This window comes from Rattus norvegicus, chromosome 15 (assembly GCF_021556685.1).
Source record: "Rattus norvegicus strain SHRSP/BbbUtx chromosome 15, alternate assembly SHRSP_T2T, whole genome shotgun sequence".
NCBI classification, from domain to species: Eukaryota; Metazoa; Chordata; class Mammalia; order Rodentia; family Muridae; genus Rattus; species Rattus norvegicus.
The window spans coordinates 26,255,513-26,382,775 of NC_141548.1; the positions used below are offsets into that span (position 1 = coordinate 26,255,513).

At 40.1% G+C, this 127,263-nt stretch overlaps 2 protein-coding genes across 7 annotated transcripts; one reads left to right on the top strand and one right to left on the bottom strand.

Annotated features, from left to right (window-relative positions):
- Nucleotides 1–27,340: 27,340 nt before the first annotated feature.
- Nucleotides 27,341–73,353, bottom strand: Exoc5 (exocyst complex component 5). Of its 2 annotated transcripts, none has more exons than XR_015638153.1 (18): nucleotides 73,079–73,353; nucleotides 61,578–61,672; nucleotides 60,418–60,565; nucleotides 58,032–58,226; nucleotides 53,389–53,453; nucleotides 51,622–51,650; nucleotides 50,292–50,401; nucleotides 49,619–49,663; nucleotides 49,377–49,517; nucleotides 48,517–48,599; nucleotides 47,401–47,610; nucleotides 45,524–45,671; nucleotides 36,056–37,788; nucleotides 34,053–34,173; nucleotides 32,057–32,143; nucleotides 30,833–30,941; nucleotides 30,028–30,243; nucleotides 27,341–29,296 (listed from the first exon to the last, which is right to left on the bottom strand). XR_015638153.1 is itself a non-coding variant. In NM_022204.3 (18 exons), the coding sequence occupies exons 1-18, from the start codon at nucleotides 73,103–73,105 to the stop codon at nucleotides 29,108–29,110; spliced, it is 2,127 nt and encodes a 708-aa protein (NP_071540.1). In that variant the 5' UTR covers nucleotides 73,106–73,333; the 3' UTR covers nucleotides 28,786–29,107. The 2 variants fall into 2 exon arrangements, 1 of the variants encoding a protein (NP_071540.1); NM_022204.3 differs by having other exon boundaries at nucleotides 28,786–29,296; nucleotides 37,680–37,788; nucleotides 73,079–73,333.
- A 148-nt stretch (nucleotides 73,354–73,501) lies between these two features.
- On the top strand, nucleotides 73,502–100,999 carry Ap5m1 (adaptor related protein complex 5 subunit mu 1). Of its 5 annotated transcripts, none has more exons than XM_087585615.1 (8): nucleotides 73,502–73,817; nucleotides 80,335–80,980; nucleotides 85,455–85,682; nucleotides 87,048–87,187; nucleotides 87,632–87,717; nucleotides 87,809–87,927; nucleotides 90,634–90,730; nucleotides 100,646–100,999. In XM_087585615.1, the coding sequence occupies exons 1-8, from the start codon at nucleotides 73,744–73,746 to the stop codon at nucleotides 100,720–100,722; spliced, it is 1,467 nt and encodes a 488-aa protein (XP_087441741.1). In that variant the 5' UTR covers nucleotides 73,502–73,743; the 3' UTR covers nucleotides 100,723–100,999. The 5 variants fall into 5 exon arrangements, 2 of the variants coding, with proteins under 2 accessions (XP_087441741.1, NP_001025207.1); NM_001030036.1 differs by lacking the exon at nucleotides 100,646–100,999 and adding an exon at nucleotides 94,398–95,776 and having other exon boundaries at nucleotides 73,514–73,817; XR_015637985.1 differs by lacking the exon at nucleotides 87,632–87,717 and having other exon boundaries at nucleotides 87,764–87,927.
- Nucleotides 101,000–127,263: the final 26,264 nt, after the last annotated feature.

Here is a 127,263-nt window from a genome sequence, read left to right on the forward strand (position 1 = left end):
CAGTCCAAGGAGTCTGGATTTAATCCTTGAGCTTAGATTCAGCCCCACCTATCACAGGTCTCCGAAACCCTCATTAAGATTTGATGACTTCCCTGTGCAGTTCTTATGAATCAATCGGCCAGAGCTGAGGCCAGTAGCAATTCATGATAGTTACTCGGCCATTCATGACAAGACCTGAAAGTCTCCAGGCCAAAAAAAGGATATGGACTGATAGCTAGTTTCCAGCCGACAGTCTGACATGGCTTCCCTGTCAATTGGATTTTTTTTATTAGCCTTTAAATATCAAATACACAATTCCCTAAGCACCCCCCCCCAGGAGCCTTTCAAAATGTTAACAGAAAGCAGTGTTGTAAACACCTATCACATTAGAATATATTAAAAACCAAAAAGGACCCATCACTTTCTTTTTATAACAGAAAGTTTTGCTCACTTAATTGCAAAACACAAAGCAAACCCTGGCTCTTTGTCTCACCCAGGTCCCCCCTCCAGAGGCTTCAGGAGACCCTTCCACACAGCCCCCCGAGGGCTGCCACATCTCCTGGGAAGTGTTTTAGCCCTGAAGCCCAGAACCTTACGACTAGACAAGGCAAATATAACAAAAGACTGTGTCTGCCACAGGGGCTGCTCTGAACCAGGGATCACAGCACTCTCTCTGTTTCAATAGCTCCCAATGAATGTGTTCGACTTTAAGAATCTCCCAGTTAAAAACCCTCAGAGTGCAGGCAAAACTCTGTCGCTCCGGCCTTTCATTACTACCTCTCACTTCTAAGGCCAATTGGTTTTATTCAGAAGGATTGAAGAGAGGACAGTGCGAGGGACTCTGAGAACCATGTCCGGTTCCTACCGTAGGGCGCACCCCTCACTCTGCGCCCTCTGTTTGTTTATACCTTAGCTTTGGACTTCCTGATTCCGAGATGATGGTTTAATCATGTGGGCCTTTTAGTAAGAGTATCGTCACCGGCGATGAAAACAATAGGCGCACAATGGCTGCACAGTGAGCTAGTCTCCAGCAAAGCTTCAGTGGAGATCTAGAGGGAACAAAAGGCTTGGGGGTAGTTCAATAAATGTCTCAAATGTGCTCCCAACGCGCTGCACAAAGGCACGGATGACAATACTTCAGCCATCTGTAAACAGAATGGTTAATGTTGCGTTTTGATAATCATATTAGAAAAATCTTACAAACTGCTTCTTTTCTGGTTTAGGGGAAAAAAAATTAAATCACAGGGGGAAAAACGTCACTTCCTGGTCACACTCGTACACAGCGAGAAACATTTTAATTGTAAATGTGCCTTTCAAGACCTTTAAATTTCAAAAAGATGAGGAGGCCGGATCCTGTGTGCTCACTAATCTGTAAATAGAGCACAGGCCAAGAATCAATTCTGAAATGCGGCATCAATTGCACAGGCTTCCACTTAGTTTTAGTGGAATAAAAGCCCTACTAGATACACAAATAACATCAAACTTACTGGATTAAAGAGCGGCCCCTCATACTCTAAATCATGATTGTCAATCATCACCCGGGATTAAGGGATATATTTTAAAAACCTAAAAGCAAGCGCTTCCTTTTAACTTCTGCCTACTGCGCATTTTGGATTACCGCCCAGAAATAGTATTACTTGAAACAAGACTGCCTCCCTCCTACCATCCATGAGAAGTGCATTGTTCGCAGCTGCGGCAGCCCATCAGCCAGGCACGCGGCTTAACGTGCGAGCAGAGCCGAACGAACGAACGTGCGAGCAGAGCCCTTAGGACGCTGTCTGTGTTTAGAATGCAGCTCCCGTTCCCTAAACCGAGCTGATTTCCAGTTTAGTCAGTGTTTTCCTCAGCATTGCTATCCCCCTACCGGAAAGAAGCAAATTAGTCCGAGAACTAAGACGACCACAACTTATTCACGTTGTAAAGTGGGAGCATCCTTTGAACGCCCCCGCAGTGGCTACTGACGCTATTCTAGATTTTTTTTAGGTGAATAATTGTCCAGTTGGGCCTCTGTCTTTCAGTCAGTACTGGAAATGGTCTTAGAAAAGTGTGCTATAAATAACTCTTAGAAGATGTAACTTTCGAAGGACCTTGGAAAGTTTATGTTTTTCAAACCACAGGACCTTGAAAAAATAAAAAGTTAAAACAGGTCCAGTAACTTGTAGGGTGCTTTGGTTTACAGGTGAGAGAAGTAATGTTTGCAAATGAAATCTCTGAATGACCCACAAGACCGGTAACAGATTTCTTCCATTAGAGGTGGGGGAAGACTCCCTGGTCTGAGGTGTTCGAGCATTTGCCAGTCTGTGCCATTTGGTGTTGTTTTTAATGAGTAAACGCGTTAACATTTGTAAGCATAGTAAACTTTTTTTCTTCTGAGGGGGGGTATAGTTAATAACGCAGCTACTTACAATTGTTGTGGGGGGGGGTAAAGAAAATGTCTGCTGGTTCTTTAAATAGAAAAAAAAATCACATTCCAGAACTAATCTCATGAAGAAATAACCTTTTAATAAGATTACTGCAAAAAGTGTTAATCTATGAAAAGTTCAGCACTCTTTTAATTGCAAACAAAACACTGAGTTTCAACCCAACAGGTTGCTTCGTCGAATTCATTCATCCCCGCCTGGCACAGACCTACCAGATTTGAACTTAATTAATATTCCTCCTCTTGGTTTCCATAGTTTCTTTTTAAACGCGAGCAGCAGCACAGACTGGCAGTAACTTTACCCATATTCTCAATAATAACCCCTCTGGCTATCCATAAGGATGAAAAGGGAAATTTTTCTCCCTATGCAGAGGAGCCTCCATTTCCATGTCTTTTGTTTAAAGGCTGAGATATTTTCCCTCTTTCTGACTTAACTCTTTCCTGGATTGCAGTTCCCTCAGGGCTTAGGTGGAGAAGGAATGGTCCAGTGTAGATTGGCCGTTCCTGGATCCAAACAATAGCCTCCCACCCCCTCTCCACACACCAAACTAAGGGCAGGGACGTCTCTGCTGAGCTTAACAGTCCTGTGTCCTGGTAGGAACTCAGTGTCACTCGAAAGTCAGGTGGCACAGAAGGTTCCTTTGTTTGTCTTAACAACGAATGCACATTTCCAGGGCCACTGTAAGAGAGGAATGAATTAGTAAGGGACATGTACATGAGCAAATGACATGAGGTCCACTGAAGTGGTCAGTTTAGGCAGGCACAGTTAATCCAGTACACTCAGTGTATTTCCCCTAAGGATAAGGACTCCTCGTGCAGCGTGGACAAAGCAGCAGTCTCAGATCTGACTTGAGTCACTTCTCCCTGCCGTCTTTCCTCTTGGGTTTGAACACCCTCCACAAGCCACAGTATCTCCAGCAGAACGCTGAAGGGTTGTAGCACCATAAACATCTCTGTGCTCACCCCGTTTCAGTCCAGGATTCTGTCCATGTCTTTCAGCCATCAAGTTATTACTTTGATGTTGTTGTTGTTCTTATTATTTACAAATAATTAAAACTTCATTGTAGCCTGGAGGTGGTGACAATCACCTTTCTTCCCAGCACTCGAGGCAGAGGCAGAGGCAGAGGCAGAGGCAGAGGCAGAGGCAGAGGCAGAGGCAGAGGCAGAGGCAGAGGCAGAGGCAGAGAGGCAGAGGGCAGAGAGACAGAGGGCAGAGAGGCCAGAGGGCAGAGGGCAGAGGGCAGAGGTAAAGGCAGGAGCAGGTGGATTTCTGAGTTCGAGGCCAGCCTGGTCTACAGAGTGAGTTCTAGGACAGCCAGAGCTACATAGAGAAACCCTGTCTCAAAAGCAAGCAAACAAACAAACAAATAACAAAGACAACAACTGAAAAACTTTACTCTAGAGAACTTTCAAGTAGAAAACATCAGCCCTGAACAGGAGTTGTAGAGCTTCTTAGCCACCATTGTTTTTGATTTTTTTTAAGTTAGTATTTTTTTAAGTTAGTGGGTTTCATTGTAACATCTTCATGCACGTGTGCCATTTAACTCTGTTGTTCTAATTTCTCATCCAGCTTCCCCATCTCTGGACACTGGCATGTTTCATCCTTTATTAGGAAGTGTGTGTTCTGACTTAATGTATCTACTTAATGTATCTACTAATGTGTTTGCAGTAAGGGTTTTAACCTTGGATCTGGCATGAGATTAATTTCCCCTGGTTGGCACAAGTCAGGAATGGAGCACCCATCACACCAGCTCTCGTGCCCTTGTTTGGGCTGTTAATTTGCATTCACTCCTTGCCTGCCCACAAGGTCAATGACCTCCCTGGTTACTTCTCACTGGCTTTGCTGACTTCCACAGCTATAACAAGTGACCACTCATGACAACCTGTCATGACCACTGTCAACCTTATCCAGTGCTACATTTTAATAAGAATCTCGACAAACTCAGCTGACACTCATGGTGGGAGCACTGTCTCTGTTCAAATGTGTGTTCCTGCTTTGGCTTTAGAAACCCAAGCTCAAGCGATAGCTTATGGAGAACTTCAATCTGATGTCTACAGAATACTGAGCCAGATGTAGGCTCTTTTGAGAGCCGGTCCAAGGGCAGCTGTGCAGGTCTAATGCACACGAAACTTAGCGTGCCATGCCCAACCCTGGCTTTTAGGCTGGAACTCTTCTTCACTAACTCTCCTTCCTCCCTATGGTCAGATCTAGGACTTTTTCCTATGTCTCTCATTATCTTTTAATGTATTACAGGGTTTATTTACTAATTCCATTTGCTTGGCTTTCAGAGGCTGGAACGCAAGCTTGACCGTGTGGCCTACAGTATGTGGTGCTTACTGGGTGTTCATTGTTTTTGATGGATGAGAAGATGAAGCCTTTCAGTACTGCTTGGGCCTCTACCTGGAGCTCAAACTCCATGGGGTAGAATCTGTAGAATCCCTGGAAAATCTGCTGCCCTGACCTCTGAAAAGAGCAAAGCAGACACTGGGAGACTTGTCACTCTCACATTCGTATTGCTGTTACTTACTGGCCTAGATAATTGGGCACATATAACCTATAGACGGACTCACCTTATCTTCATTCCTCGTCATTGGACCTGAATCAGGCCTTGCAATCTTGCAGCCTATTACTGCAAACATTGCAGCAGGCTCTAGTGGGCCGGCCTAGCCCGGCACTCAAGCAACATTGGCATCAACTAACTCTTGAATATTTTACCAATTTGTTCAGAATTACAAAGCAGCACACTACCTAAGTTTGACATGTTGGCGCAGGCGTTTCCAGTCTTTACTCAGACAGTGAGAGGCCATGTTCTATTAGTGATATCCTTTACTGCACGAGTAAGCAAGAAGCAGGACATAGATTATTTGAGATCCAGCAAATTGAAGCTATGCTAATAAAAACCCACGGCTTGATTGTAAGCAGTGGTTTTGATCTGAGGGGTAGATTGAGATCTTTTTCATTCTTGCAAGTTTCTGGTATGTTTGATGAAATGATCTGTTTCGTAGGGGGTAAATCTAGATAATTTGGTTCCGGACAACAGATGATTTCACTACATTTTCAGGCATTTCTCCAGAAGGAAATGCCTGAAAATGTCCCTGAAGGAGGCTCTAACAGTTCATCTACTGATCCTGGGAATGTGAAGTCATTCAAAAATACAAATCCAGATATTATAATCTGCACATCTGGGTTTTGTTTGTTTGTAAAGAAATGAACCATGGGAATTTAACCATATAAATGCCAACAGGGACCTGCCCTATTTGACCCAGGCTCTACCTTTCTTTACTTGGGTGAATTTCCATTGGTTTTCTCCATGTCCCAACTCATTTATACATAAAATATCAGCACTATCTGCTGTGGAGTCCAGGTAGAGATTAAAGTAGCATCTTCCATAGCAGTGTTCTTTGACTGTTAGTTGTTACCATTAGGAGTTCCACAAACAGGGGATTGGCTGCGCTGGCCACTGAAGCATTAAAGTGCATTCCTACGTGTGGATTTAAATCAAGGCATCAATGTTCCTAGGTGACAGTGTTAAAGTCCACTAACTTCGGACTAGAAACATTCACATCACCAGTGACTGACCTGCTCCCACTTTCGATCAGAAAGGGCAGAAAAGGTCAATGGGACTGAGCCTCAGGAGTGAGGGTGTGGATAACTTCTTCAAGAGTTGACTGAGAGCATGAATATTCTTGAAGAGCATTGTTGAACAGTCTTAAACCGACTTCGGTCGCTGGAGGTCTGGTAAAAACCTCACAGGATGGTTGATATTCATGAACTTGAGAAAGGTCATTGAAATTGACAGAGTAAATCATTTGTGGGGCTCAAGTACCAAGCATGCAGTAAGGCTTCATTAACTACCATGACCTTAGTTAGAGTCAAAGTATTATATTACTTTTAAGTTGGTCTTTTTTTTTTTTTTAGCCCAGCCTATATAAGAATATATGACAGACTATCTTCTTGCTCATGCCATATTGTATAATTCTATTGAAAGTATTTATAGCATGTTTGTGTTATTTGAAAAACAAAACAGAATGGGTCATACACACATGTGAGTTCACATATATAGAAATTATTATAACATAACTTCTCATGTCAAATTATGTCATTAATTATTCAACAAACCAATAAGCTTACAGTTGTATTATATCCAAAATGTTTTAAGAATGGGCTTATGCCTTGTATGGCATCTTTACCAACACCATTAAGAATTCTAAATTAAAGGAAGGAAGGAATTACATTTCACTTACTGTTTTAAATAACATTTTTATTAGGATATAATGAACTCAGAAAACCACTTATAAACATACTCCTTTTTTTCTTCCATTTTTATTAAATTGGGTATTTCTGGTTTACATTTCAAATGTTATTCCCTTTCCTGGTTTCCAGGCCAACATCCCCCTAACCCCTGCCCCTCCCCTTCTATCTGGGTGTTCCCCTCCACATCCAACCCCCATTACCACCACCCCCAACAATCCCCTACACTGGGGGTTCAACCTTGGCAGGACCAAGGGCTTCCCCTTCCACTGGTGCCCTTACTAGGCTATTCATTGCTACCTATGAGGTTGGAGCCCAGGGTCCGTCCATGTATAATCTTTGGGTAGTGGCTTAGTCCCTGGAAGCTCTGGTTTGTTGGCATTGTTGTTCATATGGGGTGGTAGGCCCCTTCAGCTCCTTCAAGAACTTTTTCTAATTCCTCCAACTGGGGTCCCATTCTCAGTTCAGTGGTTTGCTGCTGGCATTCGCCTATGTATTTGACATGCTCTGGCTGTGTCTCTCAGGAGAGATCTATCTCTGCTTCCTGTCAGTCTGCACTTCTTAGCTTCATCCATCTTATCTAGTTTTGGTGGATATATATATATATATATATATATATATATATATATATATATATATATATATGCATGCCATATGTGGGGCAGGCTTTGAATAAACATACTCTTAAGAAATACACTAATTCCTTGGGAAGCCAGGCTGGCCAGGGAAGCACCTAGGCTGACGGCAGATCCTCACCTTCTCTTCTGTCTCCAATCCAATCTCCCAGTCTCACTCCCAGCTCTGTAGCAGACCACCAGCTGTGGTCTCCCTCTTCATCTCTGCTTCTCCTCCAACCTTCTCTGGACTCATCCTGCTGTTCCAGCCCTAATTCCAGCAGGCATCCCTTGGAAAACCACCAGCACAGCCTGCCAGAGAAGTTAAGTAGGCTGGGGAAGCAGGTAAGAGAGAGAGCTTCAGATCCTCAGTCTCCTCCTTTCCTCCACAGCCAATGCCCACTCTCATCCTCAGCTCCAGAACAGTCTACCTGCCATTGCCTCTCCTCATGGTCTACCTTGTTTCCACAGGAGCTAAGAAGATCCTGATGGCACACCTTGCTTTCCTTCTTCCTGTGGAAGGCCCCTTTCAGTGTCTCCCCCTTGTAGCCCACCCCTATTCCCAAGTGTCAGCTGCCAATACCTAGAAACATATTCACAGAACTCCCAGTGGTATCACCCACAGACTGATTCTCTACAAGGCAACACACAGCCATCCACAGCCTGCTAAGAACCAGAGAGGGCAACAAAAACCAAGGAATAACACAGCCACCCAAGAAGGACAAGAACAGACATCAGTACCTAGAACTATAATGATCCCAAACTCACATGCCTTGATGCCAGTGTAAAAACACGCTAACAGCTGGGACAATATGTCCTTACTAGACAGAGCCCAGCAGCTCTACTACACACAGTAGTCGGTCCTGATAAGTATAATGTGCTGAAGCACAAGGCAAAGACTTTAAGCAGCCCTAATGGATAAGATAGAGAGCCTTAAAGAGAAAATGAACAAAAATCCCTGAGAGAAATCTATAGGAACACAAATAATCAGTGAAAGAGGAGAGGAATAAAAGAGTCCACGTCAAGAGGAAATAGAATCAATAAAAAAAAAAAAAAAACCCAAAGTGAGCAAAATCTGGAAATCAAAACTGCAGAAACTCGAAGAGGAACCTCAGAGGCCTCAACAACAGAAAACAAGAGAAGGAAGAGAGAGCTTCAGATCCTCAGTCTCCTCAGGCACTGAAGACAAGGTAGAAGAAATGGATACTTCAGTGGAAACAAAATGTTAAATCTAAAAAAAAATTAGGCAAAGAACATCAAGGAAATCTGGGATACCGTGAAAGACCAAATTGAGGAATAGTAGGAACAGAGAAAGGAGAAAAAACGAACGAACAAATGACAACAACAAAAGTAGGTCGAAGGCACAGAAAATATTTTCAAAAAAAATAATGGAAAAAAATTATAACCCAAAGAAGGAGGTGTGTACAAGAAGCATAAAGAACACAAAATAGACTGGACCAGGAAAGAAATTCTCCTAGTACATAATAATCAAAACACCAAACATACAGAACAAAGAAGGAATATTAAAAGGCATCAAGGGGAAATACCACGTAATATAAAAAAGATCTACTAGAATAACACCTGGCTTCTCAATGGAGACTAAAAGGCAAAAGAGTCTGGAAAGATGTTCTACAGACGCTAGAAGACCATGAATACCAGCTCAGACTACTATACCCATCAATAAAACTGCACAATAAAACTAAATTTCAGCGGTTTCTATCTACAAATCCAGTCCTACAGAAGTTAATAGAAGGAAAACTTCAACCTTAAGAGGTTAACCACGGGGTTGGGGATTTAGCTCAGTGGTAGAGCGCTTGCCTAGGAAGCGCAAGGCCCTGGGTTCATCCCCAGCTCTGAAAAAAAGAACCAAAAAAAAAAAAAAAAAAAGGGATTGCAGACTGGTACAACCATTCTGGAAATCAGTCTGGAGGTTCCTCAGAAAATTGGACATTGAACTGCCTGAGGATCCAGCTATACCTCTCTTGGGCATATACCCAAAAGATGCCCCAACATATAAAAAAGACACGTGCTCCACTATGTTCATCGCAGCCTTATTTATAATGGCCAGAAGCTGGAAAGAACCCAGATGCCCTTCAACAGAGGAATGGATACAGAAAATGTGGTACATCTACACAATGGAATATTACTCAGCTATCAAAAACAATGACTTTATGAAATTCGTAGGCAAATGGTCGGAACTGGAAAATATCATCCTGAGTGAGGTAGCCCAATCACAGAAAAACATACATGGTATGCACTCATTGATAAGTGATTAGCCCAAATGCTTGAATTATCCTAGATGCCTAGAACAAATGAAACTCAAGACGGATGATCAAAATGTGAATGCTTCACTCCTTCTTTAAAAGGGGAACAAGAATACCCTTGGCAGGGAATAGAGGCAAAGATTAAAACAGACACAGAAGGAACACCCATTCAGAGCCTGCCCCACATGTGGCCCATGCATATACAGCCATCCAATTAGACAAGATGGATGAAGCAAAGAAGTGCAGGCCGACAGGAGCCGGATGTAGATCTCTCCCAAGAGACACAGCCAGAATACAGCAAATACAGAGGCGAATGCCAGCAGCAAACCACTGAATTGAGAATAGGACCCCCGCTGAAGGAATCAGAGAAAGAACTGGAAGAGCTTGAAGGTGCTTGAGACCCCATATGTACAACAATGCCAAGCAACCAGAGCTTCCAGGGACTAAGCCACTACCTAAAGACTATACATGGACTGACCCTGGACTCTGACCTCATAGGTAGCAATGAATATCCTAGTATGAGCACCAGTGGAAGGGGAAGCCTTGGGTCCTGCTAAGACTGAACCCCCAGTGAACTAGATTGTTGGGGGGAGGGCAGCAAGGGGGGGAGGATGGGGAGGGGAACACCCATAAAGAAGGGGAGGGGGGAGGGGGGAGGGGGATGTTTGCCCGGAAACCGGGAAAGGGAATAACACTCGAAATGTATATAAGAAATACTCAAGTTAATAAAAAAAAAAAAAAAAAAGAGGTTAACCACGCCAAAAAAAAAAAAAAAAAAATCCACAAGATAGAAACAATCCCAGATCAGCAAATCAAGAGAGGGGAAAAAGAAAACCACACAACAAAATATCAGGAATCATCAAACACTGCTCACTGATAACCATAACCATAAACAGTCTTAATTCCCCAATGAAAAGACCCAGACTAACAGAATGAATACCCAAAACAGAATCCATCTTTCTGCTACATTCAAGAAGCACACCTTAACATCAAAGATAATATTACCTCAGAGTAAAAGGATGAAAAGTATATTGCAAGCAAATAGAGCTAAGAGGCAAGCTGGTGTGGCTATATTAATATCTGACAAAATAGCCTTCAAAACATATTGCAAGAAATTGGGAAAGACACTACATACTCATCAAAGGAAACAAAATCAACCAAAAGGACATTATCATCTCTACACTGAACACAGCACTGTCTCAGTTTATAAAAGAATCACTGACGTGGGAGACTTCAATGCCCTACTCTCACCAATAGACAGGTCATCCAGACAAACAACTACACAGAAATGTAACTAAAGCAAGTGAACCTGACAAATATTTACAGAACATCTCACTCAAAATATCTTTTTTTTTCTCAGTAGCTCATGGAACCTTCTCCAAAATTGATCACATTCCCAACACAAAGCCAGTCTGAACAGATGCAAGAAAATTGGAACAACATCCTGCATGCTATCTGACCACCTCAGAATGACAGTGAAAACGACCGAAACCTTGCAAAGCCACAGAACTGAACATATCAAAACTGAACGGAAAGTGGGTTGAAACAGAAATTAAGGAAGAAATCAATGACTTTCTAGAATTGAATGAAAACAAAAAGGCAACATGCCCAAACTTATGGAACACAGTGAAGGCTGTTCTAAGAGGCAAATTCATAGTACCAAGTGACTACATAAAAAAATTGGAGAGAGCTCATATTAATGACTTAATTGCACATCTGAAAGCTCTAGAACAAAAAGAAGAAACCCTACCCCAAAAGAGTAGATGGCAAAAAACAATCAAATTTGGGGCTGAAATCAATAAATATTTTAAAAAGTCAATGAAAGAAAGAGGTAGTTCTTTGAAAAAAAAATCATTACAATTGACTCCCTTAGCCAAATTAACTAAAAGGCAGGGAGGAAAGATCCAACTAACCTTAGAGATGAACAGGTGCATAACAGCAGACACCAAGGAAATCCAATGAATCTTAAGAATATACTTTGAAATCCTGCACTCTACCAAATAAGAAAATCTGAAAGAAATGGATCATTTTTCTTGATATATAACATCTATCAAAATCAAATCAAGACCAGATAAGCAACTTAAGCAGACTTATAGCCCCTAGTGAAACAGAAGCAGTAACTAAAAGTCTATCAAAAAATATACTCCTCAAATTATTTCACAAAACATAAAGAACATTGCTCAATTTGTTTTATGATGCCACAGTTACCCTGATACCCAAATCACATAAAGACCCGAGAAAGAAAGAGAATTAAGGACAAACTTTCCTTATGAACATAGATGCAAACATTCTCAATAAAATATTGGCCAACCAATCTAAGAGCATATCAAAAAGACCATATAACATGATGAAATAAGCTTCTTTCCAGAGATCTAGGAATATTCAACATTTGTAAATCATTAAGTCAGTAGTCCATCATATAAATAAACTGAAAGATAAAAATCACATGATCATCTTATTAGATGCAGAAAAGCCTTCAAAAAGAAAAAAAATATCAAACACCCTTTCATGATAAAAGTCGTGGAGAGATTAGAGATACAAGGGACATACCTCAACATAATAAAGGTGATATACACTGAGCCCACAGCCAACATCACCTAATCAGAAATTCAACCCATTTCCTCTAAAATCAGGAATAAGACAATGTTGTGTACTCTTTGCATACCTATTCAATATGGAAATTGATGTCTTAGCAATAAGACAGCTGAAGGAGAGCAAGGGGACACAAATTGGAAAGGGAGAAGTCAAAGTAGTCAAAGTATATTTATTTGAAGATGATATAATAGTATATATAAGTGGACCCAAAACTTCTATGGCGATAAAAACTTGCAGCAAAGTAGCTGGATACAAAGTTAACTCATAAAACAGTAGCCTTCCTATATAAAAGTAACAGACCAAGAAAGAAGTCATGGTAATGACACTTCATAATAGCCTCAAGTAATATATCTTGGGCTAACTCTAACCAAGCAAGTGAATGACATGTATAAAAAAAATTTAAGATGTTGAAGAAAGAAACTGAAGAAGATATCAGAAGATGGAAAGATCTCTCATGCTCATGGATCAGTAGGAATAACACAGTAAAAATGGCCATCCTACCAAAAGCAATCTACAGATTCAACACAATCCCCCAACAAAATTCCAACACAATTCTTCACAAGATCTTTAAAGGACAACTCTCGGGGTTGGGGATTTAGCTCAGTGGTAGAGCGCTTGCCTAGCAAGTGCAAGGCCCTGGGTTCGGTCCCCAGCTCCGAAAAAAAGAAAAAAGAAGAAAAAGAAAAAAAAAAAAAGGACAACTCTCAGCTTCATATGGAAACACAAAAATACCAAGGATAACTAAAACAATGTTGAGGAGTAAAAGAAATGCTGGAGGTATCACCATTTCCAACTTCAAACTATACTAAAGAGCTATCGTCATACAAACAGCATGGTATGGCACAAAGACAGACATGTGATCAATGGAACTAATTGAAGACCCTGACATATATCCCCATACCTATAGATACTTGGCTTTTGATAAAGGGGCCAGGTATACACATTTGGGAAAAAAGACTGCATCTTCAAGTTGTGCTAGTCAAACTGGATGGCTGTCTATAGAAGAATCTAAATAGATTTGTACAGATCACCCTGCACAAAACACAACTCCAAATGAATCAAAGACCTTAACATGGAATCAGATACACTCAGCCTGATAGAAGAGAGAATGAAAGACAGCCTTGAACTCATTGGTCCAGGAAAAGAACACCACTGGCACAGGCACTAAGGTCAACAACTTGTAGTTGGACCTCATGAAACTGAAAAGCTTCTGTAAGGCAAAGGACACCATTATTCAGACAAAGCAGGCATCTACAGAATGGGAGAAGTTTTTCCCCCAAAACTACACATCTGACAGAGGACTAACATTGAAAATTTATAAAGAACCAAAAAAAAAAAAAAAAAAAAAAAAAACCCAACAACAACAAAATGAAAACTGGATACTAAGAGAACAAATAACCCAATTTAAAAAAAATGGGGTATAGATCTATGTAAAGATTCTCAGAGGAGGAAACTCAAATGGCTGAGAAAACACTTAAAAATGCTAAACATTTTAACATATCTCTCTTGGTTTTTTTTTTTTTTTTTGAGACAGGGTTTCTCTGTGTAACTATGGTGGCTGTCCTAAAATTCACTATGTGGAACAGGCTGGCCTTGAACTCAGAGATGCTCCTGCTTCTGCCTCTTGAGTGCTGGGATAAAGGTGTGGGCCACCACTGCCTGGCTTAACACCCTTAGTCATCAAAAGTCCTTTGAGATATTTATCACATAACTGTCAGAATGGCTAAATTCAATAACACAGGTGATAGCTCATGCTGGCAAGGATGTGGACCAAAAGGAACACTCACCCATTGATGGAGAGAGTGCAAACTGGTACAGCTAGTATGGAAATCAGTGTATCGGTTCCTCAGGAAGATGGGAATTGCTCTACCTCAAGATCCAGCTCTACCACTCTTAGACATATGCCCAAAGGACAGGATGCTTCATCCTACCACAGAGACACTTGCTCAACCATGTTCACTGATGCTTTAGTCATCGTAGCCAGAAATTGGAAGTAACCTAGGTGTCCCTCAATAGATGAATGGATAAAGAAAATGTGGTACATTTACAAATGGACTATTGCTCAGCTGCAAAAAGAAAAAAAGTCATGAACTTTGGAGGTAAAAATGAACGGAACTAGAAAAAAAACCTGCCCTTTAGTGACCCAGAAAGAAAACTATGGTATGTATTCATTTATATGTGGGTATTTACTAAATTTTTGATGACCAAGCTATGACCTATACAACCACAGGTGTTCTACTGGGGGTGGAAGCAGATTGATCTTCCTAGGGGAGAGAAATAGGGTAGTTATGAACTGATGAGGCAGGTGGGGACTGGAATGGGAGATCAAGAGGAAGGTGAAGAGAATACAGGGAGAGACAGCTGAAATGAATGGACCATTTTAGGGGTAGTTATTGTAATACAGTAATACAGTAGAAGCTTCCTAAAATACACTATATGTATGTTAGTGATCTAGATGAAATCAGCAAATAGCGAGGGAGACAGAGCCCCAACTGGCTATCTCTTGTCACCAAATGAACCTTCCAAGACTGGGTTTGGCCAAAGGGGTTCCACAGGAACCCCCAAACAACCCACGCTGTTGCTAAGGCTGCAGATTGCTCTCCGCAAACTGACAGCAACGCCCACATAACTCATTGAACACAGAGAAGTGGAGTTGGTGTCTGTGGAGTTTCACCCCTGTGGATTAGTGTTCTTGGTACTGGAAGATACTCTGCACACTACCAAAAGAGAAATATAAACAGCAAGCCAGACGCAAACCCTTTGTCTACAGTGATGTCCTGACTTAAGATATGCTAATGCAATGGTGGCACAAAACTGGGAGCAGCCAAGCAATAAGTGATTTGCCTTAAGGCCCATTCTAGGAGATGGAACCCACACCCAGTGCTTCTCGGGTGACCTAGCCCAGGGACCTAGGGTTAAAACCAAATACTACTGTTCTAATAATGGAATGTAGCCATAAGATGACTCCTAATGACAGTCTGCCATTCTCATAGGCCAGTGCCTTGTTCAGACACCATCTGAGAAGCTTCCTCCTGCAGTGGATGGGACCAGTGAGACCCACACGGAGCAGTAAATATTAAAAAAAAAAAAAAAGAAAGAAATCACCAACCCATGCTATTGCCTGCTCCGGCGGGCCACATGTTCTCTGTGGAGTATTTTCACCTTAATCAACAAAGTGTCTCAACCCGACTCGCTAAGTTTCCAATTTCCATACCCCGTTTGCTGCAGGCTACTCTCTGGGCCCTGCAGCCATCTCGCCGCTATGGCTAGCCCCACCAGCAGCCGCCGCGCTCTTATGACTCTCTGTTGTGAACTCTGTTCATGGTCCTAGCCATCTGCCCCCTGTGGTTATAGTCACAACTCCCAGTAACCCGTTAAAATCAAAATTCAATAAGCTTGTGATTTGTCAATCAGATTTATATCAGTAAATCCACACCCCACAAAATGTCCACACAATAAACTCTGAAGCAATTAATAATATAAACTGCCCACTTGGATAAGACAAATTGTCCTATAAAAATCCATCCTTACGAAATATTCATAACTACCGGTGGCCCTTGAAGGCCACACAGATCTGGGTCTCCATCTTGGTTCTTCCTCTTCCCTCCTCTCTCTCCCCTCTACAAAACTCTGTGCCCGCCTTACTTTTTCACTGCCCAATCACAGGCCTTGTCTTATCTTGTGGCTGCCTTCATCTGCATATAGACCACAATCCACAGCCACAGAAGAACAATATGCTGAGAGAGCTTGGGACACTCGTCTTAAATGGGATGTGTCCATCAAATACTGTTCCCTAAGAGCCATGAGGACACCGAGGAAGAGGGGCCAGAAAGAGTGTATGAGCCAGAGGGGATGGGTGGAAGATGTCAAGAAAACAAGGCCGAAACACAACAGGATTGGCTCACACATGAACTCACAGAGACTGAAGTGGTATATACAGTCCCTGTGTGGGTTTGCACCAATTGGAGTCCTGGAACGCCAAGAAGAGGACACATTCCCCCATCTCTAATTCAGAAGTTATCTCCAATTGACCAAATGAAAATTTAGTTTCCTTTCAGGGAATCTCACTGAGGAAACGAATTATTCTTGGTGGGCTATGTGCCCACAGAAAACTAATTTAATGTCTTTGGAGGTTCCTGGTCAGAACTTTCTATTTTTTTTTTTAAAAATTAACGTTTTTAAATTTATTTCTCATTTTTTACCCTATCTGTCCTTTGTGTATGTGCGTGCGTGCGTGCGTGCGTGCATGCGTACATGCGTGCGTGCGTGCGTACTCACACAGCTTTTGGTTTTGTGTTTTTATGAGGATTCTTGATTGTGCCGGAGTGTCCGAGTCTGTGTCTGTTTTTTTTGTCTTGGGCTCCTTTCCTTCTGTGTTTGTTTTGTCCCTTTCCAATAGTTTTCTTATTTTATTATTAGTCCTGAATTGCCTGTTTGTTTTGTTTCGTTGTTTTCGTTTTTCATGGGGGTGTTGCGGGGGTCAGAACATCTGGGCTGCAATGGATAAGCGACACCCTGGGAAAACCACCTTCACGATCCTGGTTATCTCTCTTGCCCTGTAAGTATGCTTGTTTGTTTTCTAATGAGGTGGGAAGGACTTGGAAGGAGCAGAGGGAGGGGAAACCGTAAGTAGTATATATTGTATGAAAAAAAAACCTATTTTCTATAAAGGAAAAGATAAAGTAAAATGTAAAAGGAAGAAATGCATTCATTTTACTGTGCTCAGCGCTCCTTTTCATTCTTGGACACTAATCTGCCTATTTAGAGGCAAAAATGGAAGTTTTACGTATGCATATGAAGCTGAAAAATTAACCTAAATCATGATATACCCATCCCCATCAGAGAGGTGTGCCCTCCACTTGCTTCATATTGCTATAGCTCGTATAGGATAAGTCTCTAGTGAGCAGTACGTTTGAGGACTTTTTTGTTACTTGTTATTAAATCTCTTCATTGGCAGCGGTTTCAAAAATTTTTCACCAGTTTTCCTATTTGAGTCTTTCTTAAAGATATGTTGATGTTTGTCATGTTTTGCATATATAACTTTTATTAACTATTGCATGTATTTTTTTTCCTATTCATCATCTGCACAGAAAATGAATAGATTTTGGTCTTCAGAGTGGTGACGGGAGAGGCTCACTCTTGGAGGCCAAGTAGTTGGAAGACTGGATTTAGATATGAAGGTTCTTGGAAAGTTCTTTTAGGATTTGAGGTAATGAAAAAGAACAATGAATTCAGAAATGGTTCCTTCCTTCCAGATAAAAGGCTCTGTATTAACTGCCTAAGGAGCTTATTCCCACATTCCAAAAGGCGAAATTCCAGAATTTTAACACAGGAAACTGGATGGTTCAAAGCACAAGCATCTTGGTTAAGATTCTGATAAATGTAGAGGCCACTTTAAAATACAGAGCCTCCTGGTCTATGATGGCCCCGTATTCTACTTTCCCTCAAAGTTTTAAAGTCTTAGGCACAGATTTCCTCTCTACAATTCCTCTTAGATATCAGTGCTTTGTAACTGGTACTGTCTTAAAATCTTTATCTTCAAATTGCTATTGCTGGTATAAAGGAAAAATTCATTTCTCATGTATTGATTTTATGCCCAGCAATCTTGTTAGATTCTTAGATTTTCTATGTACACAATCACATTCCCAAACAGTGCAATTTTGTTTCTTGTCTTATTACATTGGCAAAGATCTCCAGTATATTAAAGAGAAATGATAGCCTACTTCCTTGTCTCGTTATTGATTCCAGAAAGTAAGTTTTCTACATTTATCACTATTATAATTCTTACTACTTTTTGTAACTACTGTAAGAAATTTTTATTCCTAATTTGCTTAAAAAATTACACCCTCTCCCACCAACCCCTCGCCACCTCTGACAGGCAGGATTGCTGGCTCCAAGGTCAGGAGAAGGAAGAGATGACTCTGCCCCTCTTGAGCTGCAGGTCCTGAACCTTTCCTGGGCAACACAGCAGAGCTGGCTCTGGTGGTGTGGACACTGGTGAGCTGGCCCCAAGGACAGGAAAGCTGGTTTGCCGCTTGTTGGCTGCAGCACTTAAGTGAATTAGCTGGGGAAGTGATGGAAAGCTAGCCTGGTGGTTTGGGTGTGGGAGAGTTAGTGAACTGAGCAACTGAGCTATCTAGGCCCAGATACAGGGATTTGAGTTGGCCCAACCCAACGTCTACCCCATCTATGAACTACTGTAGTGTGAAGGGCCGGCCCTACAGATCCAAAGCCACTGTATCTCCATGATAAAGGGCAGCGACAGGATAGCTGAGAGGAGTCCCAGTGAGGATCCAGTATTGCTAGTGTAGCAGAAACCAGAAGCCTCAAACCAGACCAACGGCTCACTGCAATGAGCATTTCCAAGTAAGCATGTATGGGAAAAGGGGACGCACTACAGTTTCCATGATGAGATGCTTAGTATTTAGTTTTATTTTTTGACTGAGATTGGATTGCATGATGTGAAATTCACAAAGGACCAATAAAAAAGTTTAAAAAAGGGGGGGGGGAGTAACTAAAAAAAAAATACTGGATTTCACTAACCTTTTTTGGTTGTGATTTCTTTTGGGATGATGTCAACCCTACTTCAATAAACATAGTAGATTTTGAGTTTTTAAATAGTCTGATGTAGCTATCATGCAGTTTCCTTTTTAGCTGACTGGGGTTAAATTGCTAGTACTTTGGGATTTGTTTTTTTCCACATGCATGCCCTCATTCTGTATTTCTCTTCTGTTGTCAGCAGAAAAAGGTTATATTGGCTATATATTTTCTCTACCACTTGCAAAGTCTGTACAAAATTGGTATCATTACTCCTTTTAATACTTGTAGGAACTTCTCAAGGATGTCATTGGGAGTCTAAATTCTTTTTTTTTTTAAATTAATTTAATTATTATATATTAGTACACTGTAGCTGTCTTCAGACACACCAGAAGAGGGCATCAGATCTCATTACAGATGGCTATAAGCCACCATGTGGTGGCTGGGATTTGAACTCAGGACCTCTGGAAGAGCAGTCAGTGCTCTTAACCACTGAGCCATCTCTCCAGCCCAAGGGAGTGTATGTTCTTGTTGGATTTCTTTGTTTGTTTAGACAGTGTCTCACATTTAACCCAGGCTGGCTATTTTGAATCTGGTTACTTTTGGTATGTAATGGTTCTTACTTGCAAATTCCTTAATTTATTCTTAATTTTATTCTTATTTTAATAAAAAATTCATTTGTAGGTGTGCATGGGTGTGTGTGTGGGGGTACACATGCCACTGTACACATGTGGAGGTCAGTCCTCTCCTTACAGCACATGGGATCTGAGGACTGAGCCTTTCTACAAGCTGAGTCTACCTGCAGGTGTCCCCCATTTAGGAGAGACGCGTGTTTAACATTTAGTTAAGATATTTTCTTTCACAGTAACCTTCTTGACCCTTGGATCAGACAGAACCTCACTATTTCTCAAAAGCGTAAATTACTTTTGTAATTATTCCACTTAGAGCTACTGTAGTCACAAAGCACACTTTCAAATTTTTGAAAACATTGGGTCATAGTTTATTTAGCACATGTAGTTTTGTTAGTTTCCATGTGCACTTGAAACAAACATTTAGTTGTTACGTTTGACTTTAGTGCTTTACAATATCCTCCATGGGAAAAAAAAATCAAAATTTAGAATGTCTTCAAGTCACAAGTGAAAGCTATATATACTAAGTTACTTACTAAATGAAATTTCATGTTATTAAAAAGGTATTTATTATTATTAAATTATTGAAATTATATAAATTATTAAAATACTCACTATTCTGCTAATGAGCTTTTGAGCCAAGCTTTTACTGGAAATCTGAATGAAACCTATTTCATTTCATTGTGTTAATAAAATTCTCACAGCAGATTAGAGTGTATCTGCACTGTACGGAAGATAACTAGCGATCCAACTGAAATAACTCAGCATGTCAAATTTGCAACTCACAAAATGTGCTTTCACAACATTGACTGGAAACACTGAGGACACGGAGTTGTGTAATTACTTTGCTTATCCTGGTGCCCAGGACTCATCTCACTGGCCTGACTCAGATGCAACCACTGGGATCAGAGCTAAAGTACAGTGGGTCGGGTTTGTGCTACACATCTGGAGTGTCCGTCCCGAGTGGACTACCTGAGACCTCGGGGAAACTGGAAGAGCTGGGCTTAGAATTAGGCATCAGGATGTCAAACACACCAAGGGTATGAGAAGTGACTTCAACACCGTGATACAATCCCATCAGCCCCCACGACAGCCAGCAGTCAAATATGAAGAGACTACAGCACTTATTCTCCTTCTTAAGTACAGGAAATCTCAAACACATATACAGCTATCAAATGAAATGTCAAAATTCATTCCCTTATCAAGGCAACAAAAGCAATACATAAATTTGTTTTGAACTCTGTTGTTCTGAAAAGTGAAAATTAAAAAGTTTAAATTCTTCACAAAATCGGAACCAGGGTCTGGTGAAAGGTCTGATCTCAGCACATGCGAATGCTTCTCCTCAGCCCACGTTTCCCAATATCCATAAACGAGCCATAGTTTGCTGTTTATCAAGATATGGAAGCAGGGGCTGGAGAGATGGCTCAGTGGTTAAGAGCACCCGACTGCTCTTCCAGAGGTCCTGAGTTCAATTCCCAGCAACCACATGGTGGTTCACAACCATCTGTAAAGAGATCCGATGCCCTCTTCTGGTGTATCTGAAGACAGCTACAGTGTACTCATATATAATAAATAAAAAAAAAAAAAAAAAAAAGATATGGAAGCAGGCATCACTTCTGATGTCCTTTCTTACACATTCCCCACATCCAGGACGTCAACACACAGGTCCTACCAGTTCAGTCTTTCATTGGCTTCTGGACCCCAGACCCCCTTCACTCCTGCATCACAGCCCAAGTTGAGGCCTTTACCACCACATTAATGTAGAAGCCTGGCTTCTGCTCTTCTTTCCCTGTATATATTTTATATTGCAGTGCTTAAAACCAGGTCCTCTACTTCATCTTTAATGATTTCTTGTTCATGTAATAAATCAACTGACCCATTGCCAAAGACTTAATAAGCTAAGCCAAACCATTCCAGCTGCGCCTTAAAGCACACACCCACCCAGGCGCCATGAACTCTACGCTCAAGGTGTCCTTCCTTCCATTTGATAAACACAGCAGTGGCTCAGGTTCTACACATCTAAACAGTTGCTCTGCTTCTTCCCCTGCCTCAGTTTGTAAAATGCTGCTTGCATTTTAAAAGCCCAGGCTAACAAGGGCACCTCAGCAAACTCTCTCTATGTGTAACACAACCAAGTACTTAAAATGCTGGTCTCAGAGCTGGAGGACGAATCTGAACTGTTGTCTGTTAGAAATAGAACGTGGTCACCGTGCTTCAGCCTATCACTTAACGTGAAGTTGACTTCAGGTGATCTCAGTACATATGAGATCCAGCATCAACAGACTCCTGTCTCACAGGAAGTTCATCTGAGCATGTACTTTTTAAGGGCCTACAAAAACAACAATTTTATAGTCATTTTCCTTTGAAATTTATTAGCAAAATTCTAATTCAGTATTTAACAGCTAAATGTTCACTCACAGTAGCAGAGAGATAGAAACACGCTATGTGTTTCAGGTTTAAACCCCTTTGGTGTGTGTGACACTTTACAGGCATTTCAGCTTTACTGTTTCCTGCTACACGGAACCCTCTCTCCCTGTGTACTTGTTTGAGTGATAAAGCTATGAGTAATTTATTTAGAATTTGAAAATCTTTACATGGTTTGTTTTGAGACAGGGTTTCTCTGGCTGCCTTTGAACTCAGAAATCCACCCGTTCTCTGCCTCCCAGGTGCTGGGATTAAAGGTAGCCACCGACAATGCTCAATTTACATAATTTCTAAAATGACCATTCTCGGTCCTCCATTTTGGTCCTGAAGTCAAAACTGTAGCTAAGTAGGATGAGGATGCCCTCTGCATAGGAATGGGGAATCCAGTAAGGGGCATTAAAGCTCCCAGGGGCTGTGTATATATATATTTTCACATGAAATCCCAAGCACCACACACTAGGAGCAGCAGCATCTCCATTATAAGTACAACAGATGCACAAACCCTGGATACTGATTCTATAGCCACGCCAGCCTGAGATGCCTAATCACATCTCATCTTGGAAGTGAAGCATGTTTGGGCCTGGTTAGGAAGTACTTGGATGGGAGAGCTAGGGTGGAGGGGTACAAAATGAATTTGGAAAATTCTGTTGCATTGAGTTCAAGATGGTGCTTTTAAAATGAAGGGAATGGAGTGCCAAAGTGCACATGAGCAAACCTGAAAAGGCTCCCACGGACCCGGCCAGAGACAATCCTCACAAACCTTGAATAGAAAATTGGCGATGGATTGAAGTTATGATTAGGACTAAGATACACACAAAGCAACTTCCTACAATATAATTTTATCGAGGAAGATGGTAGTAGCCTTCTACAGTGGAGAGGCTTGACCCCTTAACAAGCAGCTAAACAAGCACTTCAGAAGTGGGTGAAGTAGAGCTATACATGTATGTATACATACATACATACACACATACATGCATGCATACACATACATACATGCATAGACATGCATATACACATACATACACGCACACACATACCTGCATGCACATACATGCATACACACATACATGCACACACATAAATGCATACACATACATACATGCAAACACACATACATGCATACACATACATACATGCACACACATACATGCATACATACATACATACACACACACACGAGCACTAAGAAGTATGATGGGATCTAGCCACGAACAAATAGGAATCCAAACTCAGACACACTGCTAGCCTGCAGTGCACACAGTATGGAGGGTTTGGAAAGCCAGGCTGTAATGTTCAAGCAAATGAACTGCAGACAGCTTGTGGCTGCGGGATTTTCGTCTGGATCCCAGAGTAAGACATTACTGAGACAAACCAGTAAACCTAAAGTGTCCTCTGAGGGTGAGAATCAGTTACAGGTCAAAGTTCACTCCTGCCTGGCCAGAAGTCACCTGGAAAAAGCAAAAGAACCGCAAGACAACAGCATCATGGGAGCAACTTACCCGTAAGGGGCGGGTGTTTTTGTCAGGTTGTTAACGCCCTCTTCACACTTGAGCTGGTTCAAGTCTCCCACGAAAGGGTAAATGCAGACAATGAGTCAATGTCCTTATTTTTAAAAAGGGTGACAAGAGAACTTGACGTAACATACAAAACTCTAAAACACAATTTTAGTTGTGAATTTGGTTCATGTTCTCCATCTCCTGTGTACAAACGTGTGTTGGGTTTTGTGTTAATCTCCTCATGGATGACTTTCTGATTCGTGTGCATATATGCATGGCAGCAGTGTTCACAGATGTTGTCAGTAACACTATATGAATTGTATTTTCCAAATAAAAATGTTATCACTATAAAAATACCATCACCCCCTTGTGGTAAAAATCTGAAAATACATTCTACTGGAGAATCCTAATAGGCACTTAGAAAAACAGTTATAAAGTATTTTCACACAGTTCCCTGTGTGAGCCTACGGTGTTCACACACAGTATATGCAGAGGCAGCCCCAGTCCTCTTGAGGTCAGTACTGTGTCTGGACTCCTAGTTGGATATCTCTCTCTGTTGTAAAAAGCCACGCATTTGACACAACTGCTACAACAAAAGGCCGGCCGGAGTTCAAAGAAACTGAGATCGCCCATGGAACCAAGATAGAAAACGAGAGGCGGGCACGAAGGACGGCCTCACTCAAGGGCAGCCACTGCGTAAGAGGACAGGGGCATCAAGCTTCACACTTCCTACAGTACGGAAGTCCACCATAGGAGGTCAGCTCTTTGGAACAGGTTCTACCCAACCTTTGCCTGGCTCGCTAATATAAAGATATGCATTTCCTCCTAGTAGGTAGCAGGCTCTGATTGGCCTGTTTTCCTGACCTTTTGATTATAAAGTAAGTCAAGTGCTTTCTGGAATGTAAACACAAATCTGGTCTCAGACTTTTACACTAAAAGTGGCTCAGTTGGATACTGCCTTTTAAGCACAGTAATATAAATATTAGTATCCTGACTGAAATGAGTTATTGACAGCTTTAACACAAGCTGCACAGTACAAATTAACAGAAGAATACATGTCAGCAGAATAATGTTGACCATATTCTAATCCACTCCATCTGCTCAAATATTAGTGCAAACAATTATTCATTTGTAATGCCTCATTGCTGTCCAGCACAAACCTAGGCCTTCCTAATAATGTAGCCATGCCTTCCTTCTGAGGTTGTTTGCTTTTTGGAGTACGATGCAATATGTCCCTATTTAAATTGGCTTTGTATGGTAAGGCAAATGACAGCCTTCTAAGCCACTGAGAAAACGAGCAACTGTGTTTAATTGCTTGTCCTTTTTGCCCTCAATGAATATTTAATCATAAGACTGAAAGTTCATTGATACTTACACCAAATAACATTATCAAACAGCAGCGGTAAAATACGTGGTGCCTAGTTTAAAACTATAAACTCAGTTAAGCCCAGCGGCACTAGCTCCACTCATTAATGAAAATCTTAATGATTATAAATTATCAATAAACTACTTTTTGCCCCACACTTACATTCTAAACATAGCCATTTCAAGACTATTGGTGTATTACACAGCTAAAAGAACCAGCAAGCCTGTGGCATTTAAAGCATTCTATTTTTCAATGTGAAAATACTGATTTCTTTGTACCTTCTAAGGGGGAGTTATTTTCTCTTCTTATAATAATATGAGCATATGCATGTGTATATATGTGCATGTGTATATATGCATGTGTATTATAAATACGCAATTATAATCTATTCAGTCTATGTAATGTTACTTGTACATAGGTTTTCAGGGCTGACCAGAATTTGAAAGAGAGCAAGAAGAGGCATATGAGAAGGTTCAGAGGGAAGGAAGGGAAGTGGAAATTATATAATATCAAAAAATTTAAAAATTATATGAAATACCTATTCTTTCTATTGTGAAAATTACTAAGCAAAAATTATCATGATTGTCTAATATATTCACTATGGGAAATCTGTGATGGGCAGGTTTCCATTAAACACAAACTTAATATTCAATTAAAATTTCATGACTACTTACATAACTTTAAACACCCACTGAGAAAGTATGATTGCCTACTGAACACATTTAAGGAAAAAAACAGATCTAACAGTAGCTAGCTTGAGCCAGATCTTATACTCCAACCTCATATCTACATTTCACAATGAGGACCAAACACTGGGAAAAAGGAAACTGGGTAAACTAGCAAGGTTATTGAAATAAAAAATATACTTAATATTGCACAGATAGGAAAAATACAACCTATATTGTAAAAAAAAGACATCATTCACTCCCATTATACTAGATTTAGGTCTGAGACCATGTCAACTACAGGCCTTGAAGGGCTCCTTACCTGTTCTGTGCCTGGGGTTTTTTCCCTTCCAAACGGAAACAGTAGCACTAAAATGATAGTTACTCCAGGATCAATGATCTATGCGGACTTGGCACAGTATGTGAGACTTAAGTTCAATACATGTAGCATTAACATTTTAAACTGCTGCTTTTACGTCATGCACAATTATTTGGCATGATATGCACTGGTCTTTTCCCCAAAATATGTAGTAAGTTGGAGGATGAGCCTTCTCAAGTAGAGTAGTAAAGAAACTGAAGGTCATTAAATCAACTTGATAAGTCAGAGTGCTTTGTATACCCAAGTCTCCACCAGCAGTTAAGAGAGTCCAAGCGGCTTCAGAAAAACATTTCACACTCCTTAAAAATCAGTAGGCAATGACAGAATATTTTTGTATGAGAAACCTGTTAATCAGGAGATATAAGATTTTTCTGGTCATGGACCAGGCATGTATGAGTGACCCTTACTCTTGCACCAACAATTCAAGCGTGCCTTAGCCTCCTCTGACTACTCTGAGGTGCAGTGGCATTTTCGATGCCGAGACCTCTTCATCTGGATGTGTACTAACATAGACACGGGCATCTCAAGGAATCAGGAAATCCTCCTCTACTTTGAATCAATGCATTGGCTGGTAATTATTTCACTGTGTATCAGTAAGATAATATTCAGGAAGTAAATTTTTATAAGGAGAGAAAAATGGAAAGATTAAAGAAAATAACACAAATTGCCTGCTTTAAATCTTAATTTAACCTCCTTTAACTTACATTAGCAGCACTTTTTAAAACAAGGAAGACCCTGGGCCCTCACAGCAATGGCACTCCTATACGAGGCCAGTAACTGTCTTGGAATAGTTACATGGTCATATTCTAAAAATCCACCCACTCCACTACTACCCAATAATTCTTGATAAGGGTTCATTATATACTCTATCATCTTCAGTGGTGGAGGGGCCAATCTTTCTGCTTAGCCTATGTATAAAGACATGTCATGTGCTCTTATCACTTTAACGTAAAGGCTAGGCTTCCTTCTGAGTCAATCAGCAGTCACTAAAGACATTCAAGTTTAAGCACACAATTTTCAGTGTTTTGGGGCACTTTTTAAACTAAATATTGATTCTTAAATATTACATGCAGTTCACACAGAACTGTGGAACATTGTATTCTTATTTAAGTTTTGGTGAAAGTTACTATTAAGCTCTATTATGTCCATTATGTCTAGCTAAAAATTCCCATGTATATATAAAAACATTTTATCTACTAACCACATTTTTGAGTTATATATTTTGAACTAAATTTTATGTCCATATATGCAAATACTTTAAATGTAAAATGCAAAGAATCAATACTGGTTTACACAATGCAACATTTTTATTTCTTTAGAGAAATACCTCATCTATTCTAGCTAGATTTCTAAATCTTGATTACACAGTCATGTTCTTTTCTGCTAAAAAAAGGGGACGACCTAAGCTATGAAAAATAAGGAATATTTTAAGAAAAAATTTTATAGAATTCATTATAGATATCCTTAAAATATAAAAATAGGGTGAAACAAAAAAAAAAAAAACCAACTGCAGGGAATTTGTTTATTGAGCATGAAAGTTAACACTTCTAAATAAGGTATTCACTTTGAATTTTCTTTGTCCTGTCAGTGGACATAATGGAAAATATTGCACAGAACTCAAGCATGGAAATAATAATTAACAAAATATCTAAGCAACAAGGATCTGCTTTACATTTAAAAATTAATCCAAACAAAATAACTGGAATAATAATAATCTCTGATTTGGAAGTCTTAAAATGTTATTTCATGTTTTATTTGATATTTTTCTTTTTCTTTTTTTACAAATTGACACTGTACAAAGAATTCAAATGGCCAGTAAAACTACTGCCTTAACCTGTTGGCTTTAGGTAACAGAGGTATAATTTGAGTCCGCATCAGTCCTTTCTAGGTGGCAACAGTACAAACAAGAGCTTCTCTGTATGAGGCTCTGTTCTGGCTCTCTTGTCTCAGGACAGCCATCTGGAAGGCCTCTAAAACTGCCACCAAGTGCTGTGAAGGTGACAAAAGTTGGCATGCTTATTGCCCCCACTTACCATTGTAACACTGGGCTAAACAGAACGTGGAAACTCAGTCAACAGTAAGCTGTGGAGTGGTTAGCTCTGGACCTAGGCAGTTTGATAATGATGGTAACTGTTCAGAGTCAGGTTCTCAGAGAAAAAACAGTTCTTCCAAATTAGACCAAAATCCTACCTTAAAAGAAAAAAGATGCTCTGAATGAACTGAAGATTACGGTTTACCTGGTTCCTAGAAGGCTATGAACTACACATAACTTAGAATAATGGACGACAGATAATCTAGTTTGTATTCTCACAGAGTAAGTTGACAGGTTTATGAGCAATGGCCTTTCTAAAGTTTTATTTGATATTTAAAATTTTGTGAGTGATTTATTATGTTGCCATATTATGCCAATTCGATTATAATCTCTAAGGAGTACTAACGCCAGCAATGCCTGGAGACTGGAGCTGAGAATGGAGGAGGGCAAACTCTACAGGTCTGAGCAGGCTTTTGGTGAAGGTTACCTCCATACTTGGAATATATACTATTACTCTTCTAAGATTCCCAGCTCCTGTTAAAATAGAAGACTCCTGCATGTTTAGCCATCCCACCTCAGTCAAGGCTGGTCTTGAGGGGCTAACTGCACTGCTGATATCATAGTGCTTTCTCTTATACACCGTTTACATCACACATCGACTTTTTACTCCTGTAAGAGTACTAAAATGACAAACATGGTCCTTTAAAGTCTTCCACCTTAAGTTAAATATAAAATAAGGTAGTTTCATTAATTTCTTGCTAAATAATTGGCTTAAAATCTATTTATCAAATAAAAAATAGTAAACTTTTAAGTTTCACCCAGAGAGCAGATACATCCTGATCTGTTCCTAATGTCTATTTAAAATGGTTCAACAGTTAGTGGAGCTCATGAGATTCTCCTTGGGCCATCACTGCTGCTGCACCTCAGGAAAAGCACATCACCACCTAGACAAACGGCGCTCAGCTGGGATCCTCTTGAGATGTAAAAAGTTCTTTAGGAAAACCTAATAGCTTAATTAATAATCACCAGTGCTGAAAATTTCACTGAGAAACTGATAAATACGAAATATAGTTTTACTGTACTTTGCCTATTTTTAATGCAAAACAGGAAGGTAAAATTTCCAAATAGAATACGTTAAAGACCAAGAACCAGAACACTGGTGAATTTCATTCATCTTCTGACACCAACATTTTTCAGGATTTTAACAGTCATGTAGGTTAATAGAATTTGAAATTTATAAATTAAAGTATGGAATTCAATATAACAGGGAAAAAATATAAAGCAAAACACAGCTAGAAGTGTCCAATTTTCAAATAAAATTCCTGGGTAAGTATGGCTGCTGTTTTCTTCCAGTCATTTTTTCCCTTCAAATATTGGCGGTGTCTGAAGGACTCTCCTGTGCTTTCTGTCACCCGAGGCCTTCTGAAGAGCAACCCATTGCCTCTGTAAACTAAGCTCAGCTGAAGTGCCGAGCCAGGCGGGCGGATCTATAGTCAGCTCGAAGCTGGACGAAGGAGTGGAGTATGTTCTTGTCCAGATTGGCCAGTTGTTCTCCTGAGCAGACTTGCTTTAAATTATCTGGAGCAACGACTAGGAGATTGCAAAGTGCATGCAGAGTATCAAAAAGATGTAATACCATTGGAATCTGAATTGAGAGAAGGGAAAAGAAAGCATTGAACCAGATTATTTTCCTAATACATTTAGTAAATTCTTGTCACATCTTGTTAATCAGAACTTAATAGTACGAGGGAGGTTCCATATGTTAGAAATTTTTGAAGTTTCTGAAGAGTTAAAACTCAAGTTTCCATAGTGTAAAATCTTTAAAAAGATTCATATTACTCAATTTTCTCAGTAATTTTTAACTTGGTACACTAGAACTAATTCTCATTAGTACAACACCTTTAAAAATAATTTAAACATTAGGGAAAACTGATTTCAGATAAACATACATAAAAAAAGAATATTATTTTCCTAATGTGTGACATAAACATCATTTACCCTGGATGTTAAACAGACCATCTCAATGGAATGTGCTGAAATATAACCTTATCTAAAATAAAGTCCCAAGGGGGAAACGTTCATCCTGAAGTGTAACTGACTAACATGCCTGTACTACATAGACTACATTAGACTACATTAGAGCCATCCTTAATGATGCCAGTGAAACCACATATTTCTTTTCTTTTTTTTTTTTGGTTCTATTTTTCGGAGCTGGGGACCGAACCCAGGGCCTTCCGCTTCCTAGTCAAGCGCTCTACCACTGAGCTAAATCCCCAACCCCCACATATTTCTTAATAAGTCAATACAGGCTTTTAATGGTCTGGCTTCTGCTTCTGATCTTACTTGCAAGCTTAATTCATATTTGTTTATATGTACCTTGAAGTCTTTGGCACATTTTCTATATTCAGCAACGTCGCAAATTGCAAGCATGCCGCCCATACAACTGTAGGAATATTGTTGAAGATGCTCATAAGTAAGCCGGTGGAAACGTACTCCGAGCTCCATCAGAACCGTGTCCACATTCTTCCCATCCATGGAATTCTTAATCTTCTCAACTTGTTTTCTTACATAAGCACAAACCTTTACACATGCCTGTAAAAGTTTTTTACAGTTATACATATATGTACATCATCTTCGGAAAGAAAAATACAGTTTTCAATTTCTAAGTATAAGAGAAAAAACTTAAAGCACAATTACGTTTAGGATATTTGATCACACTGTGAGCCCCAGTACTGTGAACTGGAAAAATGTTTCATACTGTGGTGTGTTTCAGCCTGGCACGCACCTTTAACCCAAGAGCCTTGTTTACTGGAACAAGTAGCTGTGGTGTGGCTCAGTCCTGAAAATCACCTTTAATCTAAGAATTTTTGTAAACAAGAGCTAAATGGATAAAGTTCAAGAGGGGTGAACAACTGGTTGATAGGGAGTGGACACAAGGAAGCAGCAAAGAGGGACACGGAGTTAAAGGCCGTTAGAAAGTAGAGAAGAAGAAGGAGCTTTTTCAGCCGAGGACGAAGGTCAGCCGGGCGCTTTCTCTGCCTCTCTGGGCTAGCAGGTCTTCGTTTGGTAAAACTGAACATTTGGTATTTTGTTTTTAAAACAACACAAGCAGGTGCACTAATGTGTGTATAAGTATTAAGGAAGAAGATAATATATTAGCACACTGAATAGTTCCACTCACATTAGTATACTGAATCAAAACATTGTTTTCATCTTCTGGCTTAAAATCTGTTTTCTTTTGTTCTGCAGCCAAGATGTGCTTCATCTGTCCAATCATACAATTTAACGTCCTGAAGGTTGAGAACATAATACACATGACTCATTTAACTTACTCACTTTACCTATGTATTAGACTGAATTAAGTCAAATTATTTAATTGCCTATCATCGCAAAACCACTTTGGAATTGACAAACTAGATTTTGGGGAAAAAAAGTCATTTTGTGATTTGATATCAACGAACTCTGGGTTTATCATCTTTCTCCTTTGAAAAGGTCTTCTAACTTAGCACTAATCATTTACTTCACAACCAAGGATCTTCTGAGGCAAAGCCATGCACGGGAATCCTTAGGAAGGCGGGATAATAAATGGCTCAAGAAGAACCGCTGTGGCAGCACGTACACTGCATCCCACAGTCAGCGGGCAGTCAGGAAGAAGTTCTCCAATTCCAGCTGACACACACAGGCACTGGTTATAAGGCACCAATAATATCTAACTTACGTGATGCTTCATAGTGAGCAACCACTCTGCTTGTGCAAATAAGAAGACCACTAACTTAGAGTTAAGGGGCTGCAAGGCAGAGTGGTCAAAAGTAAGATTAGAGACAGACCACAAAATTAAGCACAGCAACAATGAGGTCAAGTTACAAATGACAGTAGGCCAACAAAGGATGTGAGATGCACTGGGAGCTCTACTAATTCCCAATCAGTACAAAAACACCATGTTCTCAAAACAGAAACCTGGAGAGTAATTATCTTCAGTAAAAGATTTAACGTTCATTGAACAGAAGTTGCACTACAAAGCAGTACAATGACTACAATGCTTCTCCAATGGCTGGACCCACTCCACGGAAATGCAGTCCTAACCAGTGCAGACCTTTGTGCTTCCCGTGTGCTCAGCAACACCTGCCCTGGACTCCACCCCAGGCTGGCACCTCAGGGTTAAAGTAATCTGTAGCCTGTACTACATATGTATGAAGCAGATGAGTGGGGCTTAAAGTCTGAATTTGATTTGAAATGTATTTAAACATACTGATTTCCAGGAAAAAAAATCTCTTACAGATGTTAAAGTATCAACTTTACATCAAGAAAAGAAAAATAAACTTTCTTTTCAACAAACTCTGTTCATGCTGCTGTGTAAATGTGCCTCTACAGGTTTTATTGCAGGAGATAAAAGCAGTTAACTTGCCTATCGATGCCAGTGTCCAACTTCATCTCCATCTGCTCAATTATCTCCTTCTTCTTCTGGAGGCATTCAGACAACTTAGGAGAAGAGCTATCGTTTATTACAAAGGAAAAGAAACCTCCCATTAGTAGCCTATTAGACACGTTTCTAGTCTGTATACAGTGTATTCATATTTGTAAATAATCCTAACACCTATTTTCATTTGCTCATAAATTCAATAACTATAAAATAAATTACTTGCAATTATGTACATGAACATATCCAATTCGTTCAAACTAGAAAAATTAACCCATTAAATCCAGGACAACAGACTTGTTACTCTGATCTCTGAGGAAACAGCACTTCACATCGCCATGCAGCTTTGAGTTCAAGACCAGTCTCCTGTGTATCTAAATATCTGATGTAGTAGTAATAGGTCACGGTACCCCCAGACTCTTACAGATATAACAGATCCAACTAATAAAAATGTAAGTAAATCCAGTTATATTTAGCTTTTTAAAATAAAAAGACATAAAAGCTAATAATCATGGTTGCCTTCTGAATACTATTAAAATGTCCAAAAGGCTCGATATTAGAGAATAAACAACACTAAAACTCCTGTGACTCTCTGCTGTGGCATAACCGTTTTTTTTTAAAGTAAATTAATAAGAACACTTCCTAAGCTAGGCTTGGTGGCTCATGTCTGTAATACCCACCTGAGCTACACAGAGAAACAGTAAACTTCCTCGTTTGGGAATCACAAGAGATCTTTGAACTTGTTTCTGGTCTAGATATGACATAACACTGTTCAAAAAATTAAACATTTATCTCAACATTTCCTGCACAGATAACAGTGTAAGAGGACAATATTCGTGAAATATGTTCATATATATATAATTCTATTTAATTTTTAAATGCCTTAAAAGTCCATATAAATTGATATGAAGATATGATCCAAATCCTAATGCTTTATCAAAATATGTTCATTTATGTTTCCTGTACATGTTTACAAGCACATCATGGCTATTGGTGTACACGATTACAACATTTGTCCATTCCCTTTCTTCCCTGAAAACCCTATAGACCTCTCCTAGCCCCAGACCTTAAAATGAAGAAAGAAAGGGAGGAAGGAAAGAGAAGGAGGGAAGGAAGCTACTAACTTATTACTGGACTGTCTCAGACCTGCCAGCTCCTGAATAATGACATAGAGACTTTTTATTTTTTGAAGCTTAGGCCTTAGCTGACTACCTTGCATAACCTAATTAATTAACCCATTTATTCTAGTCCACGCTTGCCATGTGGCCCATTACCTTTCACTTGGTACCAGTACATCTCACTTTGTCTGTGTCTGGCTGGCCAAACTCCTGCCTCTCAATTTTTCCCCAGAGTTCCTACCTCTGTCTGAAATCGTGCCTTTCTTCTCCTGCCTCAGCTATAGGCCATCAGCTCTTTGTTAAACAAGTCAGAAGAATGCCTTAGGCAGGTGCAGAAGGACAGAGACAAACAAGCAAACATAAAACCTCCATGTGAGATTGGGTCTTACTGTCCAAGCTGACTTTGAAATCATTATATTGGCTAGACTGCCTCAAACCTGAGCTCCTCCTGCCTCAGCCTCCTGAGTGTACGTGATATGTATACATGTGCATGTGTGTGTGTATGTATGTATGTATATGTGTGTGTGTGTGTGTGTGTGTGTGTGTGTGTGTGTGTATGTATGTATGTATGGGCATGCCTAGTATCTGCTGTCTTCCAGAGGATGCAAACTGCTGAGTTGCTCTAAACTGGAAGGCCCTTTTCACATTAGGTTTCAGATTCTCATTCATGATAGTTAAAACTTCCAATATATTAAAATTAACAGCACAGTGGGAAGAGAAAACAAGAGTTCAAGGAAAAAGAATAGACTTTTATTTCAAACCTCCTGTTCTGCTTGATGCTTACATGAAGATGCATTCTTTAAAAAAATAAAAATAAAAACATAGTAGTAGTTGAATACCAATGAAAATATGACAATACAACTAACCTTATTAGTGGCATTAGGTGATCATTAAACTGTTTGTCAAAAAGATGAAAAATAGTATTGGCCTGTTGTACAACATCCAAAAAATAGAGATTTGCGTTCCTAGAATCTGATGATGGAATTCCTAAAATTGGAAGGATAGGTAAGTGAGAACAACCTTAAAAAAAAACTGAGCAAAAGAAAAAAAAGGATTTATATACCATATGAATAAAAATAACTGTCACATAATAAATCAGCAACAATTAATAGATTAAACAGTTTAACAAGATCCATCCAAAGTTACTTTTATACCCCAAAGTTATCTTCAAGATTTGTTTTGATAAAATGGAAAATGAATCAATTAACAAAGTGTCTGAGCTCTCCCACCTTCCCCTTCTGTCCTGAAAGTTCCTACCAATCCCATAAATACATTCCAACCATCCTCCTTAGAGCCAGGCTTTCCTCCCTGACAGTTAACATGGCTCTCCTTGTGGCCTTCTAGCAGTTTTACCCTCTGCCCTACAGACACCTGTCAATCACACACTGTGCTCATCATGGTCTCCACTCTTTCCTCAAAACTATCCAGAACCTCATCACCCAGAGATGTTTCCTCAGCATCTCCTAATACTCTATGGTTCTTAACAACGTTCTGACACCAAAAGATGGAGCTGAGACCCTCTCTGAGTCTGCTTCCTCCTTCCTTCCTTACAAGATCCTTCCTCTTTGGAGCTCTACATGCCAGTGTTTCTATCTAAAATTGAGAAGACTAGAAAACTACCCACAGCTAACGATAATATATAACCTTACTGCCTAGAGTTCTTACTACCTAGAGTAACTTTACAAATGGAAAACAAAGATGTTTTGTACAAAAGACACAATCATTGGTGAGAGAATTAAAGGTGCCAACACAAATACACAATAAAAAGGCTGAACCACACATAGAAAATACTAATCACCATAAAACATGGAAATTAAGACAGTATTAGTAGATATATTTAACTAATAAAATGTAAAAAAACCCCTATTTCCTAACATATATAAAAATCTGTATATACCTCCAGGCTGGAAGCAATTTAAGTTGTATGGAATAAGGTCCTTAGGAAAAAGGTATGTTAATGAGAATTATTTAAAATATATATGCATAGTGTGCTTTGACATGGGACTTTACCTAAAGACAATTCCGGTAAAGAGTAAGCACTACAATGCTACTCCAGCATGTCTCATCACCTGGTAGAATTTTATGTGGCCATTAGGAACAATGACCATGAACACTGACTGCACTGAACATGCTCTTGAATAGGAGGAATATTACCAGTCCAAATGAAATTTTCCTAAACATTTCAAATTCAGAATAAATAGGAAGGTTTTCATTCTAGATAAGCAATAAATTCTTCATGTCAGATTTAAATTTATGTTACTTCTTGTTATCTTGTTATTTCTAATGAATACCTTAATTTTATTTGTGTGTGTGTGTGCATGCGTGTTTGTCAGAGGACAACATTCAGCAGTCAGTTATCTCCTTCCACCATGGGATCTGGGTACTGAACTCAGGTTGTCAGACTTGGCAGCAGGTGCCTTTTACTGCTGAGCCATTTTGCTGGCCCTTAATCTTATTCATTATCTTATTCTGTAATCATATTTTAAAATATTTAAATTATCCCAATACAAATGACTACACTAAGTCATTTTCTAGCAGCACAGTTTAAGTACTTGATGTCACCAGTCTGCTCTAATTAAGTTAAAATTCCCTAACAGACATTGTTACTTATGAAGGAAACAGAGTTCCTAAGTTCGTGAAGGTGAGTCAAGGTGAGTCATCTATGGCTAGCTCTGGTTCATTATTAAAGGTTTCTAGGGTGGTGCTCTGCACAGTCAGGAGGCTTCTTGAGTTCTACATGCTTTCCACGTACTAGGGTACAATGCTGGAGGGTAGAAGGGACTAAACGACTGAGATTCCTGTCCTTTAGGATTTATATGCTGTTGTCTCGACTTAGAATATTCTTACTCCAAACATTCAGTTTACTCACCACTTTATTGAGTTCTCTGGTTCATGTGTCTTCTCAGAGGCCTTCTCTGACTACCCTTTCATAAAAAGCTTTTGGGGGGCTGGCGAGATGGCTCAGTGGGTAAAGGTGCTTGCTGCCAAGCCTGACCACCTGAGTTCGATCCCTGGAACAAACATGGTGGAAAGAGAGAACCAACTCCTGCAAGTTGTCCTCTGACCTCTACATGCGTGAACATACACAAAATAAATGATAAATAATGAAAAATAAAAAGAGATTCTGCCTGTAAGTCAGTCTTTACTCTGCCTCCCGGTTAGCATTCTCTATCCAGTTTCTAGTTTTGTTTTCCTTTACTATATTTCTATTATTTTTACAAGAACACGAACCCCATGACTAGGCATGTTAAAAAGTATGTGCTTAGTACTGAGAAGAGACAGACAGTAACAAATCAAATTAAATTCTGGGACAGTGGCTAACTGTACTGCAATGGGAGCACTACTGCACTAAGTGGTCAGCCCAAGTGTCTCTGAACAGGGGACATATTGGTTGAGGTCAGGTTGAGAAGACAAATATAAAGAGCTGAGGGAAAGTTTACGCAATGGACAAATCCAGGTACAAACAGCCTAACAGGAAAACAGTGAAGACCAGGGTTATTGAGACAATGCAGGCAAGCAGCACGGTGAGAACCCTGGAGATGGAGCACACTGTTCTAAGTCGTTTGCTTTTATCCCCTCCAAGAGTAATAATCCTGAGGAGTCGTCAGTAGGAAAATAACAATTAGAAGATGATAATGTTCAGAGTGGGATGGTGTCCGCAGAGATGAGACAAAGCAGGTAAATTATATCTGGATTATGCCTACAGTGTTTGCTAATGAACTGGCCGTCAGCAGTGAAAACAGGAAGGTTAAAGCAGTTTCTGGGTTTGGTATCTAACAACTGCCTTAAAGCCTTATGAGAAGAGCACTGTTGGAGGAAGACAGTTTCTTTGCTCTATTATTTTATGTTACTCAAAAGTCACTATATAGTCTAGGCCAGCCTCAAACTCATAGTGACCCCTGCCTTGGTGTCCTGCATGCTGGAATTACAGGCATGAACCACCATGCCTGGCTAAAGAATTTCATTTTTGAAATGTTAATTTTAAGATTACCCACTTAACAGGTTACAGGGTCAGGTTATCAACTAGGTTAAAAAGATGGAAAGTCGGGGAATATGTTGTTGTTATACCATAGATACAAAGTAGCAAACCCAAAAGAACAAGGCTGGGAACATTAATATAAATATATTCCTTTCCAGACTTATTTTTGAATACTTTTCCCTCTAAACTTACTCAATTCCTAAGCAGAATTATTCTTAGCTCTATTTATGCTCCTTGACATTTTATAGCACAGACAATTGTTATAAATCCTCCAATATATTGTGCTGAGTTACACAGTCTGTAGCCTTTCTTTACCGGATATCAGCAATAGAGAGAACTGTGCCGATGTTTAATTTTTAGCACCTCGCACACCCTATTATCAGAGAAGCTCAAAATACATTGTATTGAACTGAATTCACCACATAGAAGTCATAGATAGAACAGCAGTATGAATATTGTTCAACCAAACAGAAGTAAAAGAGTTTAACGAGAAGTGTAACAGAAGTATACTTACCAGCAAGCCCCGTTTCTAAAGCATAATCAATATGCTCAATACATAAAAATTCCACAAGAATGGTAAAAATTCTAAAGGCATTCCTTGGTAAATCAGAAGGATCAGAAAGCTTTAAAAATAAGCAAAAACAGTATTATTCTTCAAGCCTACATTTTAAAAAACCCAACTTTTAATAAAGTCATCTTTTTGTATAGAACACTATTTCAGGTAACTGAATGTCACTGTTCCTATCTCACTGTCCACACAATTATAATCCTCTTGACTGTAACTCTCCTGACTTAGGGCAGTGCCTTTTCAAATCTAGGTTGTAATCCTCAAGTAAAACCCAATTATAGGGTTAGGGATTTAGCTCAGTGGTAGAGCGCTTGCCTAGCAAGCACAAGGCCCTGGGTTCGGTCCCCAGCTCAAAAAAAAAAAAAAAAAAAAAAAAAAAAAAAAAAAAAAAAAAAGAAGCAAAGAAAAAAAAAACAATTATATTTTCAACACACATATGGGTGCACTCTGCTAACAATGTGGGGTATATTTTGAATTGCTGGGATCACAGTCAAAGAAATTTGAGAGTCTCTAACTTGGAGGGCTGTTCTAGAAAAACTCAAACCAAAAAAAGATACTTGTGGAATTAGGCTGTGAAATCAATTAATATACATAGTAATAAAAATGTAACAAGATCAAATTTTAACTCATCATATTCTCATGGAGTAAGTCTCTATAATGTTATTCAATCTGACCAAGTCATAGTACCCTCATTTATGAGATGACCTAAGATTAAGAGCATTTCTCCTTGGTCTTAAGGCTGGGATAGAATAGGAAAACTGCAAGCTTAATTTACACTAAGCTCACATGTTTACTTTGATGCTGCTACTACTAGACTATTTAAAGAACTATTAGCAATTATGTTGAGAAAAATGAACTCTTAAAAAGTAAATGACTCTCAACTTGTATTAACTGTTTCTCTATTATTTATGAATTGCTTTCCGCCTTTGCCAAAACTCTTTAGTATTACCCCAATTTCAGGATAATACTGTTTGGACTTCTTGGAGTATGAAATATTTACAAATATATAATGAGGTCAAGTTTAATAATAAAGTTTGTGTTTTATGAATATCTATGAAAGTAGCATAAAGATAACAATACAGTATTTTTTCACTAAGCTTTAAGGCCATAATTACAACTTTCCAATGTGCCACTATATTAGTGGCCAAGACTCTTTTATGCTAGAGCATGAAGATCCTGAAGTTGCAGACTAAGGACACTGAATCCTAACAAGCCTGATGTGTAAACTAACCAATGTGTAAAGAATCCATTGTACCATTTTAAAGCCCCAGTTGGTAAGGGCTTCTTAACCACTACTCCAATCTTTAATTCTCAGCAATCTCTACTCCTTTTCCTTTGTTTCTGATTTTAAACAGGTACCCTTACCTCCATCACAAATCATAAAAGCCAAGCCTAAGTTTTCACCTTTTTCCTGCTTATATCCCCAAATCCATACAAAACATAGAGAAGATAAACAGAAAACTGAAAAAAAAAAAAAAGTATAGACGACTTCCAAGAATTAAGAGCTGACATGCACAGAATACTCCAGCAAACAATGTGAATACACAGTCTATCAGGTATACGGGAAACCTTAATCATTATGGGCTGTATCTTGTAATATAAACCATCTCAATAAATTTAAAATGGATGACGCTATGATGCAAAGTTTTTTCACTGACTACCAATGGAATAAAACCCAAAATCATTAACAGAAAGGCATCTCGTATATCTCCAAATGTTTGGCAACCAAATAACACAATTTAATCATATAAGGGCCAAAAAAAAAAAAATCAAAGCAAAAATTAAAGAGTATTTTAAAATGAATTAAAATAAAACATATTTAAAAACTCAGTTTTCATCCAATGCAGTACTTAAGAGAGAAATGTAGTTAGATGCACACACCAGAGAGGGCACACACAGGAAAAGATCAGCACACTCACTCAGGTTTTACCTAAAAAGCAAACTAAAGCAAAAACAACCAGGAAAGGGGCAAATAACACCTAAGCAAGCTGAGGGAAGGAAACAATGAGGAACAAAATCAGAAAACCCAAGAGGCAAGGGGACTAATAAAACCAAAATGTTGGGGAAAATCAGTAAAATCAATACACCTTTGGGCTAGAGAGATGGCTCAGTGGTTAAGAGCACTGACTGCTCTTCCAGAGGTCCAGAGTTCAAATCCCAGCAACCACATGGTGGCTCACAACCATCTGTAATGGGATCTGATGCCCTCTTCTGGTGTGTCTGAAGACAGCTACAGTGTACTATCATACAATAATGGTGTACAAATAGATAATATCAGCTTCTTCAGCCACAAGTCTCAGGTACAGGTGAGCTTAGGATTAGTAATGGCAACCAAGGGTTTTTATCATCCTAAACAGACTTGAACAACATAATGTGTACAGATTTCATCTGCTAAAAGGAGGACAGGAAACTAAGCAGACAAATTTTCCTTGGAATTGAATGCCAGGCCTACCATGGTAAAACCTGAGACATAACCCGCAGGCCCTCTCTTGAGCCGGGCACCCACAGTTGGTGCCTTTACACTGTGCACACCAGGTGGAAATGACAGTTTGAGTGGGCCAGACACATGCACCGCCAGATCTACAGAGGTCAGAGGCTACTAACAGACCATATTACTGGCCATATTATTGTATACTTATACAATAGTATAAGCCTTTGTCTTATCCCTGTGCTGTATTCACTTTGATGGACTATGAACTCTGAGTAAGACCAAGTATTATGATTTCTACGACAGAAAGAGATAGTGATGAACACAAATTATTTGGAGGTATGGACCAGGCCTCCCAGAACAAGGCTGTGGAGTGCTGAAGAACCTTGCAGTGCTGAACACAGACAGTTAGTTAACTGTAGAAACAGCTTTGGAATCAGAAATGGTCCCATCCTGTCTCAGGAGAAAGATGCAGAAAATATGGCCTACCTTTCTAAGGAGTTCCTAATGTCTAGGTCTTTCCTGCTATCAGGCCAGTGTCAGCCTTAAAGAATGATTATGGATTTGTAACAGACTTGGACTTGAGGCGCTTTCTGCTGTTGAAATAATGACAGCTAGGAAACCAGAGATTTGGTTAAAAAAAAAAAAAATCTCTATTTAGGGTGCCATCTAGTGCTAAAACAGGGACTGTTGACCATGGTCTTTGTGACAATTAACAACAGATTATTCTGGATGAATGAGTATACATAGACAAGGATAGATTACTATGATGCTAATAAACACCCAATCTTTCAACATGGAGACACTGTTATAGGTCAACAAGCATGCAGGGTTTTCAGGGACCTGATAGTGAACAAAAGCAAGGCACCTGAACCACCCAAAGTGTGTGCTCTTTCAAGACAGAAAACTCAAAGTAGATGTTTTAAAGAAATTCTAGAAACCTGAAGAAAATATATGCAAATAATTCTGCAATTTGCCAAAGGATATTCAATAATTTTAAAAAACAAAAAGATTCTGAAGTTAAAAGAATAGTAAGTAGAATGAAAAAGTAATAGATACAAATAGCAGAGAGAATCAGGTGAAGAAAAGAAAACGGAGCCAGAATGCCGACAGTGCACTGACCTATAGGGAAGCAGTAAAAGAGTGAATATTTGGGCTACAGGGATTCAAGAAGGATAGGAAAGGAAGAAGAGTAGAGAGTTTATACTACAAAGAGACATACATAACCAAATTTCAAAGGTTAAAGAAAAGATTCTGAAAGCAACAAGAAAAAAAGGAACAAATATCAGGTAAATAAAGTGAGAGTGTAAGCCTGTCTTCAGAGGTGAAATGTGGCCTTTTCTGTTCCCTTCATTAGTAAGTATTTGAGTCTTTTTTTTTTTTAACTCTTTTCAGTCATTCAACTGCAGAGTGGCAGTAACTTGATACTCACACATTGAAGGAATAAAACAAAACAAAACAAAAACAACCCAACAACCAAAACCTGACAACCAGGAGTACTGTACTCAACAAAAACAGCTTTTAGAAATGAAGAGAGGTACGACATTTCCAGACAAACGCTGAGAATATTTGTCACGACTGCATCTTTCTTATAAACAAACAAAAAACAACCCCAAACAGATGCTTAAAGGGAGTTCTCCAAACTCCAACAATGAGATGCTAACAAGATGAGAAGAACTGATTCTACACATAAATTCCGAAAAGCTTTAATACTGTAAACATAGAACAAAAAATATATATATTTTTTTCATGAAATCTACAATGCCAGACTAATAACTACACTAAAAGTGAAGTGTGACATTAAAAAGTTGAAAATATGGAGAGAAATGGAGTGCAGTAGGAAGGTTTTTACTCTCTTTCTTGCTCCTATCTTTACAATCAACAGTTAAATTGCTATCTTGTTATAGTTGAAAGTCGTCCGTGCCGCCCCCCACCCGGAGCCAAGGACGGAACCCAGGGCCTTGCACTTGCTAGGCAAGCGTGAAAGGTTTTTAAGTACCATCCTAACTATAAAGCATAAACCTATTAAAAAATGTCAAAAATAATAAAGCATCAACATACACTAGTAGGTAAAAATCATTTAATCACAAAGAAAAACTCTAAAAAAGCAAATAAAACAAAAACAACAAACAAGCAAAAAAAAAAAAAACTGGCAATAGTAAACTCTTACCATGATTACACAAAATGTAAATAAACTAAATTCTCTGAGTGGCTGAGTGGAATTTAAAAAGGACTCAACTATATACTACGTATATAAACAAAACCCAACACATTTCACCTCTAAAGACAACTGTACATTATAGAAAGACGAAGAAAGGATATTACAGAGATGGACTCCGTATGAAAAGCAGGTATCATTTAAATCAGATGAAAGCTAAAAAGTGACAAGGATAAGTCATTATATAGTGATTGAACTAATTCAACAAAAGGAACTAACAACTGAAGATATCCAATATTAGAACAACTAAATATGCAAATATTAACAAGTTTAAAGGGAAAGATATGTTCCAATACAATAAAGTCCCTTACAGGGGCTTTAAAATTTCACTTTCAACAATGGATGGATTAACCACCAAAAGACAGGTTAGATAATAAAGAATCAGAATCAAGCTGACCGTAGACCAAAGGAACTTAAGCAGGCAGTTATTAAACATTCCAATCAAGGCCACTGCATGTATATTCTCAAAAACACATGGGACATTTTTCATTATACATGATAGGAGATACAAATTTGAATAAATTCTTAAAAGTTAAGTATATTCTAAATAAATTATAACAAGAAAAATCTTTGGAACTTATACAAATTCAAGGACATTAAACAACTAAATCATCAACAAGTCAATAAAGGAAATGAAATTTTTATCTTGACATGCATGATAATGGAAATAAACCACCAGTATCTTGTGGATGAAGCAATCCTGGCAAGAAGACAAACAACTGTGTTTTAGAGAGCAGACTCGAGTCTGAGCGATACTGCCACCACACAATTACTACACCTAGGCTCAGGGACGGTCATGGAAGAGGGCAAAAGAATCTAAGAGCGGGAAGAGCATGGACTTTTAAAAATGTACCACTTCACATTGAATTGTTGCTACTTTTGATTTCTAGATCTCATGTTTGCTATGCGCATGTCTCCGAGAAATGTCAGAAGCTACACTCATCAGGTCCACCAACAACACAAGAGCTGAGCAAGGATAACAACAGCTATGTTAACCGGGGTTGGGGAGAACTTGAGGCTTCAGCCCTATACAAGAGACTACAGGCAACTAAGGGACGCTGAGGATGAGAAAAAGCTTTCTCCAGGGAATGGCATGTCAATCACCAATAGAATGGTCAACCCGGAAAACATACATACAAGCAACATTATACAGACCGAGAAGGTTGTATTCATGAATTTAAGAATTTAACAATAATTAATTTAAAAAGAGGCCATAAATTTAAAAGAGAGTGAAGAAGGGTAAGTAAAGGGGATGGGAAATAATGCAATCTCAAACTAAATAGAAAAACGATTACAACAAAGACTAAGAGCTAGGTATGGTCATGAACAGTGCTAATCCCAACACTCAGGAGGCAGAGGGTCTGTGGGAACTCCAGGTCAGCTTGGTCAACATAGTGACATAATGGATTCCAGACCAACCAGGGCTACTGAGTAAGACTCTTTGAAGAAAAGGAAAAACAAATTTTCTATATCAGTAAATGAAAGATGAAAAAGTATACATTATAATGAAAGCTATAAAAATACAAAGGATTATAGATTATCATGAATAGAAGTACGTCAACAACTTTGACAGTGTGGAGAAATGGGCAAATTCCAGGACACACGCCTTAGCATAAAGGGGCAGACACCGAGGCTGATGAGATGAGTGACAAGCTGGTGTAGCTGGTGTGACTGGCTGTGAGGGGAGCAACCAACACGGTTCTGCTGGGATCTGACGTTTGCTCCGCGTGAGTAAGTTCAGACCTAGTGCTGTGGACTTGGTCAAATGCCCAAGACCCTAGTGGTGACCCTATTGCTTCTATCTAGCTAAATGGACAGGTTATTAAACTACGCCCTAAAGAGTTACATTTATATACAAAGATTAGTGTTGGCCCAGGCCTAGCCACAGGAAGTTTCTTTTTGATCTGATAAAAACGTTAATACAAATTAGAGAAAGACTGTCGATTTGGTGTGGGACTGTATGCAGGTACCTACTGTCTCTAATCATAGACACAAATTAACTCAGATTAGAGTAAAGCCTTAAATGTAAGCACTAAAATTATAAAACTACAAAATAAGGGTAGTGAAAATACTTCATAACATTGGAATGGATAGAAGCGTCTTGAATGAGACCCCCAAAGCAAAGGAAACAAAAGTAAAAACACACAAGATTACCTTCAACTATAAAGCTGCTACACAGTACAGGAAACAGCAAAGAATGAAAGAAAGCTTACAGAATAAGGAGAAAACAGGCAATTATACAATCTATTAATCATAGGTTCATATGGAGAACACATAAGGCACTAACACGGTGAAAACATGATCATTTTACTTCAGTTAGGAAGGCAAGACAAAAGGTAACATGCTGGTGAGGATATGGAGGAGAGAGAACATCCTACACTGTTGGTGGGAATGTAAACGGCTGTTATGAAAAGTGATGTAGAGGCTCCTCAAAAAGTTAAAAAGGGGGACGCAATAGTCCTGCTACTTAGTATACAAAAAAGGAAAAGAAATCTGCTTGTTTAGAGAGGGCTCTGCATTCCAATTTTATTGCAACAATATTCACTACATCCAAAGACAGAATCAATGTAAGTATCCGTTAAATAGTGGATAAAGATAAACGGTAGATTCACACATGCAGAACAAGCAGTCTCAGAACAACTACTAGTGCGTGACCCTGCGCGTATGCCTAATCTAAAGAAGGGACTCTCGTAGACAGTGGAATGTGGTGAGCAGCGGCTGAGGAGGGAGTGGGAAGAGGTGGGGAGAATGAGGGAAGACCGCTGAACAGAACTGTTGGTTAGGGAACAGAAATGATTTTGGTGTTTTACTGCACCAGTAGGATAACAACAGATTAACAATGTTCTATATACTTTTAAATACTACGAGTACTTTTAAATGTCAGAATAGATCTTAAATGTTTTTACCACAAAGAATAATGAATGTTTGAGAATACACATGCTCATTCTGATGAGAATATTACTCGATGTATAATTTTATCAAAACTTCATATGGTACCTATAAACATACACAATTTGTATAAACCATATTGATTAAGAATATTAAAAAATTAGTAGGTCCTAACCAGGAAGTACATTTTTTCCATAAATGAGATAAAACTTGAATTATACAACTATATCTTAAAAATTAATTTATTATTCTTACCCTATGACATCTTTCAAAGGCTTGTTTGGTTTCTTGTAAAAGATTAACTACCACTTCTTGAGATAGGAAAGTCTCCCCATGTGTGTCAATACTTGGCCCCAGTGGTAAGTTGGTACGTTGTCTAATCCTTTCTTTCAAATCTTGAATACTAGTACACCATAAAGACAAATAAAAAAAAGTTACTATACTTAGATTTATAACTGCAAATATTCTCAACCTTAGAATACATCAACAAAAAAGAAAAAAAAAGTCAAAAATGAACCAATAACCAAGAGACCCAAATTCTAATCACAAGTTTAGTTTTTAAATGACTTTCATCAAAAAAGGGTAAATTTGGAGTTCTTACTTTTGGTATATGCGCACAAGTGTGTCTGGGCACATGTGCCTGTTTGCTCCCAAGAAGCCAGATGATGATGTCAGGAATCTTGCTTGGTCACTCTTCACTCTAGTCCCCTGGGTCAGGGTCTCTCAATGCATCTGGAGCTAGGCTAGCAGCCAGTAAACCCTATGGATGCTTTTCCCTGCTCCCTGCTCCTAGTGCTCACATTGCAGGCGTGTGGGTGGGCGGGCAGGCGTGCATGCGTGCGTGCATGTGTGTCTATAGCCACACCTGGCTTTTTATACAGGTGCTAAGGATTTGGACTCAGGCTCTTATGATTGAATAGCACTCTTCCCACTGAACTATGTGTCCAGCCTCTAAAGTTATCTTCTTCAAAGTCTTTTGCAACTTAAGAATTTCAGCTCAAAAAGCTATTCTACATAACAAATAACTACAAGACTACTAAAAGTCTTGTATAAAAACTTAAGAATTTTAGTACTTTTAAAAACACAACCATTTAAACATTGCTCATGCCCTCACTCTATTAAACTAAATTTATTAAGTATACCTGAGCTTTTCTTAGTGACTAAGGATCACCTGGAACATTTATTATGTAGCTATCTCTTGGCTAAACTATTTTTGCTACTAGAACATATAACTCAGGCTACTATGAACTCCTTTTTTAAGTCTTATGACTATTCTTTAGGGTTTAGCTTTTTGAAATATTTTGATTTGGCATAAGAAAAACTCAAGAACTTTTTAAAATGTATTAGATACGTGTGTATGCATGCATGCAGGTGCATAAGGGTCAGAGGGCAACTTTCAGGAGACAATTCTCCTACCATGGATTCTGGGAATAGAACTTGGATTATCAAGCCTCACACAGGAAGTAGTTTTACCAGCGGAGCCATGTCACCAGTTTAAGATTTTCAATGGCATTAAATCTTTCCTTTATTTATTATTCTACCCTCTAATCATAACGAAGAAGGCCTGGGTGTGCAAGTGTGGACTCTACTGTCTGCGAGGCACCACAGAAGCTAGTCTTCCTCCTAGGACCTATCTGGTCTCATCAGGGGACAATCTGGACAACGAAATGTCACCAAGTTTACAGCAAACTCTTTTCTTCTCATAAGCAAATTATCCGAGACTTTAAAGTAAAAAATTTAATAGTTTTCTGTACAAATGACAAAACAAGCTCAATTCAGCGCTGCATAAATGTAAACTAGTTGCTCTTTTCCTCACAGTTTCCATACAAATGATACAAATCTTAGTTAATAATTCAGAACAATTTACGCTGGGGAGGAAGTGAAACTACAGAATCCTTTATATTACTAGTATTATCTGTACATTATTTAGATTGAGAAGTATTTGATTTACATTTTAATCATGGTTTTTAGGTCATTTCAGCATGTGATTTGTGAGAGGATTTGGTCAATAGCGCATGTAATATGAGGAGTTCATAGGAAATCTTAACGACAGCTAAAATGTACTAAGTTTGCCCAAACTTAATATGGTTAACATTTTTAACTTTAACTATATTTAATTTTTAGAGACCTACCCTCCTGTGCCAATGGATCTCTTTTGGTGGTTTTTTGAATCATAATAGCGCTGTAGGATCATAGCACTTCTGCTTTTCAAATATCCAATCTCCACTTCAATATAGTTCTCCAGATAGGAAACGAAAATGGATTTGATAAGCTTAGACAAGAAAGTCTGTTTATCAGTACCTAAGTTAAACTCCATCAATTTGCTGGAAAGACTGGTGGTTCTTTTCATGGAAAAGAGAGAGAAAAAGATGAATATATATTTTAGATACAGCAATAACATTAAAGATCGTATATATTTATAAAGGAACTTTAATGGTTTATATCAAAATCATTTCTTAAATAAATGTTGGGAGACTACTTAGGATATAGAGAACAGCTTAAAAAGCTATATATGAAACATATTACAAATAGAATATTACGAATAATATTATAGTCTACAAAATTGTCATTAAGTGGTAGAGATGATGTAGGAAAAGAGACTGTGAAGCAATCATCAGAAGAAACACAAGAATGGAGGGCAGCCTAATGCACGCTCTAAGCCTTCATCTACAAGGTACCAAGTGGTAGGACGGATTCTACTGTGCTCACCACTTCTGTCTTTGTCAGCTTTTACTTCACACTGCTGAAAACAGTGCTGATGCTGTTACTAAGATGAACTTCCTCCCAAGACAAAGTGGCTGCAGATCCATGTAACTGCCCTAATCCTTAAAGTAAACACCACCAGCAAAACCTTACAAAAACTAGCTCACAAATTAGAAACAAAACTGACTGAAGTGAGTTTAAGCAAGGTCTTTTTTGTCAGTTCAGTAAGAACTCTGCTTGTGTGCAACTCCAGTGGCATTAAAGGAAGCATTTAACGCTCAAAGAGGCACTGCTATCTGACAACTTGAATACTTCCCAAATTCTATTTTAATCAGAGAAGGAAATAGAAAAATCTGACATGTGTTGTTAGTGTTCAATAATTAAAAATGTACCTTCAGAAGGTATGGTCATCGTGCTGTGCAAACCCAGCAACCATGAGAAAGAGGCAGGGGAACCTCAAGTAGCCTGACCTACATTGTGCTTCAGGCTGGCTGGGTACAGTGAGACTCTGGGCTCCAAAGAGTAACGAGATGAAAACACTATACCTTGTGTACAGATCATACAGACTTTTAAGATACTGCTCAGCATCCGATTTCCTACATTCTTCTAACTGATCTTTCACAAAACTCTAAAGGAGAAAAGCGACATTTGGTTAAACAAATATTAAACTGTTTCTCAGCATCATTGTGATGAATGAATAAACCAAAGGTCAAAGCATAAGTAGCACAACCTCTCGTCTCTGAAGCCTAGAGTTAAGATTACACGAGACTGTGTGTCTGGAAAGAAGACAGAGGGGGACGAGATCTCAGGGAAGGTGGGAGGCTGAGAAGGTGGACTCATGTGGTGTGACAGCAGCAGGGCTTTTGTGGGGAGGAAGGGTACAGGCTGGTGCCTGGCAGAAGAACAAAGAAGTATAGGGCAGATACAATATGACGTTGCCATAACGCAACCCATTTCTTGATATGGTAACCTAAAAAGTGAATGAAAAAAAATCTTGTAGAGGGAGGGCTGCAGAGCTGGTTCAGCGGTGGGTCCCAAGGTCAAGTCCCAGTCTCCACATCAGATGCTCACAGGTGGCTCATTAGGGGATCTAATGCCTCTGGTTTCTGTGAGTGTCTGCACTCATCATGCATGAACACACACACAAAAACTGATTAAAAATAATAAAAATATCTCTTCTGCTCGCTCTCTCTCTCTCTCTCTCTCTCTCTCTCTCTCTCTCTTCCTCACCTGGCTTGACACGATAAAAAAAAATAATAAAATAAATTTTAAAAATCTTGTAGAAACACACACACACACACACACACACACACACACACACACAGAGAGAGAGAGAGAGAGAGAGAGAGAGAAAGAGAGAGAGAGAGAGAGAGAGAACTATTAAATTCATTAGTGTTAAAGTTACCTGTAGTTTGACTTCAAACACATTCTGAATAAGCTTAGCCAGTACTGCTTCTGGATTACTAAAGATATCTCCAACTTGCTTGTTCACTCGCTGACAGAGAATTGCTGCGTCTTCGAATATATCATTTCTCAAGTAAGCACCCTACACACAGGGTTATTTTACATTGTTAATGTTATTTTTAAATAGCTTCAAAATCCAAATTAGTATAAAATAAAATTTAATAGAGTATACTGAAAACTTACCTCCTGGCACTGCTTTATATAAACATCAATACAGTGGGAATAACCCTACAAAGAAGAAACAACGTTATCATCGTCTGGTTCTATTACAACAATCTCAACAAAAGTGCTATGTGTCATTAAACTATGTCTTATATCCACTGGATGATCAAAAACCATCAGACATAAGTTAAATTAACGGTAAAGAACAATCCAATAACTTAACATAGGTATCTTGTCCTATTTCCTATGATTAAGTTAATAGGAATTTTCAATAAGGTTTTTCTTTCCAGTTCAGATTCCGGGAAGACAGCTCCATAATCCACACGTTTGTCTTCCACACCCGAGAGCCCCCAGATTCCTAGTCAGAGTGCATCTAGTCTGCTTCTCATCTCCCACCAGATAGTTACAGCCAGGTTTTCTTTTCACTTACAAGTATTTTTGACTGAGAACGATGCATTAAAAACCAAGAAGCCTGGGTTAAAAAATGACATGTTTTTCTTTCTCTAACTATTTTCAATTCCTTAATATAACATTAAGATCACCATAAAATCTTTAAATATTAAATAACATTTAACAACATCAATAAAGTCGCTATTATATAGTTATACGACAATTAAGGGAAATTGAGGAACAGAGAATATGAAATCTTTAGAAACTTGAACCCGATCTTGAATTAAAAAATCTTCCCATTTACCTTAAAATGAAGCAGGACAGCTGCCACCTCCCTCATCCGGGAGACCTCACCTCTTCGTTGTGCACTGGTAAACTCCTGAATCAGCTGGCATTCTAAGTCGTGGTATTTACCTTAAAAAAAAAAAAAAGACAATCTAAAGATACAACTTATATAAATCTACAAAGATTACACAAATCTATAGTGATTATGGGTTTATCTTCTTTTGGAAGAATTATAAAAACGAGATTATAAACAGTAAGTCAAGCCCATACAATATACTAAGTAAGGTTCACAAATCTGTATTTCAAGACACACAAACTTATAAACTGACAAGAGGTGACAAACTCTTCATAGTATAACAGCCATATATAATTGTTACTTAAACCAAAAGGTGATTACATATTTAAATGAAAGAAAAGGGAGATGTCAATTCTGATGGCAAAATATAGGGAAAACATCTCTAATCTTGAATCTAAAGCTTTGGAAAGTGATGAGAACTAGAAAAGCTTTTACTAGAACGCAGGTATTCTACTGTAACAGTGGATTCACTATCAAATTTTATCCTACGATAGTAGTGGCCCTTGAGTTAATACCATACTCTCAAAGCTATTATAGTTCTTATTTATTAATATTTGAACCTTGCATAATTTAGAGTGATTAAAATATTCTTAGGGAATCCAATTATCTACACGTGTCCTTATTCTTAGACTTGAAAACACATAAGATTGGCTTTCTGTGAAATGGCTTGCCAAACACTTAAGACAGGTGAAGCCTAGTAAAACCAGTGATTCCCCCCCACCCCCAGAAGCATGGGTACAGCTTAAAGCACAACCCAAAGACTGACATAATCCCACCAGCACTCAGGAGGCAGAGGCAGACAGATCTCTGTGAGGTCCAGGCTAGCCTGTTTACATATGCATTCTAGGAGAGCAAGAGATATACCATGAAACCCTGTCTCAAGAAAACTAACCTGAAAATACAAATTATAAACACTTAAGTAGTTAAATATCTAAGAATTCAATGCTCCTGTCTCAACAATACAATAAAAAACCCTTTTCAGAGATAAGTAACTGACCATAATCTCTAAAAATACATAGTTAAGCTAAATACAGAAGATATAAAGCTATCTGTCCCTGATTATTTTAAAATATAGAAAAACTCCTCAAACACACAGAAGGCCCTAGAAGGAAACAGCAGAAGCTGGGTATCCTGAGGGGAAAGGCCATAACCTCTAGGAAGGGAAGAATTAATGGTAGCATCCCCACTTCCTCACTGGCTGCTAAAAAAAAAAAAAAAAAAAACCAAGTTTTTTCTTTTAAAAAAAAGTGCTAAATAAACAGACTGCACTTACTTGCAATTTTGGATTTTACTTCTGAAAACCTGAAAAACAGAAAGTCAATGATGAGGTTGTGACAAAGATAATGTAATGTGAGCCCATACAAAGGGGGTGGGGGAGAACTGGGTGCAGTGATGAATGGGGACTCCGTATTATCTTTCTAACTTTTCTCAAATATAGAGCTATCACAAGAGTAAAATGTCATTATAAAAGAAAAGATAAAGCTGTGGAGGAGAATACTGGAAGGGAAGTTTGCTAGGTACTGAATTTAGGCAGTTCAATGAAATTACTATTTCTTATTTAGGAAATTTACATAGAATAACAAATTCCTTTCTTAAAGGAATTGAATTCCACTTGAGGCACTGACAACCCAGCCAATCTCAAAGCTCGATTTTGTCCTTACTTGTTTTAAATTCACTTGGCTATTGTGAAGAACAATAGTAATATAAAGTTTTAAGTCATTTTAAAAATGATCATTTTTGATAATCCAGTAGTCACAAATGATTAAAATCAGAAACAAATTATTCTAAAATTAGGAAAATGAAAGAGACCATAAAAGAATTCAGTGGTGAGCTTAGGAGAATAACCATCAATTTTTATAAACTGAGAACCACAATATACACTAAAGACATTTCTAATACTAAGCATCAAAGGAACGTGATTTTGAAAGATCCCATGTAATTCATCATTTGAGGACAGAAGCTGCTAAAAGCAGGTGAGGAACAAAAAAAACCACCTTTATAGTGCTATATAAAAACATTATAACAAGAGTCAAGATAGACATCAGAAAGTCTACACTGATCTATGTGAATACATTAGATCTGATTAGGATACATATATACACATGAATACACACACACACGGAATAAAGACAATAAACAGAGTCATGAACAGAGAAACCAGAATGTATGGTAGGATAGAGAATACAGCCAATTACTAATCTTGACCTAGACACTTATCTATTTAAGTAATGGTCCAACTCTTGGGTGATTAAGAATATTATTACTGCTTATCTGTTATAGTACAGGGTTGAGAGTAAAATAAATATATGGGAGGTGGTTAACTGTATGCTAGGAAAATACAGTCGAGTTTCAGGTATTTACCCACAAATATCTGCATTGTGCTGTATCTGAAAACCTTTAAGTATCAACAGAAAACCATGCTCTCTGTTATGCAGAAAGCTGAGCTTCTTTCAGACGACCACCTGAAGGCACTGCTTCTCCTAAGACTTATTAAAAGAGTTCAGCATTCCACGACTAGATGATATCATGAGCATTTCTTTCTGAATGGACAGTTTTATTTTAGGGTAAAATCTAGTTAGTGATGGCCCCAGGACCTTGCATTTGAGAAAAGGGTGTTCTTAAATTCTCTTGGACAGATACTATGGGTAGTCTAAACTCCATACAGTTATATACAACAATCAGTACACATCTTAATTTTTTGACAAAACCATATAGATTTGACAAGCTTTTAAAAGATGATCAGAACCCCTTAATTTAACCCTGATCTAGTAATAGGAAAAACAAAAATGGAGTTGAACAGCCAAGTACAGCCAGGTTCTTAAAATTCCAAACAGGAAATCAAAATCTCACTGTTACTTTAAAAGATCAATTTTGTTTTCAAACACCAAAGAAACACAGTTGCATCAAGTTTTATCATTACATTGTATCTTATTATACAAATGAGGTGCTCAACAAATTCTTGTTGCCTCAATGAGCAGGAAAAATACAATTTTATCCTATAAATTCTATTTACAAGTAAGCTCTTGTGATATAAACTTGCCTATCGAAAGGTAACTCCTGGGCGATCAGATGCAGTTTCTGAATGACGTCTGCTGCTTCCTTGATCTATTAAAAATAAGTAAAAGGAACAATAAAAAATAACTTACATTTCAAAAATAGCATACCTGAAAAGATTAATACCTCCCTATAAACAGTAATAACACAAGGCCCAAATAATTTTCTTTAAGACTTTGTGGGTAATGTCATAACAACTCCAAACCTAGGCATGTAACTTTTGGTACTTAAAATATTGTGATTTATTTCATCCCAACAAAATCTGCAGTTCAATTTTACTCTGAACAAATTAAAAATCCTGTCTGTCCAAAGCAACGTATAAATTTCTACTAAGTTTGTGAGGCCAAACAGAATAGACCAACTTAAGAAGATTTAGACTGTGCTGCTGCATAGATTAAGCTGATGAATAAAATGATAACAAAATGGTTACCAACCACATACATTTATATAACACATGCACAGAAAAGCAAAGATGGCAGTTTAATTTAGCATCGAGTGAAATATAGCACAAAAATGTATTCATTTCCAACTTGAAAGGAGCCTCGTTAGCACAGTGGGTAGCTTGTCAGTCTCATTTCAACCTGAACAGAGGAACACAGGCAAGGTTTCTACAATTCGTTAAATGTAGGCATTTATGTTTATTTATGAGATAGTCCAGGGAAGTCATACAGGGGCTACTTCTTCCTTTAAATTGTAGTTTAGTACTTGTATTTTGGCACAGTTTAGTAACTGACACTGTGATGATTCATGCTCTTATACATTGAAAGAAGAGCTGCCTAACCGTGAAAGCAGGACTGGGAACATTAATTAGTATAGACGTCTCTAAGTGCGCATGCTGTCCCTGCCAAGGGAGAGTGGGAGGGCTTGTTCTTGATTACTCCACATGACAGCGCACAGTAGTATTCCTGCTTCAGAGCTCTCCCTGTCTGATTCAGCAGGTCACTTAATGCTACCCTGACACCTGAGTACAGTTGTCCTCCAGTCTCACGATCCTCCACGCCATGCAGTCTGACTAGCAAAGCCCTTCATTTTCCTCATCAGCATCCTCTTGAGAATACTGCTAATATCCAGCTCCGCCTTCATCGGGGTTTGTCTGCTCCTACTCCTTTCAGGAAACATGCTGTTTGGAAACTTTGCTTGATAGAGTAGTAGAAGGACCACACTTCTGTTTTTTAAAAGGTGTTTTTATTGACTCTTCCGAGCTAATAGTTAAGAACTGTTTAAAGTATACATAGCCCTCTAGATTTCAATATCACTTAAAATATGCATCAATAATACAAAAAGGTTCCAAAGCGACACCTCATCAACGGTTTGCACTGAGCAGTTTAAACAGTTTACAAGACTTATCCGGTCTTACACACAACAAAGGCCCTAAGATACTAGTGTAAGAGAAGGTGTGGCTCAGCCTGCAGAGTGTTGGCCCAGCATGCACAAGCCCTGAGTTCTAGCCCCAGCATCCTCTAAAAACCAGCGTGGTGATGCACACCTACGAGATAAAAGAAGATCAGAAATTCAAAGTCGTCTCTGGCTACGTACAGAGTTTGAGGACAGCCTGCACTACAATGAAAATCTGTCTTAAGAAAAGAAAGGAAAGGAAGGAAACATACATACATACATACATACATACATACATACATACATACATGTAAAAATAGAAATAAACATAAAACAGCTTTTTTAATGCAAAAATGATGATATACCCACAAGACTACAAACTTTGTTTAATGTATGAAGTAAGAATAAGGGAGACACACACATGGAGATGAGAAGAAAATAATAATATGATATGCTTGGCATTTCATCTAATTCTAATTCCTCCTACAATCAAATCTCCCTAGAACTATGTGGGTGATTTCCCTTTTCTTTACATTGGGAAAGAAATCCTGAAACTGGGATAGCCAGAAGTTTACTTGATAATTTTCAATCTAACATCACATATTTACTTAACATATGAACTAAAATTTTATTTACTTAATTTAATGTGTATGACCTTTGCCCGCATGTATGCCTGTGTAGTACATGTATGCTTGGTGCCATAGAGGTCAGAAAGGGGTGTTGGACTCCCTGGAACTGGAAAGACAAACTATGTGCTCTCACTACCCCACATATGCATTCCTAACGTATGGATAGCTGTTACAGTTCCAAGCCAAAAAGTGAGGATTCTTCATTATTAAATAGTAACCAAGAGATAAACCGAGGCAAGTGGGAAAGCAGAATAAGCACGCTAGATAAAAACAGCAGAGACGGAGGCACAGATGAGAGTGAAGCAAAGAAGAGAAAGTCACTTAAACACTGAGTCTCACATTACAGACCGCTTAGGAATCAAGAAAGATGTTAAGATGTCCAGGCTGTGTCCTTCCAACTAAGACCTAAAGAGATTATTAGACAACAGCACAACAGCTATGTGATTAGTTGAGGGTAATTTAAAATTTTTAAAGTTTAAAAAGTAAACATTCAAATAAGTATAAATCCAGTTTTTAAAAATCAGTCAATTTAAAAATAGATATTTCCTTCTAAGATTCTCAGTTACCATCCTGAGCTTGAAAAGGGACACAGCAATGAAATGGCACCTCACGATGTTCTGCTAAATCCTCAGTCAGCGGCTCACTCAGATGCCTTCTCCACTAAAATGACAACTAATTCCCCACTGGACACTGAGGAAAATGAGGCACTTTGGAGAACAGTCCTGAAGATGTCCCCATCATTTCTCTCCCCTTAAGGCTCAGGGAACCCTTCAGGAGAGGCAGAAAGATCACAGGGGTCAGAGGGATGGAGGCTACCGAGGAAACACGGCCTTCTAAACACAGCAGGAGTGACCCCCATGTGAACTCGCAGAAATGGTGATGAACACTCAAGGCCTACACAGGTCTGCGCCTACGGGACCCCTGTGTTGAGAGGAGAGTGGACACAAGCCCATATCCTAACCAGAAGATACCCACTTGGTAACTGCTTACCAATGAAACGATCCCCTTTCTCTAACAGATATCACTGGGTCTTCACACCATTCTAAGGCCAGGCCCCACCCTGTAGCAATGGCCAACACAAAACGAACTCAGTAGCATTTTGATGGTTCTGTCCATAACTTTGTAAGGGCCTTTTGTTTTTTAATCTTATAGGTCCTTTGTATATATGTTATGGTTTCAGTTTTCTGTTTTTATGGGATTTCTCTGTGTGTGAATCTGTGTTTTCTGAATCTGTGTTTCTTCAGCTTTTTCTTTGGTTCATTTCCCTCTGTTTGTTTTGTCTTATTGTGGTTTGCTTGTTTTTATACTATTAGATAAAATAAAAATAAATAATCATTAAATTAGTAAATAAAAATAAAATAATAAATAAAAGCAATAATAAAATAATCATAAAATAATACTGTATTTATGATAATTATTTTAGATGCCTGCTTGTATCATAATGAGCGAGAAAGAAAAGGAGTGGACTTGGGTAGCTCGGGGAATGGGAGGATCTGGAAGAAGTTGGAGGAAGAGAAACCATAATCAGAATATACTGTATTAAACCAGTATTTTCAAAACGAAACAGCAGGCTAACACATTTGTTAAGATACTTGTGTTTTGCTTAGAGCATAAGACCCAACAGACACAATGAGAAGTGATCTGAGGAGCTGACCTTACTGCAGCCAACAGAATTTCTATGTTAAATAGGCACTTTCATGCTATACTTATTAATATTTAGGGGAAAAAGCATTAAAATTGCAGACCTATCCTGACCCGCAATTTACAGTTTAAGTCCTATATATACCCTTGAATAAACACAAAGGAATACCACAGCATTAACAAATCCGTGGCATCCCTGTTCTTGATATTTATCAGGGCTATTCTACAGGTCTTGAAATTCAACTTTTTAAACACCATCTCTCCTTTAGAGGGATTATCTACAGACATGTAATCATTTTTTACATCTAAAAGTAATAAAACCTTTGGCTTTAGAGAGTCCTACTCATAAAAATATGTTGCTTAATTCAAAGCAAAGATCCTTAATACTTAGCTTTTAACATCTTAGAATCTGGTGTTCTACATAGTAAATTCAGAATAAATCTGTAAGACTGTATTCAACAGTGAGTAGGAAACAGCAGTACAAGGAGGAGACAGGATTCACAAGGATCTTCCTTTCTCATACGTTCTGATTTTTTCCTCCTAAAGAGAGGAAAGCCAGCCAGCCAAGTTGCTTGCTCTCAAGACTGCAGAACAACCAACGCCACACACCTTCAGGTGACGGTTGGGTGACTATGGTACGACAGGAATAATATAACCAGCTCAGAGGTTTCAATGAGCAAGATCTAAGCTGCTCTCATTTCTTTATAAGGGATCTTTATTCAAGTAAATAAAAACTAGGACTTGCGGATTCCTTTACAGTAAGACACTTCAGCTCATCACCATGTTAGGTCAGATTGACCACTTAATACATGACTATTACAGACTATATACATTTCATTAACAGTTAAAGGATAAAGAAACACTTAAAAATACAGTTACCTCAGCATTTATAAACTAATTGTAACTTCCTAAAAATGCAAGGCAACTGTGCACAGGTGTGTGCATCTCCTACATAGAAATAGATCTTTTTAAAAATACAAGGCAAAATAATTAAAATTTGACTATTTCTTTTGACAATGCTTACCTTTTCAGGATTTGTAAAAACATCAGATTTCAATTCTCCATCTAGAAACTCATTAAAGTATTTCATCAATTTCTGCGCCTCCACTGCACGCTGTCTAGGTGTGTTTACCCCTTCCAACTGGTCTCCAAGGTGACACACTTTGGTAGCTACATAGCTAATGTGTTCATCTAGTTCTTGGAAATGTTGGAAAGCAACCTAGGAATTTGTGCACAGAGAAAATACAACCGGAGAATTAAGACTGTAATATAATACCAATTTAAAGTAAACTACCATCAGGGGATTAGTGGGAGAGTCCACACCAACCTCACCATTACTAACAATAACAAAACTTATACATATAAGAGAACCACAAAACAATTCATACCCACTAGCATGACACAATCTAAAACTCTTAACCAAGTTTCTAACTTTTATACCAAAGGCGCCCAAAAGCCCTAAATGGTTGTGAAAGCAATTGAGCATCAAAGGACGAGTTCTGGAGGAGGGCAAGTATGCCTGTGGGGGGCGTGCATGTGCCTATGCAATGCAATGCAGAGGTCAGAGGTCAACATCAGGAGCCTTTCTCTATCTACTGCACTCCACCTTACTACGTTGTGAGACAGGTACTCTCTGAACTTGGGAGAGCTTGCTGCCATTTCAACAAGCAAGCTCAAAGGGATCCTGTCTGTTTTCTCCACCTTGTCACCTCACCCCCATTGCTGGGATTACAGACTCATGCAGACATGGGACCCAGCTTTTTAGAAACTCAGATTCTCATGCTTGAACAGTAAGCACTTTACCCAAGAGCCACTCCCCAGCTCATTGGACTTCTGAAGAACACTCTTGCTACCAAACTGGAAAGCTTTTTTAAAAAAATATATCAGAAGCTTAAAGGGTATTGATTTAAAAATTAACGTTAAAAAGCAATGCTAAGCTGGGTGAGTTGGTACATGCCTGTGTTTCAGCACAGGGGGCACTGAGACAGGGAAATAATTGCAAGTGAGTGGCTCATGCAAGCTATATATCAAGCCTCTGTCTTAATACTTCCTTCCAAAATGCCAGCGACACTAGTATTTGTGATAAAATTGTTCCAGGTTTTAAAAACAGGATAGACATAGCAATTATCTTACTAAAGCAAAATTATATCACTAAAGCTAAATATATCACTTAGCAATTATATACTAATATTAATATACTTACTTATTTAATTATCACAACCCATTAAATACAAAAAAACACAAAGCTTGGAGATGTTAAATTTCTTGAAATTATACAATTAGCTTAATGGTAAGGTTACAATTCTAACTTGCGCAGACTGGACCCAGTTTGTCACTTCAACTATTAATGTTATTTTTTATTGCTCAAAGCAAAGCTTTATTAGAAGTATATGGAAACTGTCACCATGGTTATTAAAAAACACACTTATACATAAATTATTGACTTCTTTAACCAAATATATAAGATAGCATTTTAGCAGAAACGAGCTAATTCCAAAGAATTTGAAGAACGGCCCCTAAAAATGAGCAAAGTACAAAACAATGTTCTTCAAACTACACTTAACAAGATAAACTCCAAATTAAACCAAGCCAGTGAAAGAGATTCAGACACTCAGGTGACTTCAGAGGAGCGAGGAGTCTGGCAAGCAGAGACCGGAGGGCAGACTGGTTTGGTGCTACTGGAAAGTGGACTGAGGAGAGCTGTACACCTGTTTTTCTCACAGTTAGAGTGGAACCCTCACTGAGGCATATCCTAATGACTTTTGTGAAACTACTCAAATCAAATTTCTCCAGGACAGTGGTTTTCAACTTGCAGTTCACAACCTCTTGGGGGGATCATGTATCAGATATCCTAAATATCAAATATTTACACTATGAGTCTTAACAATAGCAACATTACAGCAATGAAGTAGCAACGAAACAATTTAATGGTTGGAGGTGAGCACACCATGAGAAACAGTCTTAAAAGGTCCCAGCATTAGGAAGGTTAAGAACTACTGCTCTCGGGAATAACTTGTTCCAGGTTGGTCTTATTTATGATTAAATTATATTAAAATGACTCCTTAAATATCCATACTAGTAAGGTAGTTCTCAAAATGCAGGGCTAGGGACTAGTCAGTCTTGTGAAAGCTTACTCAATTAAGAGGTGGGAAGCAAGGGTCACTTCTAAGCATCTACCGCCCTAACCTGAACAGGGCAGCACTGGGTTAGAACCCATCTAGTAGCACACCAACGACAATGCTAGGCAGTCACAAACAAACATTAATATCTTATTCCACAGGAACAAAGTTAGACGTTAATACAATTTGACTTGGCTCTTCAAAGACCTAAGGTAAAAGGGTTGAAGAAACTGTGTGTAAGAGAATGAAGATGTTACAGTTCATAGCCGCTCATTTCTGAGCTAAGTGTACCTGGTTGCTTTTCTGCAGCTCTTGTACCTTCTTAGCAAACTCCTTTGCCTCCTTCTGACACTGCTGTTCTAACTTCTCTACTTTCCTTTGAATCCTTTCATCCATTATCTGTAGTTCTTGAATATGATTCACAAATTCTTCTAATAACCTAACAGAGGAAAGTAATAGTACAATCAATTTGCCTATTATTAGCCATAAGGAACAGACCAGTTTTATGAAGGTTTTAGTAAGGGTCCTCTGAGACAGGGACAAGTGTATTCACTTTCTTTACAGCATCTTGTTGCAATTTATTTAATGTCATAGCTTTCTTTCCACTTAGAACAGGTCACGTGACTTTAACAATACATAGCATTAGGAAAAACAGCCAGTTGTTATTGACTTTGCAACGGATTATCTCTAAGGTAAATAAAAACCTGAACAAATCCCCATTAAATATCCAAACAAGCTCTACTTTATTTAAAATTCAAGAAGACAAACGTACAACAAAAATTGTATACATTATAGACTTTATTGACTGTTTCCCTGATTTACAGCTATTAAATTTAAAAGAACATAGTCAACTTTTTCTTATTATTAATTTGCTTATTCAGGATCAGGGTTTTGCTATGTATTCTAGGCTAACCTCCAACTCACAACCCAGCCTCAGCCTCTAGAGTACTTAGATCGCAGGTGGTCAATACCATACCCACAAGTATAACCAGCCTTTTCTAATTTAATGCTAAGTGGAAAAATTAAATTCTTAATAAAGGATAAAATCCTTTTACCCAATCAGCTAAGGAAAAACACTATTTCAGACTTCTAATGCTGTTAAGAAACTTTATTTAAAAGATTTATTTATTTATTTATTATATATGAGTACACTGTCGCTGTCTTCAGACACACCAGAAGAGGGCATCAGATCCCATTACAGATGGTTGTGAGCCACCACGTGGTTGCTGGGAATTGAACTCAGGACCTCTGGAAGAGCAGCCAGTGCTCTTAACCACTGAGCCATTTCTCCAGCTCAAGAAATTTTTGAGGTGGGAAACAAACTATTAATTAAAATTATTTTATATGAATACTCAAAAGAATTCCAATACAGTCATCTCTACTCTAAACACAATTCGTAGTACTATATGGAGACTGTTTTGTTTTGTTTTGTTTTGTTTTGTTAAGTTTACCTTTTAGGATCAAAAGCTTCAGGTCCACCCCTAGAACCACCTCCCGGGGTTCTCCACACGAGACGTTCAATGTATTCATCGGCCACAAAAGGCTCCTGGTTTATAGAATAAACATATTTTAAAAGGGCTTTTGTTGTCGTTGTTTAAAAATCTTCAATAAATAAAGCCAATTGTTTAAAGAAAAGTAGGATGCTAAAATATTAGAACAGCATTACTGACTAGTAGGATGAGCCAAATAGAAAATGAGGAAAGGACATAAAAAGGTAATTTGTTAAAAAACAAAACCAACCAACCAACCAACAAACATCTCAAGCCAAAACCAAAGCACATGTACAGTTTTATTAACAAAGACAAGTTCTCTTTCTTCGGGATGGGGAGAAGAGGTGAGGATGAGGGGGATAGCATATCGCTATGCAGCCTTGACTGGTCTGAAACTTGTTATGACAACCAGGTTGACCTTAAACTCACAGAGATCCTCCTGCCTTTGCCTTGCCAGTGCTGGTGGAATTAAAGATATGACATGCAGCAAGTTATTATTTTTTAATCTAAGAAGCAGAGAAATATATTTTAATTACAGAGCTCAATGTAGCAAAAAGAAAGTAAACTGAAATTTGCACTTTCATTACGGTGGAAAATGTTAATAGATTAACCATTTAAGAAGACAGCTGGCAGCTGTTTTGGTAAAATCAACAGTGTTACACACACTCAGAGCTTTAACCTCATAATTTTATTCTCTGATCACTTGAAGATTGAGGCAACATAACAAATTCAAGGCCAGTCTTGGTTGCATAGCAAGCCCTGTCTCAAAATTTTAAACAGAAATTAAAAATAAAATAAATTTGCAAGGAAATGCATATATAAACAATTCTGGAGTAACTATGCATTATGTGTAATACTCAAAATTATTTATTTAAATATTTAATGAAATTGTACTTAACATAGTAGGTAAACTTAGATGAGAAGCTATGTTCTATTAAAAAAAATCACATAAAGCAACATTCAATGAAAAGAGAAAACCTGTATACACTGTAACAAGCATATTACATTTTCTCAGAAGAAGCATCATTATATTACAACTGTATAGGTTACTGAAGTAGACGGTCCAATCAAAACTAGTGACTATGCATGTTAGGCAATGTGCTCGCCTGCAATCCCAGCACCTTCAAACTTCTGAAGGACAAAGACTTGTGAAGGCAGTGAAAGATGAGGCCACGGAGTCCCCTAAGATTATTAGCAGGTTTCTTATCACACTAGAAGCCAATGCCAATCAGTTCAAAGTACTAAATAAAAATAAATAAATAAATAAATAAGGGGTTGGGGATTTAGCTCAGTGGTAGAGCGCTTGCCTAGCAAGTGCAAGGCCCTGGGTTCGGTCCCCAGCTCCGAAAAAAAAGAAAAAGAAAAAAAATAAATAAAAATTAAAAAAAAAGGCAAAGAATCCTATAGCCAGCAACATCAGCATTCAAAAGCAAGGGAGAAATTGAAATGTTTCTAGATCTAAGAAGGGCTGGAGAGATGGCTCAGTGGTTAGGAACACTGGTTGTTCTTCCAGAGGTCCTGAGTTCAATTCTGGACAACCACATGGTGGCTCACAGCCATCTGTAATGGGATCTGGTGCCTTCTGTATGTCTGAAGACGGCTACAGTGTACAATGTTCCTAAGTTTAAAACATAGGCAGGCAGGTGGACAGACAGACAGAGACAGACACACAGATAAGAATATGTTACCACTAGACCTGCCCAGAATGTAAGGTGAAATAAATGGGCACTAATAACCTAAAAGTGCATGAAATAAAAGTTCTAATAAAGGTAAATTAACAGGTAGGTAATCTAAACAATAATAACCCTGAATACAACTTGATATTTTGTATAAAATTTAAGAGATTAATATATTTCAAAGGTTATATATGTAAAGGTAATTTTGTAATATCAACAATAAACAAGATGAGTGTAGAACACTGTTAGTAATTTATTGAGTTTAAGCTAATATAAATTCAAACTAGAGTGTGATAAGAACTCAAACATAAGCCTCATAGTAAAAACAACATTCTATAGAATACACACAAAAATAAATGAACAGAGAATTTAAATGTTTCACAACAAATTATTAACTGAACTTGAACTAAGACAGGCCAGAAATGAAAGGCAAAGCTATCTGGTTATACAGAAAGCAAACAGCAGATTACAGAAGTCCTTTTTCATTAGCAGCAACTTTAAGTGTAAGTGTAATTTTCCAGAGATTGGCAGAGGACCAAAATATGACCTAACTACACACTGTTTGCAAAAGACCCAAAGTGAAGGGACGAGAACTGATATTCCACATAAACACAATACTAACCAAAAAAGAGGACTTGGAATTTAAAACAGGTTACAAGAGACAATTATAAAGGTTCTGATTACCAAGGAAATACAAAAATTATAAATAAGCATTTAGTACCTAATGAGAAAACACGTATTAGTATTTGAGCAACACTGACAGTGTAGTGATACAGTTTTATGAAAATATCTCAACTGAAAAGGGCTTAACATTTGGCAGCACTCAAACCAGAGTTAATAAAGAGCCTTGAGATCATTTAAGAATCAATTTGCCTTGGATTACGCATGCAATCAGATTTTACAATCTAAGCTAAACATAGTTTTAATCTTAAATTATGAAGTCTTCTACCCTGACCCAAAGTACTATATTTGTGCATGTGTGTTGTGGTAATCATCTGCTGAAAGCAGCCAAGAGGTTGGAAGCATCCAATGTCCACTGTAAATGTGAGAAGTAATCTGGAGATAGCTTGATAATGTCTGTTTGCAGTAGTGTTTGCTAGTCACCAGTCAGCTGGGGCAGTAAAGTAACTTTTGTAAAACTGTTCAAGATTTCTGTGAAAGTAGCTCTAGTTTGTTCATATGCCGTGTTTTTTGTGCTTTGCAATAAATACAGAACAAAGCCCCTTGTTAGGGACAGGCACAGATCTGGGGACAAAACAGACACAAGGCACAACTTACAAGTAACAGAGACAGAAAGATTATAAATAGGTAGGCCAGTAACCAGACTACAGACACAAACAGAAAAGCAGAGAATTGAAATTTGGGCTCACTCTTGATCAAATTAACCCAAGAAGAAGGTGCTGTTTTTATTCCTTAATAAAATATCAACACAACTTCTGAGGTAATCTTTAATGTGTTGTAATCTCTCAATAATGGTCAGATAAGAGATAAGATAACATGAACAAGGACTCAGATTTATTATAACAGACCTACAGTGAAGGGGTAAGAAAAGCACCAGTTCAGAGGTGGTACTCTCTCTGTCTCCTAAGTTGCAGGATATATTCCAAATTAAAACTTGCAATGCTGATCTCTCAAGAGGAAAAACTATTAGGATTAGGAATAAAAAGTAAAGTGCAAACTGCCTACTCTATCTGCTAATTTGTTCATGTCTGCAGAGAAAGAGATCGTGGTACCAAAGGAGGAATACTTTTGTCTAGGCCAAAAGGAAGTAGGAACTGTAATAAACAAGCGGGAAAGACGGCTCAGCAGTTAAGAGTGCTCACTGCTCTTCCAGAGGACTTGAGTTCAGTCAGTTACAGCTCTGTGACAGGGACCTCACAACTAACTGCCTTTAACTCCAGTTCCAAGCGATCTGATGCCCAATTCTGGTCTCCACCTTTGGCAGGGGCAATCACCTGTGGCCCTCAAAAGAAAGCAAAGGTTCTACTACACTGAGGCAGAGACTAGTATCTTATGTGTCACACAAACAACTCTGTTGGGAAGATCAATTCCCTCAATCAATAATGCCACAGCAATAGCCTAAGAAGACTATGTCAACTAGTCTACACAATAAAACTAGTAGCATTATCTAAAGGTAAGATGGGATTAGAATGATCACAGAGAAAAGATATAGGCTCAGATACAATTTGAAAACCATCTACCTACCACAAGGAGACCCGAAATTTACTCTATTAATATTCTTGTATTTTTCCTCCATGAGACTGAATTAGAATGCTGGAGGATCTGTTAATCAAATGAACAGGTATGGAATCTGGTAACACAAGAGTAGCCTATTGTGGACAGTCATGTGCCCCCAGCTCTCCCTGAGAAAGGAACTTACTTGCTTGAGCTGGTAGGAGTGCTTTTACCTGGTGGTGTTCTCAGAGATCCCCTCAGCGACTGAGAGGTATTTTACCGAATACCATGCCCTTCTTAATATAACATATTTCCAATGACTGGGACAGGTGTATAAAGGCATGGTCTGTCTGGTCTAAACCAATGTGGCAGGTCATTTTAATTTTGTAATCTCTCACACCAGCGTTACCAGCACTGCACACTGACACAGATGTTCACTTCTCTCTATGGTCCACCTTACATCCTCACCCCACCTCTTCACCTCAAGGGTACCTACAAATAAATGTGTTGCATGGTAAACTGCCGCAGTGTTTGCTTTTAAGAGGACGCAGGTGACAACACTGTCGAGAGATGAAAGTGGCAGAAAGCGGGGTGCTAAAAAATGGCTTCCTATAACTTTAAGGGAGGCATTTATACATTGCTGAAAGGATGGAAGTGAAGAGAAAGGAGGGAAAGGGAAACAGAATTTCATAAAGGTTTATGGTCTGAACCACTATGCAGTAGTACTTTTTACTGAGTTGGAAGAGGCCAGGGAAGCAGATGGGTAAGGGAGTAAGGAACAAGGGTTTTTTCTGCATGTATCACACTACAGATGCCCATTAGGTATCAGGGTGAAAATAGAGAGCATGTAGTTAAAAAATCAGGTTGGCATGTAGAGAAAGCCATGTCCTCCCAAAAGGCTTCTCACAAAACAAACAAGCGAGCAAACCATCTTTTAGAATTTCATGCGCACAATAAAGATTTATATTATACCCTTGGCTTGGCTATAGTAAATTTTTGTTTTTGATTCAGCAAAACTGCACCAAAAGTCAAAGTACTATGTGCTATCGCGTTATATCTAATTCTCCATAATTGGTCACCGTGCAAAATGGTTTCATGTTCTCTAAATACTAGTAACTGAAAGACAGAGCATGGCATTTGTACTCATTCCTATTGAAAAATCTCTTGAAAATTATCCCTTTTAACCAAGAAGACAAATCCACTGACACAAAGCCAACCATCTTTAATTTTCCTATACCACTACCCCCAAAATAGATCAATATATTGTGTGCGAACAACCCACAAACTCAGAGAAACTAGAATAATCCCCCCACAATTTAGGCGAAAGAATAGAAAGTTTCAGTCAAGTATTTCTGTATTCCTTTAAGCCAACAAAACTGTAAATTCAACTACTACCTGTTGTCTATTTCCCTTATATTTACAATGCTAATTTCTGGCTTCCTTTTACTCGGGAACTTCCCTAAGAAATCCCAATTGAGTTCACATTCTCTGTGAACTCCCATCAGCCTTTCAGCCTACACCAATTCAAGCCCCTCCAGCTGTCTATCCCGAGTTCGGTCAGTAGTTTATCTACAGGACTTCTTCCTATCAACACAACTTCTAGCTCTGACAGCTTCCCCAAGTGTTGGGAATCCCCTAGGAAGCAGTGTTGTGGGATGAGGTAAAATAGAGTATGTTTACATCATGGAAACTCTACCTTCATGAATAGGTTTGTTCAGTTATAAGGAGCTCGGGAAGGACTCGGAGTCCATTAACCAAGTATCACATGCTTTGCTCCAGCCTCTTCTGTCTTCCCCTCTTTTTTGCCTTCTACTGCAGATAAAGTAAAAGGCCTTCTCTAGATGCCAACAACTTGGTATTACAATTCCAAGCACTGAGAAAAATGAATTTCTTTTAAAATTAGGCAGTCTGTTGTTAAAGCAGTTGCAACGATAACAAACCAGAAAAACTAATAAAAAACTAAGCAAACAAAAGGGAGAAAGAATATATATAATGACTCAAAGCCTGGCAGACCCCTGAAGGGCTCCATTTCTTCTCCACGGGATCACCACCACGTCTTCACTTTATACCCTACAAACCTTAAAAGTTCAAATGCCAATGCAAAGCGATTTACTGTCATTTACTCTTTTTTGTTTTGTGTCCCTTTAATGAGACTGAATGCAGGGATCCAAACACATTAGGTAAGTGTTCTCCACAGAATTAAACTACCAGTTCCCTCCTACTCTGAAACCATCCTCATTAAGTCACCCAGGCTGGCCCTGGACTCACTCTGTAGTGAACTTGGAATCCCCCCACCCCACCCCACCCTGTGTCCTAAGTAGCTGGGATCATAGTCCTGCGACACCAGGCCCAGTCTTATTGTTTTATAACATCCTTCTACCTATTTTTTTACTCTTTTCTCCATATTGTAACTGAAAGCAAAGGCAAGCTCTGTCACATACTGTTCTTGCTTTCCAGCTCTGGTCCAATGAACAATGCTGAACAAATCAAAATACTGACTAGCTGGGGTATACAAATCCCCTTGAAAGGCTCCTGACAAACAACCCTGACGTCTATATATATGGTATAATGTACAATATATAATATATATAAGATATACTAGAAATCAGAGCCTAATCAACAATAACACTGTTAGTGAATGATTTTGCCCTTTTTATTCCCATTTGATTTTTAATGATATTCTTTATATATTTTCCATAAATTAATAAACTTTAATTATTGACTATTTGAAAAGCATTATAAAATCCTTCTAAGACTACAAAAATGGATCTCAAACTAATATGGAAAGGCAGAGAAATAAAGCACATTACTATATAAAATCAAGACAAACTTCAAAATGTTTTTTGGAAACTACCTATACAAGATTCAATCTTGAAAGAGGTGTCAATGTTTTAAATGACTGGTAGATAGAAATGTATCTTTTTTTAGGTTATATTAAGTAAAATCTTTTTCCCATGAGAGAATATGCTTTATTTCTGAAAAATATCTGATATTTCAGGTTCCAAAGAAAAAGTAAAGAATATAATGGTATCTTTTACACGGCTGAAGAGAATCACAGAATTCGTTTAAAATTTTAAAGCAAGAATGGTCTTTAAATATCATCCTAACTCAGCTTTTTCATCTCATCTTATTTTATTTCAATTCCAAAAAGTGAGAACATCAGAGAAGTTAGCTCCAAGTTTGTTTTACTACTGAGTTTTAAAACATCTTGGAGTTTTGGCTTTCTGAGTCCTGCGTATGCTTTGAGAAGTCTTTTTCTCTGTGTCTGTTGTCATGCCTGTGCTTCCTCTCACCCAATAAATGCCTGTCTTCAACTTTCAAATTCATGAAAAAGTACAGACCCACGAGGAAGAGTACTGCAGGGTGACAGATATTCTGGTAGACACCATGACTCTAACCTCCCAGTCACTTTCTGCAATTCTCTCTCTCTCACTGTGGTGAGCTACCACTCTCTAGGGTGACTTCTGAGTCTCCTCTGAAAAGCTGAGAGACCCTCAACCTTACTTACTTATTTATTTATTTATTTTATTTTATTTTTAACAATTCACCTTGTAGAACAAGCTGACTTCAAACTCACACTCTTCCTGTTCTGCAACCCCAATTCCAGAATCACAAGCATTTGCTACCCTGCCAGGTCCCTCCTTCCTATTAATTCACTTAAATTCAAAGTGGCTACCATTCTTTTAACTGTATTCTTCTAAGTAGTTCATCAATTTAAGGTAAATCGTCATTCTCCCTACCCCTAGGTAGAAACAAAGTAATCTTCAAAATAACCTTCTGAAGGGAAAACGAGTATTCTCTCATCCATTCTACAGAGAAAAATGCAGTGACAGAAAATAGGTGATTTCTCAGACCATGCAGCTACTGAGACATTGAGTTGAGAGATACTGTCCATTCCCAAGCCTAGGTTATTATCCATATAAAGCAATAATTTCAAAACTGCTAATAGTAGTTGCATAGTTTTGTTTATTTTTAGGTTTTTGGAAAAGGGTCTCACTCTAGCCAAGTGTATCCTGAACCTCTAATTCTCCTGCCCACCTCCCAAAGCTGGGATTGACTACAACTGTGTGTTCTAACACCTGGCTTTAATCTATACATCTTCCCCTCCTTCTTCCAACACTGGGGATTTAACTCAGTGCTTTCTATGAGTTAGTCAAGCACTCAGCTATAACCTCAGTCATTTTTGCTTTTCATTTTGAGACAAGAGTCTAAGTTGTCCCATATGGCCTTGAACTTGCAGCAATCCTGCAGTGGTCTCTAGAGTAACTGGGATTACAGATGGCCCACTAGATCCAGCCTAACATATACTTGAAAAAAAATATTCCTTCTTTCCTTAACATATACTTAAAATTATCATATCATTTTCTCCCTGAAAGAGTCCTATCAATTTTCTTTGCTGTGGTTAATATATCATTAACCACCTCCTTTCCCAACTTCACACACACATTAACTTCTCAGTAACCAAATTCTTTTCAATCCTTTCCAAAATACATTCCCAAATCCTCATTTTTCTGTCTCCATTAAATTAGTTTAAGAATTTTACCTTTTAGGTTAAAGAACCAATAACAGACAATGTGGACGGATTATGAAGTGACGAGAACAGGTATTAGTAACAATGACAGACTGTCGATAATCTTCATTGAAAGTCGTATGACTTCACACTAACATTAGTCATATGACTCACGTAAGCCTACTAGGAAAGTCATCAGTTCCTTTACACATGTTCTACAAAAGCTTTCTTAAAACCTCCTCAAATTCTCCTCTCATCTCAAAGACTTGCCCTGAGCCACTACTTCTACACACACACACACACACAACACACACACACACACACACACACACACACACACACACACACACACACACACACATTCCCTTCCCCTTACAAGCTGGAGTTAATCTCCTGCTTGAAGTTTCTACTCTCGTCTATTAACACTTAACTTATGATACTATTAGTACGTGGAAATTAATTACTCCAGGACAGAAGGATTCTGACTTTCTTCTGCACCACGCTTACCAGTTAACTCAGCTGTCTACCCCATCTATAATTTTTTTAGTTCAGGATCTTTTAACCGATGAAAACTTTTCTGTGGCAAGTGATATTCAGTGCTGTTAATTTTAGCACTTTATCTTGAAGTTGTTAGGTACTCAAAAGTATTTATTGAATAGGTAACTGGCCCTAGTTTTTAACAAAGAACTCTCCTACAGCATGTAACCTGCCAAGAGAAATGCGAATAATCAGTAAGAATGACAGGAGAGGCAGTCACCAAAGGAGAAGGAAGTATCTTCAGTAGAACATAGAAAAAAGCAATGTAGGCAGCAACACAAGAATTTACCACCCAAGTCATGTTTTAATATGCTGAATATGTCATTAATCCAAACCACGGAGGAATCTCAGTTCAGATAGGCCATCCTGAGTTTATTACTTAAAACACCACAGACGGATTCCTTCAGAAAGACCTGTCAGCAAGGAATGAAACTAAGATGATATTCTGGGCAACTTGCAGGGTATACATTAATGCAGTAACTGAGTTACCTATTAACAAATCATTCTGTCAACCGAGGAAAGATTTACGGTTTGATTTTACTGTCAGAAGTTGTCTGTTACAAAAAGGATGAGTCACCAAACCAGTAATAAGATTTTATAAAAGGCAGAGTTAGCAATGAAATTTCATAGATTCAAAGCTCGACTTTGTTTCCACCTAATTCCTCTAATTCGGAAAATGAAAGTACAATTCTATTTAGAAGTACATGAAAACCAGGATGCAGAAAAACAAAATACCCTTGACTACATCCTGCCCTATCTTCCCCAGTTCTCCAGCTGTGACTTAGAATGGGAAGTAGGAGAGAAAGACACCGCCTGACAATCTGCGGCCCTATTTGTGGCAGTAGCTGCAGGAAACGGCAGCAGACACTGGGGGCCTTTTTCCTTCTCCCCTCTCTATAGTAAAAAAAAGTCAACTTTTCACTTGGAGAATGAAGGTTTATTCACAAGAAGAGCCTATTGCAGGGTTAGGCTCAAAGCCATCCAGGAAAAGACCAAGAAACTTAAATTATACATAACTGGTACCATTTCGTTGTAATGATTACTATGCTTTTAATTTTAATGAAATAACAACTACAAATGACGGGTGGGATCACCCCGGTTGAGACCTGAGTGTTCTATGAATCTTCTTATTACTGTGCCATCATTGGCTTTCTCTCCTACAGAACTGCTGCCACTGAGCTAAATGACTCCACTAAATGGCAAGACCTAGAGAACAAAAAACAAATTTCCTCATCACCTTCCCCTTTCTTCATTCCTGGGAAAGAAAGCACATTTTCAAATAAGTTACTGAACACATCTTTGGTCATACATTTAAAGAAGAAAATATAGTATGACCCAAGAGAAAGCTGTGGATGTTAAAAGAGAACTCATCAAAACAGAAAGATAGTATGTTTTTCTGTTAATAAGTAGCTTGTCGTGAAATGTATTATTTAAAGATCACAAAGCCTGTAAGATGTACAAATTGAAACAAGGAATCACGGAAGTATCTAATATCTTGACCAAGGATACACAGTGAATTTTCAGAGTATTAGGGCTGTTTCCTTGGCCTAGTATACATGAAGGGACCGCAGAATTTTATGATCAGTGAAGCTAATGTTCTATATCTCCAGACGTTTACATCTAAGGATTAGCAATAAATTTTTTAGGTGTAATTATAAGCCTTTACTCAAATCACTTTCATTACAACTTACAATTTAACCATTGTACAATTTCTCTGAACAAATGCAAGTGAAGGTTCAGTAACAAAAAAAAGTAACTGAAAAGTTAGATTTATTATGGAAACTACAGCATTTAAAATTCAAGTCCCAAAACATGCTAATGCTCAAACCAAATGGATGTACAATTTTCACCTACGGCGAAATCCTTAACTGGGAACTGCAGTGTTCTCTACAACTTACACTTCTGTAGCTATGAAGTAATCACGCCCCCAAAGGGGGAGATGGTGTATCCTTCATTTTTCTTCATATCTCTACTTCTATTTTTTTTCCACGTAAGGAGATACTGTTTCATTGTCTTATAATCCCATTCCATTATCTCAACCCTCACAGCTTCTTAAACTGACACGCCACAAAATCCAACTGTCATGTTTAAACATCGAAATACTCAAGAAATGCACCTGAACGCCCCCCACAGCCTCTCACACCCCAAGGATCCTCTAACAAGCAGTTGGATGGTTCCACAGCAATTAAATGCAGTCAGTAAGATGTGTCGCTTTCCTTCGGTGGTAAGGCTAAGTAGGCCTTTATTGTCCTGAATCCTCCCAGTCTTTTCGACTGTAAGGGAAGCGGGCAGGCACCCCAGTGCGGCTCCTAAGCCTGTCGAAACGTCGGCACGGAGAAGCCCCCCGGATTCTCAATTCAGCTGTCCCCCGCAGCACTGTCGTGAGGATCTGCACGGCAAGATCCGGCTCGCCGGACCCGGGCTCCCGAGTCAGCCCTGCCCACTGCCCGTCCTGTCGCCAGAACGTCTGGTCGCCCTGCCACCCGAATGGGCCCAGCGTCCCGCCGACACCCGCACCGCTCCCGCCCTTCCCCCGCCGCCGCTCGCGGAGCCCCGGGACCCACCTCGAAGAGCTCGGCCGTCGTGGCCATGCCGGCCGGCTGAGAGGCTCGCCCCGCGCTCGAGGCCGTCTCCGCTTCACATGCTGCGCCTCAGAGGCGCGGCTCACCAGTCCCAACTCGGCCTACCGCCTCCGGCCCCGGCTGCGCACCGCTGCGGGTTGCCCGGGTCCTCACACAGCGAAGACAGCGCAAGAGAGCGGCCATGAAGCGGAGCCGCAGACGCCTGTCAGCTGCCTCCCAGCGCCGCCCGCGCCGCTCCCATTGTCACCGCCTCGCACGCCGGAAGTGGAGCTGCGCGCGCCCGGCGGACTTCGCGGGGCGGGCGAAAGGAGCGAGCGGCCGGCTGGCCGCGGAGGCGCTCATTTGAAAGCGAATGACGCGCCTTGAGCCTCGCGGGCCGCCATCCCGGAAGTGGGAGATAAGAGTATTCCAGTCCCTTGAGATTCCGGGTGCAGGTTCTTAAGACCTTCTGAGGAGTGTTTTACCTTCCTGGAGGGACCAGGAGACTTGAGTCACCTCACCCGGAAGAGCGAGCATCTCCAGTGAGCTCTTGCGGCGCCGGGAGAACCCCGACGTTGCGTGGTAGAGTCCTTTCAGAAGGCGGGGTCTACTCTGGCTGGATGGCGACCTTAGTTTCTGTACTGCTCTGATACTTGAGTGGCTTAACCATGGCCCTGCGGGCAGTGTGGCTCATACGTCACGAACCAGGAACTCCACTTGGTGGCACCGTCAAATTCTCCAGGTAATTGAAGTCTGGATCCTCAGGTATGGTCGGTCCAAGGATGAAGCGTGCAGGAATTTTTGTGGTGCACTGAATCTCCGCTCTCCCAGGAGCAGAAAGCTGAGTGCCCTTGGGCAAGTTAAGCTTTCTACGCTCATCTCATATTGTTGAAAGGAATGAGTTGCTTGACACATGTTGCTACATGTTTTCTAATATTACTGTTATTGTATCTTTTCTTCTTGAGACAAGATTCATATACACCGGGCTATCTTAAAACTTGATATGTAGACCAGGCTGCCCTTGAATTTACAAGTACCTGTCTGACTCTGCCTCCAGAGTGGGATTAAAGGTGTGGACTACACCCGGCTATATTATTGTATCTGTAAAATGTATTCCATCTGTTTAAAGATTGGTAGAGAAATGATGAAAGGAAAAAAAAACTTACTGAGCACTAAGCATGTCGGGCTTTTCAACTTTGAATGGCAGAATTATTTCAGAATATTTTAATTCATTTCTACAAAAACTCCTTGTTGAACAAAAGACTTATTTTCGTCAAATCACTGCATCTGACTACTAAAAATCTTTAGAGTTTGCAGCTCCTAGTGAGTGAGCAAAATGGAAGTATGAAAAATTAAATTCCAATCACTTTTTTTTTTTAGGTCACATAAGTGATTTGGTCCCACTTTTAGAATTTGCCATATCTTACCAAAATAGTTCTATGGAGAGGACTCTGCAGTTCTTTACTAGATACTAACCCCTATAGGCTGCCTCGCCACTTTGCTTGTAGTTTTATTTGCTTTGCAGAAATGTTTTAATTTCATGTGATCCCATTTGTCAGTTCTTGGGGTTGTTTCCTGTTCTCTGCAGTATTCTAATGAGCCTCTGTGTTAGTGAGTAGCTGTGGGATCTGGGAAAGCACCAATATACAGTACTTCTTCCTGCATGAGAGAAAGAGGAACCGATTTTAAATCTCTATGAATGGAAACCAGTAGGCATGTGGGTGGTGAAACTGAGAAACTCTGTTATTAGGTTTTTGTTGTTGTTGTTTTGAGACAGAGCCTTACTGTATAGCAGTGGTTGACTTAGAATTCATTACATAGACCAGGCTAGCAACAAACTCATAGATATCTTCCTGCCTCTGCCTCTAAGTGCTGGGATTAAAGGTGTGCAACCACCGTGGCCCATGTTAGTTTTGCTTAAGTTTAAATAGCACATGTACCTAGTGTCTACCATATTGGACAGTGTAGGTCTAGATATGAATATATGGTTTTCTTTGTTTACATTCCTTGCTGCCTCTCCCATTCAGAAGAGTGCTATCTATGGTAGACATCCTCAAACAGGGCCTTAGGACATGATATACTGATTCGACAAAATACTGACAGATCGCTTCCCTGAATGCTAACACATTCATGAGAAGTCAGTGAGTTTCTGTACTTCCCTGACTCTTATTCTAATTTTACCAATGAAGGAGATCTAATTTCTATTTCTATACCTTTCTGTAACAATATTCATTAGATTTCTGGATTACCTTTTTTGAATTACCCTTACTTTCCAAAGATACCATTTTATCCACTCTGTATAATTCTGTTATATTTAAGTCAATTTGAAGTACATCTTTGAATATGGTGTTAAGTAGGAATTTCACTTTTTCTTTATACTATGTGAGTTTTCCTAACATCATTATGTAAACTATCTCTCCTTCATTGACTTACTATTGATGTTTCTATATTTCTTCATATAAACATTGGTCTGTCTCTGTTCTATTACTTTGTCCTTTTTGTGCCAGGGTTCTGACTTTATATGCATGTATTCGTATCTTAATAGTGTAATAGAAGTGAGACTTTGTTAATTGAAAACGTAAGTTCTCTGAAAAAGTCACGTAGGGCTAAAGAGATGCTCAGTAATTAAGAACATGTCTATTCCCAGCATCCATATGGGACAGCTCACCAGCCACCACTAACAGTAGACTTATTAGACCCAATATCCTTTTCTGGACTTCAAAGCCATCTGTACTCAAAAGCACATACCTACCCTCACCCCTGCACATATAGACACATAATTGAAAAATGACAAAAATACTTTAAAAGTCATATTAGTTTTAAGAATGCCTTCCCAGTTATACATATTACATACTTTAGAAGACACATTCAGATACGTTTAGATGAGTTTCACTACATGTCTGTGGAGGTAGCAAGTTGGGGGGTCACACAGTTCATCTGTGTGTCACCTTAATTCTATAGTGAATGAATTTCTAGTTTTACGAAGTTCTACATTTTCTGACCACTTGGAGCTGATATTAAGGCTAATAGATATGAATTAGCGCATGCTCTATAACATTTTAGAAAAAGAAATGTATGATAACACTAAATTTAAATAACAGCAATAGACCAAAGGAATCTATTCAAGTTGAGCTTGGAAAACCAATGTGTTTATGGGGTTATTTAAGGGAGCGTGGATGACTCACAAGAAGACACACACCAAAGTCACCAGAGTCAGTGTTCACCTGGTTCACCTGTTGTTATGGTAGTGGTTGATGTTTTGAGGAGGGAAGGCCTTGAGATGTTCTTGTCAGGGTCTCAGCTGGCTAATAACTTCTGTTTTAGTCACAGTTTCATTGCTATGAACAGACACCACGACCAAGGCAACTCTTATAAGGGACAACATTTAACTGGGGCTGGCTTACAGTTTTAGAAATTCAGTCCATTAAAATGGCAGGAAGCATGTATCATCCAAGCAGACACAGTGCTAGAGAAGGAGCTGAGAGTTCTGCATCTTGGTCACACTGCAGGCAGAACAGACTGTCTTCCAAGGCAGCTAGGAGGAGGGTCTTAAAGCCCACCTCCACAGTGACACACTTCCTCAATAAGGCAGCCCCTTCTGATAGTGCTACTCCCTGGGCCAATATTCAAACCACCACAGCCACTCTCCTCAACACAGAGCAATGTAACTATTGAAATGATCTAATATTTAAACCAATAAAGACACAAGAGGCAGGAGGCCTAAACTGAAGTAAAAACCTGCTAGCTCAGGGAGGTAACTTTATTAACTATATATAAAATATCTATTTACAAGCCTGGTTCTTACAACTAAACTGCTAGCTCTTCAGAGATCTCTTTGTATCTGTGTCATACTACCAAGCTAGTTGACCTTACTGCTGAGCTCCTCTAAACCCAAGAGGTCTCCTTAGCTCTCTTTCCTAGAATCCTGTTTTACCTTAGTCCTGCCAGCTGTTTCTCTGTAGTTCCTGCAAACCGAAAGAGAAAATCCCTGTCTTTTACCAGAGCTCCTTCCATAAAGGATCTTCAAAGCTGAGGGAGAGAGGGAGAGAGGGAGGGAGTGGGGGGGGGGAGAGAGAGAGAGAGAGAGAGAGAGAGAGAGAGCGCATGAGAGCACACACATGCGCGTGCGCGCATACACACACACACACACACACACACTCTCAAATTCGGTCGCTTATAAAAGAAGTCTCTAGCTCTCCCCCATCCCCCATCCCCTTGGCAGGCTGAGCTATGCCACCGTAATGGGTTGGGTGGGGGCATCCAAGCCAAGTCTCTAGGGGCCAAACCATTTCACCTTTAGAGCAGAGTAGCTCAAGGCTACCCTACTGACCTGCCTGGAGTCATAGAGCAAGGTACCCAAGACCTCACTCAAACAACTTGCCTTAAACTAGGCAGGAACTTTCCATTCTCTAGCATTCTTACCTATGGAGGGTTTAGAGGCATACCCCAACTACATCTCTTCAGGACACAGCTAACTGCATCTGACAAACACAGTATCTATTTAAGCTTTTATATTTTGCTAGCAATTGGTATGTACAGTGATCAAATATCCTGTAACAACAGCCACACTACTGCATATTCCCTGCCTGCATGCCAAAGAGTAGTGGCTATCATTTAAGATACAGAAGGCAAGCGGTCTCACTGCAGCAGTCTTGACTATACCATCAGCCTAAGTACAGCTCAGGCTGGTATTCTACCCCACAGCTATAGGGACACTTAAGACTTGAAACAAAACCTAGATTCGTGTGAAATGACGGATTAAGTCATCCAAAAAAAGTTAGTAAACACACTGAGATATTATTTAAGGCTCCAGATTAATTTATTTTCCTTATATTCAACCATGAGGGTTTTATGCTTAAGAATTTTATCTTCCAGGTAACTAGAAAAATAAGAGGTCACTAATGGTGCACTAGCTAATTTCTCCCCTATTCTATCAGAAAAATATATAAGCATCTAATCATTGTAGTACATTGTTTTTAATTATTATCAAACATTAACATCTTGGGGACTAGATTAGAGAAAAACTAATCTAGGTTTTGTTTCAAGACAGGAGTCAGGCCTTAAGGATCCCTATAGCTATGGAGTATAATACCAACCTAAACTGTACTTAAACTGATAGTATAATCAAGATTGTTGTATTACCATCATTTGCCTTCTTATATCTTAAATGACCTTGTAATGGAAATTATTTTTAAAATTGCTTAGTAGTTACTATTCATTTGGTAGGCTTTTGTTTGTTTTGATGCTGGGAACTGAGCCCTGCATGCTAAAGACATACTCTTCCACTAAGGCACAACCCTTGACCTGCCATTTGTTTTACAAATAGGAAAATGGGCTTAGGTGAGTGTGTGTGTGTATGACAGGGTTCTCCATAGGAACAGAACTAATAGAATGAATATATATTATAGTGAATATATTGTTCATTATATAATTATGCGCACACATATTTATTAAAGTGGCTCACAGGCTGTGGTCCCGCTAGTCCAGCAATGGCTATCCAGCAGTGGAAAGTCCAGGAGTCCAATAGTTGTTCAGCTGGATGTCTCAGCTGGTCTTCATATGCACTGGAGTCCCCAAGAAGTAGGTTCCTAATGACAGTGTAGGCATGGACTTGCCAATGGAAGTGAAGGGAAGCAGGCTAAGAGAGAAAGCAAGCTTCCTTCTTCTATGTCCTTTGTATAGACTGCAGCAGAAGGAGTGCCCAGATTAAAAGTGGATCTTCCCACCTCAGAAATCTGGATTAGAAGTGGGTCTTCCCACTTGAAGTAATTCAATAAAGGGAAAAAAATCCCTCACAGGTGTACCCAGCCACTTGGGTTCTAGTTAACACCAGACATAGTCAAGTTGACAACCGAGAATAGCCGTCACAGAGAGTTAGCTTATACATTCAAACATGAGTGGTTAGTGGGTAACTTTATTCTGGACCTTAAAGTAGAAAGGACAAGAATAAAGAAAAATGTATTTGTTGAGAGTAAAAAACTGTGTTTAGGAGCTGGTGGTTTAGGTCAGTGGTAGAGAGCTTGCTAAGACCTCGGGGTCAGTTCTCAGCCCTGGAGGGAAGTGAAGAAGGCATTAATGGATTCTTGTAAATGACTGGAAGTGCCTGAGCATGGTCTATTTTGTTGTGGGGAAGATAAATTAGTAAATTTACATTCCCCCAGAGAATGTAAACCATAAAGGATTAATTTAATTTTCCTCTTTTTTATTTATCTCAAAATATCTTCCAGGACTAGAGAGATAGTGCATGATCACTAAAATGATCTTTTATATTTTTTCAAGAGTTGGTAAGAACATTCAGGACATCTGTTATTTCACTGTATAAACTTAGTATCATCTTAATAAATGAATCTAAAAGTTTGGAGGGTTAAATATAACCACCTCTTTATGACTTATCTACTAAGATGTTATTTAAGTTATTTAAAGCTTATTACAGATTCCTAAAAGGAAAAAGGATTTAATATTGGCTCAAAGTTCGAGGGTGTAGTCTCTTAGGATGAAGAAGTCATGGTCCAGGAGCCTGGGGCAGCCGATTGCATTGCTTCTGCAGTCAGGAATCAGAGAGCAGTGAGTGTTGCTGCCCTACTCTCTTTCCATTTTATTCCATCCATGTTCAGGGTGGGGCTTCCAACCTCAACCTAATCCAGAAAGCCCCACAGATATGCCTGGAGATCTGTTTCCCTATGGACTCAGTCCCATCAGGTTGACAATGAGGAGTAACCATGACATCAACCAAGAAGGAATCTGAGTGTCTGAAAAACAAAGATTTTGAATTAGAATCATGTGCCCCACCTATTAAAAACACTAAATAAATTGAGCCAGTAATTTTTAGCGTACGTAGTACATTTTACCATTTGAGATAATGTACTAAACATGAAGTGTTGGCTCCAGTCAGAAGGGAACAGGTTTAATGGTTCAGGGGTATTTTCCGTGGTAGTGTGTATTATTTATTTGTTGCTTATGTTGTTTGCCTTGTGTTTTAAAGTCTTTTAATTCTTGGGCTGGAGAGATGGCTCAGTGGTTAAGAGCACTGACTGCTCTTCCAGAGGTCCTGAGTTCAATTCCCAGCAACCACATGGTGGCTCACAACCATCTGCAATGGGATCTGATGCCCTCTTCTGGTGTGTCTGAAGACAGCTACAGTGTACTCACATACATACATATAATAAATAAATAAAATCTTTCAAAAAAAATCTCTTAATTCTACCATTTTAATTTTACTTGAAAGAATCATTTGTAATGTTTTTGTTCCCCTAATGCAGACGCTATCCTACTGTTGAAAAGCGAGCGAAGGTCTTCAATGGAATGAATTATGTTCCTGTACCTGAAGACGGTCCCTTTCTTAAAGCATTGCTCTTTCAACTTAGATTATTGGATGATGATAAGGACTTCGTGGAAAGCCGTGATAGCTGTTCAAACATCAATAAAACATCCATCTATGGGCTCTCAGTAGGAGGTGAAGATCTCTGGCCAGTCATTGCTTTCCTGAGGAATGACATGATCTATGCAAGTGTTCCATTAGTTGAACAAGCTCTGTCCCCTCGCCCACCTTTAATTAGTATTAGTGGGGTGTCACAAGGCTTGGAACTGCTTTTGGGAGTACATGATTTTCTTTACTCCAGTCAGAAAAACGACACTGACCTCCACAGCAGACTGAGTCAGTTGCCTGACTTGCTTCTGCAGGCTTGTCCTTTGGGGACTCTATTGGACGCTAACTTGCAGAACTCACTGAATAGCCTTAACTTCGTATCTGTGACTCAGCCACAAAAACAGCCAGCCTGGAAAGTTGGAACATACAAAGGAAAAGCACAGATTTCTATTTCTATCACTGAGAACGTAAAATCCATGCAATATGGTAAACAGGATATAGCAGACACATGGCAGGTCGTTGGGACAGTCGCTTGCAAGGTGAGTTTCCTCCAGCATTTGTCATGCCGTTAACACTGAAGGCAGTGAGGTTTGTAACTTGGGCTTTACATGTTTAAATGATGTGCTTGTTATCCTTAGCAGCAGCTGTGACACTTTATGTTATCTTTCTGTATTTCCTACAAACTGCTTACTTAATGACTGTTATGTAATGAATCATCCCATTGCTCTGAAATAGACATTATCTTCATGGTTCTGTGCATCAGAATCTTAGGAGCCGCTTAGCTGGAACCTTCAGAGCACAGTCTCAGGAGCCCATAGTCAGGACGTTGATTCGAGCTATTGTTCTCTGAAGATCCGACTGGATCTTCAGTATCTGCAGCATGACTCACTCACACGGGTGGCAAGTCAGTGCTGGCCGATGGGAGGAGGTCTCGCTTCCACTCCTAGTGACGTCTCTGCTGGCTGCTTAAGTGTCTTGATGACTCGGTGACTGACTTCTTTCAGATCAGAGTGTGTGTGTTTGTGTGTGTTTGTGTGTTTGTGTGTGTGTGTGTGAGAGAGAGAGAGAGAGAGAGAGAGAGAGAGAGTGTGTGTGTGTGTGTGTGTGTGTGAGAGAGAGAGAGAGAGAGAGAGAGAGAGAGAGAGAGAGATAGGAATCAGGTCCACTATTAAACGAATTGCTTCAGAGAACTTGTGAATATAGCTTCCATTTTTCTAGGAGATGAAGTTGACAAGTCCTGTGACTTTACATCAGATACCAAGAAGAGCTCTTGTTTTTATTTAAATAACTCAGTAGTAGAGTCATCTGTCTTAAAGTTAGAAAGCGTAAGAAAACAGTTGGAATCGTCTCTACAAACAATGGTTAAAGTCAGGTTGAATGGTGATCAAAACTCAGTCCTCCAGTTAAACACTGCGTGTATGTGTTAGTAGTAGTCTCAAATATCTTTTCTACTTCTTTATGTATTTTGGTAACTTTAATGTTTAGTCACTTTAAGTCCTATGAATAAAGTAAATTTTAAGAACAGAATTAGACAGGGAAATTGTCTTTTTTGAATTAAAGTAACCTAAAAGTTTTTTCTATGCTAAAAATTTCTGTCATGCTCAAAACTGCTTTCAAGTTATCCATCCTGTTAGGAAGAACCACTTTAAGAAGTCTGACAGTCATAAACTATCCCACTCCTCTCCTGAGCACAGTGGAATAGAAAGTAGACAAGGTCACAATTTTTCTTCCGGGATGTGTTGTGATTGACATGGTGTTTACATCTCTATTTACTGAGAAGTTGACCCTAGGGTTTTGTTTTGTTTTGTTTGTGGGAAGTGTGGGTTATTCTTTCCTTTCATGGTTTAAATTACCATAATGGAAATCTTCCTTAAATAAAGGAGGAGGGGCTGATGGCTCAGCAAGTAAAGGCACCACCACCAGGCCTGTCCACGCGTGCTATAGCACACATGCTTATACACATACATACTGTCCACGTGTGCTGTAGCACACATGCTTATACACATACATACTGTCCACGTGTGCTGTAGCACACATGCTTATACACATACATATTCACACACACTAAAATAAATCTATGTACTTTTCTAAAAACTGTTTTAAAATGGGGAGGGAGAATGCAGTATACTTCAACATAACACTAAATGTTTCTCTGATGTGCTTTGCCTCTAAATGTTTTGTGGCCTTCCAAAGTCACATAATTTTACAAATCTTTTATCATTTTTAAAAAAATTTTTATTGGATATTTTTAATTTACATTTCAAATGTTATTCCCTTTCCCAATTTCCTATCCATAAGCCCCCATCCCATCTCCCATTCCCCTTCTTCTATGAGGGTTCCCCCTCCTCAACCACCCTCCTTTCCCGCCCTGACATTCCCTTACACTGGGAGGTCCAGCATTGGTAGGACCAAGGACTTCTCCTCCCATTGGTGCCCAACAGGGTCAAACTCTGCTACATATACAGCTGGACCCATGGGTCTTTTATCATTTTAAAATAAGATAACTTTTTCTGTGCCTGCTGCTTTTATAGTTCCTAGTTCTGAGGTCCAGATATGCATATGCCAGACTATTTTTAAAAAGAGTACAGATTCTGTCTAGATTGGCAATCCTCATCCTGTACATATGATTTTTAAGTGACTAGATAGTGGGAAATGTATAACAAGTTTGTATAATGGTACCATTTTTTAATCTCATTGTGAATGATACACTGCTAGAGAAAATTTAAATGAACGTAATGATGTTTTAAATTTTAATACCCTTTACTATTAGATATTTCTGTATTATCTCCATAAATAACAAATGCAAACTTAAATTCTTAGTAATCTAAAAACATAGCACATATTTTTAAATTCTAGTAAAAATAGTTGTCATTTTAACTTTCAAATTTGAAGTTTGATATTTTTGTAATTGTCACAGGAAGGAAAAAGGCCTTGCTAAGCTACTTGTACCCCAGCACAGTTCGGTACTGTTGAAGTGCTTAAATGTGAGACAGAAACACTAATGAATTCATACTTGTTAAATTGCACATCAGACTTTACAAAGTCAGATGGTTTGGTGGTTAAGAGCACTTAGTGTTGCAGAGGACCAGAATTTGATTCCCAGCACCCACATCATAGCTCACAACCGTCTGTAATTTTAGTTCCGAAGAATCTAACACCTCTTCTGACCTCTGTGGGTACTCGCAGGCAAACATACATACCATGAAATTAAACGGACACTTAAAACATCACAAAGTAAAAGATTTTATATTGTTATTGGGAAAAATAAATTAGAAAAGGGTGTACTGCAAGCCCTTTTAGGATACCCTATGAATAGCAGTGGATTGATGAAGAGGCACGGAAGCTGCAAGAGGGAAATAACAGAAGCATAAGCAGGTCCATGTAAACGCTGGTGGCGCATGGTACATGTGGAGGACTGGGTAGCATCCAGACCTAAGCATTTGCCTGCTGAGTTCTGTCAATGCCTTGTGTCTAATCAAAACAATTGCCACTTTTATGCATCGGTTGGCTAATTGGATCCAGTACCTTACGAAGTCAGTCAGGCCTGGAGAGGGCTCAGTGAATTAGAGTGCTTGCTGCGCTTGCAGAAAACCCAAGTTGGATTCTTATACTCATGCCAGGAAGCTCACAACTAACTGCTTGTGACTCCAGCCCCAGGAGATCCGTTGTCTTCTGATCCTGGCTTCCAGAGACTCTACTCACTGCACATAGCTACATACAGAACACATGTGCATGATTCAAAGTAAAATAGAAAGTAAGTGTCAAGTTAGAATTAAGGTACAAAGGAGGCCCCAACCATACCTCTCCCCCTGCACCCCCATTTATACACACGCAAGTAAGATTTGCTGGTGTGGTTTATGAGGTAAGGATGGTAAACCTCAAGGACCAGAGGCTGGGGGATAAGACTTTTCCTCTGGTTTCAGAAACGAGTCACCCAATCCTTCATTCTGGAGCCTGGAATAGGTAGAGAAGTCAGTTCATGGAGAAGTCTGAGAACTGCCATTTCAGCCTGTTAACGTCAACCTAGGAATTTAAGGAGAGGTCTGTGACAGTGCTCCATCTGGTCCTAGTAGCCATAGCATAGGAGCTCACGGGAAGACCTTGGGAGCTGTCTCACCTGCCTTCTCTGACCTCCCAAGGATAGTGAAGTCCCTCATGCAAACAAGTCACACAGAGAAGGGTCTACATGCAAAAGAATACTATCAGTAGCACGGCACAATATTAGGCTTACACATCACAACGTGAGCTAAGTGTGACGAGTGCAAGGCTTTCTTTTACACCTTCATTTGTTCGGTGAGTCTGGGTGCGTGGTGCCACAGTGCACATGCACAGATCAGGACGACTTGGAGAAGTCGGTTCTTTCTCTCCTATCAGGTTGGTCTGGGAATCAAGCTCTGTCTGCCCAGCTTGGCTACAAGTGCTTTTACCCACAAAACTATCACACCAGACTAAGCAAAATACTATATGGGGGAAAAAACATACCTGTAAGGGGCTGGCAGGTGTTAAGGTGTATATGGAGGTGTAGGATTTCTATGTATTTGTAACATTAAATCAAGGGGGTAGAAGACCAGATTTAGATGGGACCCAAACAATGAAAGGCTTGAAAGGAACCCCTCAATTGTCTGAATCCAGATTGAACATAACAAAAGTTGAATTACGAGTCAGCAGTGTGCCTGGCATTGATGAAGATCGGATGGACTAGAAGAAAGCAGATCTAGACACAGCTACTGAGCTGCAAAGTTGTGAGGACCTGTGTGAACACGGTTGCAAAAGAGCCGAGAGAAACCAGTGAGGGCTAGCTTTTACAGGACCTAAAAGGTAAGCCAAGGGGCCTGTGAAGGCTCTCTGAACCACTGCCTTGGTTAATGGTATTAAATTGTCAATCAGAAGACAGTGCTAAGACAATACTGCCTAGGGAGACATTAAATTAGGAGAAGCGACTTGAATTCAGAAAAGCCTCAGGGAAGCTGCGTCATTCTAAGATCTTGGTGATACTTGTTTCTTGTGTTGCAGTGTGATTTGGAGGGAGTCATGCCAAATGTCACCATCAGCTTGAATCTGCCCACCAATGGGTCTCCACTTCAAGACATTATTGTTCATCCTTGTGTGACTTCTCTGGATTCTGCCATCCTGACCTCCAGTAGCATTGACACAGTAGATGACTCTGCTTTCAGTGGGCCATATAAATTTCCATTCACTCCACCCTTAGAGTCCTTCAACTTATGCCACTACACTTCTCAGGTAAGCGTTTTTTGAAAAACTTGAGACAATGTTGCTAGGTTTTTAAATGCTCACAGGAAGTTTTCCTGAGTAATTTACAAGACAGAGTGGTAAAGAAGATCAAAGTTCAGTTCTTTGAATGGGCTCATATCTGATGCCTGTAACAGCATTAATTTTCAATGTCAGTGAAGTTTTTCTTTTTAATCTTTAACTAGGAATGTTAGGTTACAGGTTTTAAATATAAACATGAAATAATTCTAATCGCAGGAATCCTTAGCTAAATAAGTATGTAATGTTAGTAGTAGCTATTAATACTGCTTATGAGTGTGGTATGTCAGACACTGTCCTAGGCTCTTTGTGTGCCTTTTTCTAGTAATTTCAACAAATCTTAAAGTAGATGTTATCTCTGTTTTACATGAGGAAAATCTTAGAGAAGTCGAATGATCTGCACAGAATCCTCTGACTGATAAGTGGAAAAGCTTGAGTTTGAAGCCAGATCTTCCAGGTCCCCAAAGCCTAACGTGTTTCCTACTATATTCTGTCATTTGCCTCTTGTCCTAATTATCAACCAGCATGTTAGAAAGTCTTATTCAAGGTACATTGACCAGAAGTCATTTATTTTGAGAGGCCAACAGGAATTCTCATTAAAATTCAAGAGAAGAAATATATCTAGGCTACCTGAGAATTAGAATCTAAGTTAAATCCTTATCTTCTGAGTCCTCACTGTCTTATCTCTGCTTCTGTCTTCTCTGTCTTTTCAGTTTCTCTGCTTGTACATGCTCTTACAGCTCTGGGGCCTACATATAAGGGAGAACCTCCCTGTGTATTGTTCAAAAGTACCAATAAGTGGCATAAGCTTTTTATCCCAGCCCTCAGAGGCAGAGGCAGGTGAATCTCTGAGTTCAAGGCCAGCCTGATCTACAAATCAAGTTCCAGGACAGCTAAAACTACACAGAGAAACTCTGTCTCCAAAAACCAAAGCCAAGTAGCAACAACCAAACGATTAACTCACCCCAGCATGCAGACAGTTTCCTCTTCAGTCGTTACTGACCAGTTAAGCCGTTCCTGAGGAGGGGCTTGGAGAGGAGAAGCAGCACAGTCACGGGATAGGAAAGGAGCAGCCAGAAGTGCGGGCAGTGCGTGTGGAGTCCGGCCTGTGCTGCAGTTCTGAGAACATGAAGGGACAACCCAGGTTCCTTTCTCGTGTCTGTTCGTGAGGCAGAAGACTCTGCCTTCAGGATGAGTGTAGATCCCCACTGTTGGGAAAGCAGTGTAGAGCCGCCCTCTCCCTATCTCAGCCATACCCGTGTATATGACTGTCTGTTTTCAGGTTCCCATCCTCTCCCCATCTCAGCCATACCCGTGTATATGACTGTCTGTTTTCAGGTTCCTGTCCCACCAATACTGGGTTCTTACCACATGAAAGAAGATGGAGCACAACTGAAAATAACAGTTAATTTAAAACTACACGAAAGTGTGCGGAATAATTTTGAAATCTGTGAAGCTCACATACCTTTTTACAACAGGTAGTGATAAATAATATGGCACTCTAATTGCTGTCCTTTCGCTTTTTCTGGTCTACATATAAGTCAATCTTAACCAACAACAACCTGGCCAATTAGCAGTTGTAACAGATCCATTCTGTTAAGGTGGAGTCTGCAGAATGGCTGTTTAAAAGTCTACTTAATAGTAAAATCACAACTTTAATTTACACCCATGCATGTGATATGGCTGCTATCCATATGACTTTATAACTGTCTCTAGGAACACTAATGTAGGATATAGGTACCGTAAATGCTTATGTGGTTTCTGCTGTTCTCTAAGATCTGTATTTATTATTCATTCTCTTCTGCAGTTGGAATACAGACCTGCTTTTATGATGTAAATATAGTAACAAGATTTGACTCATCTCTTTAAAACTTTTGTCTGGGATTTTCTTCTAGTCTATTTTGTTTTGTTTTGTCTTAAAGAGGTCCAATTACCCATTTGGAATACAAAGTTAGTTTTGGTCAACTTGAGGTGTTTCGAGAAAAAAGCTTATTGGTCTGGATTATTGGTAAGCAAGGTTTTACTTACTGATCTTTTTTTCTCTTTTCCTGTAGAACTTTTTGTTTTAGAATAACCGATTGGTACATTTGTGGTTTTAGGCCAGAAGTTCCCCAAATCAATGGAGATTAGCCTTTCAGGAACTCTAACTTTCAGAGTTCAGGGCCATAACAGGCAGCCGTTTGACCACATTTGTATTGGAAGCACAGCATATGTAAAGGTAAGCACGTGAAACACTGTCAGAACCACCTCCTTCATTCCTAAACTGCACATGTAGTTGAGTTTTACTGTTTTCCAGCAATTTAAAACTTTTCTGTGCTTTTCCTGTAGCTAAGTCTTTCTTAAGAAATGTGTGTTGGAGTCGTGTTTGTTCTGCGATGTTTGTTTTTGTTTTGTTCTTCTATTTTTGCTCTGTTAAGACAAGATGTCTGTCATGGCCTCAAGTGTGGGTCCCTCCTTTGAGCTCCTGCTCAGCCTCTCCTGAACACTGGGATTACAGTCGTGAGTCAGCACAGTTGACCAGGAACAGTCATTTAGTCGTGAGTCAGCACTCTTGACTGACTCACTATGTTTCACTAAATACTTATATTTTAAGAGAAGTAGTTAAGAATGACTTAACATTACAGTTTAAACTACCCAACTCTTAGTTGTCAAATTAGATTTGTATTCAAAAACAAGATAGAGCCCTTGGTCTCTAGGGCACGTCCAAGTGTGGATTAGTGACTCTCAGTACTAACTGCTTCTGGTATCTCAGAGAGAACAGGTCCTTCTGCCAAAGCAGACCGAGGACAGGAGAGAGGCACATGAACGCTGACAAATGTCTTCATCTGAAAATCGGGTTAAGGGATAGCAAGATGGCCCAGCGGGTCAAAGCATTAATCTAAGTTCAGTCCCTGGAACTTAGGGTGGAAAGCACCAGCTCTCAAACATTGTCCTCTGACTTCTAGGTCCACACGTGGGGTACACGTGCCTGTATTTACACAATCACAGCAAAACACACACAGTACACATGCTTACATAAACACAATACATATTTCCAAAGTGTCTGAAGAGAGTAAAGAGAAGTCAACAGGGTTTCAGAAGCCTGCGCTGGAAATGTAAGTCTACACAGAAAGGGCAGGTAATTCAGGCTGGACCAGAGAGAGCGTGCATCATTTATTCCGTTGGTAGATGTTCTAGTTCTTCAGAATGGTTCCTTATGAGTGTTAGTCTGCAGGGGATGAGAGGAAAGTGCATGATGGCAGAGGCTGTGTGAGTCTTACTATTTTTTGTTTTATTCTCAACATCTAGTCCAGTGCATAAATATTTGCTAAATGTATGTATCAATGTATGTATTATGTATGTTTGGTAATACCAGCATATCAATGTAAGTGTCTAACAGGCAGCTAAAACCATAGATTCATCTGAGAGAGCAGCCACATATAAGGACTTAGGAGTAGCTATGGAAAAGGAAGGGTTGAGGTGAGGAAATGGATACAATCGGAATAAATAAAGGAAAATAAGGGAAAATTCAGAGGAGTCAATAAGAAAAGTTGCTGGAGTAACCAGGAAAGTTACAGGAAAACAGAACACTGTGCTCTCAGCGATGAGAGATCCACAAAGGCAGTGGTGGTGGGTTCTCCAGTACACTGCTGAGAACTCGTTTTTCCTGTCTGAGCTGTGACTTCGTCTACTATTTTGTTTTAAAGATTATTAAAATTCCTGAATTTCTTCCCAAAAACACCATGTGAGATGTTACTACACTCACTGTATGCACACCATGGGTAGTTTTTTTTAGAAATTTCTCTCATTTTATTAACCAGTTCCAATCTGATTAAAGTCATATAGTAAATATGGAAATGAGCCTTGTCTACCTAAACTCTGTAAGAGATTCTGGCAGTCTAAAAATTATTATACACACACCAAAAATTGGAGAAATTTGCAGAGAAGAGAGAAGGAAACAGTACAAGGCTTGGGATGTTCCTCAGAGGTGGAAGGCTTGCCTGGAATGTACAGACTCTGGGCTTAGTGTAAGGATAGCAAGGTCTTGCAAGATGAGGTGTTTACCCACACAGAACTGAACTGCAGCAGAAGGGGACTGGAAAGGTATACTGTGTCAGCTTACACCTCAGTGGAATACCTGGTGCATACAGTGGTGACCTCACACCCCAGTGGACCCCAAAAGCTGTAGGTTTCACTTAAGAAAGGTTTTCTAGATGAGGGCAGGGATAACGTGGTAACAGTTCTGTAAAAGTTAGACTTTGGTTATCAAAACAATAAGTAAAGCCAGCCTGATGCCTCTTGTCATGACTGCATTTTTGTGCTTTAGTAAAGAGCATATACAGCCTCCATGTAAGGAGTGTGGCTGGCGCTTGTGACCTGGTAGAGGTTAACAGCACTTGCTGAGGCTGCTCTTCCAGAGGACCCAGGTTCCATATCCAGCACCCACACGGTGACTCACAGGCTTCTGTAACTCCAGTTTCAGGGGATCCAGCTCCCTCTTCTGGCCTCTGAGGGCATCACACACAGCCATGCATGCAGGCAAAACACCTATACTCATAGAAATTGATTAATTAATTTTAAAAGTGTAATCTGAATGTATCACTGATAGCCTGCTGGGGAGAAAAGACTGATACATCAGACAGCACAGCAGAAAGAGCAGTTCTTCGTACAGACACCAGCTCTGCTGCTACACACTGAGTGCTAAGTACTTTACTGTGTGCACCCCGGTTCACAGTAGTGGAGTACTGGGTATGTGTTAAGCACTTAGAAAGAACAGAGCTAGTGCAGGGGTGGGGGGGACACACACATTTATTATGTGTTCTCACAATTGTGGTTTAATATTTGTGTGTAAACGTTATGAGCTATCACGTAAAGCTTTAAAAATGGTGAAAGGGAAAACGTGGGCATGCTATCATTCAGCTGAATGTCTCTCTCATTTCCCCAGCTTAATTTTAGGATTGCAGATTATACACTCACCGGATGTTACGCAGATCAGCATTCGGTTCAAGTGTTTGCTTCAGGAAAACCAAAAATAAGTGCATGTAAGTCAAATCGATTCAAACTAAAGAATGCCGACATGTTGTCACTGCCTAAGGTAGGATAAAAATGTAATGAAACGTGGAGATCAGAGAATAATCCCATTTTATACAAGTTTCTGTGCCTTGGTCCACTCCCACGTAACCCTTTGTAAACTTTGCGGTTAACTACCTATGTTTAAACTACCTGTCTTCTGCTTGACTACAGTCTGGGTGAGCAGCGTCCAATGGTGTATATAGTATATATGGATTTGACTTGCACTGGTTATATTAAACTCTTGTCTGGCTTCAGTGTCTTTTCTGTGTAACTTTGGAGAAGCTAATGAACTTCTTCAAGTTTTAGTCTCTTCATTTATAAAGGAAAAGTAAGAGGGAACTGTTTACTGCTCTAAAAGATGTGAGGCCTGGGGCTGGGGATTTAGCTCAGTGGTAGAGCGCTTACCTAGGAAGCGCAAGGCCTAGGAGAATGGAGTCTAAAATGAGGCTGACTAAAGTTTCATGCAATGGCTGACTTAACTCAAAGCATCAGACAGTTTATACTCTGGGGGTTAAGAGGAGTCAGACAAATGAAGTATACAATCACAAGGACAAGTTATATGTAGTAGACAAGCCACACATGACAAAAACATGTTTTTCCGTTGAGTCATCTAAACAATAACAATATCCAGTTATAATGAGCGGTCGAAAGTAAATTCACTGCTATTTCGCTACTCCTGGGAGGAACACGAAAACACGCTCTAACAATTCCATCTTTTTGAGGAAACTGAGGTCACAAGACTTTGGTGGTGTTCTCTTGTGGTTTTCTTCAAAACAGTCAGGATTCCCTCTTAAGACTCCACTTTTACACCATGTTCCAGCGGGACCAGCCAGATGGCTCAGTGGATAAAGTCACTTGTTTTCAAGCCTGGTGGCCCGAGTTCTGTCCCTGGGACCCACACAGTGAAGGAGAGCCTTCCCTCTAAGTCTGAGTCCCTCTGAGTCCTGTGGCACTCATATGCACACGCAGACTCTTCTTTATGCAATAAAAAGTTAGAAGTAGAAATGGCAATGTTATGTACCTAATGATCTTTATAAATAATTAATATTTATTGGACATTTAGCTTATTATATAGGTTTAAAATAGTGAATGTTTATTATTTTAGATTTTAAGTCACTTTTAGTAACTATCCTAGTGAGCGTCCTCTCCATTTTACCCGTGGGCAGAGCAGAGGAGGGGACTTCCTGCCCTCACTGACTTGACTGTAAGACACACTCGTATGCACCAACTGCTTTATGTAACAATATGTGTATATACATTTTAGACAAATATATCAGGAAGTGGAAAGTAAAGCTTAAATGGCACAGAAAAGTAGATAAAATGAAGTAGCCGGGGAAAGGTGGGGACATGTCCCTCTGACATCTAGAAGAATGTCACACACCTGTATGGGAACAATCCCACTGATGCAGGCTCTCATACTTAGGTGCACTTGTTGTTGTTTGGTTTGCAGGGCTTGAGTTGCCACTCAGGGCCTCAGGCTGCTAGGCAGCTGCTAGGCAGCTGAGCTGCGCCCACGCTCTCAGACCTAGATCTCTAAAACTAAGAGTTAAGGTCCTTGAAGACTGGAAGGGTGGGACAAGATCGTAATTATAATGGATGCCTCAAAAGAAATAGAGAGCTCTGAACTACAGAATTGTGAGCACTGTCTGCGAATGGCAACAATTCTGTGTATGGAATCAGAATAAGCCAGTCTTCTTTACTGTGTTATTCCTGGGGTTTTCCTCCAGTGGATTTTTGCTGTTTTTTTGTTTTTTTTTTTTTTTTTTGGTTCTTTTTTTCGGAGCTGGGGACCGAACCCAGGGCCTTGCGCTTCCTAAGCAATCGCTCTACCACTGAGCTAAATCCCCAGCCCGGATTTTTGCTGTTTTTAGATGAACTGATGAAGGTGTGTCCGTAGTGCATATGTTCTGAAATTGATGAAGACGTGCTCAGAGTGTGTATGTCCTTTTATGAAAGTGTAATATTAAACAATCATTACTGTATCCAAATACAAACAGATGAATATTTTTGATTATCTGTGACAAATGTAATCTTTAGATAATGACTAAAATATATTTAAGCACTTTATTAGTATTTACCAGACAACATAATTTTAGAAAGCATAGTTAAGAATAGGAAGTTTCTCTGATATACCCTTTCTAAACATTAGTAATCTATCTTATTTATTTATTTATTGAGACAAAGTCTCAACTGTGTAGCCCAGGATGGCTTCAGATGCCGAAGTCCTGGGGGTCAGAGGTGCATGCTGTGCTAGCATGCCCAGCTTCTGCTTGCCCTTTATATAAATATACCGAATGCAGAGTTCATTTCAGATGAACCGCTGCTGGTCCTTTCATCCACCCAGACCTCTGTCATGCCTCACACTGAATAGCTGGCTTGGTTCTGCAAATAGTTTAGTGAAAATGTCCATTTTAATAGTAGCATTTTTCACCTGTGGCGTGCCCGGCACAGTTTCTCTGTGTTTTATGTGTTTAACTCACCAAGCCTCACAGCGCCTTATTGTTGGCATCTGTTTTATGGCTGGAGACACTGATGGAGCAGAGATGAGATGAGGGCCATCGAGGTAGTAAGTGGCATTCCTGAGATTCAAACACAGGCGGTTGGCCACCAGAGCCTGTCCTTCTGCTACGCTGCCTCCCAGTATTATCAAATTATCCAGTATTGTGTTCATCTAAAGAGCACGAAGAAAGGTTGAAAAGGCTGAGCTATATAGTCAATGATATATATATAAATGTGTGTGTTTCCAAGTAAGCATGATTTCATCAGTTTTATAGCTTATGAAACGTTGGTTCAAGGAGGTAACCATTGGTCCAGAGTTGCAAAGCTGTTAAAAAGCAATGCTGAAGTTAGAGCCAAACTATAAGAAACCAGGAAGCAGCCTCTTCAGAGTCTTGTGAAGAAGATGGTTGTTATTTGTCTCTAACTCTTTGATTTGAATAATGAATTCCTTGACTAGAATTTGGGACTTGGTAGAAGTCATAAAGGGAAAACCAGGACTGGAGAGATGGCTCAGTGGTTAAGAGCACCAACTGCTCTTCCAGAGGTCCTGAGTTCAAATCCCAGCAACCACGGTGGCTCACAACCATCTGTAATAGGATCCGATGCCCTCTTCTGGTGTGTCTGAAGACAGCGACAGTGTACTCATATACAAATAAATAAATAAATGTTTAAAAAAAAATAAAGTAAATAAAGGGAAAACCAAGAAGAAATAATGAAATATTTTTACCATTAAAGAAATGGTTCCAGGTTGGGGATTTAGCTCAGTGGTAGAGCACTTGCCTAGCAAGCGCAAAGCCCTGGGTTCAGTCCTCAGCTCTGGAAAAAAAAAAGAAAAAGTTAGAAAAGAAATGGTTCATTAGAAATACAATTAGAGATGTAGGGAGAATAAACATTTGGTATAAATGAGAGATTTCATGTAAGTTTCAGTGTGGTTTACCCAGATAGTTATGTGCTCATCTCATAGGGGCAAAATTGTAATGAAGCCTTGACAGAGTAATAAGTGTTAATATTCCAAAGTTATTACCATGTCATGGCTGCCCCCCACAAATTAAAAAACTAATGGCTTTGTTCTCTTATTGAATTTTGGCTAAGCTTAAACATTTTCATCACTAATTTCTTTTCTTTCTCCTTTTGTAGATCGGAAACTAATTTCTTCTGATTATTACATCTGGAATTCTAAAGCATCTGCTCCAGTAACATATGCATCATTGTTACCATGACTTTTTTCATATTCAAAGGGATTTATATGATGGTAACATTCTGTAGTAGAATCATAGTATTTTAATTTTTTACATGCGTTCACACCACCCATGACTGAAAAATTAGAGTGATTTCTTTATGAAAACATTCACATTTTATGTTTTCAGTCTGGTGCAGTGTGAAAGAATATTTTCAAGGCTAACGTCTCCCTGGTTTTTGTTACCCTCTAATTTCAGGCCACCACGACTCAGAATGTATAAAAGCAGTGGTTGGCTTTGGCCTAAGACTAGTCCTGAGTCTGCCACGCACTCCTTCCTTTTCCATGGCAAGACAGTGCTTCAGTCAGAGCCCCTTCCTTGAGGAAGAGCTCGGCCTTTCCTGGTGCAGGTTCAGGCAGCCATCCTATGGGCTGTAGTCGATTTACAAGGAAAATGTGTGCTTACCCAAACCTCAGTACAGACAGTGCTGAATACCCATGGTCTGGTTAAGTAATCATAAACGGCTTCTTTCAAAGCATTTGGGAAAACGTTCAAATAGTAACCTGCTCTTCATCTCATCCCCTACCGGCCAATAGGCCTCCATAGTTCTGTTTTACGTTCTAGAGCTACTGTCTTTCTGAAATAGGCTCTCATGAAGCCTGGGCTGGCCTGGGCCTCACTGTGTAGCTCAGGATGATCCCTCTCAAGTGCTGGGGTTACAGTGGTAAACCACCATGTCCAGTGCCCTTCTAGGGATCGAACTCAGGGCCTCATGCTTGCCAGACCAGGACCCAAGAGCTGAGCCATGACTCCACTGCTCTAGGGCTGCCGTAACCAAGGCAGTAGGGTGACAGAACAGCTGTCCAGGATGCCAGTAGACCTAAGGCTGCCGCAATGAGCCTCGTGATCTGTGATTACGTAGTGTCCCTGGACACTTTTAGATAATTGTTAAGTATTACAGTGTTTGTTTGTTTGTTTGTTTGCTTAATTAAACTGTTAATGAATGAACTTAGGTAAACACCCAGAAGCCTTCCTGTGGGTATCATTTAGACTTATTTAATATAGCACTTTTTTCTTTAAGTCTGTCCCCATCATTTCTTTTTATCATTTTCTTGATTCCTTAAAAACTGTCTTCCCATGCTCCTTATCCTCTCCCATTTCCGCAATTCCACAACATATCTTTGTTCAAAGCAGCATGCTGTCCTCAAATTTGGCTTTAAGTGACTATTTTAAAAAGTCTGAAGATCCCAGGAACTTAACTGATGCCAAATTTAGAAGCCTGACAAAAATATGAATTACAGAATAATATTTAATTAAACTTACTCGGGGTTCTGTTTCTTTTTTGTCTTTTTTTTTTTTTTTTTTTTTTTTGCGTCTTCTCAATGCTTAGAAGAAGCTGCTAATTCTTAGACTAAAACTACAGTCATTGAAGGGAAAGTAGATATAAATTTAGGACTTGAAATCAATTTTTAGAGTCAGTCCTATTCATTAAAAACCCTTATTGCGGGGCTGGGGATTTAGCTCAGTGGTAGAGCGCTTACCTAGGAAGCGCAAGGCCCTGGGTTCGGTCCCCAGCTCCGAAAAAAAGAACAAAAAAAAAAAACTTATTGCCCTCAAAACATTATCCCAGAATAAAGTTCTATTTTCACAGTGCTCCTGAGGAAAGGGAGAGAGGAGAGGAGCCGCCTGGTCAGGACTCGAGCTCCTTATCCCAACTCACCCAGAGGGAGGAGCGATGACAGCTGCTTTCGTGAGAAACACTGCTCTATAATGTTTTTTTTTATCACTCTTCAACTCAAAGCTTAATGTTTCAGTTGAATTTATTAATGGACCTGTTTGGACATTTTGATTGGACAAATACTTAACAAATTGTACTGTGGTAGACAAGACACATTTATCTAGTGAGCAGGGAAAGATTCAGTGTGTAATCCTTCAGGCAAACTCTTCATAGACAAATTAGAAAAACCAGTGACCTCTAATTTGACATTTCTAGAAACCTGAGGAAAATCTAGGGGTTACTAGAAAAGATGGGGGTGATGGGGAACCAGTACCATCTGTTGCCATTCCGTTCCAACACGACACTGGGGAACTCAAAGCCAGCCCACGTTTTCATCCCATTGAGATCAGCTGGACACACTGATGCTTCTGATTTTGTCTAGAAACCTGTCACTTCAGGATAATTTCTGAAGACAAAGCTTGTTCCCGGTTTGGTAGGTGACCTGTTTAATGTTTTCCCTGTGTCTGGGAACTCCTTAGTGTAATTAGCGACCTTTGAACTCCGCAACTAATCCCAAGCTATTTTGTATTCCTTACTCATCTTTAAGGCTGGACCTTTCTTTTCTTCAGAGTCCACTGCCACAATTAAAGAAGAAACAGCTGCATTTCAAAGGGACTCCGATTCCAGAAGCTTAATCGTGATTGACATGTTCTTATTCTAAGCTATAAGACACTCTAAGAGTCCTTTCTTTGGTTAAAACTTCAATCATTTTCTAAAAAATTATCTCACTATGGATTTTATTCATTTTCTTTGATAGCTATTCTTTGCATTTTTTTAACTTGAAAGGTGCTTTGCATGTGCAGTGAATCTGAGTGTCGACTTCCAGTGAGAGATTTGGACATTGTCAGACCTGCTCAAGACGCAATAGTGCTAAATTCAGGCTTAGTGACAAAATATGATTATGAAATCTGATATCTGTGTTGTAATTATTCTGACTCAACCCAAAGGGTTAAAAAATTGTTTCAACTATCTGAGAATGAACTCTAGAAAAGATGGGTCATGATTTGAGTAAAGCCTGTTCTGCACTCTTTTACTAAGCAGTGTTTTTGAAGCACACACTATAGCAGCGAGACAGTGGGATGTTTTATACAGTTACATAATGGATCCCATCAACTTGGAGGCAAACAGGCTCCTTGGGCGTCCTTGGAGCACTTAATTTTATTTAAATATTAGCCCATCTCAGAATCATTTTCTTTCATGCCATTTCAGTATTTCTACTGTTTAAATATCCTGGTCTTAGATTTCTTGTCCTATGTTTAACAGCAGACATTTTGTACATAGTAGCCATTGCTAATTCTGTTGTTGTTGTTGTTGTTGTTGTTGTTGTTGTTGTTGTTGTTGTTACCATATTTAAAAACCTTGACAGTCATTCATAGATTCTCACATCCCCCTGGGAGGTAGATAGGTGGGGCTCCCACCCAAAACCTCTGCACGGACTGCCCTCCTGCCAGAAGTTGTCTAAGACAAAGGTCAAAACAAGGGTGTTAATAAACAGCCCTCAGGTTTAAGGGACTTTTTAGGATTACATCTTAAATTCCAACAAATCAGATTTAGGAGTTGCTGAAAGTGAAATTGACCCATCCCTCATCCAAACTTTGCTATACTTTCCTGTTGTGACATGGCTGAGGTAGTGAGCTGTATTGTCAGATTAGAATCCATTGTACCCGGCTGCTGAAAGGAAGAGGAGGCAAAAAGCTAAACACGGGATGAATTCTGAACCTTTTAACCTGGCTGAAGTATGTTGGTTGCTGTTATGCAAATACCTTCAATCCTCTGCTAAGTTCCGTGGAAATAATTTTCTTGAATGACAGGTTGATTCAGCAAGGATTCGGTCGCTGATTAATCCCCCTTTGATCTAGGGTATTTTCCTTAACCACCAGTTACCTCGTTCTGACAAAGTGCAACTGAGATTAGGGAGATCACTAGAACACTCCCAGCCTGCGCGTCTATTCTCTATAACCTTTTAAAGCAAGGGCCAAGAATGCAATTTAGTCTCAGTTTTTGAAGATGTAAAGTCTTGTCTGCTAAGTTAGAAAGTCAATTGAATACCAAATGAAGTTTATTTCTTACATAAAAGAACAAACATCTCTTCTTTGCTCTCCCTAACAATGATATTAAGAATCATGGGCTTTGAAGAGAGGAAAAACAAAGGCTACCTTCCAAATACAACTCTGTGCTCTGGGCATGTTTACTGCCCCCCAGACACCCAAGGTTCCGAGCAGTGGCTACAGTATGCTGAGAAAACACTTGTGTTTCATGAGACTGCAGTGTCTTCTCATGTCCCCAGCCATCCCCAGAAGAACTAGGCAACACACTGTGTGGCACAGAATTCCTGTTAGGGAAACATGCAACATGCAATCTTGTTAGCTTTTTTCTTCTTGAAGAAGAAAAGTAGCATCTCCTAGTCTTATTAAATAACAACCGCATTCATTTTCCACACTCGATCATCATCCTGCTAAGTGTCTCTGCCTTCTGCTTTACCTTCTCTCCCATGTTTGATTTTGAAATAGTCGGTACAGTTTAAGGAAAAAAATAGGTATGTCTCATACTGTTTTTCAAAGAATTCACTTTTTAAAACTATTATCAATATTAGTATTTATTTTGCAAGATGTCAGAGTGATTCAAGGATGCTTCATGTCTATAAAATATAAAGATATATAATATACACACAATTATTTGTAACAATTTGTTTTTAATTATCAAGTTTTTATTAATGATTCACTTTATAAATAAGATGAAACAAAATGTTATATAATTTCTTCATTATTCTAGTAGCAATCTACAATAAAACTTAATGTTTAAACAATTTCTTATGCTTTTTTACTCAAACCTTTTACAATTTTGTAATTAATTTATAAATCAAAATAACTCGAAGAAATGCATATACAAATTTGTGACATACTAGCCTCCTGTAGTCCCTATTTAATCATCAATTTTCAGATACTTTGGGGGTTAGAAAAAATATAGAAGATACTGTTAAAGGGCAAGATTCCACAGTTATGCTGCTAAGAAACACATGTTTAGTAGCTAACTGCTCCGTGTAATAAAAAGGCAGTGAGTATTCACTTTTTTAAAATGTGTCATCATGGAGTATGCAATATAGGCATCTGTGTGTTCCTGAAGTGTATTCCATGCCTGCTCAACTGAGTTTTCCTGTGAGCCATTCCAGCATTGTTTCAGGGGAAGAAAAATATTGTGACATCTCTTCAGATATGTTTGCAAACATTGTTAGTTCATAGTAATGAAGAGATTCATTAAAATGAAAATCACTAAGAGCCCCTTGAGATTTGTCTTAGAAAATGGTTAAAAATCCTCCCGAGCTGCTGGGTTTCCACCAGCCTTTCTTTTTCTTCACCTCCTGCCTTACAGATGTAACACATTGTCCATAGGGACCCTGGAGAAGGACCCTGGCATAGCTCACTCCCTGCTCCCCATCCCGGAAGCTCCTCTGCGGTCTGGGTTGACTCTTCTCAGAGCCTGAGACTGTGTAACTGACATCAGTGTGTTTCTTAGTGTCCAGCTTTAACATGCCGAATGCCCAGGAATGGAAAGATGGCTTTCCTATGAGGAAGTAAAATTTTGAAAACTGTATGTGTATCCTTTAAATGTTCTTTTTTAGATGATAATTTTTCTAAAAGAAAATTGTACTTAATAACTACTGGTAATGATGATAATTTTAAAAATTAAAAATTGTTAATCCTTAACATGTTTACCTTTTCTTCAAGAGACTTGAGTGCCCTCTGCAGGTTATAAGTAAATAACCAATGACTATTATTTCAAACTTCGGTTTTTCCCTATACAAAAAGCATCACCTGCTTACTTCAAATCTCGGGAAAGAAGTGAGCCCATTTATATTGTTAGCTATTACCTTTCAGTGATTAAAGTGGGAATCTCCTTTCTCTACTAGTTTCATTGTTGAGTTTAATACAATGAATGTCACACCAGAGGAATTGGCAGAATTTTATCGAGCACTCATTAAAAGTTGGACCTACAGTAGCACACATTTCCTCACTGCAAGAAAATATGGGGAGTATTTAAATATATCTAAAACTATTCAAATACTTTAAGAATAGCTTTATTTTCCCACTAATCTCTTTAAAAGCATACATTTAAAATATGAAGCCTTGATTTTTTCAATTTGTATCAAGATTACATGAATTCTAAGGATTTACAACTGTTAAATAATAAAGTTTAAACAATGAACAAATTCAAAGTCACACAAGTGATCTAGTTAGGGGTGATGTGATTATAAGGGTCAATTTTTAAAAGAATCCAGTAGACCTGGCTTTGGTATTGTTTATTCTGTAGGTTTTCCAACTAAAAAAAGCATTTTTAATTGAAGACAACACTTCCCCTCTGAGGGGTGAAATATACGCCTTGTGGAGGACATGAGCCCTCACTTTAGTGTACGCTTCCTTCTTTGCTAACAGGTTTGTCTCTACCATCTAGTCCACCTGTGTGTGACAACGTAGAGTTGAGGTGCTACTGGCCCTTCCGGTTCAACTAACTTAGCGAAGCTGCTGATGAAGCTGAAGATGAGACCAAGAGGAGCGACTCAATAAAATTCATAGAAACAGATTGGGGGTGGAGGGGTGAGGAGTGTAAGGATTCTGATCATCCACCTTGAAAAGCACAGTACAGCAGGCACATGAGTATTGAAAATTCTTCCAGTGCGCTGCTGTTGCTACTCTGCCAGTCCCAGCTCAGTCAGAGGCAAGGGAAACACACACTGCTTGCGGTTAACAAAGGAAACATCATTAAAGTGAATGTTTACATTGTGTTTATTGAAGTGTTCAAAGTATATGTGTTGCCTCTCCAAGCGGCCTGCTGCACTTCAGAGGATTAAAACTACATGGCTGGAAGTAAAAACTAGTTACATTGTACAGACAGATGGCTTTTAAACAGAATAGGATCTTGCTTGGGTTTTTTTTTTTTTGAGGGGGGTTGTTTTTGTTTTGGGGGGGCCTCAAAAGTGTATCCCATTCAGGGTGAGGGACCTTCATCTACTCACACATTCTGTATACTTCCAAGTCCTTTATGTGACTTTTCCTCTCACAAACTAGATGCATAAGTAATGAGTTTATTTCTTCTTAGTACATCAAAAATAGCAAAGCAATTGTGAAATCACTGACATGCTGTCCAGTTGAGTAAGTGTGTACTGGACAGCTACCTCCGGATTAGTGTGGGCCTCTTGGGAACCACATTCATCTTGTTCTCCTCATACAAGTGAAGTTAAGAAGAGACGCTGTATAGCAAACATGCCAGCCTGACCTTTGAAAGTCTAATAAATAGTATTTATGCAAACAAAATGGAAAAGTTGACAAAAATACGGAAAGTTCAGCTTTAGTCTTTTTTGTTGTATTTTGAGACAGGGCTTCTCCGTGTAGCATCGGCTGTTCTGGAACTTGCTCTGGAGATCAGGCTGGCTTCAAAGTCAGAGATGTACCTGCCTCTGCCTCCCAAGTCCTGGGATGAAAGGCATGCGCCACCACTGCTGCCCGGCATGGCATTACTGATTTTTCTGACAAAAGCAATATAAATTACTTTTTGGTTGCAAAAATAGTATCATGCTTCATTAGGGTTAACGGGATTGGGGTCTGAGATAGCTCAGTCAGTAAAAATTGCTTGCTGCACAAGCTTGAGGACCTGAACTGAATCTCCAGCACCCACAGGACAAGCAAAGAAGTGAAGGTTTGTGCTTGTAATCCCAGGTCTAGAGAGGCAGAAACAGGCGGGTCCTGGAGCACATTAGCCAGCCTGAGTAGCAAGTCCCAGGTCCTGGGGAAGAGTCAGGAAACAAGGTAGATGGCTCCTGAAGAACAGCACACGTGAATACATACATGTGCACACACAAAATTAAAGCACTATACTTTCCTGCACCCCTCAGGTGGTGTTGATTGCAAGTTCATGACAAAATCCCTTGTAAACTGACTAAATGCTGATGAACTATTTTCTTAGATTCATCAGAGCAAATTGCCAATCTCTTATTTCATTCACTATTTTTGTAACACATGGAGCAACCTATATGTATTATTTCTGGGTTCAGAATCTACAAAAATCATTTTTGTATAATTTTTATTAATCTAAAAGCAGGCTCCAGTCTCTCTAACATGTTTTTTTTTGCTATGACAATATCCAGAGGCGACTAGAAATGCTTGGAACCTTTTTAACTAATATACTACCAAAAGGGCTCCCCACCTCTATCGTGTGTGTGTGTGTGTGTGTGTGTGTGTGTGTGTGTGTGTGTACACATCAGTATCGTTTGATGTGTCCTGAAAGTTGAACCCAAGGGCTAAGCATGTTGTAAACGTGCTCCACCACTGAGCTTTATTCTCAGCCCCGAGGAATTTAACTCATGTGACTGTCACTGGCCTCAAGCTGTAATGCATCTTCCCCCCGAATTAGCACATGCTACACATTGTGTTTAACACTGAAGACCTAAACATGAGCTGGTTATGTCAGAATGAAAAGCTTCTGAGCGGCCCAGAGTCTAAACTGGAGTCTTTAAACTAATTAATACCAACTCTAATTTTAAACTTCTAATGTGGTTTTCCTATCACATGACGCTCTAGAACTAGACAAGGAAGTAATACAGATTTGAGATGTGCTCTATAACTTCTACAACGTGTTGATATTTTTTTAACGTGAAAAAGTACTTCTCACCATTTTCAAACAGAAACTGTCTAAAAAAGATGGTGGCTGAATCGCCAGGTGGATAAGAAGCATCCCAAGGGCAACATGGATCTCCGTAGGTCTGCCTGACAAGCCTGGAAACTGCATGACAGAAGGACAAAGATTGGATTGTAAAGCGCACATTCGTGCAGGAAAATGCCTTTTGCCTCCACGTGGTTTAGGTTTGGATGTGCAGGAAAGAGAAGTAATTAGATTTAATCCAGGATGTTTAATGTGCCAGACTAAACACACATATGCACATACTTCGGCACCAAAAATGTGTTTTCCCATTGTCCCTGATTTATGGATTGTCAATGAAGAAAATAATGCATGGATAGTATTAAAGAGAAGACATCAAAGGGACTTTTATATAATCTTATTGATACTGTGATGTATCAAATGTATAATTTCTAATCACTGCTTCACATCTAGAAAGATTTTTGCCTTGTAACATTTTTAGCCCTGTATTCATTAGAGGTGTGTGTGTGTGTGTGTGTGTGTGTGTGTGTGCGCGCGTGCGCACGCGCGCGCGCCCTTAAATTGATTTACTTCATTATGCCAACTCTTTCCTATCTCCCACCCAAATTTCTAGCAGTGAGATTTATCTTCCCATCTTCTTATTACCAACTTCTCTAGGAACAGATAAGCTTAGGAATGGTGTAATAAATAGCAAAATCTTAAGTGTATAATAAAGATAATTGTTCCTCCCACCTAAAAGAAGTCAATAATTGTTAGGTGGTCTGATCGCCTCCTGTGCATGAAAAGTTCCTGTGAAGTCTGTGGCTAGATCGCATTCTGCACAGGTAGGTCGCACCTTTGCTGCCCTTTCTGCCGCTCAGAGAAGCTAGTGACCACCGTGGTACCACTCGTCAGACTCACTGCCAAGCATGAAGTCTGTAAGACTTACCTTTAGTGAAGGCTGCAGCCCCCCAACACTGCTGGCTTTGCTTCAGTGAACCTCAGGAATTCCCCTCTGGAGCTCAACTCTACAAGGAGCAGCTTTGTGGGCTTCTTCCCAGAGGCAAACCTGATTTGAGTTGATACAATACGGTCAGGGAGTCACTCCTTTCCTAAAGCCACAGCTTTCATTCATCCCTGTATAGTGATGAAATTGAGTTGCTGATTTGCGTGATTAGTCTCTCCCCTGCACCGCCCCTCCCTGTGTGTAAGTGTGTGTGTGTGTGTGTGTGTGTGTGTGTGTGTGTGTGTGTGTTGCTAAAGATGGAATACAGAGCCTTGCTCACATGCTAAGCCACTATTCTACTACTATTCCCAGCCCCCAGTGATATTTTAAACATTTCTTTTAACCATAAGATCGGGGTGGTAAAGAAAGACTAGTCCTTGAAGTCACAAAGGCTTGATTTCAAATCCTAATGCTGCTCTTTACGAGCTGGGTGGTCCTGGAGAAGTTATTTAACCTTTGTGGTCTTTGGTTTCTTGTTTCTTGGGGTTACTGGTAAGCACTGAATGACACCAAGTGCGAACTGCATAAGTATTCAGTCCCATTCCTTTCTGAAGATGTGTAACAGCCTTTCCACGGGCCTGTCTCTGTTTTTAAATGCCCACGTTTTTGAATGTGCAGCTGAATGTTATATCGCAGGAATACCTAGTCAGTTGCTTCTAGTCGGGGCCTTACAGTCAAGAGAACAGCTGGAAAAACCATGGGTGTGGAAGTTTTGTAAAGTTTCATCATGGATCATAAAACGACTTTCACTCAAAATTCACATGTAAGAAAAATATTTTATTAAAAGCAAGGTTGAGTAGAAGTAAAACTTGCCCACAGGAAACACTGAAGAAAATCAGACATAAGCCATGTGTGCTCGTGGAGCCGTGGCGCTCAGCAGATTTCTGGACCTCCTTACAGTGTTTATACTAAGGTGTCATTCATAATAAATTCTTATGAGTGGAAGCCAGTGGGATAAGATGAATCTCTGATTAAATATGAATTGGCTATCTGATAAAGATGACTATACTATGAATATCATATTCATTATGCCTCATAAGGGAACAGTGGAAGTTATTTTCTTATGGTTAAGAGGGGGAACAGGGCCTCATGAGTTTAAGGGAGCTTCTGTCTTGATGAGCATAGACTTATCAAATCTTTTTGATGAACAATAGGTTCTCTATCTAGTACTAAAACACAAAATTCCAGATTCATACAATGAGGGAAGCTGCATAACCTCATCACGTATGTGAATTCCATACCTGAAGCAAATGGGGATGGGAGAAATGACTCCCATGTTCTCGCCATACGCACCATTTAGTGTATAAGCAAATAACTTCCATTGTTTCCTCATCAGGATGGGCCATATGAGCAGGATGGATGGGGGCAGAGACGTAGTGTGGGGTAGTAGCATGGAGACCCTAGATCCCAGTTTAGAACGCTCCCACCCCAATATAGAATATTCCCATAAGTTTTTTTTTTTTTGGTTCTTTTTTTTTTTTTTTTTTCGGAGCTGGGGACCGAACCCAGGGCCTTGCGCTTCCTAGGTAAGCGCTCTACCACTGAGCTAAATCCCCAGCCCCTTATTTCCCATAAGTTTTATCACTGGACTTTATGCTAAGCTTTTCCCACTGCTCTGGCTGTCCAGTTTTGCATCAACTTGACACAAGCTAGAGACATTAGAGAGGAAGGACCTTCAGGTGAGGAAACCTCTATGAGATCCAGCTGTAAGACATTTTCTAAATTAGCGATTTATGGGGAAGAGTCCAGCCCACGGTGGGTGGTGCCATCCCTAGGCTGGTGGTCCTGGATTCTATAAGAAAGCAGGCTGAGCAAGCCAGGGTGAGTAAGCCAGTAGACAGCACTCTTCCATGGCCTCTGCGTCAGCCTGCATATGCCAGAGGAGGGCATCAGATCCCATAAATGGATGGTTGTGAACTGCCAAGTGGTTGCTGGGATTGAACTCAGGACCTCTGAAGAGTGGCCAGCTAGAAAAAAATCAACTTTAAAACAACTGCTGTAATGTTGCAAAGCACCAGAAATCCTACATTTCACTAGTGAGCCTACCTTCTAAAACAGGAAACTCCACTGGGCTAAAGGATAATGGTACTTGAAGCAGCGTACCCTGGGTAAGACCTCAATGTCTGCAGCTCCACAGAGCTTTCTGTTTCCTTCAGAAGTCAGTAAGCAGAGCTGGAAGTTTAGAGCTCATGAACGGCCTGGGAGAAGGTCTCCAGGAAACAGTGAGAGTGTTTTTGATCCCGTGAGGTACTGACACATGGACCAGCCAGTCCTGATCCTGAGTTAGTTGTCACCTTGCAGAGTATGAGGTACAAAATAGGTATGCGTTAGGTCGTGGCACTGACCTGCTTCTTAAAAAACAAGCAAACTGCATTTGTATTTGTTGCGTTTGTGTGTGTTTACATGTGTGTATACATGTTTATATGTGTGTATGCGTTTACATGACTTGCATAGGCTTGTATGTACTTGCATGTTTGTGTGTGTTTGTGTTCATGTATGTGTGTGTGTGTGTGTTTATGTGTGTGCACATGCAACAGTGCTCACACAGAGGTCACAAACATTACCAGCAAGAGTTGGTCCTTTCCATTCACCATGTGGTCCTGGGAATTGAACCCAGGTACTCAGCTTGTCAGAAAGTGTCATCATCATCCACTGAGCCATCTCACCAGCCCCACTAGGCTATTCATAAGAACCACTTTCCACACAGGTAAATAGGATATGCATCTTTCAACAGTCCCTCAGCCCAGCCATGAGAGACAACAGTAATGAATGAAGAAAAGTACCAGGATTCTGGTTGTGTGGGTAGAGAAGCTGTCAGAAGTTTCTTGAGTTTATATAACAGAATGTTGGCTGTGTGCATATCCGTTATTTACCCATATTTATAAAAATATTTATTGATTCTTTGTACAGCAGTTCACACACACACACACACACACACACACACACACCATGTTCAAATAGCATAATATCCTTTACTGCTCTTTAAAGATTTATTTTTATTATTTTATCTGTACAAGTGTTTACCTGCATGCATGTATGTGCACCATGCGTGTGCCTGGTACCCTTGGAAGCCAGAAGAGGGTGTCAAAGTCACATGGTTGTGAACTGCAATGTCAGCTCTGGGAACTGAATCCAGGTTGTCAGCAAGAGCATTTACTGCTTTTGAAATTAAGAGGACACCAAGTAAATGACATATTCGATGCCACTCAAAGTTTTAAGCCCTGGCCTCCAGAAGGGCGTCTTGCTAATAATTCAACGAGTGTTTGATGTATGCTGTGTGTTAGGGTAATTCTGTACCTAGAGAGCTAAGAGAGCTGGGTACCATAGACAGGTCAGCAATTCCTACGGCTAATCCTGTGGCTTGAGTTCTTAATCCTCAAATAACACTCGAAAGTTTATTCTTTCAGGAGTGCTGTTGTACAAAAGAGAAAACTTGGGGCTGGGGAAGGTTAGGTGCTACAGCTGGCCTCTATACCTCTTTGGGGGCCACCTTTCTTCCGCACCTGACACAATGCCTAACACACAAACCCAGCTCACTGGTATCTGCGAAGCGAAGCCTCACCTCTACTTTCTCCCCGGGCAATCCTCCTAATACACACAACACTGAACCAAGCTGCTTCCGTTGGTCTCGGCCATCTTTTCCCTAGTGAGGAAGTGAGGCCATGGCTTCCTCTTAGTCACCTCGAGTCCCTCCATTTCCACAACCAAGCAAACAAAAAAAACTATCCACTCGAATTTCAAAGCCGATTTACATTAGCAAGACCACTGTAAATGTGAGTCTTTGAAATGTCTCCCTCGGGGTCAGGGGCTGTGGGTTGTAGAGGTTAATTGTCAGAAAGTTTAATTGTTACTGTGCAAACTCCAGCTTCCGTGTGCTGGGCACACCGTAGGTGCTAATAGCGAGGAAACCTGCGTGCACCTCTGCTCCTCTCTTTATTAAGGTAATGGAACACTTCCCTCTCATTTTCTCCCCAGGGTGGCTGTAGGAGTACGACCTTATAATTGTTGCTCTTACTGTAATTGGAGGTGGTGGGAGTACCTATAATCTTATTGTCTTTTCTGTGCAGTTGTAGTTTATTTATGACCTATTGATAATTCCCAGCCAGCAGCAGAAAACTCAGTGAGGTCTGCATTAGCGTTCCCTCCCCAGGAGAGCGACTACTCAACAAAGACTATTATTAGCCAAAAAGAACACCTACCAGGGATGGCCCACCATACCGAATATAAAATTCCTTCCTACAGAGATTGACCCTTCTAGGTATCATGGGATCATGGGTTGGTTTTTTTTTTTTTTTTTTGTTTTTTTGTTTTTTTTTTTTTCTCACTAGAACTTCTAAAGCCTTAATCTGCCTCCTTGTTTAGAGGCGAAAACTCGGCTTCATCAACCGTTCTGAGAGGCTCTGTATGGCTACAATGCACCTTCCTCTGCGTGATGGGAGTCGTATTTAGCCTCTAAACACGTCGGAGTGTTGTAAACAGGGACAAAGCATCCATCGGCCTTCACTCCCTGGCCTGGGCTATTGCACTGTGTTGGTACAGTTTGGAGGCACCAAGCCCTTCTCCCAAAAAAGGAGGCCCTCAGACCCACACACAGTGCAGGGTGACGCGCTGAAGCGCAAAGACGCGCATTTCAGCGTTTCTTGATGAAAGTATCCATGTACCGCCATTGACAAGACGCAGCAGTTTTTCGGGGCATTGAATATTTTCTAAAAACTTTCCGCCATCCATACGCCTTCCATCTGATCCACGTTAGGTGAAGACAGCTCATACCTTGAAGATTTTTCTGGTGAAAATAATTCCCATCTGTGTACCGCCTTTTAATTTTGGACAAGATCGTTTCTTCTGAGCTACGGACACAAGCTCACAGGTATAAAGGCTCTCCTTGGCCCCCATGGGACTGGGACCATAGTGTTTCTGTCTCAACCTGGATACTGAAGATGTGTATTGTATGTGTATTGGTTTTGCTGTGGGGTCTTCCTGGAATAATTAGTATTCCCACACGGAGGAGAGCAGAAGCGAGGTGGTGTCACTGGTGGGCCGAAGCCAGAACAGCTCTGGAGAGGCTTCGCTGCTGGGTCCAGTTCATAATCTCATTTTATACTCTAAAACCACAAGGTGGGTTGGGGGACGCAGGAAAACAAACAAATATGGCGGTCAGCAGCAGGTTGTCAGGGACAACGACCATCGCTTCAGCCATTTCTCCAGGACACTCCGTTTGAGGTAGCAAGCGACCTCATGCTCGGCAAACAACAGGCAGTGCTTTAAGTAAATCACTAAATAAATCCATAAACCGGTATCTAATAATTGGACTGTTCTACCTCATTCTACTTTATTTTTGTGACGCTATGATCTAATGCCTACCAGGAGTGATTTAAAAGAAGGTAGGTTCATCTCACAGTTTCTGTGAGTCCATTAGGTGGAAAAGGCATGGGATGCTGGCTTAGTCTGTGGTGGCAGGAGCTTGTGGCATAGTTCACTTGCCAACCGGGAAGCAAAGAAGCAAGTTGGCTCCTGAGGTGGGTATAACCTTCAAGGGAATGCCCCTTGTAATCTACGTTGGCAGCCAGACCTCACCCCACCTCAAACAGGATTGTAAAGCAGAACAAGACAGGGACTTAACATTTTAAACTTGAGTCCGTGGGGACAGTATACATAGTCGAACATTTGAATTTTCAAAACTAATAAATGATACGTTAACACTTATTAAGTGACTAAGAATTAAGAAAGCACAATGCGAAGAATCTTCCTGAATATTTCATTTCATACTTCTGTGATGGGCAGAGTAATTGCCTCCCCCAAATGTCCCTGTTCTTAAACTCATAACCTGTTATCTTAGACGGCAAGGGCCTTACAGCTGTTATTAAATTAGGGATCTTTACATGGAGAGTCAACGCTAGTGTCTGCTGAGGACCTATTTCCTAGTGCATTGATCTGAACTGGATTTTTACTGTAACCTCATGTATAGTTTGGATCTGAAATATCTTCCAACAGCTGCTTATGTGTTGAATTCAGGACTGGCTTCAGTGCGGCAGTGTTTATAGGTGAAACTTTGGGGAAGCCATTAGAGCCCGAGGGCTCTGATCTCATCAATGGGTTCATCCTCAGATGGACTCAGAATGGCAGAATGGAGTTAGTAGAGAGTGTAGGAAATGGGGCCTAGTTAGAAGAAGTAAGAAGGGGCTGGAGAGATGGCTCAGAGGTTATGAGCACTGACTGCTCTTCCAGAGGTCCTGAGTTCAATTCCCAGCAACCACCCGGTGGCTCACAACCATCTGTAATGAGATCTGATGCACTCTTCTGGTGTCTGAAGACAGCTACAGTGTACTTCTATATAATAAATATAATAAATAAATCTTTAAAAAAAAAAAGACCTCAGGCTACTCAGGCTATGTCTTGTCCACAGAGTGCCCTTGCTTGAGGCTGCTGTGAAGAGAGAAACCTTTCTGTCTATGTGCACCGAGATGTTCTCCTTTACCATGGTCCAAAAACAATGCTGCCAAGGGACCATGAACCACCAAGATAAACTTTCTCCTCTCATAGTTGATTTTCTCTCATTTTGGCACAACAGCAAAAACAAAACAACCTATCTCACATAACTAGAAGGAGAAAGAACTCTATGGGCCCTTGTCTGAGGAACAATTAATCCCATTCATGGGGGTATGCCTTCACGGCCTCTGTACTTCCTCAAGTCCCCACCTCTCGAAATTTCTACACATGAGTCTTGAGAGGAACATCAACCTTCTGTCTGTGGCAAATGCTAAGGTAACTTTCAGCCATTTTGCAAAGCAAAGCCACCATCTTGGTGGTGGGGAAGGGGATATTTAAAGGTGAATATATAGCTTGGTTTACCCTTCTGTCTCTGCCGTGCAAAAGGCTGGCTTTCTTTGAGTGTATCTGAGTTGTCTTTTGAAATATATGGATTCTCTGCAGGCTCCAAAAGGGCTCCAAAATGCAGTGTTGGTTGTCCTTCTGAAGACCCATCCAATCTCTTCAACCACCAAACAGATAACTTGTTAATAAACTTAGTTAAGCTTTTCATTGTCTGAAAACGTGTTCAATTAGGTCTAGATGTGTAGTATGGTGGTTTCACATGTGCTCGGCCTGTAAGAGGCTCTGACTTACATCCAAGCATCAGAAAAACAAACCAAAGCAGAAACAACACAAGGTCGTTGATAGTTCGGCATGCCTGAAGTCAGAGCTTTCTGCCTTATGCTTTCTACTGACACCAATTTTCCTTTGTCTCCTCATTGAAATCTAGACTCTCACGCTATTTATACCAAGAGGGAATAAACAGTGGGTTCAGAGAAGGGGGTTAATGGGTTTCTAGGTCTATATAATACAACTTTTAGAGTAAAAAACATAAGATGTCATACTCTACTTTCAATTTTCAGGCCCAAATAAATAGACAGAAATCTTAGTGGGTGATCACTCACATGTCTCTGGCATCTAGAAGTTCACTGTTTTTTCTGCAGGTCTAGATTAGTGTTCCCAGCACTTGAGAGGCAGAGGCAGGCAGATATCTGTGAGTTCAAGGCCAACTTGGTCTACAAACCAAATTCCAGGACAGGGCTACACAGAGAAACCCCGTCTCAGGAAAATAAAAATAAAAATAAAATTTGAGCTACTTAGATGCCAGGGATGTGGATGGTTCATTCAAAGTTGATAACTGTGGTTCTATGGTAGATGTGAATGTTTGCACAACACACACACACACACACACAGTCACTCACACACACACTCCCTCACTCACTCACACACACACACACTCAGACACACATACACTCACACATACACACACACACTCACACACTCACACACACTCTCACACACTCACACTCACACACACACACACACACACACACACACTCACATACACGCATCCCCATCAATCATTGTCCATTTAACACATTTTTAAAGAAACCTTAGTACATGAAGTACTTATAAGAGGATTTTTGTATTCTAACTGGCAAAATTATTACAATAATTACTCGGCTTTACTTTGTAGGACATAGGCAGCTGGCTGGTGGTTCAGTTATGTGACCCAAGAGAATGTCTCAGTCCTGTTATCCGATTACCTTCCCAGAAAGAGCAGATAAGTAGTTAGACATGCAAATTTCTCCTAAGCACCTTATCCGAACACCAAAGGAGCAGGAAATGTTTCATTTTGTTTTGAGGTTGTTGTAATCATGGCGATGGTTGTTGTTGTGGTTGTTGTTGTTGTTTTGTTTCGTTTTGTTGGGGAGGCGGAGGATTTGAGTACAGCTTGGATGGGATGCTTTCCCAGCATCCCCCGCTCCTTTGCTTTGATACTTAGAACCACAATAAATGAGTAAGTAAAGAATAACTCTTCTTCTATAACTATTCTTCAACTCGAGGACAGCGGGAAGGAAATTAACATAAGGAAATGGCCGCTGGTCCCTCTCACCAGTAGACAGGGGAGGGGCGTGAGCGTGATGAGTAAGTGGCACGGTCCTCAGAATCCTGTCCCGGAGGCCTCTGGGGTTGATGGCCCCGGTATTTATGAAACTATATATGAAGATGGAGATGAAACCAAGAGGAACATTAGAAAAACTGCTAATGGTGAAATTGGAACTCCATGAACTCCAATCTCTCTTAGCTGGTGGAAACCAAGCCCAATCCCCATAAAAAGAGGGAAGGAAGGGGTTTGGACTGGATGGTTAAGCCTGAGGTGACTCCAGGAACTGTTAGTGGAATGGACACTCTTGAAGGGAAGACATGTGAAACATGCTCGCCTTCCTGTCAGCACTTAGCATCTTCCTTCTGGTGTTTGGCTCCTGGCAGCCGACAGTGAGGTCTACAACGCTACAAAGTTGCTTCTTTGACAACCTAAAGCAGCCTAGAGGGAACACCTAGGAATATCCGGCTCCTGTAAGAAGCCAGGGCCACTCTGTAGTGAGACCCGCAGACAGCAAGCCAGCTCCTCATGCAAAGCACAGAATCTTCCAAGCTTTTAAGCAAACGACTTTAAAACAGGCAAGACACCAAGAAATCTTAAGTGTCTGAGAAAAACTTCCAACTCAGTCCCTAAAAAGCTTTAAAAAACAAACAAACAAACAAACAAACAAACAAACAAACAAAAAACCCAACCCTTACAACAAGTTTTAGCTTGAAAGACATAAAGAACATGGAAGGACATGAGAACAGAGAAATGCTATTATTTCTCATAAAACCTGCGTTAGACCCAAAGTTCCTGAAAAAGGGGGAGCCTAATTAACATGGGCACTCAGATAAATGTAAAATATATTTATATTATAGTAAGGAACCATACAAAAGCTACCTAAAATGCTGAACACGTACTGCAAGAAACAGAGTCAATAATATTAAACACCTTAGTATTAGGGGCCCCACCAACATATGCAAAATAATAGTTTTAGTCTATTATTAAGAACAGCAAGTCATACATACATACATACATACATACATACATACATACATGTGTGTGTGTGTGTGTGTGTGTATTAAGAGTATAAAAGAAAAGTCTAAGAAGTACAGTAGAAGAAAACTTGACAAGCCCATCTGAAATCAAAGCACTAGGGAGCCCCCATTAGTCGGTGCCTTTCTAGCCCCAGCTCTTGAGAAAGTAAAGGCCAAAGGACTGAAAACTCAAGGCTGGCATAGACCCCATAGCCAGATAATGTCAGAAAGAAAGAAGGAAGGCCTGGGGACAGAAATCACAAACTATTATGGATGAAAGACAGACGATCCAACGTCGGACTACAGCATGATAGAGGAATGGAGGGGTGGTTACCAGCATTCGAGAGGCCGTACAGCATCACCTGAGGAGGTGAAGGCAGGACAGTCATGACTTTCTAGCCAACCATGGCTACATAGTGAGTTCCAAGTGAGCCTGAGATACATAAAACACACTTTAAAGAGTTCATTAAGATTTTCCAAACTAAATGAGAGTTCTCACATTCCAAAGGCCCTGGCTGTGTCCCCCACAACAAATAAAATATACCAGACTCATGAACATGTCATCTCGGAACTCAGAAAACAATGGAAAGATCTATAAGTTTTCAAGGAGGTAAAATAGGCTAGATATAAACACCCACGTCTCAAAACTACCTCACATTTCTTGGGGTGAGGGGAGACACAGGAAGCCAGAAAAAGGTGAGAGAAGATGACAGGAATTTCAGAGCCCTAATTTCAGTTGAAATACCATTTGAGTTATATGTGTTGAGACTCAAGGTCCCCCAAATTTGCTTGTACGTGTCAAATTTTATGAAACCAGTACAGAGAGTCCTTCACCCCTGAAAAGCATAAAGGGAAGCTGGTTATGAAAACTCAGAGTCGATTGGACAATATTGCACACACTCAGAAGGCAAGAGAAATCCCAGCACAGTGTGTAAAGATGACGTCACACTAGGTCATGTCAAAACCACAGTTCCGACATCTTGGAAAAGGATGCAGAAAGGATGTGAGAAGGCAAGAATTGGAGGATGGGGCTAGGGGAGGGATGAAATCCTGTGTTGGGACATGACATGGCTGTTGCACACATGAACTCACAGCCACTGTGGTGACCCACACGGGATGAAGGCAGTCAACATTCTGTCGTGGTCAGGCGAGGGGCTCATGAGTCCTCATCCTAGCTGAGGAGCCATTGTCCGTTGGTGGTCGCTGGAGGAGGGTATCGGTCTTTTTCGTTGGGGGAGCGACTGCTGGTAGGTAAGTAATGGCCCCACACGATACACACATGCACTGTTGGACTCAGTGGGTTATGCGGAAAAAGAAGAGGCCATGAATGTGGGAGATGTGCTGGGAGTGCCTGGGGGTAGGAAGTGAACATGATCGAGATATGTTGTTCACATGTATGAAATCGTCAAATTAGGGGTTGGTGAGATGGCTCAGGAGCCTTGACGCCAAGCCTGATGACCAGGGTTTTACACACACACACACACACATACACACACACACATGTACACACACACATACATGTACACACACGTACACATACACACATATACACACAAACACATGTACACATATACACACATGTACAGACATGTACACACACATACACACATACATATACACACATGTACATACACATGTATACACATATGTAAACTATCATATATTTCGAATATATATATGTATATATATTCCAATCTGTAGTGGTTTGATTTGAGTGAGAATGTCCCCCATTTGAATATTGGTCCCAGTTAGTGGTGCTGTTTACGGAGGATTTGGAAGTGTAACCTTGCTGGACGACACTGGGTTTGGGCTTTGAGGCTTCGAAGCCAGGTGTCAGACCTCTCTACTTTCTGCTTGTGGTTCCACATGTAAGCTCTAAGCCTCCAGCTCCCGCCGCCATGCCTCTGCTCTTCCACAGTGGACTCTTATCACTGTGGTGCCATCAGCCCAAATAAATTCTGTCTTCTGTAAATGGCCTTGGCCATGGTGTTTTATCAGAGCAACAGGAAAGTAATGAGGACCAGCGTATGGTCGCCAGCTTACACACGTCCTTCATGTGGAGATCAGCTTCCAGCACAAACGTGAGCTTCTTCAAACCCAGCTAACGCACCAACACCAAAGTCCATAAAGGTGACGAGCCTCACGTGCGGCATTACTGTTTTCACAACGATGCATGCACCCCTGACCTCGGCTTTCTGAAATCCATCAGAACTGCGAGACAGACCTGGTCTTAAATATCCTTGCTGCAATGTAAACTATTTTTAGAATAATTGGAGAATGAAAGAATGATGTGAAAAAACATTTAGTGTTCTTTCTATATATGTAACATATATAATGTATATTACACACACACACACACACACACACACACACACACATACACTCCTCTTAGAAGTAGTAAGTAACCATACATAAGCTACCTAAAATGCTAAACACGTATTCCAAGAGACAGAGTCAGCGATATTAAACAACTCAGTATCAGGGGCCCCACCAACATATATAAAATAATTAAAAGTTTTAGTCTATTAATAAGAACACCAAGTCTTTCAGTGTGTGAATAGGCATTGTTCCTTTTACTATTAATAAATATGTTTGTACCTTTAGTATTAGCCAGTAGTAGAACTCAAAAAGAAGTTAAGACCCGCGGATCCCGGCCCGCAGCAGCTCTCTGCTCCCAGACCCGGTGAGAGAGAGACCCAACCGCCTGGTCAGGTGGGCACTCCTGAGGCTGCAGAGCGGAAGAGACCACCAACTCTGCTCACCCCTGCCCACATCCCTGGCCCAAGAGGAAACTGTATAAGGCCTCTGGGCTCCCGTGGGGGAGGGCCCAGGAGCGGCAGGACCCCTGCCACAGACACCGCCGGACCCTGAAGGAAACAGACCGGATAAACAGTTCTCTGTACCCAAATCCCGTGGGAGGGAGAGCTAAACCTTCAGGGAGGCAGACACGCCTGGGAAACCAGAAGAGACTGCTCCCTGCACACACATCTCGGACGCCAGAGGAAAAAGCCAAAGACCATCTGGAACCCTGGTGCACTGAAGCTCCCGGAAGGGGCGGCACAGGTCTTCCTGGTTGCTGCCGCTGCAGAGAGCCCGTGGGCAGCACCCCACGAGCGAACTTGAGCCTCGGGACCACAGGAGAAATTGCTGATGGGGCTGTGAGATAACCAGAACTTCAAGACTCAGCTAGGATTTTGCACATCCTTTGTTGGGGCATTCTTCCAATCTGCTTGCCACAATGGATACTGTTTAAGAGGAACTTATCCTAGAGAAACTGATATAGAAGACTATCAAGTCTAAGCAGAGACCCCCATGCTTGCTTTTCCCTCTGCAAGGGGTTTGTGGTTCTGCATAGATGTACAAACTCCTATGCAAAAAAAGACCTCTTTCAAGAAGGCTCCACCTATGGTGATCAAAGAAATAAAGGCAATTTATGTTTCCATTTTCAAGTCTTCTAAGTAACACATATGAAGTGTCGCAGGCTGGAAGGAAGCCATGACCTCTCTCACCTCTTAAGTGTCTTCGGTGCCTCAAGAAACTCTTAGGGTTACTACATTACTCCTAGAATTTCTTCAGAAAGTGAATGTTATGTACACACAGATGTTCTCACTTCTAGTACAAGCCTGGGTCTCTTTTCACACAGCTTGCCAATATGCTGGATCTTTTCCACCAAAATAACCCACACTGAATAAAGCAAAATTGTAGATCCAGAGGCAGGACACTTCTGTCAGCACCCTGCACAGAAAAGTGTCCTTACCTAGTTCTGGAGTTGCGCTGTAATACACAAAGGAACTGGATATTGGGTCTTCAGCAACCCACTCATGTGTTGCGGATGGATGGAACCTGGGGCTCCATACCACTAAAATGAACTCTTGCAAGTAGGTCCATGTAAGTGCTCTTTGGCAGTGGTGGTAGGGGGAGAGGGGAGTGGCGTGGGACCCATTTGAAACTGATTTTCTCTGTTATGGATACTTGGCATTCTGTTCATTTCTCAATTTCCTGTTCTGTTAAAAAAGACTTGGTCAAATCTAGAACTCTGTTTCAAGGCACACTGATTAATGCTTACAAACTTGCCATATGAGTAGCAAGAAAGCTTGGGTTTTGGGTTAAAGGTGAGACTGAATGTTAATCCCAACTTTTTATTTTCAAGGGTTCTTCAGACATGAGAGGACATGTCTGAAGTACATAGTACCAGGGACCAGTAAACACCATATTATTCTCTTAGCCCAGGCTTGCCAGTTGGTGATGCTGTTTCAGGCAGTTGAAGATGATCTGGAAGGTGGAGCTTAATTGGGTCAGTGAGTCCCTGGGGAGGATTAGGGAGCCAGTTCTGAGATTTATAGCCTGATTCTGAACCTTACCCTAGCACTGCTTTCGGGTCTAAGGAGAGGTATACAAAAAGCCCCACCCTCCTGCCACCTCAGCCTCAGGCCACTATTCCACCATGGCTTCCTAATTATCCTAGACTGTATCCTGAAACTGTGAGCCAATTTCCTCTTGCCTTAAGTTGCTTCTCATTAGGTATTTCATTATTGTCACAGGAAAAGTAACTAATGCATTGTCCTTTCTAGTCCTCCTATGTTTCAAAGCAATAACTGAGGGACATACCTAGCAAAGTGGTTTTCCTATGGGTAACAAGGTTGGTGAAAGACTGCATTTCACCTCTAGCATGTACAAATACATAATCAAAGTTATTGCAAATTACTAACAAATGTAAAAATGTAAGACTCATATATTTCTTCCTAATTTGGCATTCATTCCTGTTATTATTTTTGCCTTTCTTGGAGGTGGGGGCAGTAATCAAATTATGACAGAAATGTCCAAAATAAAGTATGCTTAGCTTTGGTGAAAAAAAAAAAAAAAAAGAAGTTAAACTCATATGATATTTATGCTACATAAATATGAATTCAAAGTTAACTTTATCTTCCCTCCCAAAAAAATAAAACTACATTTAATCTACACCTATAAATATGGGACTCGACTCAACTCATGTGGTCTTAGATTTACGATGGGATGTAAAATTTTAGTGAGGGGGGAAAAATAAAACATTCTCGTGTTTAAATTAAGTTTGTAGTTCACACAATTTACTCAGTTGGGCTTCCAAATTCTACTTTTAACACAAGAAAGTCTTGATCACAAACTTTTGCTTGGAAAGTTTTTGCTCTCCAATCTAACATTACTTAGAAACGAACTAAAGAGAAATCGAGTGTATCAGAGCTCCACTTGATCCCCTAGGCGTCGGCACCACATCTATTAAGATTAAACCCTTCTCCTTGCTTCTTTCCTCTCCGGCGGACAACTCAGCTGCCTTGACTAGACCAGGCAATGTTTTTCTTTGCTAGTTCATTTGGAAAAGTTGCTCAGCTAACTGAGAAACATTTGATGAATTTTTACTTGTATTAACATAAAGGTGATTGCTTTGTGGCAACAGTGTGCGCAGTTGAGAAAAGTTATTCCATTAATGCATTATGTTTTCATGTAAATACTTTAAATACTAATACTTTTGCCAAAATGTATTAGCAAGGAATATAATATTATGGTTCATGGCTCATGTGGTAGCTGAAAAGAATTAATTGTATAAGTAATCAGGGAAAACAAAGTAAATGTTCCTCTTGGCCTTGTACATTAAATATGGAATTAAAATTATTCAGGCTCAAAAATGCAAATAGAATGCATCTCTCCCAGCTAAAAAAGAAAATAAATACATTTTCAAGGCAGAATTTGTATATTCAATTTCTCCAAAAGTCCCAGACTAATTCCAGAACCAACCTCATCAAAATTCACTTCATATATTTTTTCAAAATTATCAAATATGTCCTTGTTTTAAAAACAACGAAATCATTATTCATGCTTCCTAGTCAGAACACATTTTGGGGAAAGTTATGTTAATTGGTGCAGGGGGGAAAAATCATATAGCACTTCACTGTATTAAATGTGAGATTAAATTCACAGTCAACTTAAGAATAACGACTATCCATTTAAACAGATTAAATCTTGCGAAAGGGCAAAGCTTAGAAAGAACGCAATAAAAATAATAAAATTAAAAAACAAAACAATAAAAAAAAAACTCGACAATAGACTTTGTGTTAGACAACAGCGCCCCCTACTGGAATTTCGAGGCTGCCTGGCCAGGCGTCCTGAGCACCGTTTAGGGCATTCAGATCTGTGTCATAAAAGCCAGGCTCGTCGCCTGTTAATTCTAATATTCTTTACCATAAGTGTGCAAGACATTGATTCAGCTTTGACATTTTATTTACTTCTTGAGGCTGGACTTGCTAGGTATCTGAGGATGGTCTTGACCGTCTGATCCTCCTGCATCCACACTCAAAGTGCTAGGATGACAGGAGTGTGCTACCATGCCTGGGGTATTGAGAATTGGGGTGGGGGCTGGGAATTGAACCCACTTCGTTGTTCACATTAGGTAATCCTCTACTAACTGAGCTATCCCCAGTAGTCTTCATTCAGATATATGTGGAGTATCTCTTTAGTCACACTTGAAAATCCACATGAAAGACAAATTGTATCTTAGATACAATAATTTAAAAAAATCAAATATCTAATATATTGGTTGATATCCACTACTAAAAGAAGCCCGATCAAGGTAACTTGCTAAGTGTGTGTAAATATCTCCGAGTAGAAAGCACACTAATGAGCGAAATACGCTGAAAGAAAAGTTTGCGGGTATTTTTACAGATGGACAAAAGCCGACGAGATATGGAAAGATGAAATGGAAGGGAAGCATGAAAACCAAGTTCAGTTGGAAAAAGCCGAAAGGAGAACTTAGCACTTAGCATTGTGTTCTCCACTCCTACCTCTGTATCTACCGTACCACCTCCAGTATCCAACCCTGCGGTACTGTGTAGTTCACATGAAGGGGTTTTGTTAAAACCCACAAGGAAGGAATGTGACCCAAGCAAGTGAATCCCTCCTCAGAGGCTGTGCACTCTCCCAAAAGCACAAGAAAAGGAGAGGCCAGGGCAAGTCAAAATCTGTTCCGCTGCTTGAAATGCACAGTAAAGCCATTTTATAAGGGAGTGAAACATTCAGTTGGAGGCGTCTTCAGACGCATTAGTTGCTTCTCGTGGAAACTGATCAAAAACTTTACACAGTTATGGGCCAACTCATTACCAGGCAAGAGCCCCAGATCACATCCCAGCTGCCCCAGATCAAATCTAACCTGTGTTAGCCTGTGAGCCATTTAACCTCTGGGTCTGAATTTCTTCATCTTTCAAGAGAAAGACATTTGACAGGAATCTTTGATGGTAAACACATTTTTAAAAAAGATTTATTTATTTATTTATTTATTTATTTATTTTGGAGCTGAGGACCGAACCCAGCTCGTGGTAGGCAAGCGCTCTACCACTGAGCTAAATCCCCAACCCCTAAAGATTTATTTATTTAATGTATATGAGTACACACCATTGCTCTCGTCGAACCCACCAGAAGAGGGCATGGCATTCCATTACAGATGGTTGTGAACCACCATGTGGTTGCTAGGAATTGAACTCAGGTCCTCTGCAAGAGCAGTCAGTGCTCTTAACCTCTGAGCTCTCTCTCTAGCCTGGTAAACACATTTTATGAGAACTTAATGTTTACACATGACAGCATCTAAGAGAGTGCTCAGATAATGATCATTCCGCAAGGTGGGAGCAGGCTCACAGCAGCGAGAGGCCAGCCAGTGAGCTATCCTCTCTGGTCGTCTTCACCCTTTCATTTCTCCTTCAATAGGTGTTGACTGGGGTCTACTGGATGTCCGGCTCAAAGCGGGGAATGGATGCAAATTGGAATCCAGTTCAAATCTCTCCCATCTAAGAATTTGCAATTGTGAAATTAGACCGGTGGCTATTCACAAGACAGGGCTTCGGGTGTTCTGTACAGAAGATCTGAGGCAGGGGTGGGAGGGTGGCAGCCATCACCAAGAACCCTTGGAGGAAAAGGATCCTGGCAAATCATATACTGTTCAGCATGACTGCTAGAGGCATGAGTGTTCTCAGGGAGCCAGGAGTGTGCCCTGAAGCGACTGTAGAGAGAGAAAGAGCAGGTGCAAACTGTGGGTGTTTGAACAGTTGAAGGAAAAAAAATCTCCTATCCAGAGGGTTGGGAGAGAGGTGGGGAATGGATAGAAGAGCCTGGACACTGACGAGATCAAGGAAGATCTGGTGATCTAGATCTGCACAAAGGTCACAGCAATGACGAGAGGAGAACTATGAAATGCACAGTAAAAATGAGAGGTCAGTGACTGGTTGTGCTGGGAGGTTGGACACATGGCGATCTATAGGACCTCTGGAATATCAGGCATAGGAGGCCAGTGCTTCTGACAAGCCAGGGCGGCTGGAGAGAGGTGAGGGGTTCCACCAGTGATTAGTGAGGGATTGATGAGGAATTTGTATAGAGGTATTTATAGGCATTCTGACTTGCAGACAGTAGACCTCAAAACTCGTACTCCAAATTTCGCTGCTTTGGATTTGTGCTGGTTCGTTTTATGTCAACTTAACACACATCTGAAAGGAGGGAACCTCAACTGAGAAAACGCCTCCGTAAGATCTCGCTGTAGGTCACCGTACAGGGTGTAACGGCGAATTAGTTAAACCTCTTGATGCTCCCGGTGGGTTGCGTGGTGTGCACTGCCCTGGCCCAAGAGCTCACAGGCCCAAGAGAATGATTCGAGAATGAATCAAACACACGCACACGCACGCGCACGCACACACAAGCACATGCACACCTACGCATGCACATGCCAGTTAATTTTGATATGCCTTAACTAGCTTACTGGTTGGGCACTTCTAAACCTCCCTAAGGCTAGCACACATTCCCCTCTGGTATTTGTGAGTTAACGTCTTTTTTTTTTTTTTTTTTTTTTTTTTGGTTCTTTTTTTCGGAGCTGGGGACCGAACCCAGGGCCTTGCGCTTCCTAGGTAAGCGCTCTCTACCACTGAGCTAAATCCCCAGCCCCGAGTTAACATCTTTTAAAATCTATATTTTATCTCTGCTACCCCAGACACAATTGGGGGAGTGGCTCCTAGGTCCACCACTTTCCAGGATTCTTACATGGTGGCCTTTAAATCTGTTCTCTTTTCTTCCCTGTCTTGGAGATTCTGCCTGTTCTTCCTCCTGTGTCTCCTACCCACAGCCTCCGTCTCCCTGCCCAGCCATTGGCTGTACGGCAATTCTTTATTACCAATCAAAGCCAGCTGGGGGCAGGGATCCTCAGCGTCTGGAAGCACAGCTTTTGGGAGTTAACTAAGACAAAGCATTAGAACCAATTCCCAACCGTAGGGTATTTTCTTTTTCTTTTTTTTTTTTAAGATTTACTTTATTTATTATATATATAAGTACACTGTAGCTGTCTTCAGACACACTAGAAGAGGGCATCGAATCTCCTTACAGATGGTTGTGAGCCACCATGTGGTTGCTGGGAATTGAACTCATGACCTCTGGAAGAGCAGTCGGGTGCTCTTAACCGCTGAGCCATCTCTCCAGCCCCCACGTAGGGTATTTTCTTAATTGGTGATTAATGAAGGCAGACTCAGCCCTTTTTGGGTGGGGACATCCCGAGGCTGGGGGTGGCTCTTTAAGAAAGCGGTCTGAACAAGCCATGAAGAGCAAGCCAGTAAACAGCACCCTTCCATGGCTTCTGCATCAGCTCCTGCGTCTAGGTTCCTGTCCTGTTGAGTTCCTGGCCTGAACAATGATATGGAAATATAAGCCAAACAACCCACTTCCTCTTCAAGTTACGTTGGTTATGGTGTTTTAACCGAAGCAATAGTAACCCTAACTAGAACAGGATTTTAAACCGAGCGATATTGGAGAGCAGTAAATTCGGGGAGGGCTGCCTCCCAAATTCCTTTACCTACTTAGGTGCAACCCTTCCTCTCGTCCTTTTACTAAAATTTTGCTAAGCAAGGAAGATTAAGTCCATGTGGCAGAGCAAGAGACCCACGGTCCAGGGATCTTTGCCCCAGGCCATTGTGATGTTTGATTCCTCGCTTTTCCCTCTAAAAGGCGTTTCTTCCATTCTGAAACTACCTACACCCCCCATTCTCCTCTCCACCATGAAGAGGGTGTCCATGCCTCAACTGCTCAGCCTTTGAGTTTCCGGTTTTGTTTGACTCTGTGCCCACAGACACCCAAATTAACTTATATACCTTTCCTCTCCACGTCTCTCTGTTGCAGCAGGCTCCGTTGAAGAAGCCTTCAAAAGGAAAGCTGGAATTTCTCCATAAAAGTTCTCAGGAACCCTGGCCTTGGGACCATGTCTTCACAGTTCAGGCCTGAGAAGACTCCCCTCTTCAGCCCACCTCCCCAGCTAAGCACTGGAAGCTCTTGTAGAGGAATTCTGGTGGCCTTGCATATACAATGGCGAATGCACCCCTTTGGTCCAGTGGATGCAGTCTCCTCTACAACCATTTATTTTGAAAGATTATTCCCCAAAGTTGCAAGAATGCTATGCAAAACAGTAAATCTCCCCCATCCACCTTTTACCTACCACCCAGCATCTTGTGAATGAGAACTCATTCTATTCCCAGCTAAACCCTGAAAATGTGTAAGTCCCCATTGTTCCAAAAAAAAAAGTATAATCAAAGCCTCCCCCATTTCCCAGTCGTCTTCACTGCTACCCTCATGTTCAGAATCCTATGAGATTCCGTGTGTGGAGCCTTTTCCTGTTCTCAGAGAATGGCTGTGGTGTAATCCACCCATTCGGCTGTGTTTAGGGTATGGGAGCTGGTGCCTCCAAATTCTGACTAAACAGGTAGATCATGTTCCATAAACTTTATGTTATATATATTTTCCTTTGAAAGATATAAAAAAGCAGTATGTTTCCTTTTAAGTCCCCGGGAGAAGGCTAAGCCCTCCTGCCATTCACCTGAATCCCACATCTGTAGTAGTTGAACAATAACCACAATGGACAGGTCAATAAATGATAATTAATGTCACTCACAATACCTAGGATGGTGATGGACCTTTGTGTTAGATAGATACAGTGTGTCAAGAACAGCTCCAGATACTTAATGCTGTGTAACAAAATAGCCAAAGCTTTCTCTCCCGGGTAATCTTACTGGGAACAGAATTAACTGAACTCCATGCCAACATCTAGAATCTAATAAAAAACCTCAGCAAAAGCAAGACTGAAGAGTTGCCTCAAAAAGTTGACAAACAGGATGGGGCAGCTTTTTCTTTGGCTGCTCTGTGTGTGTGTGTGTGTGTGTGTGTGTGTGTGTGTGTGTGTGTGTGTGTGTGTGTGGTGTGGTGTGTGTGTGTGTGGTGTGTGTGTGTGTGTGTGGTGTGTGTGTGTGTGTGTGTGTGTGTGTGTGTGTGTGTTGCTTCTGCTGCTGTTTTGTTTTGTTTGTGGGCCATGCACTTCATAATCGTGAAGTTTTCAGTCACTACCAGTTCGTGGGAAGACATTTCAAAACTGCTCTATACATCTTTGGAGCCTTCTTTAGCAGACGCTCCCACATCAGGAAGTACAGAGGTGGTAATGAGGATTCAATTGATGGTCTAAACAGACCGTCCCTTCGGCTATAGATTCCTCTTGTCATCTGACTTGCACATATTTGGACCTTCGTTTATAGTAAATTCAGACAATTCTAGCAGCCCAGGTTACCACAGCAGCACGACACAAGCATTCAGCTCCTCCCCTGTGACACACACACACACACACACACACACACACACACACACATACACACACACACAACCTTCCCTGCTTCTTCCACTCACACTGTTCCCTGCAGCTGTGTGAGTTTCTTTAGTTTTCTTTTTCCTTTCTCGCATGCTTCATTTCCACTCTCGAAAAAGATGTAAGCCACACAAGGTGTTCAAGAAACTAAACAAAACATTCTAAATCCTAAAGCCTGGCTTGTTTCTCTGTCACACTCTTCTTCATTAACCCCAGGGAGGGACAGCTATGCTTGTGCTGGAAAATGCATAACTTTAATGATCCCGCATGCGAATGATTTTAGTTTGAGTGAAGTAGGAGAGGCTGAATAAGTGGCAGCAGTAAATAGATTTGGGGTGAGCATTCTAACTCCTTCTCCCTTGCCTCTCTCATCCAGACCCAGGAAATCCACTTTGCTTCTAGCACCTGGAGAGAAATGTCACCGCATGGAGAATGTCACAGATAAACATTCACGCCTGATGGAGTCGGGGACCTGGACAGCTGTTTTCTGTACAAAGGGAGTACAGTTGGGAAACACCTGTGAGTTCCTGCCTTTGCTGTGTCTCCCTTCTTCCTAAGAATTCTGACCTCATTCAGTATCTGCCCTGTTCCTGGAAGTCATATTCTTTAGAAGAGGCTAGCCGGACTCTGTAACATAAACATAAGCTGTTTCCATGGTGCCCTTCCTTTATTATAGTTGGCGTGTGTGTGCAATGATGTGTAAGAAGAATCTGCTAGCAGCTTCCAGGTAAATGAGAGGCATATCAATATGCAATACCTTCGTAGCTGCCCATTAGGGTGAAGTCACAGGGGTATAGGGGTAGGGATAACACAGAATGCATTTCTTGGCTCACATACATGTTCTGGCCCCTGCGATACAAGCAGATGCAGTGTGTAAAGCTCTGCCAGGGGTAGCTGACTAGTATTCTCTGCCTGCTTTTCCTTTTCTCCTTTTGCTACCTGGACTGTGGATGTGGTAGCTAGGGGTGGAGCAATCATGGTGGTCCATGGATGGCTTTCAGAATGGATACCATGTATCACACATCAGAAAAGAAAGCACACTCCAGCCATGCAACATTAAATAAGAGTACAAAGAAAGAGATAGCTGTTTTCAGCCACCAGCTGTTGTGGTGTCTGGAAGTTATATCTGGAAGGATGGCAGCCATTGTGCTAACATGAAGAGAAAGAGCCTGAGCCCAAAGCACAGCCCAGAGGTAGCAGGCGATGATATAAAGTCAACCAGCCCTGCCGTGACTTTCCCGGGGACATTTTTATTATGTGAGAAAATATCCTTCATTATTGTTTGAGGCACAGCCTTGGCGATTTCCGTTTCTTGCAGCTGAATGCAGCTCTGACTGGGTTTAATGGTTTCCAGAGGTTGGAAACTACAAGCTCCTTCAGAAAGGGCTCAGCTAATCAGAGATTTGGAAGCAGCCAAGGAAGGTGCACTACAAAACATTTAGTAAATAGAAAACAGGGGGAAACTATAATCCCGCTAGTCCACAGTAATCGTGGTGATAATTTGGGTTTTACAGTCTTTTTAAGGACGTACTATATGTAACTACATATATTTTTTGCATACAGGTAATCACACTGTATGTTAAATCTCGGGTTGGCTGCTACTTTGTACAAATGCAATCTCTGTACACAATGTAATACCCAGCTACCTGGGAATTCAAGATGGGAAAACTAAATTAGGCAGTTTGGAGAAGAAATACAGACCGTGAAGTGAAAGCGCAAAGGCAGTTCCTGGGATGGCGGACTGTGATTCTGGGTTCTTTGAACTCATCTCCTTCCTGTGGGCTGGGTAGCTCAATGGTGGGGGTCATTTTTCTGGCCTTGGTCGTTTTGATTTTTGTATTTTTGCTTCTTGGTCTTCCAGATTTTACTGAAGGGTGAACCAAGCTAGAGGACTTGTCAGTAGATGTAGAGAACAGAACCCTTTAGGCCAGGGGCCAAGAATGAAAAAAACAGTAAAGCAGGAGCGTGTGAGAGAACCTTTTAGAACTCACTGTAGAGCTCAGACTGACCTCAAACTCATAGCCATCCTCTAGCCTCAAACCTCCTGCTTGCTGGGATTACTGGTGAAGGTAATCACGACTGGCTTCTGTTCTCTCCTCCCCTCAGCTTCTGTCTCCTCCCCTCTTTTTCCCCATTCGTTCTGAAAGCCAGTCGTGCATGGGTCAGCACTGTGGGAGGAGCATGGAGTCTCTTTATGATGATTTCTCCCTTCTTAGCTCTGCTCTTAGCATTGGGAATGGAACCCGGAGCCTCTCTAATGCTTCTTTAGCGTCCAAGGTTGAACTTTTTTAAAGCCA

Excerpts from the sequence above, each read along its gene's own strand:
- Exoc5 (NM_022204.3), bottom strand. The coding sequence starts at position 73,105 with ATGGCCACGACGGCCGAGCTCTTCGAG. Across the intron at positions 58,227-60,417 it reads AGCTGCAGAAAAGCAACCAG|GTTGCTTTCCAACATTTCCA; the intron begins GTACACTTAGCT and ends ACAAATTCCTAG. Across the intron at positions 30,942-32,056 it reads TTGGACACTGGCATCGATAG|GACGTTAAATTGTATGATTG; the intron begins GCAAGTTAACTG and ends CTCAACCTTCAG.
- Ap5m1 (NM_001030036.1), top strand. The coding sequence starts at position 73,744 with ATGGCCCTGCGGGCAGTGTGGCTCATACGTCACGAACCAGGAACTCCA. Across the intron at positions 73,818-80,334 it reads GGCACCGTCAAATTCTCCAG|ACGCTATCCTACTGTTGAAA; the intron begins GTAATTGAAGTC and ends CCCCTAATGCAG. Across the intron at positions 90,731-94,397 it reads AAAACCAAAAATAAGTGCAT|ATCGGAAACTAATTTCTTCT; the intron begins GTAAGTCAAATC and ends CTCCTTTTGTAG.